The sequence below is a fragment of the Camelina sativa genome, chromosome 14 (genome assembly GCF_030686135.1).
Source record: "Camelina sativa cultivar CO46 ecotype springtype chromosome 14, ASM3068613v1".
In the NCBI taxonomy this organism is placed as follows: domain Eukaryota; kingdom Viridiplantae; phylum Streptophyta; class Magnoliopsida; order Brassicales; family Brassicaceae; genus Camelina; species Camelina sativa.
The window spans coordinates 16,761,231-16,899,055 of NC_141893.1; the positions used below are offsets into that span (position 1 = coordinate 16,761,231).

At 35.7% G+C, this 137,825-nt stretch overlaps 21 protein-coding genes, 5 long non-coding RNA genes, 2 other non-coding genes and 8 pseudogenes across 41 annotated transcripts in view; 21 read left to right on the top strand and 15 right to left on the bottom strand.

Annotated features, from left to right (window-relative positions):
- LOC104741880 (uncharacterized) overlaps positions 1–216 on the bottom strand; it is a 1,236-nt gene extending 1,020 nt beyond the window's left edge. The window contains exon 1 of the mRNA XM_010462805.3: positions 15–216. The gene's annotated coding sequence lies outside the window, so the exon portion shown is untranslated. The remainder of the gene's footprint in view (positions 1–14) is intronic.
- Positions 217–234: 18 nt separating this feature from the next.
- On the top strand, positions 235–319 carry TRNAM-CAU (transfer RNA methionine (anticodon CAU)). Its single transcript is given in 2 exon segments — positions 235–272; positions 284–319. It is a non-coding gene; the product is annotated as a tRNA-Met (tRNA).
- Positions 320–332: 13 nt separating this feature from the next.
- Positions 333–1,705, top strand: LOC104741879 (protein HAIKU1-like). Its single transcript, XM_010462804.2, has one exon. The coding sequence runs from the start codon at positions 763–765 to the stop codon at positions 1,576–1,578; it is 816 nt and encodes a 271-aa protein (XP_010461106.1). The 5' UTR covers positions 333–762; the 3' UTR covers positions 1,579–1,705.
- A 782-nt stretch (positions 1,706–2,487) lies between these two features.
- Positions 2,488–3,283, top strand: LOC104743741 (VQ motif-containing protein 5-like). The gene has a single exon (XM_010464789.2). It carries the CDS (start codon positions 2,600–2,602, stop codon positions 3,281–3,283), a length of 684 nt encoding a protein of 227 aa, XP_010463091.1. The 5' UTR covers positions 2,488–2,599.
- A 235-nt stretch (positions 3,284–3,518) lies between these two features.
- Positions 3,519–4,505, bottom strand: LOC104741883 (TPD1 protein homolog 1-like). Its single transcript, XM_010462810.3, has 3 exons — positions 4,326–4,505; positions 4,110–4,232; positions 3,519–3,936 (listed from the first exon to the last, which is right to left on the bottom strand). The coding sequence occupies exons 1-3, from the start codon at positions 4,396–4,398 to the stop codon at positions 3,599–3,601; spliced, it is 534 nt and encodes a 177-aa protein (XP_010461112.1). The 5' UTR covers positions 4,399–4,505; the 3' UTR covers positions 3,519–3,598.
- A 2,190-nt stretch (positions 4,506–6,695) lies between these two features.
- LOC147928322 (uncharacterized) lies at positions 6,696–7,305 on the bottom strand. The gene is made up of 2 exons (XR_015579217.1): positions 7,216–7,305; positions 6,696–7,113 (listed from the first exon to the last, which is right to left on the bottom strand). It is a non-coding gene; the product is annotated as an uncharacterized LOC147928322 (long non-coding RNA).
- Positions 7,306–7,497: 192 nt separating this feature from the next.
- LOC104741884 (multiple organellar RNA editing factor 5, chloroplastic/mitochondrial) lies at positions 7,498–10,262 on the bottom strand. The gene is made up of 4 exons (XM_010462811.3): positions 8,932–10,262; positions 8,741–8,838; positions 8,561–8,626; positions 7,498–7,883 (listed from the first exon to the last, which is right to left on the bottom strand). The coding sequence occupies exons 1-4, from the start codon at positions 9,309–9,311 to the stop codon at positions 7,738–7,740; spliced, it is 690 nt and encodes a 229-aa protein (XP_010461113.1). The 5' UTR covers positions 9,312–10,262; the 3' UTR covers positions 7,498–7,737.
- A 1,189-nt stretch (positions 10,263–11,451) lies between these two features.
- LOC109128775 (uncharacterized) lies at positions 11,452–11,983 on the top strand. Its single transcript, XM_019235725.2, has one exon. It carries the CDS (start codon positions 11,579–11,581, stop codon positions 11,813–11,815), a length of 237 nt encoding a protein of 78 aa, XP_019091270.1. The 5' UTR covers positions 11,452–11,578; the 3' UTR covers positions 11,816–11,983.
- Positions 11,984–15,965: 3,982 nt separating this feature from the next.
- LOC104741885 (uncharacterized) lies at positions 15,966–16,527 on the top strand. The gene has a single exon (XM_010462812.3). It carries the CDS (start codon positions 16,068–16,070, stop codon positions 16,320–16,322), a length of 255 nt encoding a protein of 84 aa, XP_010461114.1. The 5' UTR covers positions 15,966–16,067; the 3' UTR covers positions 16,323–16,527.
- Positions 16,528–16,589: 62 nt separating this feature from the next.
- On the bottom strand, positions 16,590–19,540 carry LOC104741886 (beta-1,6-galactosyltransferase GALT31A). 2 transcript variants are annotated; one of them, XM_010462814.3, is made up of 11 exons: positions 19,034–19,540; positions 18,540–18,642; positions 18,385–18,431; positions 18,062–18,276; positions 17,908–17,971; positions 17,739–17,811; positions 17,537–17,657; positions 17,369–17,456; positions 17,163–17,288; positions 16,959–17,068; positions 16,590–16,883 (listed from the first exon to the last, which is right to left on the bottom strand). In XM_010462814.3, exons 1-11 carry the CDS (start codon positions 19,147–19,149, stop codon positions 16,735–16,737), a joined length of 1,212 nt encoding a protein of 403 aa, XP_010461116.1. In that variant the 5' UTR covers positions 19,150–19,540; the 3' UTR covers positions 16,590–16,734. The 2 variants fall into 2 exon arrangements, with proteins under 2 accessions (XP_010461116.1, XP_087339120.1); XM_087482994.1 differs by having other exon boundaries at positions 18,385–18,427; positions 18,536–18,642.
- Positions 19,541–25,981: 6,441 nt separating this feature from the next.
- LOC147928323 (uncharacterized) lies at positions 25,982–27,557 on the top strand (annotated as a pseudogene).
- A 3,965-nt stretch (positions 27,558–31,522) lies between these two features.
- On the top strand, positions 31,523–35,475 carry LOC104741888 (subtilisin-like protease SBT3.3). The gene is given in 16 exon segments (XM_010462815.3): positions 31,523–31,681; positions 31,796–31,888; positions 31,977–32,074; positions 32,258–32,402; positions 32,509–32,600; positions 32,693–32,790; positions 32,902–33,008; positions 33,010–33,058; positions 33,162–33,838; positions 33,941–34,017; positions 34,089–34,219; positions 34,222–34,294; positions 34,396–34,510; positions 34,589–34,781; positions 34,858–35,329; positions 35,331–35,475. Coding segments are annotated over 13 exon segments (2,262 nt in total). The 5' UTR covers positions 31,523–31,681; positions 31,796–31,888; positions 31,977–32,074; positions 32,258–32,318; the 3' UTR covers positions 35,425–35,475.
- Positions 35,476–35,552: 77 nt separating this feature from the next.
- LOC104741889 (subtilisin-like protease SBT3.2) lies at positions 35,553–38,811 on the bottom strand. Its single transcript, XM_010462816.3, has 9 exons — positions 38,690–38,811; positions 38,491–38,582; positions 38,294–38,391; positions 38,029–38,184; positions 37,256–37,941; positions 37,089–37,177; positions 36,772–37,017; positions 36,569–36,683; positions 35,553–36,434 (listed from the first exon to the last, which is right to left on the bottom strand). The coding sequence occupies exons 1-9, from the start codon at positions 38,756–38,758 to the stop codon at positions 35,670–35,672; spliced, it is 2,316 nt and encodes a 771-aa protein (XP_010461118.2). The 5' UTR covers positions 38,759–38,811; the 3' UTR covers positions 35,553–35,669.
- A 3,604-nt stretch (positions 38,812–42,415) lies between these two features.
- Positions 42,416–42,860, bottom strand: LOC104741890 (uncharacterized). Its single transcript, XR_015579222.1, has 2 exons — positions 42,722–42,860; positions 42,416–42,620 (listed from the first exon to the last, which is right to left on the bottom strand). It is a non-coding gene; the product is annotated as an uncharacterized LOC104741890 (long non-coding RNA).
- A 269-nt stretch (positions 42,861–43,129) lies between these two features.
- LOC147928324 (cell division cycle 20.1, cofactor of APC complex pseudogene) lies at positions 43,130–44,785 on the bottom strand (annotated as a pseudogene).
- An 814-nt stretch (positions 44,786–45,599) lies between these two features.
- Positions 45,600–48,402, top strand: LOC147928325 (uncharacterized). Its single transcript, XM_087486091.1, has 6 exons — positions 45,600–46,473; positions 46,567–46,756; positions 47,044–47,139; positions 47,235–47,383; positions 47,508–47,891; positions 48,107–48,402. Exons 1-6 carry the CDS (start codon positions 45,600–45,602, stop codon positions 48,400–48,402), a joined length of 1,989 nt encoding a protein of 662 aa, XP_087342217.1.
- A 652-nt stretch (positions 48,403–49,054) lies between these two features.
- Positions 49,055–52,015, bottom strand: LOC104741891 (uncharacterized). Of its 4 annotated transcripts, none has more exons than XR_015579219.1 (4): positions 51,619–52,015; positions 51,155–51,219; positions 50,483–50,566; positions 49,055–49,613 (listed from the first exon to the last, which is right to left on the bottom strand). It is a non-coding gene; the product is annotated as an uncharacterized LOC104741891 (long non-coding RNA). The 4 variants fall into 4 exon arrangements; XR_760396.3 differs by having other exon boundaries at positions 49,055–49,787; XR_760395.3 differs by having other exon boundaries at positions 49,055–49,796.
- Positions 52,016–52,739: 724 nt separating this feature from the next.
- Positions 52,740–53,658, top strand: LOC104741892 (agamous-like MADS-box protein AGL93 pseudogene; annotated as a pseudogene). The gene has a single exon (XR_015579218.1). The product of XR_015579218.1 is annotated as an agamous-like MADS-box protein AGL93 pseudogene (transcript).
- Positions 53,659–55,454: 1,796 nt separating this feature from the next.
- Positions 55,455–57,128, top strand: LOC104741893 (large ribosomal subunit protein uL11c). Its single transcript, XM_010462819.3, has 4 exons — positions 55,455–55,802; positions 55,895–56,067; positions 56,261–56,324; positions 56,810–57,128. Exons 1-4 carry the CDS (start codon positions 55,583–55,585, stop codon positions 57,019–57,021), a joined length of 669 nt encoding a protein of 222 aa, XP_010461121.1. The 5' UTR covers positions 55,455–55,582; the 3' UTR covers positions 57,022–57,128.
- A 3,929-nt stretch (positions 57,129–61,057) lies between these two features.
- LOC147928326 (uncharacterized) lies at positions 61,058–62,516 on the top strand (annotated as a pseudogene).
- A 3,563-nt stretch (positions 62,517–66,079) lies between these two features.
- Positions 66,080–67,735, top strand: LOC104743744 (putative F-box protein At1g33020). Its single transcript, XM_087484061.1, has one exon. It carries the CDS (start codon positions 66,105–66,107, stop codon positions 67,524–67,526), a length of 1,422 nt encoding a protein of 473 aa, XP_087340187.1. The 5' UTR covers positions 66,080–66,104; the 3' UTR covers positions 67,527–67,735.
- Positions 67,736–68,601: 866 nt separating this feature from the next.
- On the top strand, positions 68,602–74,132 carry LOC104743746 (metal tolerance protein A2 pseudogene; annotated as a pseudogene).
- On the bottom strand, positions 74,104–75,679 carry LOC104741895 (flavone 3'-O-methyltransferase OMT1). The gene is made up of 4 exons (XM_010462821.3): positions 75,106–75,679; positions 74,707–75,020; positions 74,567–74,631; positions 74,104–74,486 (listed from the first exon to the last, which is right to left on the bottom strand). The coding sequence occupies exons 1-4, from the start codon at positions 75,510–75,512 to the stop codon at positions 74,184–74,186; spliced, it is 1,089 nt and encodes a 362-aa protein (XP_010461123.2). The 5' UTR covers positions 75,513–75,679; the 3' UTR covers positions 74,104–74,183.
- LOC104741894 (nascent polypeptide-associated complex subunit alpha-like protein 5) lies at positions 75,526–76,898 on the top strand. Its single transcript, XM_010462820.3, has 4 exons — positions 75,526–75,682; positions 75,747–75,831; positions 76,082–76,212; positions 76,326–76,898. The coding sequence occupies exons 1-4, from the start codon at positions 75,614–75,616 to the stop codon at positions 76,674–76,676; spliced, it is 636 nt and encodes a 211-aa protein (XP_010461122.1). The 5' UTR covers positions 75,526–75,613; the 3' UTR covers positions 76,677–76,898.
- On the bottom strand, positions 76,860–80,409 carry LOC104777322 (uncharacterized). Of its 5 annotated transcripts, none has more exons than XM_010462823.3 (7): positions 79,683–80,101; positions 78,352–79,530; positions 78,029–78,264; positions 77,652–77,807; positions 77,407–77,569; positions 77,170–77,280; positions 76,860–77,039 (listed from the first exon to the last, which is right to left on the bottom strand). In XM_010462823.3, the coding sequence occupies exons 1-5, from the start codon at positions 79,915–79,917 to the stop codon at positions 77,420–77,422; spliced, it is 1,956 nt and encodes a 651-aa protein (XP_010461125.1). In that variant the 5' UTR covers positions 79,918–80,101; the 3' UTR covers positions 76,860–77,039; positions 77,170–77,280; positions 77,407–77,419. The 5 variants fall into 5 exon arrangements, with proteins under 5 accessions (XP_010461125.1, XP_087340185.1, XP_010461124.1 ...); XM_087484059.1 differs by having other exon boundaries at positions 77,652–77,742; positions 79,683–80,084; XM_010462822.3 differs by having other exon boundaries at positions 78,029–79,530; positions 79,683–80,409.
- A 796-nt stretch (positions 80,410–81,205) lies between these two features.
- LOC104741898 (uncharacterized) lies at positions 81,206–81,952 on the bottom strand. Its single transcript, XM_010462825.3, has one exon. It carries the CDS (start codon positions 81,923–81,925, stop codon positions 81,719–81,721), a length of 207 nt encoding a protein of 68 aa, XP_010461127.1. The 5' UTR covers positions 81,926–81,952; the 3' UTR covers positions 81,206–81,718.
- LOC104741899 (uncharacterized) lies at positions 81,206–82,133 on the bottom strand. The gene is made up of 2 exons (XR_760397.3): positions 81,949–82,133; positions 81,206–81,626 (listed from the first exon to the last, which is right to left on the bottom strand). It is a non-coding gene; the product is annotated as an uncharacterized LOC104741899 (long non-coding RNA).
- A 1,087-nt stretch (positions 82,134–83,220) lies between these two features.
- LOC104741900 (NAC domain-containing protein 14) lies at positions 83,221–86,572 on the bottom strand. Of its 4 annotated transcripts, none has more exons than XM_019235716.2 (7): positions 86,097–86,572; positions 85,659–85,936; positions 85,099–85,413; positions 84,606–84,983; positions 84,036–84,479; positions 83,745–83,957; positions 83,221–83,647 (listed from the first exon to the last, which is right to left on the bottom strand). In XM_019235716.2, exons 1-7 carry the CDS (start codon positions 86,245–86,247, stop codon positions 83,447–83,449), a joined length of 1,980 nt encoding a protein of 659 aa, XP_019091261.2. In that variant the 5' UTR covers positions 86,248–86,572; the 3' UTR covers positions 83,221–83,446. The 4 variants fall into 4 exon arrangements, with proteins under 4 accessions (XP_019091261.2, XP_087341561.1, XP_087341563.1 ...); XM_087485435.1 differs by having other exon boundaries at positions 84,036–84,476; positions 86,097–86,561; XM_087485437.1 differs by having other exon boundaries at positions 84,036–84,476; positions 84,606–85,005; positions 86,097–86,337.
- A 4,631-nt stretch (positions 86,573–91,203) lies between these two features.
- Positions 91,204–99,763, top strand: LOC147928327 (uncharacterized; annotated as a pseudogene).
- On the top strand, positions 96,037–98,362 carry LOC147928328 (uncharacterized; annotated as a pseudogene).
- A 1,717-nt stretch (positions 99,764–101,480) lies between the features above and the next one.
- On the top strand, positions 101,481–110,188 carry LOC104741901 (protein DETOXIFICATION 23). Its single transcript, XM_010462828.3, is given in 8 exon segments — positions 101,481–101,825; positions 107,129–107,670; positions 107,977–108,063; positions 108,751–108,807; positions 109,039–109,277; positions 109,538–109,656; positions 109,790–109,876; positions 109,973–110,188. Coding segments are annotated over 8 exon segments (1,461 nt in total). The 5' UTR covers positions 101,481–101,564; the 3' UTR covers positions 110,042–110,188.
- A 2,773-nt stretch (positions 110,189–112,961) lies between these two features.
- LOC104741902 (protein DETOXIFICATION 21-like) lies at positions 112,962–119,830 on the top strand (annotated as a pseudogene). Its single transcript, XR_015579382.1, has 8 exons — positions 112,962–113,306; positions 117,296–117,837; positions 118,374–118,460; positions 118,651–118,707; positions 118,803–119,040; positions 119,150–119,268; positions 119,384–119,470; positions 119,623–119,830. The product of XR_015579382.1 is annotated as a protein DETOXIFICATION 21-like (transcript).
- Positions 119,831–124,340: 4,510 nt separating this feature from the next.
- LOC104741903 (uncharacterized) lies at positions 124,341–125,743 on the bottom strand. The gene is made up of 3 exons (XR_015579377.1): positions 125,508–125,743; positions 124,976–125,156; positions 124,341–124,700 (listed from the first exon to the last, which is right to left on the bottom strand). It is a non-coding gene; the product is annotated as an uncharacterized LOC104741903 (transcript).
- A 78-nt stretch (positions 125,744–125,821) lies between these two features.
- LOC109128776 (uncharacterized) lies at positions 125,822–126,387 on the top strand. Its single transcript, XR_002035086.2, has 2 exons — positions 125,822–125,958; positions 126,198–126,387. It is a non-coding gene; the product is annotated as an uncharacterized LOC109128776 (long non-coding RNA).
- A 2,831-nt stretch (positions 126,388–129,218) lies between these two features.
- Positions 129,219–133,547, top strand: LOC104741904 (protein DETOXIFICATION 21). Its single transcript, XM_010462831.3, has 8 exons — positions 129,219–129,807; positions 131,157–131,698; positions 132,106–132,192; positions 132,370–132,426; positions 132,515–132,753; positions 132,839–132,957; positions 133,098–133,184; positions 133,301–133,547. The coding sequence occupies exons 1-8, from the start codon at positions 129,538–129,540 to the stop codon at positions 133,388–133,390; spliced, it is 1,491 nt and encodes a 496-aa protein (XP_010461133.1). The 5' UTR covers positions 129,219–129,537; the 3' UTR covers positions 133,391–133,547.
- A 567-nt stretch (positions 133,548–134,114) lies between these two features.
- On the top strand, positions 134,115–135,260 carry LOC104741905 (large ribosomal subunit protein uL6z/uL6y). Its single transcript, XM_010462832.3, has 3 exons — positions 134,115–134,575; positions 134,675–134,797; positions 134,988–135,260. Exons 1-3 carry the CDS (start codon positions 134,201–134,203, stop codon positions 135,072–135,074), a joined length of 585 nt encoding a protein of 194 aa, XP_010461134.1. The 5' UTR covers positions 134,115–134,200; the 3' UTR covers positions 135,075–135,260.
- Positions 135,261–137,825: the final 2,565 nt, after the last annotated feature.

Consider the following 137,825-nt stretch of genomic DNA (forward strand, 5'->3'; position numbering starts at 1 on the left):
AATAAAGGTCATACCTTTCAACTGTTATGTGTGCCTCTCAGGTGAACAAAAGATACTAAAGTAGCGATTCGGTTCCTCTGCTTTGGAGCATATGAACGAGAGAGAGAGAGAGAGAGTGGTTGTTTATGAGTTTTCTGTCTAAAAATTGATGAAAAAAAGAGGCATCTTGACGAAGAAGATCTTGGAAGATCATTTTTGTATGAATAGATTATGAGTGAACTCAACTAACAAAATGGGGTGGTGGCGCAGTTGGCTAGCGCGTAGGTCTCATAGCTACTGAGTGATCCTGAGGTCGAGAGTTCGAGCCTCTCTCACCCCATTTCCTTTTCTTTTTTAATGAACCATTTCACTAAAACCTCCATTTGATAAAAAAAAAAAAAAAAAAATTAAGAGCTTTTTTCTTCAATTCGTCTCTTTCTCTTTCTCTCTACACTGAGTTTAACTGAGCGATTTGACCTAAAAATCAGATCTTTGTGATTCGATTTTTCCTCAGGTGAAAAAGGCGTGAATTTGATTGTTAGCGCGTTCGATTATAGATGTTTAAGAGTTGTGAACACTTGCTGATTCGGTTTTAGATGCATATTTGGGTAAAGGGTGACGGCTAGATGCCTAGATTCACTAGTTTTAAGGTTCAAAGGTGTGAAAGAGTGAGTCTTTAGCTGATTTAGGATGATCTTCGGATCCTGTTTGTGTTGCGTACTTTGTTCCTCAGCTTGAGTTTCAGTCTTTCAGACATTGTGGTTTTAGATCAGAATTTGTGAGATGGATAGGTCTTGGAATAATGATCAGTTAGGTGTGAATAAGATTGGAAAGAACATAAAGAAGATTCCTTTACACCAACCCGATTTCTCATATGGTATTGGTATCGCTTCGGCAAGGCCTCAACCGCGACCACAAGTTTACAACATAGTTGGTGAGAATGACTTTAGAAGCGTTGTTGTTCAACAGCTAACTCCATCGCGTGACAATTTAGCTCATCCTCAGCAGAATACTCCATTCCGGAAAATTAGGCCACCGGCTCTAACCCATGATCCACCTCGTGTTGCGGCTCAACCAACTCATGAGTTACTTGTGAGACCACCAATGCAGCCTTATATGCATCATGGAGAACAATTGTTGTCCAAAACAGTTGAGTCCCCTGTCTCGGTGTATATGCACTGTCTTCAAAGCTCACTAGGAGATTCAGGACCTATTGGAAACCAAATGCAGTCATCTCATGAGTATCAACCGCACTCACAGTGGAAAAGTCAAGCTCAACCGCACCAACCACCACAATCACATAATCATCATTCGCCACGGTTCAGTGGTGCTGCACGCGACAAGCCCATTTTGCCTACTCCTCCTAGGTTCAACAGTCCGCCACAGCAGATATATAATAATAGTCTTCACACTCCAAGTCCAAGATTCAACGGTCGTGGGATATTACCCACTCCTACAAGAGGCTCAACATTCTCATCCATGGGTCAACCTGGAATTCTTGGTCCGGGCTCTAATCGTCAGCATCCTGCATCTTCTGGTCTTGTTTTCCCATCATCACCGTATGGGCTTTTCCCAAACTCTAGTCCAAGATATAGATAACTCTTCTTCACTCTACTCTTTAGGTTACTAGTGTCTTTGTACTATGAAAGGGGTTGAAATGACTAGAAAATGGAACTCCAATCAACTCGTTTGCTTCCTTATTATACACCAATCCTCTTCTGCTTCACTATGACATTGTACCACTACGTAGCTTACATCATTTCTTGCTATGCACGAGAACCTAACATCAACCACGGGTTATATTCATCCTTTCTTGCTATATTGATCCACGGGGTCCCTATTTCATCTTCTGATCTTCTTGCCTCTTCTACTTTCTCGGGCGTCGTACACATAAATCGTCATCTAGACTTGTGTAGTGATTGATAGATAACGCATAGTTTTCTCCTTGAAACACCTAAACCAAAAATATAGCATGCCCACACTTTTTTCATTAGCACCGTTAACTACTTTGTCGAAACGTTATAATTCATATCACCTTAAGATACTTCCGATATTAGTATTATTACTATTAATACTCATTTATATAAAAATATTCAAAAAAAGATAAGATTTTCGATGGTTAATATTTTGAGTGTCAAATGGAAACAAATTCTTGTATTAAAAATGATATCATATGCAAAAAAAAAGGTATTTAATGCATAAAATCCTAGAAAATAAGAGTTTAAGGGGTTTGATGAATCTACAAATATTTTACATGATATCAATGGAAACAAACTCATGCAAAAATAAAATTATAAAAAGAAATAAAATATATATATATATATATATATAAAGGAGAGAACATGTAAAAATGACAGAAAAATAGAAATTTTTTTATAAAAATATATAAATAGTTAAATACCTTTCACTTAAACTGAAATAAAAATAGAAAACAGGTAGAGAGATACAGGTATTAAATTTGAATGCGTTTTATTATTGAAATAAATCAAGAACTAAAAGTGCAAAAAATCAGGAATTTAAAATCAATCATGATGTATATGACAAGGAAATATTGTATATATATAATGTAAATGTGTGTAAAATTTTTAGTGACAGTTTCTTCTTTGCTAAAAAAAAAGCTATGTATCAGCAGCGACCACGAAATGATTACTCGAGAGTGAACAACATGCGGAAGAGTAACTTCGACTTACTACACGCTAGATCTAACGCCGTTCATCAGCCACCGCAACCACAACCTCAGACACAAGTGTACATCATAGACAAGAACGACTTCAAGAGCCTTGTTCAGAAACTAACGAGTTTAGAATCATGTGAGCGTTTACCTCAAAACCATCAGAAGATTATACCAGAGCCGATAAACCGGACCTCATCGGTTCCTCCAAGTTCAATGTCGGCGGCTCAAGAGGATCCTGATGTCTCATTGTATATGCGTTATCTTCAAAGCTGCTTACTCGAAGAATCATCAGGATCTAATATTATTGGAGACCAATTCCAACAACCATTTGATGATGATAAGTATGAATCTCACATGCTGGTTCAAGCTCCTACGCAATCAGTGCTACAGTACAATGGTTTTGAACCGGTCATCATACCTAGTAGCAATACTTTCCCCTCTTCCTGGTTCAATGGCTCGCCCCAACATATGCAGCATGATGCTTCCTTACTACAATCTACAAGAGTTGATTATGCACAACCACTTAACTTCACATTTTCGTCTATGACTCAACCTGGAGGCTTTGGTCCGGATCTAGACTGTGTTAGTCTTGATGAGATTTTTGATGTCCCATACGAAATAAATTCATAATTTAGTTTCCCAATCGTGAATAATAAATTTAAATTATTACTCTAATGTTTTCCTTATTTTCAATATCATAGAAATGTTAATAAATTATAATTAGAACCTGATCCTTCTCTCTCTTCATGTATCTCTGTCTGGTTGTAAACAAAACCGGACACAAGTTGGCTTACAAAGAGTTATAAACACACAAATTCAAATATTCAATCCCCAAGATTCTTGGTTTAATGAAATTGAAACACAGTTCGAAAAAAATATATCATTAGCTGAGTCTTGCTTGCATACAAACTAGTGGAAACTACCAAACTTGGTATTTATCTAGAATTAGAAGCAAGAGACTGAAGAAACAGAGAGAGGGTAAGAGAAGCTGTTAGCATACTGAAAGGAGAGTGTCTGTCCAGGACCAAGAGGTTGACCGTCGTTAACCAGACAATCATCATAGCAGAGTCGCCTGAAAACTCTAGGGTTAACCAGTCTAACTGAGCTGAACCAGCCACAACTGACGTGGATCTCCGCGATATTGCAATCCGAGACACAGGCGTTGAAGATCTCAACTGTGTATGCAGGAACTCCACTTGGAAGTGGGTTTGTTGTGCCTTGAAAGAGAACAATATCGTCTTTTGAGCAATCTTGTCCGATCCTGTTGGTCCCGTCGCCAATGTCTGAAAATGTATATGAAGATGTGTCGTTTTAGGTTCTTTATACATAAAAACAGTAATATTGATCTTTCAGTTGATATGTTAAGCCAACATGTGTCTTAAGGGCTTTCTAAAACACAAAAACAGAGACAAAACTTAATGGATATGAGAAGCCAAACAGTGTGTCTATGTAGTACCAGGAGAGAGCAGAAGCTTTCTAGAAAGGGCGGTGCGGTTTTTGGAAATGGAAATGAAGGTTCTTGTACTGAGAGCAATGCCTCTTTCATCACTGGAACCTTCCAATTCAGTGGCCTTCACAGCTGCAACATTAACAAAACTCGAAAAAAGAATCGGTGTATGATAAGAAGAAGAAAAGAGAGAGAGATGGATATTATAGATAAGAAAGAACTTACACAGAGAAAGAGACAGAAACATTCCAAGAACTATGAAGAAGAGCCAGTGTTGGAATTGGTAGATGTGTTCCATTCTCTAGCACTGGCCAAAAGATGTGGAGGGCTTCTTCTCTGTTCTAGTTAGATGGAGACGTTTTTTTATACAAGGGTATAATACACATGCATGGTAGAGAGAGTTGAGAGAAGAATCTTAATAAATGGAAGTTTGTGATTGCATGCATGTCTGCTGCTTCTTCCATAAGGGTATGGACCAATACCCTGTTTCATCTCAAAATCTATCTGCCTCGAGATTCAGAAGAAACATAACTATTACCAAAATTTTGTTAAAAGTTTTGAAAAAAGGGCTGACAAAAAGTAGCTGAAGTCATTAATATTAAGCAGAACCGTGAAATACCTATCAGCAAATGAGAGTTATCACAATATGGAAACCAACCTTGTTTACAAGAAGTGGAGAATTATAACAAGTCAACGAAGTCTCAACATTTTCCAAAAATCTTTTAATAGTTACAGAGAGCAAAAGCAGGAAAAATATAGCAGGTATAGACTATAGAGAAGTGGTCTTTCTAGGCCTAGTCAAAAGAGAAGAAATAACTGTAGAGTAAGAAAGGAGCTTGAACAAGAGAGGTTTAGAGAGATGTATAAGCTTTGGGTTTGTTTGACTTATAATAAAGTTCTTTTTTCCAACAGTATCATCAAATACATACGAGAATGTATGAAATTTCAAAACTCAACAACAACAAGATAAGGTCTCAAACAATGTTTTGACTTTCTTCTACAACCACCGTATATGTTTGGAGTAAGTTTCAAGATAAGGTCAGATACCCCAGACTTTGGTTGATCACTTGGTATTTCAAAACGTTGTTCCACATGAAGTCGGAGTAAAGACGACTCACTTATAACATGTATGAAAAAAAGTTACAACTTCTTTAGAAAGAAATAAAGTTGTTGACATAGAAACCGATAGCGAATCATTGTTCTAAAGAATCTGTTCCTACGGAGACCTGGTATATGTTGTAACATTAGGCAACATTATGTAGAAAGGAGTGACTACGAAATAAATCCCAAGCATCTTCCATTTTACTAGCCTTGCGAGGTCACAAGGCTGGTAAGGTGGAAGATGCGTGGGATTTATTTAGTTTGTTATAGCCCCTTCACTTGAGGAAAGGGGCTCACTTCCTCCCTAATCCCTTACCCAAGAAAATACAGTGTACCACCATAAGGTAACACAAAAGCATTCCACATTAAAGGCAAAAGATGTTAGTGTATACTAAAAAGCCAAGAATCCACTTCACTGCTCTTTTTTAAAGAGTAGCAAAATCCATTCATGAGATTATTATAAGTCACTTCAAGGCTGTTCGTTTGGTGAACTAGACAAAATATCTGGATACAGTATCAAGACGCAGTATCTGGATGCAACATCTAGATGATGTTCGTTTGTGTTATTGGTTCATGTATCCATAAATTGTATATCGATTCAATTATGTTTGTTTTGTAATCTGATATCTGTATCTCGAACAATATATGTAAAATACCAAAAAGCCTTTTATTTTATCTTGAATATGTTTTAGTGGTTTAAATTTACTTATGTTTTTTTGCTTATTTATATATTAAATAAATATTTAAAAATGAGATTTTGTGTTTTTGGTAGCAATTTTGGCGGGAAAACAAGATTTTGCGAGTTTGGCGAGAAAATAAAATTTTACATTTTTTTGCGGAAAAACGTAATTTTGCGGTTTTGGCGGAAAAATAGATTTTGTGATTTTGGCGGAAAAACGAGATTTTGCGATTTTGGCGGGAAAACATAATTTTGCGGTTTTGGCGGGAAAAAAAGTTTTTGCGAGTTTGGTGGGAAAACGAAATTTTGCAGTTTTGGCGGGAAAACGAGATTTTGCGGTTTTGGCGAGAAAACGAGATTTTGCGGTTTTGGCGAGAAAACGAGATTTTGCGGTTTTGGCGGGAAAACGAGATTTTGTGGATTTGGCGGGAAAACGAGATTTTGCGGTTTTGGCGGGAAAACGAGATTCCGCAAGTTTGGCGGGAAACGTAACTTTGCTGTTTTGACGGAAAACGTAATTTTGCGGTTTTGGCGGAAAAACTTAATTTTGCGGTTTTGACGGGAAACGTAACTTTGCGGTTTTGACGGAAAACATAATTTGCAGTTTTGGCGGGAAAACGAGTTTTCATGTTTTCTGGTAGGAAAACAAGATTTTGTGGTTTGACGAGAAAAGCGAAATTTTGCGTTTTTGCGGGAAAAAGTAATTTTGCTGTTTTGGCGGGAAAACGAGATTTTGCGGTTTTAGAGAAAAATGAGATTTTGCAGGTTGGTAGGTGAAGAATTGGAATTTTAGAGTTGTATATATATTAGAATTGAAAAAAAAATATTTTGTAATTATTTAATTAAAATAGGGGTATTTTGACTTTTACAAATTATGGATGAGTTTTTAAACTCTCTAAAAAATCTCATCCAGAAATTCAATTTTTTTTGGATGAGTTTTTAAAATGTATCCAGATATTGTATCTAGATGAGTTCCTAATTGTTACTAAACGAACAACAATAAGCATTTACATCCAGATATTGCATCTGATTCACCAAACGAACATGACCTTCGTCTAGGAAGCAAACTCCAAGCTGCTTACCAAAATGCAGTGACTTATAATACTCTCATAAACAAAATCTTCCCAAGACAATTTAAAAGATAACGCAAGAGAATATTTGAGTTTCTCATCATTTACAGATCCTGCTGATTCGTATATCCTGAAAACCATATAGATCATAACTTGTGCATAACTGAAACAAGAGCATCATTCAAATACAGATTAAAACAAACACGAGTATCAAAATCTCTTAAGGAGGTATTTGCTGGCACCAAGAAACAGTTACGGGATTTACCTTTTCGTTATCGGCATGGATGAAATCGAAATCCGTACCTCTCTGTTTCGTGAGTAACTCTGTAAACGGCGTACGGCCCAACCCTAAAACAGTTTGTTTGTTGAGTGGAAGAGAGTTTTTAGGATAGAACCGCTAAACCGGTTAAAATGACGGTTTGAACTTCTCAGTCCGGTTTAGTAATATAATTGAAAAGAACCGGTGTTCCCTAATTACGAAGGAGGTTTGGTTGACGTTTTCTTTAATTCAGTTTCAAAATTAAACCAGATCATTTACACATAATAATGGGTAAGATTACTTAACTAATTATTTTCATGAAACATAGACATCGTTCACGAGGCAAACTATATATAATGTATATGCCAATGAAAGTTCCAATCCAAATTCTAATAAACTCGAAAGCTACAAAGATGATGAAAGCTAGAAAACAGAAACAAGCTCTGTTTGCTTGCACACACCAACATTTGACAACAAGTTCTACAGTCTGATATCAGATTCAACGCGCATGTTCTCTTGATTCTGACTTCAACGCATGTTCTCTCTCCTTCGGGCGTATCTGGTCCTGTCGTGGTACTTTGGTTTATCAGAGCTTCTCTGGGTTGTTAGCTCTGTGATCTTTCTCTGTCTCTCTGGAGGACGTTGGACTATTTCTCCATTTTCAAACAGCTCAGCTGCAATACGTACATGAAGAGTTTGAATTACAACGCGAGCTTAGTACAAGTTAACCTCTGTCAACAACATAGAATATAATCAAACATAGACTCTAGTTTCAAGATTTAACCCTCAAGCTTCACAAACAGCTTCTTCTATCAAACAAATAGACTTAAGCTCGTTACCGAAGATGACATTTACGGCTGGACATCAAAATGTTTTGGCTACCCTATTAGAACAGCTCATGGAATGGAACACACACAAAGGTGGCTTTTTATATGTTAACATCTAAAGCGAGAGCCTAGTTTAAAGATTCAACCCTCAAGCTTCACAAACAGCTACTCTATCAAACAAACAGACTGAAGCTTAAGGCTGGAACCAGGAAATTGTTTTGGCTACCCTATAAGAACAGCTCATGAACACACACAAAGGTGGTACAAAACAAGATTCTGATGTCTTAGTTGAGTGCAGGAATTCGAATCCTTCTTCCGCAGTGTTAAACACATTAACAAAATCAGGTTTTTAATGCTTAAACTAAAGAGTAGAATTTTGAAATATCTCCTAGTTCTAAGCTTAGTCTTGATGGATTATGACACAGGAGAGAACAAAACAGAGAACTTGGAACTCGAAACATGGCTTTGTATTAAAAGCAAACACAAACAAAGTAACAACAGAGTTAACATTCCATTTAACTCACCTCCGTAATCTTTGTTTTCTTGATCAACATAAGAGTCAGGTAGAATGAAGAGAACACCAGGAAGTCCTGAAACACACACATACACAAGAACCAAGAACCATTCATTACATCGCTCGTGTCCTCCTAAACACAAAACACAAGATCCAGAGATGAAAATGGTGTGTTTTCAGATTACACTACCTTCGAGTTTGTTCGATGTCTCCTCATCGATCTCACAGCCAAATCCAAAATACCTTTCACACGACACATTGTATATCTTCTTCTTAGCTTCTTCCTCACTGATCACCAACAACAAAAAAGTTAACTCCTTAAAACGTTTTCTTCCATGAAATTTCAAAGATTCGACGAAAATTAGAAACGAAACCCTAAACCTTCCGAGAATTTTAGCTAGGGTTTGGACATAGCAATCAATCATTTGCTGCTTCGTGGCGTTTTCGCCTCCAGGTTTGTCCATTACAATCAGCCAATGCTCATAATCGCATCCAGGAAACAACGGCGCCATCTCAGTGGGAGGTCTGTCGCTGAAATTGGAGCCGGATTTGAGCGGAGAGTACGATCCACCGGACCTGTCCATGCGAGTTCGAACCGTTGTGAAACGATTCAAGGAAGAGACGAATCCGACGGCATGGGAGATCGCTGCGGTGGAACGACGGGAGAGGAGGTAAGAAGGAGAAGGAGCGGTGGCTCCGGAGGTGGAGAAGAAGCGTTTGGCGATGCGCGACGCGGTGGAGCGAGCTAGGGTTTTCGCCATTGAAGAAAGTTCTCAGTCGGGTCAAAAGAGTCTCTCAGAAATGAATGCCTAGAATAGGGTTTAAGCGGAAAGCCACCGAATTGTTAAATCGGATGGTTCTTTCATTAATGGCCCAATGGGCCGAACTTATTACCACACAAGTATAATTAATTAAAACCAAAACAAAACAAAAATTTAGACATGGTAAAGTAGGGTACCTTACTGGTTGATTTGATGAACAACTTACAACTAGAGAGAACTATTTGTTTGGTCCCCAGCTATTCGGTTACTACGATTTAATCAGTTCGGTTTTTTTTTGGTTTTTAAGTTTCTCGGTTATCTAAATTAAAAATCACGCCAAATCGAACTAAATTAGGTCTAGTTGCTAATCGGTTTGGTTTTCTGCTTTGAAATCTATTCCGAATTGAACCGAAATTTATTTTCTTCTTGGTTAATTCGGGTAACCGAATAGAAAAAATACAAAATTGTAACAAAACAATCAATTAGAAATTGAGAAATTGAAAGAAGAGTATAAGATTAAAAAAAAATCAAACATCCAACTCGAAGATAGATGATTAGATAAGAAACTTACCCAATATATTTTTAGGTTTATAAAACAGAAGTTTTAGAAAGTTTTGGATATGGTTATAGAATCAACTGGTAAAGACATGTTTAAAATCTATTACAGATCTCAGTTTGAATCTGTTGGACTCGAATCTCCAACTAGCAGGTCTGAATCTTCGGTCAAAACCTATTACCAAAAGGCAAAAGGAAAACGAGACGTGTCACCCGAATTACGAGAAGGCAAGAAGAACACAACAAAATATGATTCAATCCGACCATCCAATTCCATTGTCTATCTACGATTCAATTAAACCCCAACTTGGACGGGACCCCCAAGATCAGGCTGCTCGCAGCTTCACCATATATAGCGCGTGATATCCACGCTCCAAATTTTCTTACATCAAATGCAAAAGAAAAAAAAAAAAATCATCTCTACTTCTTTAAGTTTCAAACTAGATGATAGGTACACAACTTACACGTAAAGAAACGAATTGTGCATAACTTTGTTGAATTTGATATTTGATTCTCTCCTAGAAGACTATAGAACCTTCTCATCTTTCGGTAAAGTAAATTTGTAGCATTTCTATGTCACCGTTACATTCGAGAAAACAAAAAAAAAAGTGCAAACTACTTATACAAATCATTTCACATGTTCTTTGTTTTTTTGTCGGATGTCACATGTTCTATCTCACAAGTTTTTGCAACTTGTCATGATTTGCACGAAAACAAAAAATATAAAAACTCAAAAAAAGAAAAATTGGCTAAAAATACTATTTTAAAAACAAAACTTGTTAAAAATGTCAGTTTTAAACTGAACTGAAGACTTTTTATTGGCGATAAAATACTTATTAGCGCTTTCTTTGACAAGTATTTTCATTATAACAGATTATTCAGATTTTCTTGTTATGACTTCAAATCCAGAAACATGATCTGCATTTGTAATAAAACTGAAGAATTTTATGTATTATAAAAACTTATTTTTTCGTTGATTATTAAATATATTCCTCGTAATAATAATATCTCTGTTAATCATCTTGTAAAAATAGGTGAAAGATTACAAATTTTATTTTTTTCTATGTAAGTTTGATGGTTCTTTACTAACTCTTCTTAAAAAAGAGTTCTGAACCGTAAACTAGTATATAGAATTTAGACGGAAAGAAATATTAGTTTCAAATTTTTCTTGTGAAAAATGTTATTTTTTATTTTTATGATATAAATAAAAAGATAAATTTATAAAAAATATAAAATATTAACAATTAATTGTTTGATATAAGAGATGATGCGGTAAACAACGTTAATTATGAATATAATTCTTTTTTTTATATAAATATTTTATTTTATAATGTAATATCCTGTATTTGTAGATCATAAATTAATTTTTAGTTGGATTTCGTGATGGTTCTTTTCCAAATCGTAGTAGTGTGGATATATATTTTTTTTTTATTAGCGCGTGAAATCGCGTGAAATCGAAAGCGTTATACCTAACGTAGCAACTTGGAAAATTAGAAAAAGTCACACACAAAGTCAAATTCCTCACGCTTTCCTTTTCTGTTCAACACGGTCTCGTTTGTATATATATTATATAAACAGAACTCTTTCTTCTCGTCATTGTAAATTGTAAACTTAAAAGTTAAAACAAACTCACCACCAAGGCCAAGATCTATTCTAAACTATCTCTACAAATTTCAAAAAAAGTCTCTTCTCTTATTATTATAGTTCTGATCATGAATTCGATGTTCAGTGCCTTCGACGCTCTTTTCGCAGAGCTCATGGGTAAGAACCTCATGGCTTCTTCGTTTAATGCTACTACTACTACGGCCACCGCCGCCGCACCACAAACGCAAACGCAAAAGGAGGACAACGCAAGTAGCAAAAACATGGGTTCGGTGATCAAGAAGACTCCTAGGTACGCTGTGGAGTTCGACGGTCTTCACTGCTTCGAGACAATAGTCCGTTCTTGATTTGATTTGTTCTTGGTGCGCTAGCTTGGCTTCAAGATCAGAAACTTTGTTCTGATTTTTCTTGGTTTTTTTTTCTTGTCTTTAATTTAATTTTATTCTATTTATTCATTATAACATGTTCTTGTCAATACGTTTTTGAAATATTCATCGATTTGATCCGGTTACATACTTTCTTGATTCTCCGATTTGTCTTCATATTTCTCCGGTTCCGGCTAGATGATGAAGGGGTACTGCCAATTCGGTCTGAATAAACTCGAACCAAAAGTAACAAAATTCAATTGTTTTTTCTAGATTAAACTTCGGATTCTTGGAAATACATCAATTTGAGAACCTCTGAATAGAATTAAAAGTTAAACCAAAACAAAAGAGAGATAAGGTAGGGTACCTTACTTGATGAACTTAGTTCTTTTTTTTTTTGTGTCAAACGATGAACTTAGTTCCATAGTTACTTTTTTGCCGTTTATTTACACATGATGTTACATCTATATTTTTTTTTTATCAAGTAGAGAGAACTTTCATCAAGGGTGGTGTGACACGATTATTATCTATTATGCTTATTTATGTAAACAAACCTGTTGGTAAATTTGCTAAACTGTTGGCTCCGATTATATGGTACAAAATCAATAAGATAAAAAAAACATATCAGTTAAAACAAAGTTGTTTACTCTAGTGACCTTATTCTTTACTTCTTAAGGCTCCAAATAAATTTGTTTATTTTTTAATTAAATTTTGTTATTGAATAGTATTTATTTTGTATAACAATATAGAGATATATGGTAGGTTAGTATGTATTTGTTTTGTTTGGTGTATATACAAATTAAAGTTATTTTGTTTAAAAAAACTATCAGTTAAAATTAGTTTGTTTTAATAGGTAAGGTGTTAATATTTTATTATATAAACCTTAGTTTTCAAAGTTAGTAACTCACCAGATCGTGACACGTGTTAATTTTAACGATCAGAGATCAAAGTTAAAAACTCGCTATATCATGCCACGTATCAATTTTAATGATTAAATATCAAAGTTAGAAATTCATCAAATCGTGACACATGTCAATTTTAACGATCAGAAATCACAGTTTTCAAACTTAGTAAAACAAAACATAATATAATTATAATCTTATTATATTAAAAAACAACTAAAATAAATATACTATGTGACATTCATATCAAAGTTTTACTGTTACAAAGATTCTCAACCACTACATGGTAAAATAAATATACTATGTGTCATCCATATTTGGTTGTATAATTATACTATATAACCTTTATACTATATAACCTAACACATTAAATTTTATGTCTTTGTTTGCACAAAAAAAAAAATTATTTCTCTATGGTTAGCCAATTTTGGACACTGAGTACTGCAACAAGATTTGTGAAGGCACATGCGAAGAAAACAAAGTTCATGAAGAACCGATTGGCAGTCTTAAGAAAAAAAACTTGAACTGAAGTCTGAACTAATATTTTTATTATATTAAAAATCTTAATATATAAAGTTGGGTTTTCAAATTATCCATTAATATGATCATGACATGTGTCAAATACATTGATGAGATGTTGACACGTGTCAAAAAATTATTATTTTTTAAAACAGCTAATTAAGAAAATAACATTAAATCTAAATAAATTTTACATGTTTATATCTAAAAAAAATTCTTAATCAAAAAGGAAAATTAACAAAACTAATCTATTTTCCATTGTACGCTACTTATATTATACGTGTTTTCTCAATAAGATTTTGACATGTATAAACAAACAAGTAATTCACTAAGCATGTATATTATTATTAATAAATAAATAGTGAATAACAATTTTAAAAAGAATAACATAAGTTATTTCAAAAGAATTATTGTTTTTGAAAAAATAATAAGACAGCTAATTAAGAAAATAACATTATATCTACATAACATTACATGTTTATATCAAAAACTTTGATCTCTAATTTTTTTTTGATATAATTTTGCCGATCTATTGCGTGAGTCTTTGATTCGTGCGGGTTTTTTGATGGAAGCTATCAGATGCAATAAAATGAAATTGAAGTATATAATGCCCGCTAATTTAATCGAGGATGGAGACACTGATGGAGGTTCCAAAAGTTATTCTATAGTTAGTAGCATTATAAGTTTGGAAGATAAGTTGGTGGTTGATGTTTCTGGTCAAAATTTAGAGTTTTCTTTTCTTAATAATGTTGATGATTCTGATATTGAAACAAGAGCTGCTTGATCGAATTATTGAGAAGCGGTTTCAAATTTGGAAAGTTGGAATGGTATACCATTTTAAAATTGGTTTCTAACTGGATTTATGTGGTTTTCTATCGGATTAGGTTCGTAAACAGTTTAAACTATATATATGGAGAAATATATGAGAACTTTTGATTCAGGTAAAAATAAGTTGAGAATTTATGATTCGAGAATATTTGAAACGAGGTCATAACTTTAAGATGTTTTAGTACAATTGGATACTTCTGAAGAGTAAATAGGTCGTTGATCCTTAACGTGATTATGACATATGTCATGTTTTGGATTGTATATAAAGTTTCCATTTTGTATATCTGAATTATCTAAGACTTATATATACCATCATGATTATAATTTTCAATTTTTTTCTTATTATATTATATATATTTCTTTCAATTTCTCAAATTTTATTGGATTAGTCATAAAATCATTGTAATCGAGTAGATAATTTTCACTAGTTGTTCATCCAATATCTTTGGAGTAAAAAAAAACTTCATGGTTAAAAAAACTATGTCACAAAATAATTTTAGTAATTATAAGAAATATAATTATGCCAAAATGAAAGTAAAACAACAGAAATTTTGTTTAATTTGTTTAGAAAACATTTTATAGGTGGTGAGAAAGAGCATACTTTAACAATAAAATAATTTTGGTGTAAGAACATATTTTTAATGGTAAAACATATAGTAAAATGTATGTGGTTACTTATTAGATGTTGCTTTGATGATTTGTTGCATGTAAAATATTTTGTGAATAAGTCAGTTTTTGAAATTTGACAATAATAATATTTGTAACGATGAGTATTTGGCAAAAGTTTTAGTAGGATATAGTTTAGCTTTAAATTATTGTAATAATTGTTATAATTTATAAAAATAATAAAAAAATATAAATAAATGTATGAAAGTAAATAAAAATATTTTCTAATTTAAATTATTTATATATTTACTTTAGGAAATAAAATTTCTTTATCTATTTTTAAAAAATTGTTTAAGGTTTATGATTTATTTTTTTCAACAATTTTTAAACACGCACATTGTGCGGACCCTTATCTAGTGTATTATATTTTGTAGTTCATAGAATTAATGTGGATATAATTTGTAACTTAACTATGATTACTAATTTATACTATATAAAATAAACTAATACTTTTAGTGTTAGTTAAATAATTCAAACATGTCATGCTAGATCCAATCATCCATCAACGGGTCTAAAGATTTTTAACTCAAAAAATAACTATTCTATGAAATCCGCGAAGATAAATGTCTGCAATGGTCATGTTTGACTATATACACTTTTTATGAATTTTTTACCGATATCACTGATTTAATTTATAAAAGATTAAAATATAAAATAATTAATATTAATAATAAATTATTAAAAATAAATGTACATAATTTTTTTAAAAAATATACATAAATTCATAAAAAAAACTTAAATGTATTAGAAATAGAATAAAAATGAAAAATAATTATTATGCAATGTACTCCAGGTTCAAACTTAGTGTATTAACTATTTTTATGGTCACTATATTTTTCATGAACCAAATAAATCTAAAACCCAAAACACAAAATTTTTAAAAGCTGACCTTGAGAGAATCTTGAAAAAAAAGAAAAAAAAACACAAACTAATTAGTAATTACATTCCTCTTCTATTAAAAGTTAAAAGGTTACCAATTTACCATTAATTAATTTGATTATAAATTAAGTCCAATCTAAAAAATATGTAAGGTCGTCTTTGTCAAGTGGCCACATCTCACGCTAAACCAATTGAGAAAATAAGGTCAAACTCGCCGAAAACTAAAGTGGAAAATTTCTAACTTTGAACTAACTCGGATCCAACTAGGATTCTTCTCTTTCCTCATCCAACACGGTCTTGTTTCGTCGCGTCTTTATTAAAAAAAGACTTTTCTATATAAACACTTTATATTGTTTTTGTTCCTTTCACATAAACATAATAAACCCATTCAAAGATCTTTTTTTCTTTCTTCTTTTAACAATTCGTTGTGAATTGTGATAATGAATTCGATGTTTAGTGCCTTTGACGCCATGTGTGTTGAGATTATGGGGAAGAAAGTTACCGCTGATCCTTATGTCCACCGCTCTGAACGCAACGCTACTTCTTCTTGCGGCCGTGGCGGCGGTCAAAACGCGTCTTTCTCAGCCAAGAAAGATGAAAAAGCTTCCAAGAACATGGATTTGGCGACCAAGACACCGAGGTTTGCTGTTGAGCTCGATGGCCTTCATTGCTTCGAGACCATAGTTCGTTCTTGATCACAAAATCAAGATTTTACGATTTCTTTTTTTTTTTTTGGTTTTGTTTTCGATAATTCTCGTATGTAAATACAATTTTGGAATTATTCAATTTCTTGATGCGAATCATCCTTCATAGTGATTGATTCATTGGTTTGATTGCAAATTGCTCTTGTCTCGTTTTATTAATTCATGAATTTGTATTAAAGAAAAGAATGATTTTTTTTCCCTGTTCTTCAAGAATCGATATCCTCCAAAAGCATCAAACTTTTGCAAGAATTTTTAGGGTTTAGGAGGCAAAAATTGAGGCTTAGATGATGCATGTGATGTTTGAACATGAACATGAATCATAATGACAGAACCTCTATACTAATTGATCCATAAGAAGAAGAAGAAGCTGAAACTATACATTGAAGAAAGAAGATAAAAATAATTAGAAACTTGTGTGCCAAATTGCTCCATCGCCTTCTCCACAACGTTGGTGTACTTGAAGCATTCTATCCACAGATTTGCAGATTCCGCTACAGCTCCAGTCGAAGGATGCTGCGCAAGGGTTTCCTGCTTGACCCTTCCATTCACAATCTGCACACACAGTAGTCATTAATAAACCTTTTTTACCTACTCTGTTACGAGCTAGCCAGATTTTTATCTTTTTACCCAAGGGTGTTCCGCAGCAGAGGCTTCTATCATCCATATGTTCAACATCGAGACCAATGAACCAAGAACCTAAAGAGACATCTTCATTTGCATACTTGTGAAGTAGTCGCCTGAAAAGAGACCGTGGGTGACATGAGTCAATTTGGGATGAGGATTGAGGATGATTGTAAACAAGAGTCTGTGAGCTGAGAGAGGAGAGCTCACCGGTTCACTGAGATATAAGTTGCTAAATCTTTGGAGATGGCATAGATTTGTCCAGTAGCGTGTCTGAAGTACTTGTTTCCTTCTTCACCAAACTTCCAATATTCTGGCTCATGGTATTTGACTCCTCTGCAGCACAATAATCCGGAAAAAAAAAAAGAGTCAACTCCTGATCTGCGTAGAAACATGAGAGCTTGTGACAGACTTACTTTTGAGCAAGGACAGGTCCAGACTTCATGCAACCAATGTACACTCGCGGTTTCCATCTATGGCGAGCCAATGTAGAACCAAGCATTCCTGAATAATTATAACTTAAACTTTAGTTAAGCTTTTTCTTGGAACAGTACGTATTTTAATATGCATTTTATGTAACTAACCGAGATTTACGTGAACATCATCATCCACTTTGACGTAGAAGTCTGCATCCCATTTTGCAACAGCAGATGAGAAGTATATTTGGGTTTTAGTTGATAATTCATGATAACCTTCTATGTGGTTCTGCGAGATATTCCACTATTTATTAGATATTATCAACTAAGGGAAAAGGACAACAGAGCTAGCGCTACAAATCAAAGCTACCAGGCGAAAGAAGTCTTTATGTTGTTCTTCTTCAGCTTCAATGGTGTGGTCCAAGACTCCTCCAGGAGAAGAACTATTTTAGAATTATAGTTATCCATATCAAAGTATAACAGTCAATATTATTTACTGTTTAGTAAATGTTTTGGAAACCAAATTAAGAAAACTCTACCTGTGACCTATGACAAATCGCATAATGATTCCCTTCTCTGTCTCTAATCTTTTCAATTCCTCCCCTGCAAAAAGTAAAGCAAGATTCAATCTTTTTGTCACATCATCTGCTATATATGGGAGCTTTAGAAGAGCTGGTTCGGTTCTTGTTGAACCTTTAGGAAGCCAGGTTCCTCTTATCGAGTCTCTTCGTTTTCTGCTACTGAAAGCAGTCATGATTCCCACCACAAAGAACATCCGAGGCCGAATCTTGTTCGATTTGTCTGCCTCTGATTTTGCAACAGTTGGAGATCCATCTCCACCACCAGATCTTGCTGCTCGAGCTGTAGCTAACTCTACCTCAAGCGAAGAAATTGTCTTGTCTAATGTCCTGGTACATGAAATAGCAAAATGAATTTAAAATGTAACTACAAAGCCTATCTCTAATAATATCATATCATAACATCATGTTTCAGTGAGACAAATAAAGGCACTTTACTTGATAACATCATGAGTATGTGAAACTCGAGACAGAATGTCACCTTCCTGGATAAAAGAAGAAGAACAATGCCAAAGTCAAGATTTAATTTTGCAATAAAACTGGAACAGATCAACAGGTGATGTAAAACACACAATATGTCATCATCTACTTGCCTTGCTCTCACAATCAATAAGAGGATGAAGTGACCTGGCTTGATCATTTTGCAGAGGTAAAGCTCTCTCAATGCCATCTACGGTCTCAGATGTCCCCAAAAGCCTAAAAGAAAGAAACAGATGTAAGTAAGATCAGAAGAAGCTAGGATTAATCAACCAAAAAGGGATTACTAGCTAAAATAACAATTGCCTAACTTGACAAATCTACTTGTACTAAAGCTACTTGCACAAAAGACAGAACCACTACAAAGAAAAAAGAAAAGAAAACATAATCTTTTCACTAGAATAAACATAATTCAGCATCAGAATGTTCCAGATTCACCAATGTGAAGACAGAAGATACAGTAGAAAGTGACAAAGTTGCAGACTTTTGAAGCTACATCTACATAAAAAACCCCCCTTTTGAAGCATTAGCATTAGTTACCCATACAAAACAAGACCAAGAATCCGCAGCATTAGCATTGAAAAATCTGAGAGAGAGAGAATGAAAGAACCTGTTAACGACAAGAACACCAAGAACGAAGCTAGAAACGCAGAGAAAAAAAACCCATCTCGCTGAAACACCAGAAGAAGAAGAAGTTGTAGATTTCTGATACCTTCCCATTCCCATTTTTTGTTTTTTCCCTTTATTTTCTATAAAAGAAAAACTCTGAGTGAGAAGAAGAAGAAGAAGAGGAAAGCTTGTTTTCTTTCTTTTTAAGGTTGTCTAGCGAAAACAACATGTGAACTCATCAAAACGACATCATCGTCTTCTCGGATGAGCAAAAAAGGAAAAAAAAAAAAAACAAAACTCAATAATGTCTATAATTGATTCCTCCTTTTTCTTTTTTATCTTTTTCACCACTCTCTTTTAATTTTGCAGTAGACTACTTAACTTTTTATTTTAAAAAACAAAAACTAGAAAATTAGTGTAAAATGATTTTTCTTTAAATTCAAATGTGTGCTTTTTTGGTTGCTCAATCAGAAAAGGAAAAAAAAAACTCATTATTGGTGGCTTAAATGAGTCGCGTGAATCTCTCAGCTTCACTATTGTTGTGTTATGTTCTGTCCGTCCCAAGACAAAAGGCTAGCTTCCAAATTTGCCCCTTTATTCTTCACACATTTGTTTTCTTTCTGATTTTTAGATACTCTTCCACGGTTATACTATAACTTATCTTTTCTTTCTCTCTCTTTTCTTTTTTTAATAAAAGGCTAGTATAACTTATCTTCACGAAATTACCTTATTTATATTTTTGTAATTTTTTTCTTATATATGTATATGATAGAAATTTGGAGTAAGTTATATAAATGTATATTACATTTCCTATTTCATACACTGATTTATTTTTATTATTAAGTATTCTATAAGTATTCTTTTAACATTTATCAGTTATCATTTATCTCGTTGGTTTCCTCAGATATGCAGGGTTGACCAACTATCTCCAACTGTAGAGGTGAAAAGAGTTTGGTAGTATTCAGTAGTAACTATTAGGATTTTGGGTTCCTCATAGTAAGTTTGCCCCACATCATCCTCTAAAACAGCGAACTTATTAATAGTTCTTCTTCCTTTTGTGAAGGCATGGAAGTAGCCTGTATTTCGGTCCCCTAAGGTGAGCCAAAGTTGGCGACTACGCTGTTTTCAGAACTCCTCTTCCTCGCCATATGTCTTTTCTAGATCCTCTGTTATTTTGGTGATATCAGTTGGGTTTGTGAGTCTCAAACATGGCAAGGTCTAGCTTCTCCTTGCATTCAATTATTCTTTTTTGGCTATTGACGTGTTTTTCTTTTGCCCATTTGATTAGAGCACTTTTGATTCTGCTTATCTTAAGGTCCACCTCCTCTGAGATTGCAGGGTCTCAGTTTTCCTCGATCAATCTGGATACTTCTTCGTTTGATTTCAGTCTTCTGTCATACCGAAATAAGCCCTTGCCCTTCTTTCTTTTTAGATCAAAGTAAGTGATAATTGGTCTGTGGTCAGAGCCTTCGAAGCGAAGGTACTCACTTATGCCGGATGGGTAAGAGGTTGCCCATTCACTGTTTGAAATTGCACGATCCAGTCGATAGAAGACTAGGTGGTCGTGACGTTTGCCTCTCCATGATAAGAAGTTTCCTGAATGGCGAAGGTCGAAAAGGTCACATTCTAACATGAAGGTTCTAAGGTCGATGAAGGATCCTTCAGGGCGTTATGGTCCACCAGATTTCTCAGAAAAGTCTATGATATCGTTAAAGTCTCCTGTTAGGATCCATGCTTCTGATCTGGTTCTTCCAACAAGTGATAATTGATCCCAAATGCCTTTTCGCTTTGTTTTGTCAGGTTCCCCGTAGATGAATGATGCGAAGAAAGCTTTTCCTTCAGCTTTCACCTGAGTGTCAATGTAGTTTTGGTTCTCAGCTAGGATTTGGAGTTTGATGTTTTCCTTCTAGAGCAGAGCGAGTCCTCCACCACCTGGACTGTGAGGAGAAACCAGTTTCATTTTTGTGAAGCCAAGGGGTTGTGTGGTTGTGAGAACCACATCATCAGGGTTTTTTGTTTCCATGAGAAACATTATATCTGGAGATAATTGTCGATTCATCTCCTTTAGTCGTCGGACTGTTGTGGGATTCCCCAAACCACAACAGTTCCAGCTTGCAATCTTTAAGGAAGAGGTGGGGGGGGGCTTTGTGAAAACCCCGATTGCTCTTTACTATGACTGGTATGATAGGCATTTGAGGAGGATTGCGAGTGGAAGAGGGCCCTGCTTCATATCCAAAGTTTTTGTCATTTCTACCCTGATCTTGGTTGTTTGTTGGGGAGTTGGTATTCCTCGATTGATTTGACTTTCCGGAGTTATGGCGTCTATTTGGAGAGTTATGAATTAAGGTTTTGTTTCTCTTGCTCGACTTTTCTCCTCGTAGGTTTAGGGGGCTTCTATTAGTAGATTTGTTCAGTGGAAGTCTTCCTCTTTTCTTTCTTGGTGCTGCAGGTTGGTCTGAGATATCAGCGGGATGGAGAGGAAGATCAGGAGATAATTCTGGGACCTCCAGGGTTTCAGTTGTTGGTGGTTGGGGAGTAAGATTTGCTTGGGTGGCTGCCGCAATGATTCCAGCAGCTGTTTCTGCCATCATACCTCGATTCTCCCCTTGAATGACTCTCTGTTTCCTTGACATGCTTTCAGTTGGATCCGAACAGGTTGTATATTGTATGGTAACGTCCCGTAGTTCTCCCATGACTTCATCTGTTGAAGGTATGGCATCGGGGTCAGTAGATTGCGGTTCAAAGGGTGGGAGTCGCTCTAGATGTGGTCTCCTGGATCTAGGAGTTTCAGAGGATTCAGACCAGTTAAGTTCTCTTGGGGTTGACTTTTCTCTCCACTGGAAGTTTGGGGACAGGGTTCCATGAGACGACCTAGGCCCTCGGTTTGAGATTCCTCTGCTTTGGTGTTCGAGGGGCCTCGGGGGAGATCTCCTATAACCATATGAACGAGAGTCATGGGATCTAGGGCGGTAGCTTCTGTTTTCAGTGGGGGCCCTATCGTCGTATTTCCTCTTGCTTCCTGAGATGTAGCTTTGATAGGCATTAGACCTAGGTTGAACCGAGTGGTTACGGTCCACTCTCTCTCTGTAAGATATGTGGCTACAGCTTCCTGCAGGGTGGTCATTGGGTTTTGACTGGGAGGGTGCTCTAAAGTTGTCTTCCGATGTGTAGTAGTTCCTATGCACCACCGCTGGAGGGTGTGAGGGGGTTGCATAGGATACAGGGTTTCCTATCTCTTTTATCTGAACTCCCGGGCATGCTTTTTCCTCGTGAGTTAGTTTTTGGCAGTGGTGACAGTGGTTTTTAAGGTTCTTGTAATCCAGATGAACGAGAGCTTCACTCCCATTTGCAAATTCTACGACCGTCTCCTTGGTTAGTGGTTGCAAGCCATTGATCAGGACTTTGACTTTTGCAGTAGCAATTGTTATTTCCATCTCCATAACCTTTCCTAGCTCATCACCGATTGTTTGCAGCATCTCTCGCTGCCAATAATGTTAAGGTAGTCCTTGCACTTCGATCCAAAAGGGAATCATAGATGGGAAGGTTTCAGAGATCACAGGTTCCCATTTTTGAAGGATGACCATCCATTGATCAAAGTGGTAGGGTCTATTTTCAAGTACTTTTTGTAGATCTTCTTCGTATTCGAATTTGAACTGGAAGCAGCCTCTTCCTAGGTCAGCGCTTGTAGCTTTACCCCTTAGGGTCCATCTGTTAGTGAGGAAGGGAAACAGGGCATACAACCTCTGCACTGAGGGGTTTGTCAGTCTTCCCATGAGGGTAAGGGCATTTTCTTCAATCAGGGTTGAAGTATCTAGTTCTGGGGCTCTGATGCGTTTGCAGGGAGGATGAGAGTATCCTCTTTCCAGTCTTTTATCCTTCTGGAGGGCTGAGTAACGGTTTGTCATTTGTGGTTGCAGGTTGGTCCATAAAAACTTTAGGAGTAAGCAGGTTTCAAGGTTTTGGGTTTTGATATCGTTTCAAAGCTTAAAAAGTTCGTACCGGTTAACGGAAACAGACATGAGCTGAGCTTAAACAAAAAGATGAAAGACAGGGTTACCCGAGAGATCCATGCTAGCAGGTAGAGGTGGTTGTACACGGCGAGCAAATGATTTGAATTTCGCCGAAAACGGTTTGAATGGTCAGAATCTTCGCGAACCAAACATCAAACCTGTGGATATTGCTTCTTTTAGGAATAGAAAGTTGGTGAGATCCGGTTAATAAGAAGGTTCATGCTGCTTTTAGTTGACCTCGGGACTTGTGTTTGGGAGAGAAAGTCAGCTTCGATCTCTTCAGTTTCCTCAATCCTTCGTTAATCATGTGGTTAAAGTCATTCCTTTAAATTTAAATTCTCATCTATGTGATCTAATTTTGCATTTTAGGTTCCTAACAAAATCTAACCATACTTATATACTTTATGTTTGCGTGTAATATTTACATATACAAATAAAATGTCCATAACTTTGCTTAGTGTAGTGGATCTTAACCACCTTTTTTCCTAGCTAAACTACATTGTACTATGAGACAAAACCTGAGCATGAGATTGTTTTTTTAAGGGGCTCGACGTTATTAATCTATAGATCAAGGTTTTGATGCAAAGAGACCATAGAATAATTTATGTATGTCGACTTTAAAATCAATAAATTTGGACCAGAGGGTGGCCACCAATCTTGAATAAATAAACAAATTATAATGATTAGCACCATTACCCATCAATTTAACGAAAGTATGGATTGAAAAACTACAGATAAGCATGTTAATAATACAATATTCTAATGTTTCCATACTCATTTCGGCTAAGGTATACATAACTTTGAACCAAAGGAACATGTAATTAAGAAGGGCAGATGATTTTAAATTCTATTATTCATGAGCATGGGAATCGTCCTCTCGAGCATTGGTTAATGCATGAATCATGATGATTATAAGCTATCAAGGAACATCCATATATAGATCCTATAATCAAAAAAGAAGATTTTTTTTTTCTTTTCCAATTTTATATACTGACTTTTGTATATATTTACAACAAATGGTTACATTTATATACTTGCCATTCAATATTTTTTGTTTTTGTAAATTATATGTAACACTCTCTGCGTTTCACAAAATCTATCATTCTAGAATGTATATATTTTTTTTTTTTGACAAAAAAAAAAAGAATACATTCTTTTTTTATAATAAATTTCTTAATTTACATCGAATCTAAATCATTAATCACATATTAAATAAAAGCATAGATATAAAATTCAATTTTAAAAAAACTTTGTGTCAAAATAATATTTTTTGTTAAACAAATGGAATAATTTTCATGATCCCATCTATCTTAACATTTTTGAAGTACATTTTTGTGTCATTCTCTCTTATCTTTGTATCCAAACAAGTCTAAACTAAATTCTCTACAATCCTTACAACCAAACACAATCATTTCCTTATTTGATAATATTAATTTCCTAAAATATATCTATCTAATTTAAATCAATATGTTAGATTAAAATATAATTCTCTTTTCATTTTTATTTAATCTTATATTTAATTATTTTAATTACTATTTAATACATAAAGTTAATAAAATTTTAGATTTTTTTCAGCATATAATGTGATTTGAATTTTTATAAACGGATATATATTAAAAATTGTCTTAGGATATTGGTAACCAAACAAGTGTATCCACATATAGAGCTCGGGATACATTTTTGGAGTACAATAGGGTGTCATCACTTTTTGCCAACTTTGGGTCGGGTTTTTAACTAAAATTATAATTGATTCAATTATCTGGATCCTCCTTAAGATTGCCGAATATTTTGGGCCGGTTTTTAATCCATAGCATACTTATTTACATCCAATTAATGCCAATTAATGGCCATTATATCTTAGGAAAGATCTAATTTGCATGCCGAATTTTTAGGACCGTGTTTGACAAAAAGAATTAATAACCCAAATTATGTAATCACATCCTCAATCACATCCCTATAATATAGCAACTAATTCAAGATGAATACATCTTAGGAAATATCAAATTTGCGTTTAACAAACGATTACATATTTGGTAAAATCTTATTAGCTTTAAATGTACAATATTAATCCAATAATATCAATTGAGAATCATAATAAGAATATGCCATTTCATTCATACCTAAATCATAACTAACAAATCGTAAAATGTATATTCTCAACTTGCGAATCAAGAGTTTCTACAAAAATATACCTACAACCGTTAACAATATATATATATCAACAAAATAATAGACCATGGTGTACCACAGGGTAAAACCTAGTTGATAAGTAGTGCGGCAGAAAATACATTCATTTAAGTTAATTGATTGTGTTTTTCTTCTTTTGCTTCAATGTTAGAAATAAAAACAAATAGAGTCATCATAAATAATTTACTATCATATCAAAGAGGGGAACATAGAATCACGAAAGATGTCTATAGAAACGAAATAAAACGAGAGAATCACGTTTAATAATTCTCATTTTTATGAGATTTTGGTACTTGTAAGGGAGACAAGAGTATTATAGTCAAATATATCAAGTAGACGAAAGAGTGGGCAAAGGGCAATCATACAAAGCACATTCCCAATTCGAAATTCAAAAGAAGTGGATGGCATGTTCGTGAACCGGCGTTGGTCGAGTGGTGACAAAAATGGATCAATTGGTAACTATTGGGTTGAGTATTGTATATTGGGCCTCGGTAGTAGATTGAATAACCAATTTTGTATAGTAGCTTGGTCAGCACGTCTAAGGTTCATCAAAGTTGTCGAGTCTTGTATATAAACGCCGCAAGGCACTCGTGAACAACAGACACAGCATTCATTTAATATTTACATGGTATCAGAGCATAGATCCTTCTAACTGATCTAGGCTTCTAAATTTCTTTGAGTTTTTTCGTTTCTAATTTTTTCTTTCTGTTTTGTTTCTTGTTTGGAAGTTTCGAAAGTCTCTTGTTCGTACGATGGGGGACGACACTAAGAAGATTGTCGAAACCGGCGTGACCGGTGATAAAGGTGTTGCTTTGTCACCTTACTCTGTGTTTGCTTCTGATAATCCAGGGGCGCTGATCACCTCGGTGCAACTGACGGGTGATAATTATAACGAGTAGGCTACGGAGATGTTGAATGCTTTGCAAGCGAAGAGAAAAACGGGTTTCATTGACGGGACTCTGAAAAAGCCGTGTGAGGGACATGCGGATCTCGAATCATGGTTGAGTGTCAACTCAATGAGAGTAGGGTGGTTGAGGACATCTATTGAGCCTCATGTAAGATTGACGGTGACGTTCATCAATGATGCCCACAAGTTGTGGAAAAATTTGAGGGAACGGTTCTCAGTTGGGAACAAGGTGCGTGTTCATCAGTTGATAGCTAAACTGGCGGCATGTAAACAAGATGGTCAAGCGGTGATTGGCTATTATGGACGACTTGCTAAGATGTGGGAAGAACTCCAAACCTATCGACCTCTACCGGCGTGTACGTGTGGAGCAGCGGCAGCGTATGAAAAGGAGAGAGACGAAGAACGAGTTCATCAGTTCGTGATGGGACTAGACGAGTCAAGGTTTGGGCATGTCGTGACTGCCATCATTGAAGCAGACGTGTTGCCCGATCTCGGAAAGGCGTATAGCAAAGTTATTCGAGAAGAAGATAGACTGAATTCAGCTAAAGCTCGTGAACAACAACATGAAGTTGTTGGGTTTGTGACTCGCCTAGAGCAAGGAAACGGTGAATCAAGTGGAACTCGACGTGAGTCTCGTGACGGAGGTAATTTTGGAGTTCACGGCTCTAGTGGAAACAGAGGACGTGATAGACTATGCTCTAACTGTGGTAGAGCTGGGCATTAAAAGAACTCTTGTTGGCAGATTGTGGGTTATCCTGAATGGTTTTCAGAGAGAGGCGGTAGAGGAGGACGTGGTCAATCACGATGAGGTGGTCGCGGTGGTTATTTTGGTGGTCGTGGAAGAGGTCAAGTGAATGTTGCGTACACAACAAGCCCAAATCCTAATGCAGTCTCCGCGGACCTCACTCCGGAACAAATGTTGCATGCACTCTCGCAACTACTTAAAGAAAAATCAAATGGTGGGAGTGACAAACTAATGGGTAAGAAATACGGAGATGTGATCCTTGATACAAGAGCTTCACATCACATGATGGGAGATTTATCGGTGCTTTCAAATCTCCAAAACACTTCTCCATATACCATTGGTTTTGCAGATGGAAGTGTGACATTGTCAAAATAAACGGGCGTGTTTCGTTTGTCAGATCGTATTAGTTTATACAATGTGTTATATGTACCTGATTTGAATTGCACGTTAGTATCGGTTTCAAAGCTTTTGAAGCATTCTAACTGTTTTGCCTTTTTCACTGATGCGGTGTGTGTTTTACAGGACCGGTTTTCGAGGACGCTGATTGGAGCCGGGAAAAAACGTGATGGAGTTTATTATTTTACGGATGTGCAAGCTGCTCGAGTAAACAAGACAGTTCGGAAAGTTGATGGAGTTATGTGGCATCAACGATTAGGACATCCTTCGTTTTCCGTTTTATTTACTATGCTTTTGTTTTCCGGTGTTTCTGTTTCTGCTAGTCCAAGTCCATGTGAGACATGTTTTCGGGCTAAGTAAACTAGAGAGATGTTTTCTGATAGTATTAATAAAATAAGCAAGTGTTTTTCCTTAATTCATGTTGATGTTTGGGGTCCGTATCGTATTAAAGCCTCCAATGGCGCAGATTATTTTTTGACAATCTTGGATGATTTTTCCCAAAGTGTGTGGACGTTTTTGTTGTTAGAAAAATCAGAGGTTAAGAGTGTTTTTCAAAACTTTTGTGCCTATTTAGAAAAACAGTTTGGGAAGGCAGTTAAAATGGTTAGGAGCGATAATGGAACAGAGTTTCTTTGTTTGTCATCTTTCTTTAGGGAAAAAGGTATTGTCCATCAAACGACTTGTGTGGGCACACCGCAACAGAATGGTAGAGTGGAAAGAAAGCATCTTCATCTCCTCAATGTTGCAAGATCCTTGTTATTTCAAGCTCAGTTGCCTACAAAATTTTGGGTAGAAGCGGTCTTAAATGCGGCACATGTTATCAATTTGACGCCAACAAAACTGCTTCATAATAAATGTCCGCATGAGGTGCTATTTGGACAACAACCGGTGTATGATGATTTGCAGGTGTTCGTTTCATTGTGTTATGCACATTAGCAGATTCGGGACAAAGACAAGTTTGTTCCTCGTAGTAGAAAGTGTGTGTTTGTGGGGTATCCGTACGGTAAGAAAGGTTGGAAATTATATGATTTGGAAAACAATGAATTTTTTGTCTCTCGTGACGTAATATTCAAGGAGGATGAATTTCCCTTCTCTGCTCAGCCAGAACCAGGACTGCCTCATGATGTTATATTCAACACATGTGATACTGATTGGTTTGTCGATGGGTCAGCAACTATTGGAATCAGGGGGAGTGTTAGTAACACCGAAAATAGGGGGAGTCCCCAGGATAGTGGTTTGGTTGGTAATGTTGTTGAACCAGAAGTAGAAGAAGTTAGTCCAGCCGAACTTGATGGTGCCATTCTTGAAGTTGGTCCCATTTTACCGTCTGGTTCGTCGGCGGTTGTTGATGGTTCTACTGACCGGAACTTTGTTGTCTTGCAGCCCGAACCTGACATGGGACAGGGCAAATGTGCGAAAATACCGTCTGTTCGTTTAAAAGATTATGTGTTATACAACGCAGTGGCAAGTAACTCCGCTAATCACGTTCTTCCCGACCTCTCCACCAGCGATTATTGTGACACGGTCCAAGGTACCTCTCTTTATCCCCTCACTGATTTTATCACTGACGCTCGGTTTTCATCTCGGCATCAGGCGTTTCTTGCAGCCATTAGTGCAGCGGTTGAGCCATAAAGTTTTAAAGAGGCTCTCAAAGATAAGCGTTGGACGAATGCTATGGGTAAAGAGGTTGGAGCTCTTGAAGAAACAAAAACATTTAGTGCCGCAGATTTGCCTCCCGGGAAAGTTGCACTTGATACAATGTGGGTTTATAGAATTAAGTATCACTCTAACGGGAGTATTGAACATTATAAGGCACGACTTGTGGTGTTGGGAAATCGACAAGTTGTTGGTCAAGATTTTTCTGAAACCTTTGCACCGGTTGTCAAAATGACAACGGTGAGAGCTTTGTTACGTCTTGTAGCTGCAAATAATTGGGTAGTGCATCAAATGGATGTGCACAACGCTTTTTTTCATGGTGATCTTCGCGAAGAAGTGTATATCAAGCTTCCGCAAGGTTTTACATCTTCATCTCCAAATAAATTACTTCGCTTACATAAAGCTCTTTATGGATTACGACAAGCTCCGAGATGTTGGTATGAGAAGCTATCTACGGCTCTCGCAAAGGCTGGTTTTGTTCAGTCTTATTCTGACTACTCTTTGTTCACCTACACACGTGGGAGTGTAGAGATACGGGTCTTAGTTTATGTTGATGATCTTGTTGTTTGTGGTAATGATAGTGAGGCCATTCGCAAATTTAAGAAAATCTTGGGGAGTGTTTTCGTATGAAAGATTTGGGAAAACTTAAATATTTTCTCGGCACTGAGATTGCCCGAAACGAAGAAGGTTTTATGTTGACACAAAGGAAATATGCGTTGGATATTGTAAGTGAAACATGGTTGCTGGGTTCAAGGCCTGCTGTTACACCAATGGAACAAAACCATCACTTAGCTTCGGATAATAGTCCTTTCATTCTGGAGCCAGCATCATATCGAAGACTAGTCGGTCGTCTTATTTATCTTGCCAATACTCGACCTGATCTTTCTTATTCTGTTCACATCTTGTCACAATTTATGCAAAAGCCACGGGAAAGGCATATGGATGCTGCATTACGTGTAGTCTCATATCTTAAAGGAACAGCAGGGCAAGGTATTTTACTCAGTTCTCGTTCCGACTTGCAACTCTCAGTTTATTGTGATGCCGATTGGGGTACATGTCCGCTCTCTCGTCGTTCTTTAACCACCTATGTTGCTTTCCTTGGTGGTTCTCCTATCTCTTGGAAGACTAAGAAACAAAAAGTGGTGTCGCAATCGTCTTGTGAAGCAGAGTATCGTGCAATGTCTATTGCCACACGTGAGATAATGTGGTTACGACAACTTCTTAAAGATTTGGGTTTTCCACCAAACGGACCTTCTCGTCTCTTTTGTGACAGTAAGTTTGCGCTTTATATTGCTGCTAATCCCGTTTTTCATGAAAGAACAAAATATATCGAGAACAATTGTCATCGGGTACGTGATGCCATCAAGAGTGGCGTTCTTACAACTGCACACATCGGTACTAAGGAGCAATTGGACGTTTGTAATCTACACGCTCCATCTTGAGGGGGAGTATTGGGCTGAGTATTGTATATTGGACCTCGGTAGTAGATTGAATAACCGACTTTGTATAGTAGCTTGGTCAGCACGTCTAGGGTTCATCAAAATTGTCGAGTCTTGTATATAAACGCCGCAAGGCACTCGTGAATAACAGACACAACATTCATTTAATCTTTACAGTAACCGAAAGAACAATCGAATGATCATGATTTCAATATTTTTTTTCTGTACTATATATTTCAAAATTTAGTATTCTTATTTCTCACATTTTCCACAATTAATTAAAAAAAAGTATCAAACCACAAATAATTGATTTTGTTGAGTAAACTAATTTATTGGGTGATAAAATTGGGTTAAGTTAATTTAATTTATTCAACTAGTTTTTAGGTAATTTTTTTGTTTGATTTTTTATCTCTAATGTTTACATAAAAAATATTTTTTTTTAAATCAAAGTTTTTTGAAATTTAAATTTTATCCGCTAAACTACCTAAAAATTTCACAAGAGTATTCTAATCCGGTTTTTAACTTTTATGCATTGTCAATACTTATGTCTTTTTATCAAATGAGAAACGTTTTTTTTTGTTTTTTTCCATATAATATTCAAAATATATATTTTTTTTAATCTTAAACTGTAAAACTATATAAAAAGGTTATATCTTCGTAATTAAATCAAATTAATAATACTACAAGTCAATGAGTAATAGTGAGTCGATAAGAATTTTAACTGGACCTTAAATCTTTTAAAAAGAAGCCCAATAAAAATACTCTGGCCCGCTTCGAATCATCTTCTCCGATGGGTACAAAACCGAGTCTCCGTCAAGACAGCCGTCCGCCGTTGTAATGTCTTGGCGACGTCGATTTATGTATAAGAAGATTGGTATGGAACATACTAAGTAGAACACTGCAGATACTTTGAAATCAATACTTTTTTTTTTGTTAAGGTTCGTGTTTTCATTTCCTATTTCAGTTTCGTTGAAAATTCCATGAATTGGGAGCATTATTATTAGCCACGCAAAGACATAATTTTAATACGTTTGAAGAAGACGTGTTCATTTTGGTCTCCAATCTTAACGATAGTTTTAATTTGTTCTGGAAGAAAACTAAAGCAATCATGTTTTCTACTATAAATTTGATTGATGGTTGCTACTTACTCAATAAAAAAAGTCAAAATTAAGTTAATTGCAAAAATTGAAAACACTATTTTTTTCCTTTTTTCTTTTTGGGAATGAGGAATTACAGATCATTACTTGTCTTGGTGCTAAGTTTGATTATAGTTTTGAATCTTGTTCGAGCTAGTAGTGATGCAAGCAAGGTAAAAAAAATGATCTTCTTCTTTTTTTATGAGACAGCAAAGAAATAAATATAACTAATCTAGCTAATGGGGTTATGACCAATTTTTGTGTTGTGATGATGATAATCAAAATAGGTTCATAGTGTATCTTGGTGAGAAGCAACATGATGATGATCCTGAGTTTGTCACAGAATCTCATCACCAGATGTTGTCGTCACTTCTTGGAAGGTACAAAAGCTAACTAACTACTTGATTAGTATTATTAATTAACTCCATTATATGTCTTAAGCTGTTTACCTTTTATCTTGTGTCACAGTAAAGCGGATGCACATGAATCGATGGTGTACAGTTACCGACATGGCTTTTCAGGCTTTGCTGCCAAGCTTACCGACTCACAAGCCAAGAAACTTGCTGGTACTCTCATACATAGCCTTTGTTGTTTGCCTTCAGTTTCACCATGCCCTTAGGCTTCTTATAGCATTTTTGTATGATATGATCTAAAGCTTTGAGCTTAATAATAGTTTCATCGCTGATGCAATTTTAAATTTTAAACGCACAAAAAACTAAAGCATGTTTCTATATAAAATGCTGGTGCAGTGGTGCTTCCTCAAATTTTTCTAAGTAGATTGAGAAAAATAAAAATCTACTGTTTACTGGAATGAGTAACTACGTACCATTCATTCTCTTGGTGCTAAGTCTGATAATAGTTCTGAATGCCGCACTAGCTGGTGCTGAGAGCAAGGTAAGTTTGATTTTTTCTTTTTTACCAAATAGCAAAAAAAAAAAGAGAAACTAGTGTAACAGGTTATGACCAAGTTTTTGGTTGTGTTGTGATCATAATCAAATAGGTTCATATAGTGTATCTTGGTGAGAAGCAGCACCATGATCCTGAGTTTGTCACAAAATCTCATCACCAGATGTTGTGGTCACTTCTTGGAAGGTACAGAGTGATGAATGATCAATTATTCAATTCTTGTGGGTCGCATTATGTCTCAAGCTTTTTTTGACCAAGACTTTTATTTTGTGTCACAGTAAAAAAGATGCACATGACTCAATGGTGTATAGTTACCGACATGGCTTTTCAGGCTTTGCTGCTAAACTCACCAAGTCACAAGCCAAGAAAATCGCTGGTAGTACTCGCAGTTGTCTTTAAGTCACACACCTTTTCTTTGCTTCTTAGCATTCAAACAAAACTAAGACTAAATGTCTTCATTGCTGATGCACATTATTCTGGAAAACAGATTTGCCTGAAGTTGTTCATGTCATACCGGATGGTTTTTATGAACTCGCGACAACACGAACATGGGACTACTTAGGCCTTTCTGCTGCCAGTCCAAAGAATCTCTTAAAATGATACAAACATGGGTGACCAAGTTATCATTGGTGTTATTGACACAGGTATAAATAGATTTTAGTCACAGTTTAGATTTATTGTTGTTTATGTTTCTTTTGATTTCTTTATTTTAATACCTCATTGACTTATTGCTTTGTGAGGTTGTAGGGGTGTGGCCAGAGTCTGAATCATTTAATGACAATGGGGTTGGACCAATACCAAGGAAATGGAAAGGAGGATGTGAATCAGGAGAAAACTTCAGATCAACAAATTGCAACAGAAAGCTCATAGGAGCCAAGTACTTTATGAAAGGGTTTCTTGCTTAAAACAAGGGATTCAATTCCACAAAACCCCCTGATTACATTTCCGCTAGAGACTTTGACGGCCATGGAACGCACGTTGCCTCCATTGCGGGTGGTTCATTTGTTCCTAACGTAAGCTACAAGGCTCTTGCTGGAGGAACCTTGAGAGGTGGTGCACCACGTGCTCGTGTAGCAATGTACAAGGCTTGTTGGTATCTGGAAGAGCTAGATGGAGTGACTTGTGTAAATTCTGACATCATGAAAGCAATTGACGAAGCTATGCATGACGGTGTTGATGTTTTGTCAATCTCTCTTGTTGGTCAAGTCCCTCTACTTCCTGAAACTGACATGCTTAATGAGTTTGCCACTGGATTATTTCATGCTGTTGCAAAAGGCATTGTAGTTGTTTGTGCAGGTGGTAACGATGGTCCAGAAGCTCAGACCGTGGTAAACATAGCTCCTTGGATCTTAACAGTGGCTGCAACCACTCTAGATCGGTCCTTTCCCACACCTATTACACTTGGGAACAATAAAGTGATATTGGTAAAGCAGAGTTATATGTTCTACAAACATTTTTGTTTCCGTTGTTATCACCGTTTTTTCCTTGGAACTCGCTGACTATGCGTATTTCCAATCTTACTTCAGGGTCAAGCAACCTACACAGGTCCGAAACTTGGCTTAACTAGTTTGGTTTATCCAGCGGATGCAGGTAACAGCAGCGGGTAAGTAACGAGAACTTGACTTCTTGGTATGACATCTGTTTAGTTTTCACTGAATCTGTAACACTTTGCAGTGTCTGTGAATCCCTTAATCTCAACTCTAACCATACAATGGCTGGGAAAGTTGTGCTGTGTTTCACAACTTCAAGAACCAACACTGCTATACCGACCGCTGCATCTTTTGTGAAGACAGCCGGAGGGCTTGGCCTGATGATTTCCCATGTGTCGCCATTGACTACGAGCTCGGGACCGATATACTTGCTTACATACGTTCCACTAGGTATGAAACTATAAACCCTGATCCTCACTTCATAGAGTAGTACATTTTCAGTTTTTTCCTTCCCTTCCAAGAAACACATATTCATAAGAAAAAGATTACAGATCACCTGTTGTGAAGATACAACCTTCAAGAACACTCTTCGGACAACCTGTTGGTACAAAGGTCGTAAATTTCTCATCAAGAGGGCCTAACTCGATGTCCCCGGTGATTCTAAAAGTATGTCTTCAAAGTTTTGACCCCATCAGATGTTCTGCAATATCTTAATTATTATGAAGCTCAATATTTATGATGCAGCCCGACATAGCAGCACCAGGAGTAAGGATATTAGCTGCTACATCTCCCAACTCCACATTGAGTGCTGGTGGATTTGCTATTCTTTCAGGAACATCTATGGCGACTCCAGCAATTTCAGGAGTTATTGCACTTCTCAAAGCTCTGCATCCTGATTGGTCCCCTGCGGCTTTTAGATCAGCCATTGTCACTACAGGTTCTTATCTTCTTCCAACTACAGAAACAACCGATCAATAGATCCAACTCAAGAAACCGTTGTCTTTACTTTGCAGCTTGGCGAACAGATCCATTCGGAGAGCAGATTTTTGCTGAAGGGTCTTTTAGCAAAGTAGCTGATCCGTTTGATTATGGTGGAGGCCTTGTGAACCCTGAGAAAGCTGCAGAACCTGGTCTCATATATGACATGGGCTCAGAAGACTACAAACTCTACTTGTGCTCAGCCGGTTACAACGACTCATCTATCTCTCAGCTTGTAGGTGAAGTAACAGTCTGTTCAAACCCCAAACCTTCCGTTCTTGACGTCAACTTACCTTCGATCACCATCCCAAATCTCAAAGACGAAGTCACTCTCACTAGAACCGTCACTAACGTTGGACCAGTCGACTCGGTCTATAAAGTCGTGGTCGAGCCTCCGCTCGGGGTGATAGTGGTTGTGACGCCGGAGATACTAGTGTTTAACTCGAAATTTAAAAGTGTCTCCTTCACGGTTAGAGTCTCGACCACACACAAAATCAACACTGGGTATTAGTAGTTTGACTTGGACTGACTCTGTACATAATGTGATAATCCCTGTATCTGTCAGAACTCAGATCCTTCAAAACTACTATGATGAGAACTGATGATTCTTAGAACTTTATGTGTTTGTACGAATAAAGCGTTATTAATCAAAATTTATCTGAGGACATTAAATTTCCTCTATGGCCCTATCTTCTTCCGCAAGAAACTAAGAATAAGCTTTTAGTAGAAATGGTAAGAATATATCGTTTTATTAATCAATCATGAACACAATGATACACTAAATAAGAAATAAAAATAAATAAAAAAATGCAGAATCTGAAGTTATTATAATCACACAAAGATCTAATCAGTTCTCGTCGTAATAACGCTGCAAGATCTGAGTTCTCACAGACAAAGGAATAACCGCATTATGAACAGAGTCAGTCCAAGTCAAGCTCCCAAAATAGTATCCAGTGTTTACTCTATGGTTCGTTACCACGCGGACCTTGAACGAGAGCTTCCTGGTCTTAGCATTGAACACTAATGTGCTTGGTGTCACGGTCACGTTAACACCCATCGGAGCCTCAATAACAGCCTTATAAACCGATCCTACTGGTCCAACATTGGTAACGGTTCTAGTGATAGTAACTTCTTTTGCAAGGTTTGGGATAGTGATTGAAGGCAAGTTAAGATCAAGAACAGAAGGTTTGGGGTTTCCACAAACCGTCTTCTTGCGGACGAGTCTAGTAATGGATGAATCCGTGTAACCAACAGAGCACAAGTAGAGAACATAATCGTTAACTCCCATATCGTAGACAAGACCGGGTTTTGCGGCTTTCTCTGAGTTCACAACGCCTCCTCCATAGTCAAATGGATCAGCTAATTTGCGGTTTGACCCGTCTGCAAAAATAGGTTCACCGGATGGATCTGTTCTCCAAGCTGTAGTAACAATAGCGGATCTAATGGCGGCTGGAGACCAATGAGGGTGCAAAGACTTAAGAAGTGCTACAATTCCTGCAACAACAGGAGTCGACATTGATGTTCCTGATTTCATGGAGAATCCTCTGTCGTAGAATGTATCGTTTGGAGAAGTAGCTGCGAGTATGTTCACTCCAGGTGCTGCAATATCAGGCTGTGTATAAAAAAAACAATCAAAAGAAACGATGAAACTTCAGTCAAAAGTAACTACATGAAACTTGTAAATTTTAGGGTTTAAAGTTCTGAGACTTATCAAAACAGAGAATTTAGTAGCTAAGCTTGGAATACCTTGAGAATTGCAGGAGAGATCGAACTAGGTCCTCTAGATGAGAAAGTCGCGACCTTTGTAGCAACAGGGAGTCCAACCAATGTTCTTGTAGGTTGAATCTTGGCGACTGGTGATCTGCAAAACAAACCATTTGATATACCAAATCAATATCTAGGTATTGGTTACAAGTACTAACTAATATGTAATGGGGTCTGTTAAATACCTAGTGGAACGTATGTAGAAGAGTATATCAGTTCCTAGTTCGTAATCAACAGCGAGACAGGGGAAACCGTCGCATGGATTAAGCTGATAGCCTGGATTTCTTGCAACTATAACGCCGTAGCCATCAAGGTTGAATACATCTGATGCAGCCTGGATCACGGTACCATAATCCGTAGATTTCGTGAAACACAAGACAATCTTTTCTTTTATTATACGAGCTGGGTTTTTAGCAAGATCTTCACAGACTCTGCAAGTAAGAGAAAATGATTGAGATGACAGACTAGAAAGAAAAAAAAGATTAGAGAGTTTGAAAATTACCCTGAAAATGTCTCGTTGCTTGCTCCTGGACCTTCAGGGTAAACCAAACCGGTGAAATCCATGTCTGGACCTTGATACAATGCTTGACCCTAAAATTTGAAATGTTAAAAACAGAGTTTGTGCAAGAAGTGATATTTTTTCCTCTGTTTTGTTTTTTTGGAACTTACCACAATCGTAATGTTGTTGCCAAGTGTGATTAGTGTTGGAAAAGACCGATCTTGAGTGGTTGCAGCAACGGTAATGATCCAAGGAGCCGTGTTGGTAACGGTTTGAGAAGCAGGACCGGCGTTACCACCTGAACATACAACGGGGATTCCCTTGGCAACCGCATGAAACGCTCCAACCGCCATAGCGTCCTGAGCGTCCACTTCCGGAAACAGAGGAATTGGGAACGACGTCGAGATTGACAAAACGTCGACACCGTCGTGAATCGCTTCGTCTATTGCTTTCAACATATCTGCAGCTGAACAAGTTGCTGTTCCTATAGAGGCTAAGTGCCAACAAGCCTTGTACATTGCTACGCGTGCCCGTGGAGCACCACCTCTAGCTGTTCCTCTCCCGAGAGCTAAGTAGCTCGCGTCAGAGACAAATGAGCCAGCAGCGGTTGCAGCCACGTGTGTCCCGTGACCATTGAAGTCTCTTGGAGATATGTATTCTGGATTCTCTGTAGTGTTCCAGTTGCTTTCGTCGGCGCCATTGATTAAGCCACTGATGAAGTATTTGGCGCCAATCAGTTTTCTGTTACAAACGGTTGAGCCGTTAAAGCTCTGTTTTGAGTCACAGCTTCCTTTCCAACGTTTTGGTATTGGTCCAAGACCTTTGTCACTGAATGATTCAGACTCTGGCCATATCCCTGATATAAATATAAAACCAATCGCGGTTTAATTAAATGTGAAACTTTATAAGATTTCGGTTTAAGAGGCAAGAGTTGAGTTTATACCGGAGTCAACGACGCCGATGATGACTTTGTCTCCCATGTTAGTTTGGTTTAGAAGATTCTTTGGATGTCTTGTAGTATGTTTCAAGTAATCCCAAGTCCTAGTTGTTTGTAGTTCGTAGAATCTATCGCGTATGACATGAACAACTTCAGGTAACTCTGTTTATATCATAAAATATAAAGAGTTGCATTTAGCCATGGCTAAAAAAGTAAAAATAAAACAAGAACTCCTAATCAAAAATATCAATCTTTGTGTGTTTATAAGTACCTGAGAGTTGAATCACTTGGGAATCGGTTAGTTTGGCTGCGAAAGCGGAAAAACCATGGCGATAACTATACACCATTGAATCATGTGCAGCTTCTTTGCTGTGATATGTGATGTGGCATAACAAAAATGAGTATAACAACCAGTGTGGATATGCTTTGGTCAAAGTTGATAATACAAGTTTTTTAAGTAGTTATTACCTTCCGAGGATTGACCAAAGCATCTGATGATGAGACTCGGTGACTGAGTCAGGATGATCGTGCTGCCTTTCACCGAGATACACTATGTGAACCTATTGAATCATCAAACAAAGTATGTTAATCTTAGCTTCTTGCAAAAACTAAAACTCGTGTATAAGCTAAGTAGACCAAAAGGAAAAAAAAAACATATACTGCGTACCTTAGTTTCAGCAGCAATGTTGAGAGCAAGCATTAGATATATTGCCACAATGATCGATATTTTCGTCATATTCGGTTTTGTTAGAGAGATGAAATGTAATGTAGTTTACTTGAAGAGGCTCATGTGGAAGAAGGGTTTATATATACAATGAAGTTGAGTTATTTTAGGCTCACATTGTTTGAACTTTGAATGATTTGGAACATAATAATGGGTTGCTCTGATTATGACAACTTGTATGTTTTTTAATAAAGCTTTTTTTGTCATTAAAAATGATTGTTAGTTTATGTGACAATGCACCCATGATAGGAACCACATAAGAAGGTCCCTATATTTCCAATCTCATGAGTCAAGAACCATTCAGTTGACCTCTTCTTTGTAAAAAAAAGTCTTATTTATCTCCTTTTGATCGTTTAGAAATCATTATATCTATGGCGCTTTACACGGGGAAACAAAGCCGCCTTGATTTTTATATAGAACATGATTGGTTCAATTTTGAAATGCAATTGTCACTGGAAAGTGGAGATAAATTATATATTCTTGGTCAAACTGATAAGTTCAAATTAATCCTGGAGCTACTCTCTCAAACAAGAGATCACTGTAGTACTTAGGGGTCAAATTCCATAGAGACTCAAAATCAAACACAATGGATTATAGAGTTTTGTTATTACGTTAAACAAGTTAATTTAATTATTGAAAAAGCAATGCAAATATTCAAATAAAAGTGACAAGGCTCTCTGTAAAATACTCGTTTGGACGAGGTCTCCCGAACACATCGTAAGCTAAACCGGTGCTGACGAATAACCAGCCCGCAATGAATAGGGAAGGTATAGTAATGCTATGAATGACCCAATATCGAATACTGGTAATAATATCAGCAAAAGAATGTTCTCCTGTGCTTCCAGACATACTGAAATCCATATATTCTCGTAGGGAATCGATTCTGTAAAAGATGAATCAGTAAATTAAAATTAACTAAGATTGCATCTTTGTGAGATCGTCAATAAAGTACCAAGGGTATTTTTAGATTTGTGAAATCAGAAAATCAAAGGATTAAGCCTAGGAAATTTTTCAGGAAATTATGAAATATTAAATCAGTAAATTAATTAAGGTTCAAACAATTAAAAACCAGATCTAGAACTCTAAACTTTTGGTAAAATAAATCAGTTCTCACTGCAATTATTATCTAGATTTAAAACCAGCAAATCCAAATCTCTTTGTAAAGTTCTAAGTTAAAAATCAGCTTTAAGAACAAGTTTAGATAAGTTCACAAAATTATTAATTCAAATCTCTTTGTAATAAAATTTTTTTGCTCATCAATGGTTTAATTAGGAAAACAATTATATTTTCATATCAATTTATTTCCCTATGATAACAATTCTAGGTGATCAATCAAGAATTATTGTGAAGAACAACCAAAGATGAAGATCATAAAAGATTAAGAACCCTAAAAATCTCAGATCTAATAAATCATAAAAACTCTATGAAAAACCCTAAACCTAACAAGCAAATTACTCAGACATGTTTAATGAAGAATAAATCATAATTCTGAATAACATGCAATAGATTATTGAATAGTAAAAAGAGGGAGTTTAGAAATCTTCTCTCTACAAAGAATTCAGATACGTCTCTCTCAAAAGCTCTCAATAATCTCTCTCTCAAAAACTGCTAGAAAATAACTTGTAGGTTTCTAAAACCCAAAAATAAAATATATACATCCTAAAACACGTCCAGGGACTTATGATGCAATTGTGGAAAACTTCGGGTAAAATTGTAAAACTTCCAATTCTTGCTCTCTCTCGTTAGATAAAACAAGGTGTCGACCGACACCAAGGCGGTGTCGATCGACACCATCGCTCTGTTTCGATTCCAAATTCGTTTCCTCCGGGTTAAATGCTCCAAAATGTCCAAATTGCTCCATTTCGCTCCATCCGTGCCAAAATCCTAGAAAACTTGTAATAACACAAAAACAACCTAGAAAACAAATCAAAAGACTCAAAAACCACACTTATATCATGGTTAAAAACCGTAAAAACGATGATATATCACAAACCAAAGAAAAGAAGGATAACAACACGAGGTCTAATGACACACTATATGGACGATGGTTCTACTTCTATGTGAATGCGATACTTGTTCTTTTTGTATAATCCCTATATGAATGTGATTTTTCAATTGATTATGATTCCGTTAGAAAATAACTTATAGGTCCGCTGTTAAAGATGGTTTTATATGAATGGAATATTTGTTCTTTTGTATAATCACAATATGGACGTGATACTTCAATTAATATCTTATATAATATCACAAGGTTTTTTCTAATTTTGCCTATCGATACGACATTTAGCGTTCTATTTTTGCGACATGTGTACTTGACATTAATTTCAAGTTTGATCCTTTAAATTTACATTTATTTATTTAGAAAAATGTTAATTTCTTTTATCTTCCTCTACCAAATATTTAATTATTTTGGATTTGTATTATCTAGTGTTATTTCATAGCAATATTCAAAATATATTCTTTACTAATTTTTTTATCACAACCGTAATTTTATTAATTAACTATTTTTATCGGTTTCACATGTCAATATGTACTATATATCAAACTATAATAAACTAGATTTCTGATAAATTGTCATTTGGCACCACTCTATTTTTTTAATGTGTCATTTTTTTTTTCAATTTTAATGAAATCAAAGACACATTATTGCTAATCTAAAACTAAATTGTCTACACACATTTTTTAATTTGAGACATTTTATTTATTCAGTTTCTTTAGGTTACATTTACTTAACTCAATCAATTACCTCGAAGACATTATAGGTGGACATTTTCTTTTGTTCAAACTGTTCATGTTGCAATAATGCATATCACAAAATTAATTACAATTAATATGCTTTATAATTGTATTTATTGCCATGAATGTGTTTACTCAGAATAATGTGTCAATAGAATTCTTTAAAAACTTCATAAAATGTTTAGTGTATTAAATAAGATCTAATGCTCACATGACTAATAATGAAAAAACGATTATATGTCTTTCTTTTCCCATCATTTCTCATGGTATTTTATTTTATTTTTTATTATGAAGTTTTTTTTAAATGATGTCTTGTAGTATGATGATTAACAGATTAATAAATCGATGACTATTTGAAGAAATCATATACAAAGCTATGTCAATATATATATTTTTTTTGTATCAAAGTCTTGTCAATATTTATTAGCTTCTTTCAAAGGATTATATTTTATGATAGTCATGATTTAAAGTTTTTGCATTGGTTTGGTTTGTAATGTGTGTGTTTTTTTTTACTTTCAAACTGTAGTTGGAAGCCTTTAGTGATGAAGATGAGTCCAATGCACGACTCATCACAATCTCTTTGGCTTTGAACATTCAAAGATATATTATAGTTGTATGTCCTTAGATTTCTCTCTTAAATCTTCTGGTCTTCAACTAAAATATATTTCTAAGTTTATGTTTCGTAAAATTGTTTTGTCTATGTACTTATATTTTTTAATCTGATAAGTAAAAGGCTTACCTTAGCAAGGGGCTTAACAGCAACTGAACCGCTCTGTTTTAACTATAAAGAATCTCGTCAACATTTAACGCTAATGGCAGGTGTAGATAGAACATAAAAATACAGTAACAGAATTACAAACGGGCAGATTGACAAGACTATAGAAAAAATAACATTAATTTCGATTTTAAGTCATTCTGTTTTACATTTCATTCTGAAAGCAATCTGTTTTACATCACATAGAAAACCATTTCATTCAGGTGTAGATAGACAACCAAACACCGTATTTGGAACGGATCCATTTGGAACACAGAAACAAAACAGATCTCGATCCAACAGGTGTAAGAAAAATGAAAATGGCTTACTTTTCTATCTCGGCTCGGATCTACACAGGGAAGGTTGAACCTTTGTAGAGTTCACCTAACAAATAAAAAGGAAACCACATTAAAAAAAACAGCAACCCGACGGCTCGGATACAATCTAGATCGGATGAAGAGTAAGAGAAACAAACGAACGCTTACCTGGAATCTCTCGTTTCATATCTGAATCTGGAGATTGAGAGACCTTCCTTACATCATAGAAAGAAACCAAAAAGGTTGAACCTTTGGAGCGTTTCTCTTGCAAATAAAAATGAAATCACATTAAAAAGCAAACCGACGGCTCGTATACAATCTAGATCGGAAGAAGAGTACGAAAAGTAAAAGAACAAACAACGCTTACCGATAAGAAGAAGAATCTCTTGGTTTCTTTTAGGGACTCCAAATTTTTGGTCTTTAAAGTTTGTCTTTTTTTAAAACGTTTTGTGTTTTATCAAAAAACACGAAACAAACACAAACACAAGAGAGTGGAACATTCTTCTGTTAAAACAGAGGATAGAAACAGAGCATAAGAGAGTGTGAGAGAGCTCAAAGAGTGGACGAGGTCCCAAATGTCAACACATCATGTTTACTTTTCTTATATAGATTTTAGTCAAAACTTTATGTGAATTGTCCAAAAAAAAAAAGAGACAAAACTAAGGCTATATTTGGAGATCTAATAACACACTGCCTATAATAATTGACAACAACACTAACTAATACTCATAATCCGTGCCTCATTGTTTGATGTCAAGTGTCAAAAAGAGTCTTCACAATTTCAACGAATATGATTAAGATGAGAAAATGGCTCTGGAGCTACCTTTGGAACAGCTTTCTTGACGGTCCCTGGTACTCCAAAAACATTCCAAATCCTGAGAGTCTCGTCTGCTGCTACTGAAGCCACGGATGGGTGCCATATAAAGAACTCTTGATGTATGACCAGTGAGTTCAGCCATTTTCACCATCGATGGGTACTTCCAAAGTGTAAGCTGATTCTGTGTATACCCATGTGAGCTAAGCAATTCTCTTTCGTTTTTGCTCCATAGCAGTGAAGAAACTTGAGAGCCGGTGTCAACTGAATTCAAGCAAGCCCCAGTGAGTGTATTCCAGAACTTAATCGTCGGATCTCTGCCACCACCACCAGTTGCAAGCAAACTCGATTGGAAAGGGCACCACGCGAGAGCTTTCACAGCAGCTCTATGTTCCTCAAACCTATGCAGCCATTGCCTAGTTGAGTTGGAGGAGGAGGAGGACAAGGAACGATCCCATACGTGTACCACATTGTCGTTACCCCCACTTGCTAGTTGCTGTCCTGATCCTGACCACTTGAGACCACAAACCTCATCAGTGTGACCCACGTAAGTTGCCACAATGGGTGATCTCATCCGCACATCATTGTTGATGACCCGTCCGTCCATTCCTCCAGTTGTTAGAATGTGATTGTTCCATGCCAATGATCCTACTCTTGACTGGTGACCCCCTTTCAATGTTCTTATCAGTCTACGATCAGAAGAATCCCACAGCTGCACTTGAGAGTTGTGAAGACCAACTGCAAGAGATTTACCATCTTGCGTTCACTTAACACTTGTGACAGGTGCCTCCTCTTCATCAACGGTCACAAGCTCAGATGTAAGATCAGTGGATGCATTCTGCAAGTAAACAATGTCTCCCAAAGCCACGACTAGAACATTAGCACTGCTCCAGTCCAACAAGTTAAGGTAGAAGTCATCGGCTAAGTCAGGTAGGTCTAAGGTTCTCTCACTAGTCTGACGAATGTATCTACAAGGCTTTACGGATCTAGGTTCTTGTTGGTGAGGATCAGAAGAAGCAGAGTGAATACTACTAGAAAGCAGAGCTTGAGGTTTGTCTCTGAAAGCGAGAATCCGGTCATATTCATCGTTTCAGCTAATCGTTCTATGTAGGCTTTTCTTGATGGTGAAGTTACTTCAGCCTTAAGTTTTCTTCCTTCAGTTAGAGCGTAATGAGCGTAGTCAAAGTCCATCGCAGACCTATTTGGTATAAACCTATCAAAATTTCCCTTGGATCGCTTCCTGGGGAGAAAGTGCTCTTGAGTTGAACACCAACCTGTTATATTCGTCATTACCAAACACACTCAAAAGAAACGAAATTAGAGACGTAATCAAACAAAGCCTGCAAAGACAGAAGCGTTAGTCAATTCGAACACAAAGAGAAGAGTTGAGTTGAGTTTCGTCGATGAGAGACTAATCAAACAAAGCCTGCAGAGAAAGAAGCGTTAGTCAACTCGAACACAAAGAGAAAAGTTGAGTTTCGTCGATGGGAGATAACCAAATAAAGCATGCAGATAAAGAAGCGTTAGTCAATTAGAACACAAAGAGAGAAGAGTTTAGTTTCGTCGATGAGAGACTAATCAAATAAAGCCCGCAAAGAAAGAAGCGTAAGTCAATTCCAACACAGAGACAAGAGTTTAGTTTCGTCGCTGATAGACAAAAGAGATTAATCAATCAAATAAAGCCTGCAAAGACAGAAGTGTTAGTGAATTTGAACACAAAAGAGAGAGAAGAGTTTCATCGCTGATTAATGTGAGATGACAATCGAGAGAGCTAATGATGGAGAGCGATTTAGGGTTTCTTTTGTTTTCTCTGATCAATTATATATAGAGACTGATATATATATATATATATATATATATATATATACACTACAACGGTTTAGATTGATATAGTAAAATAGAAACAAACGAGAAAAGGAAAATTACAATTACAACGGTTAGATTAATAAACATTGCTACCTACTGAAGGCACTCCTCCTGCATTTGCACAGTTGTATATATTTGATACTGAAAATGAAATAAGCAACAGAACAGCAGCTTTCAGGTAATAATGCTAACTAAATCTTAAAAGTGGATCTATATTATGAATCTTATTTGACTTTGAATTTTCACGACAAGTACTAATGTTTTGAATCAACTATCCACTTTCTATAATTGTGTAGTTCTAAACGAAGAACACCTACGACAGAATCCAGAACACTAAGAGCTGATATTGTCGAAGCAATTAAATCTATGCTAGATGAGTGCAATCCATACATTAAGATACTCCGAACTGCAAGGGATCGTTTCGGTGATTCATTAGAAACATCAGATGTTAAGATTGTATTGATTTCTGGGCGTGAAGTTCATGACAAGACATATACGCTCCCAACAAGTTCTGAAGTTGCTGCATTATTTGTTGGAGATTTTGACACTGAATTGGATGGTAGAGATATTGTTGTGGAAACAAAGAGTAAGCAATTGGCAAGGATAAGTGAGCTTCACCCTGCATACCTTCCTTTACAGTATCCTCTTTTATTTCCATATGGAGAAGACGGTTATCATATTGATCTGCATCTTAAGAAGGCGACCACAACATCGAGAAATCCACGGTTTCGACTAAGCATGCGAGAGTTTTTTGCTTATAAAATCATTGAGCGTCATGGTCAGTTTAATCCTCTTCTGCATTCTGGGAAACTCTTTCAGCAGTTTTTGGTTGATGGATTTACAATGATCGAAGCTGAAAGAATAGGATATCTTAGACTAAACCAAAAGTTATTGTGGGCAGGTAAGTACAACAATGTTGCAACTTCTGCAGCAAGTGGAAATCAAGATGCTGATAAGTGTGGAAAGCGAATTCTCTTACCATCAACTTTTGTGGGAGGTCAACGATATATGCAAGAAAAATACAGGGACGCAATGGCAGTTTGTCAAAACATTGGCTACCCGAGTTTGTTCATTACATTCACTTGCAATCCTAAATGGCCAGAGATTACAAGACACCTACAAGCAAGGGCCCTAAAAACAGAAGACAGGGCTGACGTGATCTCCCGAATATTCAAGATGAAGTTAGATAATCTCATCTTTGACATTCATAACAAAAACCTTTTTGGTCCATCAATCGCAGGTTACCTACATATAATTCTTAAGTTTTTAACTGATTATGTTCACATATTTATGTTTTTCCTCATCCATCTCCTTTTCTATTTTTTAAAAACAGTGATATATACAATCGAATTTCAAAAAAGAGGTCTCCCTCATGCTCATATTTTGTTGTGGCTAAAGCGTGGGTCAAAACTGGCTACTACAAAGGATATCGACGAAGTCATATATGCTGAAATCCCTGATGAAGCTACTAACCCTGTCCTTCATGGAATAGTTAAAGAACTAATGATTCATGGTCCATGTGGGTTAGTAAACCCACGTTCACCGTGCATGGAAAAAAGAAAATGCACCAAAAAATTCCCAAAAGAATTCTGCAAAGAGACATATATCAACAAGGATGGTTACCCAGTGTACAGGAGAAGAGAAGATGGGCGAACTGTGGAAAAAATGGAATTTTCATAGATAATCGGTTTGTAATTCCTTACAACCCTTATCTGCTTCTAAAGTACCATGCGCATATAAATGTAGAATGGTGCAACCAGACCAGAGCAATCAAATATTTATTCAAATATATAAACTAAGGTAACGACAGGGTTACAGCAGCATCAATTGAGTCAGTGACCACAACAAATGACGTGGAAGGTACCGTAAAGGTTATAGACGAAATAAAGGAATACTATGATTGCAGGTAATTTGTTTAACCTTACTATTTTTTTAGCTACGTCTTTTTTTAGTTAGCCTAAATCACTAACATAAGTCTTAATTATATGTTCTCTTTAAAAGGTATGTATCGCCTCTTGAAGCAACATGGAGAATGTGGGGTTTTGACCTTCATCACAGCAGCACAACTGTGCAAAGATTGTCATTTCATTTAGAAGGGGAGCAAAATGTAACAATGGAGGATAATGATGATGTTGATGATGTTTTGAACCGTCTGGGGAATCATACATCACAACTTTTAGAGTGGATGAAAATGAACCAACACAACACGGAAGCACAACAACTAACTTACATTGAATTTCCTAAACACTTTGTTTGGAACCGAACCAAAAAAAGAATGGACAAAGCGTAAACGAAATTCAGCTGTTGGTCGGATGCATTTTATCTCACCATCTGCTGGTGATGAGTTTTACATGAGAATCCTGCTTGCGGTGATCAAAGGTGCAATCAACTTTGAGGATTTACGTACTTTTGATGGTATTTTGTATCCAATGTATCAAGATGCATGTGCAGCTCTTGGTCTCCTTGAAGATGACCAATTATATATTGATAGAATCGCAGAAGCCAGCCAATGGGGATCAGCTAAGTACATGCGTCAACTATTTGTGAGGCTCCTAAACTCAGATAGTTTCTCATCACCTAATCATGTTTGGTTAAAAACATGGCATTTGCTTGCAGAAGACATTTTAGATATGCAGAGAAGAATTCAGGAAAAACCAGGTTAGAAAAATTTATCTTCATGTATAAATTAAAAAAAAAAAAAAAAATTGATCACTAACATTGATTTTGAAAACTCATATGTCTGGAAATGAGCAAATATCAGTTAAAAAATCAAGCTTTGCTTGAAATTTAAAAGCTTTTACAGTCCAACGGAAGTAGCCTCAAAACTTATTCTTCACTTCCATTTCCTGTAAACACCAATATCCCATCTTCAGCAAACAGATTGATTACAGAAGAGTTGTATTACGACAGAGACAAGGCTGCTTCAGACCATCAAAAGATGCTTCCAAGTCTAACAGATGAACAAAGGAATGTGTATGATAGTATATTGGCTTCAGTAGAATCAAATTGTGGAGGTGTATATTTTGTTTATGGATTTGGAGGTACGGGAAAGACTTTTCTTTGGAAGACTTTGTCATCATATATCCGTTCGAAAGGAAAAATTGTGATCATTGTTGCGTCGAGTGGAATGGCAGCTTTATTATTGGAAGGAGGAAGAAGTGCTCATTAACGGTTCGCAATACCAATACAGCTACACAAAATTTCAACATGTCATATTGCTGCTAATAGTGATCTAGCTGGATTGCTATTGGAATCTACGTTGATTATCTGGGACGAGGCACCAATGTTGCATAAACATTGTTTTGAATCTTTTGATCGAAGTATGAGAGATATAGCAAGAGCAGCTAATGTTATTAATGCTGATAATCCATTTTGTGGGAAAACAATAGTTTTTGGTGGTGATTTTCGACAAGTGCTACCAGTTATTGCTAAAGGGAGTAGATGGCAAATTGTTCAAGCTTCTCTAACCTCTTCATCATTATAGCGATTTTGCTCTGTTCTTCGTCTGACAAAAAACATGCGTCTAACTATTGATTCGGATCCTGCTGAGACTAAATCCATCAAAGAATTCTCAGAATGGATTCTAAAGTTAGGAGATGGAAAGCTTTCAGAACCAAATCATGGTGAAGCTGTGCTCGATATTCCAGGTGACATGCTTCTTTTGGATAATCTTGACCCTATAGATTCAATCACGAATGCCATATATCCATCTTTGATTGAAAATCTGGAAGATGTGAATTTTTTCAAGGGTCGGGCTATCTTATGTCCTACCAATGAGGTTGTTCAGGAGATCAACAATCATATAATGGATATTCTACCAGGAGAAACCAAGGAATATTTTAGTTGTGACAGAATATGCCCAACGTAGTATGAAACTTACAGTTAGATAAATGTAAAGCAATGTAAGTTTGTAGGTCCAATAATTTGTGTTATATTAAAAACAATAATATAAATAAGTAGAAAAATATGTATTACCTATATATGAGTAATCGTTATCTGATTTGTTGAAAAATCTCCTTAAAAACAACATTTGTTGTTTTTGTATCTCTGTTCCCATCCTCATCAACAATTAGGATCTTTAGACCCCTTCTGCTTTTGACTCTTGACATGGCAACGTACAGTTGGCCGTGAGTAAACACCGGTCTTGGCAAATAGATCCCAACGTGAGATAAACTCTGACCTTGGCTCTTGTTTATTGTCATTCCAAAGCATGGAGAAATAGGAAACTGAATACGGCGAAATCGAAAAGGCAACTTCACATCTGTAGGTGTAAGTGCCATGCATGGGATATTAACTCTCTCTTCATCATTGTCACCGTCGTCGTTTAGGCCGATAACTCTTGCTTCAATGACATGTTCTCCCAACTTTGTTATCTGCAATCTGGTCCCATTACACAATCCATTTTTTTGGTCAATGTTTTTTAAGAGCATAATCAGAACTCCTATCTTCAACTTGAGGACATGGTTTGGCAATCCCGAACATTTGATTGAGTTTAGGAATTCAATGGAGACATTCCCGTCTCTGATAGTTGATGCCCAACCGATGCTTCTACAACTGATTTAACTTTTATTATATAGGAGATGAGATTAGTTATGATATGAAAAAAAAGAAAACCGTAGAGAAAGGTGGGAAGGTGGGAAGATATATGTTGAGTTCGAACAAACCAAAATATTAGATTGTGTTTCTTTAATTAATTATTTTTTAAAAAATATGTGTTAAATTGTTTTCGTTTTCTTTCTTTGATCGACAATCATTTTTTGTTTTATATTTTTTTTTTAAAATTATTTGGTTTTGCTGACATGTCACAATTTTATTGGTACAGTGACTTGTGCTTTATAAGATAAAAGGATCTTATTGTATTTTAGCTTTTGCAATGTTAAAACAACTCAAATTTGAAATTCCAGTTTCATGAAAAGTAAGATCATACTGAATGTCGTACTCTTTAGTGTCAAATGTATATATTTTTCAAAATTTTATTTAATATTAATGATGTAATGATCATGTTTTAGTCACATCAAAGAAGGTGTTTAATTTAATACATGCCCAAAACTCTTTGTTATGTGCCGCGTTTTTAACGCCTTGCTAATTCAATTGTGGGATTTTTGAGATAAAAATTTAATTAAGAAACCAAAAACAAAAAAAACCTATAACCAAAATCCCGTAATATTATGACACTAACACCACTACGTACAAACAAAGATCATGGACAGATTTATTCTCCTATATAACTCCAGGTTAGTTGTACTTACAGTATTCTTAAATCTTCTCATCATTCTTCATTTCTTCTCCTTCTTTCACTTCTCTGGGTAAGATATTCACCCGCTTCATAACATCTGTTCAAGTTATTGAATCAATTAGTTTCTCCTTTTTTATTATATTCTGTTATCTTTGCTTAACACAGTTTATTAATTATAATCTTTTTTTTTCAGTTCCAAGATGTCTCTCTATAACTCTCATGGTTCTCAACTTTTGGAGTGGATGAACATGAACACACACAACACATAAGCAAAACAGCTGACTTACATTGAGTTTCCTAAACACTTTGTTTGGAACAGAATTACTAAAACGTGGACCAGGCGTAAAAGAATTTCAGGTATTACTCAGATGCAATTTAGTTCAACAGCTATTGGTGAGCAGTTTTACATGAGAATCCTTTTAACACATAGAAGAGGTGCAACGAGTTTTCAAGATTTACGTACTGTTGATGGCATTTTGTATCCTACGTTTAGAGATGCATTTTCTGCTCTAGATGTCCTTCAATAAGTAGAATAATATATCGATGCAATCCTATTTTCTATTTCAAGAACACAGTTGCTATGTTTTATTTGTTTCTGTTTAATGTTTCACATTTCCTAAAATATGACTCTTACTCTAAATTATTTGCTACTTTTATAAAAGTTAAATAAAGCAACGATAAGTACCTTAGAGATGGAACAAAGCTGCAATAATGTCAATGGCATGTCTATTCCAATATCAACTGCATCCACTGAAATGTTTAAGTTTCAATCCCAATAGCCAGTAATCTTTTATAAAAAGAGATATAAGAAGGACAAGAGAAAATTGAACCATTTTGTCATACTTTTGGTTCACAATTTGTCAAAAATTCACATAACTAAAAACAAGAAATAGATAGACTTAGCAATAAAACAAATTGACTAAAAGATTTTGATCCCAAACAGAAGGTAAGTAAAGAAACCGAAGAAAATCTCAGCTGTAATCAGAGAATGAATAGGTGAATAAAATTTGTCAAATCGGTTGTCATCTAATAAACCAAATGGAGTATACAATAGAATTGAGATTACAGAGAACAGTCATAGATCAGAATAATTGATAACTATACAAATTGAAGGAAACAGAGAAGAGTTGAATATGGAAGAAGATATACCCATCACGTGGAGGAGAGTCGCAAATACAATAGGAGTCTGATATTCCTCAACTCAATTACTCCGTTGTCAAATTTGAGGTTTTGAGGCTCATTTGGTATTGTTTGCAAAGGTTTGTCGATTATATGTGCAGCTCATGTATTCCATATACACAAAAGAGGTATGGCGAAAGAACGGTGGTGAAATAGAGAGGATGGTCTGGGAGGCGGTGGCTCACATCGCAATTTGGAGGCTAAGAATGGTGCCGACAAAGGATAAGAGATTTCTACATTATCTCCTTTTTTATGTATATTTTTTTAAATCATCTCCTTTCCTTTTATTTAATTTAACTGTCAAACTAAACGAGAATTCCAAAAAAAAAACAAACCGGAATAATTAGTTCCTTTACTTCAAATAATTATTGTAGCATTTTCATTAGTTGTTACTATTTAAGCAATCACACAAATATTCTCGTTATTTTATGGGGTCTCTTATTTTTCCTGTTTTATCTAATACAAAATGCCCTATTTCTCATTTTAACATCTTATAAAGGGTATCTTCAAATTTTTTTTTTATACTTTTAGTTTAGTTTTACATGATTATAAAAATTATATTTATATATTTTTTTTACATATAACTACATTTACTTTCAGGAGTAACATAAAAAATAGAAAAAATCAACCAAATTATATTGTAAAGTACTTACCAATATATTACTTTTAACAAATTAATGTTACTTTTAGTATTAACATCTAAAATGATATTATAATATCATATTATATTGTTAAAATTACTAAAAATAAATTGATAATATACAACTAAATTATATCGAAAAGATTACTAAAACTTCTATCATATTAAATTTTAAAAATAATAATTCTGTGCGTATACTACAACGGTTTAGATTGATATAGTAAAATAGAAACAAACGAGAAAAAGAAAATTACAATTACAACGGTTAGATTAATAAACGCTTATTATCATATCATATCATTTAACGAAGAGAAGATACCCTTCAAAAAACAAAAAGGAAATTAAACCTCAGATATGAAAATCTAATTCTATTGAAATTATAATTAAGTAAAGATATAGAAATCGAATTCTATATAATAACCTGAACCGTGTTGTGTTTTACCCTAATTCTCAAAGAGTTTTTTTTTATTCTCTCTTTGTCAAAAACAAAAAGCTTCTTCTTTTTCTCTCTGTAAACAAAGCTTCTTCTAGTTCTACAATGTTGACGAAGGACAAAACAACGAAATTGTTCTCGGTGAGAAACCGAAGATGTTTCAAGAAACAACCTAAGACAACAAATCTTGCTTTGAGAGAACAGACCATGTTTAAGAAAGCCTCTGAGCTTTCCATCCTTTGTGATGTCGAAGTCTGTGTTATATACTACAACCGTGACGGAGAACTCGTCAGGACATGGCCGGAAGATCAATCCAAGGTTCGAGACATGGCGGAGAGATTCAGCAAACTCAACGATAGAGAGAGACGCAAGAAAAGCACAAACCTTTCTTTCTTTCTGAATAAGAAGACCCTCAAAGACAAGAAGTCATCTTTTGATATCATGGACAACAAATTCTCTGAGAACGTCTTGGAGATGGAGGCTTCGTTAGAGAGTTCTATACGGGTGTTACAAGATAAGATTCTTCGGTTACAGAACCAGACGGAACCCGATCAGAACCCTGTGGTGTCTTCCGCCGGCTTCTTCACAACATTGATGAGCGGTGGTGTGTCAAAAACAGAGCAATACCTATCGACACCTTCATTGACTCAACAACATCAGAGCAAAGTTTCAGTCTTTCTCTATAACCATGACAACGGTAGCTTCTGCCAAATCCCTGACTCTGTTTCTACCTTTGACCCATCGACGAGTTCGGCTTCACTTGGGGTACAAGGAGGGTCTAACATCTTTGATCTTCCCATTCCCTTTTGGCCGATTTAGATTTAGGGTTTGTAAGAAGTCTGACAATTATTTTGTTATTATCCTTTGAATTGTATGTTTTGCTAAGTATGAATGTATCTTTTTTTCTCAAGTTTCTAACAAAGTCTTTGGCTTCTTCTACTCTTTTTTTTTTCTGAGTCTTAAATTTGAGTTTGATCAAACTAACTATATTATAAGGGTTTTTATGCAATAGAAATTGAATGTTAAATGTCCATAATTGATGCAGACAAGTAAACTAATTGAGTAATGGGACCTTGTTTCTGTGAAATCTTCTGTTCAATTTTACGAATGGATGTAATGGAGGAAGAGCTTTTCGAAAGAGAAGCATTATGCAATGAATGCGAAAAGTGTAGTGCAAGAGAAGAAGAGGATTGGATAAGCAAGTTACCTGAAACTTATGTCAGATGCTCTTGTTGCGGCTTCGGACAGATGATATTGTTAGAACTAGTTTTCTGTCCAAGAGGTGGCAAAACTCTGGTTTAACTTACCACAGTTTTGCAACTTGAAAATAGAACTCCTACCACAGTTTGCAATTTGTATTGTTTGCAAGACCACAGTTTTGAATGTGATGGTTAAGTGTATGAGTCTATCCTACCTGGTTAGCAATTTGTTCTATTTGAGGATGTTATGAAACGGAAGCTAGTGCTCTTGTTTTTGAACATGAAGGCACAGAGTTTTTGATTGATGCCCCTATGCTCTAGTATAGTTATATACTAATGGAAACTTCTTTGTCCTTATTTTATTTTTCATAACATATAAACCAAAATACACCATAAAAGGTTCATAACAGTTATACTTCTTTTTACTAATCAATAAATAAAAGTTCATATCGTATAAAAATAGTGTGCAAAAATGTGGATTGATATTGAACTTAGATATGATTAGCTTTTGTTGTTTGAAAGATTACTTAATTATTCACAATCACTATTTCAAGAGTAGAAACATTCAAACATAAAGAAAAGCTTTTCAGATGTTTTTTTTTCCTAATCCTATCTAATGGTGAGTGGTGACCATTTATTTTTCTTTCCTTTTTCGTCTTCAAGTTATTTATGTAATTTATGCAACTTTTTACCCAACCAAATGGAATCGACCCTAGGTTCTTGATTATCCACACTATAAGCCTCAGTAAAATTTGTTGTTTTGATTACTTCTTTCCTCTCTCATTATATGGAAAGATGATGCAATGAAAATTGTTGTCTGCGTCACCGCCATCATCTTGGGGTCTTGTTATATTTTCTGGTTGGAAAACACATGCGAATATGACAATGAAACAATATTTTCTCATAGTGGAATTCACTTTTATGACAAAGCTGAGAATGTTATTCCAAAACGGTGTGTCCCACAGATCTATTATTATTTCGAAGGTCCCAAAGTGAATATTATAAGAACAAAAGAAGTGGTTAAAACCTATGGACAGAGTTGTTAAATACAAATACAATGTTTCTTTTTCTTGGGTGAATGGGGTACTAGATCATCTTGGACCAGCGCTCTTACATACAGTGTTTCTTTTCACATTATCTCACATTGGAAAATGCTTGGATTCTAATAAATCATCTTGGACAGAGCTCTTCTGGATATTGCTAGTAGTTCAAATATTGTGGGTTTGACTGATAATTGTTAAAAATTTTGAGAAGAAAAGAAAAATAAAAATTAGAAGAATTGAAAATAATGAGAGATGAATTTTGTTTTTTGTTTGAATGCTAGTTAATGTGAATAAATCTATTGAAAGTAATTAAGAAGAATTGATACAAAATATTATTAAAATATTAATGATATAAACATTACTATTTTATTTGGGGAAGGCAAAAAAAACATTATAGGACAAATATAAAAAAGATGAAAAATATGAGGGTTAAAGTTTTTAAATTTTGACTGTTTAGTGTAAATCAATGTACTGGATCTTAGGCCTTATTTGTTAAAGCCCATTAAGCCCATAAAGCAAGAACTCAAAAGTGGATAGGATTTTTTTCCCCGGAGACGACTATCCTGTGAACTCGCCTTCAGCTTTCTTCACTCACCTTCTTCCTTCACAGTGAGAATCAATGGCGTCTTCTACTCTATCAACCCTTTGCAGCTCAACTTCCTCTTCTCTACATCCCAACTCTAAGCTCTCACATTCTCTTTCAGCTAAATTATCCTCTAAAGCAAATGTTTCGGTTCAGTTTCTGGGAAAGAAACAGTCTCCACTTCTCTCTTCATCCCCGAGGTTTCTCACTGTTATCGCCATGGCTCCACCTAAACCCGGAGGCAAAGCTAAAAAAGGTTCAATCTTTTCACTACGCATCTCCTTAAAACCTAGAAATTCTCTTACTTTCTTGGCTTAATCGGCGTTATTGGGTTGGGAATTTTTGCAGTTGTTGGGGTTATTAAACTTGCTTTAGAGGCGGGGAAGGCAACTCCGGCACCACCGGTTGGTCCGGCGCTTGGTTCGAAGGGAGTCAACATTATGGCTTTTTGCAAGGATTACAATGCAAGAACCGCTGATAAAGCTGGTTATATCATTCCTGTCGAAATCACTGTCTTTGATGTGAGTTTATGCTCTTTTAATACCATCTTTAAAGTTTGATTAAGCTAGAGAAGAGTAGCATTGTGGTAATTTGTCATCAAAACTGGGTTTTCAAGTGTTGTAACATTTGATTGAGTGGCTTTAGAATGGGGATGTGTCTCTGATTTATTAGCTCTATGAGATCGTTTCATGGAGTTTATATGTATGGTTGCAGGATAAGAGCTTCACGTTTATCCTCAAAACCCCACCTGCTTCGGTTTTGTTGCTTAAGGCTGCAGGTATTCTTTTAATGTGTGTTGTGACTTGTGGACCAATGATTGTGCATTTTGATAAATAGGTCTGCCTCTGTAGAAATGATTATATGTCGTGGTTGAATATTATCTTGCGTTTTGCAAAGCTTAATAGTTTGAGTTTTTTTAGATTACATTCCTTCTGCTCCTTTGTCAACTATAGAGAGAGATTCTAATTTATAGCATGGTACAAGAACAAAATCATTCATACTTGTGATGTTGTCCTCTCAATATAGAATCAATTTAACTTGAGGTGTGCTAGCTACACTAGTTCAATTTTTTGTTTCGAGTTTCCATCAGATCATTACTTAAGCTTCTACTCAAAGATATAATTATTGGAAAGATTATCATGTTTGTGATGCAGGTTTCTGAATATATCATGTATGAGATGATGTGGCATCTCTAGTCTATTTATTTGGTGTCTCTTACTGGGAGTTTTGTGATGTTTGACATTTGTTGAGTTGTGGAAATAGGTGTTGAGAAGGGATCAAAAGATCCACAGCAAGATAAAGTTGGGGTGATCACAATCGATCAGCTACGCACAATTGCAGCAGAGAAGCTGCCTGACCTGAACTGCACGACTATTGAATCCGCTATGAGAATCATTGCAGGAACTGCAGCTAACATGGGGATAGACATTGACCCTCCGGTTCTTGAACCCAAAAAGAAAGCAGTTTTGTTGTAAAAGCCTGCATGGTAGTCTCTATTCGATAATGCCTTACTCCTTTCAAAATGTAATTTCCAACATGATGCTTAAGAGAGTTCGATATAATGATGATTATTTTGCATAAATCAGTGTCTTGGTGCAACATGTGTATGTGTATCTGTATTTGTTATCAAAAATGAAATTAGCAGGTGCAACATTTGAAAAGCATGAATGTTTACAGTCTCAAGAATTGGTAAGGCATGTAAAGATTGTGATGACTAATTGTATAGGAAACAAATCAACGAGAAGGGATTATATAATGGCAATGACCTTCATGTAAAGAGATTATTGTTTCCCTCTAGTCTCTAGGCAAACCAAAGTTTCTTCTACATTCAATCTTGATGAGCAGCATATGCAAGAATTGTGAGACTGATGGCTTTTATGCCACCAACAACTTCAACTGCCATGAAGATTAGCCAGAAGATTACGGCGGTTGAGGGTTTCTTCGTAGAGGTTGATCGATCTTTAATGTCGTGAATACAAAGACTGTTCAATGTCCAAGAAGAAACCTGAGCCGCCATGATCATTGGTCTGTGTCTCTTTAGCAGATGAAGTTAGTTGTGGTTATAAAGCCAACAGCTTTGTCATTCTCACATATGCGTCCCATATCCTTCCTTACTCTGAGCGCTCCGTTTGGCATATTCTGCAATTACTTCATATTTCAATACTTATAAACCTTAGAAGAATCAAGATATTATTTCATTTTGTCTCAGCTATAAACGGCTACGGATTTTATCGTTTTAACTTCTTGTATTTTTTTATTTGTCTACATACCATTTGATGAGTATAAAAAAAACTTGTGGATTTTACGATGCAGAGGATATTGAGGATCATTTCATGTTCAAGAAGAAGCTCTAAGATATTGAGGATCGCTTGTAGCACGGTCTATACGACATGGATGAAGGCATACTAGGTTAGAGTGATTAATATGTCAAGCTTTGCGACTAAAATCATCACCAAAAGGTTTCTTTCAGTGTACGTTGGGAGAAAACCAAAAGAAGAAGCAGAGTTACATTGACATTGTGCCAATTCTTTACTTTTGAACCAGCCTTTCTTTCAAACTCTTCTCAAAAACGCCAGAAGAAGAGTTTGGATTTAATCATCAGATGGGTGGCTTCACAATCCGTAGATATTTATTCTCACAGTAAATTTCCACATGCCATATCAGAACTCTAATGCTAAACCAAGAAGCATACTTGCCGTTTGGTGAGTTAACGATGTAGCTTGGACTGAAAGAAACATCAATGATTAAAAGTATAAGAGATGGAAATTGAATCCAAAAACCAATGAAACAATAAAGCCAATGCTTTTTGGAAACACCAATGAACAGTTGTTGACTATTGTAATAGTCTTTACAATTTTGTATTCAACGAACTCGTTGCTGATGCTTGGTGCTGTTAATTTCTTTGGGATTGTTTTCACTCTTTTGGTTCCTGAATCTAAAGGGAAGTGTCTTGACTCTTGAAGAGATTTCGAGAGAAGAAGAGGCGGTGGTAATGTGGCGGAGATGACTGTTCCGGTTTGATTTTTTTGGCATATGTATTTTGTAATATATGAAGTCCATTGAATAAAGATTTCTAGCTACTATAGAACACCATTGATCTTTCTGGAAACACAAATCATGAACATTGGTCTGTTGTTTAAGGCATCGGTTGTACCCAAACTTATCGAACAATGCCTTCACAAGTCAGCCATATTCCTCTGTTTTTGTCCAATGGTAAGGCGCTGTCAAGAAACCAACTCTCAGGGACTATTCTAAAGGACTCCCTTGAAGGGAATAGAGGGCTTTTGTGGTCTTCCTCTTGAGGAAAGTTTTCTTGTAATGAACAAGTTCCTGTAACTTTGTCTGATAACAATGGAAATTTTAGTATTGTCTCTCAACTACACATCATCAAACTGCAATTTCAATGTTATATATATAAACAGAAGAAAAACACACTCCAAGTTGAACCATACAAAGAGAAATAGTGAAATATCCTTATTACATATTCCCAACTCACAGCTTTTGAGTAATGGAATTTAAGTGGTGACTACACTAGTCTAATTTACCAAAAGAATAAACAACCAAAGCTGTCAAGTCACAAGTCTACTAATATATCTGACCCTTGTCTTTTTGCTAATGACACTATCCTTGAGTTTTACACACATATCAGTGTTGTTGATCCTTAATGTTCAAGGCTGGACAGTGTTTAAGGTTTTGAGAATCGTCTTTCAAAGGTGCCTGCTTCTTCTTCATCTGGAGAGTTGTTCTAGATGTTGGTAAAACAGACTTGCAAGCGCCAGGCTTTTGCTTAATCTTTCCTGTTTCATGAGCCTTCGATCTAGGGTTTTCAGAAAGTTTCATTGGTAGAGGAGATCTCGCTGCAATAGACTTATTGCAATCTTCTTCAGGCTTGTGTTGAATCTCTCCCGTTTCAAGAGGCTTAGATCTCTGATCATCTGTCTTGTCCAATACTTGAACAGAAGCATCAGGCTTGTGTTGTTTTAGATGAATCTTGGTTGGGATAGATGATATGGTAGTATTGTTGTCCCTCAAGTCAGATAATTTCACCAGACGTCGACGTTTCTTTGCCTGAACTGAAAAGGACTTGCGATCACCATAGATTTGTTTAATCTCTGAGGTTTTTTCCTGAGACCTAGATCGAGGTTCGTTGCAAGTAGAAGAGTTTCGTCCGCTGGAGTAAAAAAGAGTCTTCATCCATGAGTTGAACAAGAGATTAGCTTCCATTCGCAACTTAGGGTTTTCGTGGTCTCTCAGACTCGCCAACGGAGGGATCGCATTGGAATGACAAAGATCTTTGACAGAGAGATTCAAGCTCTGCTTCATGTATCGTAGAATATCAAAGCAGCGATCATCATCATGTGAATTCGCAGCCCTAATTGCAGAATATGCCAAACGGTGAAGATCAGATGATCTCTCCTCCGTTGCAATCGCAATCTTCGTCATCATCTTCTTCAAGTGTTCTTTCTGTTGAACGCTACAAACGTTGTTTGCTAGGGTTATTAAAACTCACACAAATTTGGATATCGGATTGTGGGAAGATAGAGAGAGAGAGAGGCTTTAGTCGTGTTCGTGTTGTATATCAGATGATACCCACTCCAAATAATAAATAGACTTCCTTTTATCCCAAGAAACTTAACTCAGGTAGTCTTCAACCGACTCGTCGCTGAGACAATATTTCCTTTTTTCTTCTTGAGGATAAATTCGTCAGATAATGTATTTTAACGTTTAACAACATCATAATCAGACTAGGAGGAGTACTTAAACATACACAAAAATCTTTCGTTGTTGCTTCATTAATTGCAGTTGTCAAGTTAATTTCCAATTTTTAAAAACTGGGTTATATTGTAATTTGATAATTGTTTGGGGAGATTTTTAGAATATAGTAGAAACACATGGGTATCACTGATATATAGTGAAACTTTTGCTGTGTTTTTTTTTCGTTGTTGTTGGAGAGAGATACACTGAAAAATCTGTGGACCTTTGATCAATGGGCGAGTCAATTCTATTCTTTTCAGTTCAATGGCGGATACTGGCACCGCTCATCATCGCTTTACTTTATGTATATTCCGATTTGTCTCGGGAAGTTTCTTTAAACCGTTCAACGTTAGCTACGACCACCGGCAAGAGGCGTATGCTCGTCTCCGCTGGAATTCACACTACCCTCGAGCCAGTCCTCAAGTAACTAATCTCTTTCACGGAACTTTATAAATTTCTATTGGGCTGAGTATTGTATATTGGGCTGAGTATTGTAGTAGATCGAATAACCGACTTTGTATAGTAGCTTGGTCAGCACGTCTAGGGTTTATCAAAGTTATCGAATCTTGTATATAAACACCGCAAGGCACCCGTGAATAACACACACAACATTCATTTAATCTTTACATGGTATCAGAGCATAGATCCTTTTAACTGATCTAGACTTCTAAATTTCTTTGAGTTTTTCGTTTCCACTAGTTTCTTCTTTCTGTTTCGTTTCTTGTTTGGAAGTTTCGAAAGTTTCTTTTTCGTACGATGGGGGACGACACTAAGAAGATTGTCGAAACCGGCATGACCGGTGATAAAGGTGTTGCTGTGTCACCTTACTTTGTGTTTGCTTCTGATAATCCAGGGGCGCTGATCACCTCGGTGCAACTGAAGGGTGATAATTATAACGAGTGGGTTACGGAGATGTTGAATGCTTTGTAAGCGAAGAGAAAAACGGGTTTCATTGACGGGACTCTGAAAAAGCCGTGTGAGGGACATGCGGATCTCGAATCATGGTTGAGTGTGAACTCAATGATAGTAGGGTGGTTGAGGACATCTATTGAGCCTAAGGTAAGATCGACGGTGACGCTCATCAATGATGCCCACAAGTTGTGGGAAAATTTGAGGGAACGGTTCTCAGTTGGGAACAAGGTGTGTGTTCATCAGTTGATAGCTAAACTGGCGGCATGTAAACAAGATGGGCAAGCGGTGATTGACTATTATGGACGACTTGCTAAGATGTGGGAAGAACTCCAAACCTATCGACCTCTACCGACGTGTACCTGTGGAGCAGCAGCAGCGTATGAAAAGGAGAGAGACAAAGAACGAGTTCATCAGTTCGTGATGGGACTAGATGAGTCAAGGTTTGGGCATGTCGTGACTGCCATCATTGAAGCGGACGTGTTGCCGGATCTCGGAAAGGCGTATAGCAAAGTTATTCGAGAAGAAGATAGACTGAACTCAGCTAAAGCTCGTGAACAACAACATGAAGCTGTTGGGTTTGTGACTCGCCTAGAGCAAGGAAACGGTGAATCAAGTGGAACTCGACGTGAGTCTCGTGACGGAGGTAATTTTGGAGTCCAAGGCTCTAGTGGAAACAGAGGACGTGATAGACTCTGTTCTCACTGTGGTAGAGCTGGGCATGAAAAGAACTCTTGTTGGCAGATTGTGGGTTATCCTGAATGGTTTTCAGAGAGAGACGGTAGAGGAGGACGTGGTCAATCACGAGGAGGTGGTCGCGGTGGTTATTTTGGTGGTCGTGGAAGAGGTCAAGTGAATGTTGCGTACGTAAAAAGCCCAAATCCTAATGCAGTCTCCGCGGACCTCACTCCGGAACAAATGTTGCATGCACTCTCGCTTTCGCATCACATGACGGGAGATTTGACAAACTAATCGGTAAGAAATACGGAGATGTGATCCTTGATACAGGAGCTTTGCATCACATGACGGGAGATTTGTCGGTGCTTTCAAATCTCCAAAACACTTCTCCATATACCATTGGTTTTGCAGATGGAAGTGTGACATTGTCAAAACAAACGGGCGTGTTTTGTTTGTTAGATCTTATTAGTTTATATGATGTGTTATATGTACCTGATTTGAATTGCACATTAGTATCGGTTTCAAAGCTTTTGAAGCATTCTAACTGTTTTGCCTTTTTCACCGATGTGATGTGTGTTTTAAAGGACAGGTTTTCGAGGATGCTGATTGGAGCCGGGAAAGAACGTGATGGAGTTTATTATTTTACGGATGTGCAAGCTGCTCGTGTAAACAAGACAGTTCGGAAAGTTGATGGAGTTTTGTGGCATCAGCGGTTAGGACATCCTTCGTTTTCCGTTTTATCTACTATGCCTTTGTTTTCCGGTGTTTCTGTTTCTGCTAGTCCAAGTCCATGTGAGACATGTTTTCGGGCTAAGCAAACTAGAGAGATGTTTTCTGATAGTATTAATAAAACAAGCGAGTGTTTTTCCCTAATTCATGTTGATGTTTGGGGTCCGTATCGTATTAAAGCCTCCAATGGCGCAGCTTATTTTTTGACAATCTTGGATGATTTTCCCCGAAGTGTGTGGACCTTTTTGTTGTTAGAAAAATCATAGGTTAAGAGTATTCTTCAAAACTTTTGTGCCTATTCGGGATAACAGTTTGGGAAGGCAGTTAAATTGGTTAGGAGCGATAATGGAACAGAGTTTCTTTGTCTGTCATCTTTTTTTAGGGAAAAATGTATTGTGCATCAAACGACTTGTGTGGGCACACCGCAATAGAATGGTAGACTGGAAAGAAAGCATCGTCATCTCCTCAATGTCGCAAGATCCTTGTTATTTCAAGCTCACTTGCCTACAAAATTTTGGGGAGAAACGGTCTTAACTACTGCACATGTTATCAATTTGACGCCAAAAAACTGCTTCATAATAAATGTCCGCATGAGGTGTTATTTGGACAACAACCGGTGTATGATGAATTGTGTTATGCACATAAGCAGATTCGGGACAAAGACAAGTTTGTTCCTCGTAGTAGAAAGTGTGCGTTTGTAGGGTATCCGTACGGTAAGTAAGGTTGGAAAACAATGAATTTTTTGTCTCTGGTGACGTAATATTCAAGGAGGATGAATTTCCCTTCTCTGCTCAGCCAGAACCAGAACTGCCTCATGATGTTATATTCGACACATGGGATACTGATTGGTTTGTCGATGGGTCAGCAACTATTGGAATCAGGGGGAGTGTTAGTAACACCAAAAACAGGGGAAATCCCCAGGATAGTGGTTTGGTTGGTAATGTTGTTGAACCAGAAGTAGAAGAAGTTAGTCCAGCCGAACTTGATGGTGTCATTCTCGAAGTTGGTCCCATTTTACCGTATTGTTCCTCGGCGGTTGTTGATGGTTCTACTGACCGAAACTCTGTTGTCTCGCAGCCCAAACCTGACATGGGACAGGGTAAACATGCGAAAATATCGTTTGTTCGTTTAAAAGATTATGTGTTATACAACGCAGTGGCAAGTAACTCCGCTAATCACGTTCTTCCCGACCTCTCCACCAGCGATTCTCGTGACACGGTCCAAGGTACATCTCTTTATCCCCTCACTGATTTTATCACTGATGCTCGGTTTTCATCTCGGCATCAGGCGTTTCTGGCAGCCGTTAGTGCAGCGGTTGAGCCATGAAGTTTTAAAGAGGCTATCAAAGATAAGCGTTGGACGAATGCTATGGGTAAAGAGGTCGGAGCTCTTGAAGAAACAAAAACATTTAGTGCCGCAGATTTGCCTCCCGGGAAGGTTGCACTTGATACAATGTGGGTCTATAGAATCAAGTATCACTCTAACGGGAGTATTGAACGTTATAAGGCATGACTTGTGGTGTTGGGAAATCGACAAGTTGCTGGTCAAGATTTTTCTGAAACCTTTGCACCGGTTGTCAATATGACAACGGTGAGAGCTTTGTTACGTCTTGTGGCTGCAAATAATTGGGAAGTGCATCAAATGGATGTGCACAATGCTTTTCTTCATGGTGATCTTCGCAAAGAGGTGTATATCAAGCTTCCGCAAGGTTTTACATTTTCATCTCCAAATAAATTACCTCGCTTACACAAAGCTCTTTACGGATTACGACAAGCTCTGAGATGTTGGTATGAGAAGCTATCTACGGCTCTCGCAAAGGCTGGTTTTGTTCAGTCTTATTCTGACTACTCTTTGTTCACCTACACACGTGGGAGTGTAGAGATTCGGGTCTTAGTTTATGTTGATGATCTTGTTGTTTGTGGTAATGATAGTGAGGCCATTCACAAATTTAAGAAATATCTTGGAGAGTGTTTTCATATGAAAGATTTGGGAAAACTTAAATATTTTCTCGGCATTGAGATTGCCCGCAACAAAGAAGGTTTTATGTTGACACAAAGGAAATATGCGTTGGATATTGTAAGTGAAACAGGATTGTTGGGTTCAAGGCCTGCTGCTACACCAATGGAACAAAACCATCACTTAGCTTCGGGTACTAGTCCTTTCATTCCAGAGCCAGCATCGTATCGAAGACTAGTCGGTCGTCTTATCTATCTTGCCAATACTCGACCTGATCTTTCTTATTCTGTTCACATCTTGTCACAATTTATGCAAAAGCTGCGGGAAAGGCATATGGATGCTGCGTTATGTGTAGTCTTGTATCTTAAAGGAACAGCAGGGCAAGGTATTTTACTCAGTTCTCGTTCAAACTTGCAACTCTCAGTTTATTGTGATGCCGATTGGGGTATGTGTCCGCTCTCTCGTCGTTCTTTAACCGCCTATGTTGCTTTGCTTGGTGGTTCTCCTATCTCTTGGAAGACTAAGAAACAAAAAGTGGTGTCGCAATCGTCTTGTGAAGCAGAGTATCGTGCAATGTCTATTGCCACACGTGAGATAATGTGGTTACGACAACTTCTTAAAGATTTGGGTTTTCAACCAAACGGACCTTCTCGTCTCATTTGTGACATTAAGTCTGCGCTTTATATTGCTACTAATCCCGTTTTTCATGAAAGAACAAAACATATCGAGATCGATTGTCATCGGGTACGTGATTCCATCAATAGTGGAGTTCTTACAACTGCACACATTGGTACTAAGGAGCAATTGGCTGATCTTTTGACTAAAGCTTTGGGGAAAGTTCAGTTTAGTAATCTAATGTCCAAGTTGGGCGTTTGTAATCTACACGCTCCATTTTGAAGGGGAGTATTGGGCTGAGTATTGTATATTGGGCCTCGGTAGTAGATTGAATAACCGACTTTGTATAGTAGCTTGGTCAGCACGTCTAGGGTTTATCAAAGTTGTCGAGTCTTGTATATAAACGCCGCAATGCACCCGTGAATAACACACACACAACATTCATTTAATCTTTACAATTTCAGTGGCTCGACAATTTCAGATTTTTTGTTCCTTGCTACTGATACTGGACCTAGTGGTTGGATCGTTAATGATCTTGAAATTGGTGTTTTTTTTTTTCAGATGTGGTCTGATCTCATTGAAAAAAAATTAGTGGGTTCCCACTGTGGCTGCGTGATATTCCTACAAAGAATCAAGTACAACTACAAGAAGAAGGAGTTGCAGAAGGAAAAAGGAAGAAGAAGAATCGTTGAGTACACGAAGTAGGAGTCGAAAGGAAAGAAGAGAAAGTCTTATGTTTTTGTGTTGTGGAAGAAGGTAAGAGCCCAACTGGGCCAGAAGCATGTCAAGGCCCAACTAATTGGACTTTGTTGTGTGTACTGTTTAATTAAGTAGGTTAAAACTCAAAACACTATAAATACGTAAGTTGTTGTAATGATGTTTATCAATTATGGAGATAGAGAGTTTCGAAGAGATAATGAATAGAGGAGAAAATTTGGATTCCATCCCGATTGATCTCGTTCTCGAGATATTCTCGAGATTGTCTGCAAAGTCAGTCGGGAGGTGTCGTTGCGTGTCGAAGCTATGGAGGTCCACACTTGTCCGTCCATATTTCACCGAGTTGTTCTTGACCAAGTCCACGGATCATCCACGTCTCTTATTTGGTGTCAAAAAACAGGGTGAGTGGCTCTTCTTCTCATCGCCTCAGCCTGATCATATTAATCTTTATGAGAAGTCGTCGTCGTCTCCTGTAGTAGCCGCAGCCGATTTTCATATGAAGTTTTCTGAAGACATAAGCCGACACGAATACGAATGTAGCTATGTTTCTGGTTTGATATTTTTTCGTCAAATGTGGATCCGAGAGGAGGGTCCGGGTCCACTGCGGGTGCTATGTAACCCTATCACGGGACAATATTCCATCTTACAACTGGTAACGTACAAAGAGATAAGAAGCCTTTTAGGGTTTGATCCGATTGACAAACAATTCAAGGTATTGCGCATGAGTTATGGATGCGTACACCATGTTCTGACATTAGGAACCGGAAAAATGAAGTGGAGGAAGATCCAATGTCCCTTAGCCCATTCTGAGCCTATAGGGAAAGAGATATGCGTCAATGGGGTTTTGTGTTACTTGTGTTACTTAGCTGAACCAATTGACGGAACACGGTCTTTGTTGATTGTTTGCTTTGATGTTAGATCTGAGAAATTTAAGTTTATTGACGCAAAATGCTTTGGTGATGAATTACCACAATTGATCAACTATAAGGGTAAATTAGGTGGGATTATTTGGAAGTGTAACTACATTGGTCCAAGGCGTACCCTTACCTTGTGTATGTTGGTTCTAAAGGATGCTGAGAAACAAGAATGGTCCAAATATGCCTACACTTTGCCGAAGAATCAATTCCGTGATTCCTACTACTTTTCTGTTGCTGGAGTTACTGCTAAAGGTGATATTGTTTTTTTGGACACCCTAACATCTAAACCGTTTTATGTTTTCTACTTTAATCCCGAAAGGAACACTATCCAACGCGTTGAAATCCTTGGTGACCATGAAGTGTTTGCCAAGCCGTGTCTAGTTTACGCCTTTGTAGACCATGTAGAGGATCTTAGTTTTAATATTATGAAGAAAAGATATGTTGCAACATCTATAAGCCCCCCACCGCCAGAGCAGAAACCTAACCCCACGAGCACAGAAGCATCGTCTAGAAAGGTTCATCATCATGTAAGGACCATTGCTCGCCCGCTACAAGATCGTCCATCGTTTGAGAGTATTAATAAATTTAATGCTTTGCATCGTTTAGATGATGATGAACAATTTACTACTGCTCGCCCGGGACAGAGTCGTAGTTTATTTGAGAGCATTAGCAAATTTGAAGCTCAGTCTCCTATGAATCTATAGTTGTCAAACCCTGTGAATGTGACACTTCTCAAAGGTTTCGCGTTGGCTTTTGTCACTCTCTTGACGTAGCATTTTGGTTTCTTCTGGTTATTGTGTTTATGTCTTATATGCTGGAACATTTATAAGCCCACTACCAGAACATAAGCTAGCGTATACCTATGAGCACAACAACATTGTCTAGAAAATATCATCAAGTGAGGACTTCAACATATAGTTCATCGTGTGATGGCGGTTCTTCACCTGCAACAAGAAACTTGTACGTTTCTTGACCCCCAAGTCAGCTAAAAGAGCTCTCTATTTGATACAAGCTGTTTGTATTCTTTATGTAAACATGATCAAGTTATCAAACAAGTTCTTTATAAGAAATTACGATTTTATATTCTAAGAAATTAAGTTTTTATATTCAAGTCAGAGCCATGACTGAAGTTGTCTTTATAACATTCATCAATCTCGTCCCACCAATTCAACGGCCCTTGAACCGTGAGAGTTGTTGAATGAAGGCCTATTTAATCTTTAGGATTGTACCTTAAAATCATGATGATGAATCGATAAACACAACAACAGGGCATAGATCATCGATGACATGTTCAGACGACAGTTTTAAGATGAGCTTAGCCATAGACCGCTCATGGCTCATCGTGTTCAGTGGAAACAGGGCAGGTGAGGATGGAGTAGCATGCAAGGAATCAAAGAAGCTGATTAACTAATCTTTAATCATGATGATTTAACTAATCTTTAATCATGATGATTTTTGTCTGAGTAGACATGAGAGAGAGAAGGATCATCGAATTTTCATGTTAACAAAACAGAATCACACTTAACTCTAACTCTTACGTTTATGCTCAACAAGTAGCATCATCGAATTGTCATGTTATCAAAACAAAATCACACTTCTCTAACTAATTACCTTTATTCTCAAAAGTAGCATCATCGAATTGTTATGTTGTCAAAGAGTAACTGAGTTACGTTCATGCACAAGAATTGGGATCATCAAATTTTCATGTTATCAAAGACAAACTGTGAGCTATATATACAATCGAAAGGGCCTCCCATGGAAACACAATTATGCTTTTTGCTTTCTCTCTCTCTGAACACACACCAAACTAGCTAGCGATTCAGTTAATCTCTTTTTTTTAATTGCTATGGAGATCCAGACAGTTGAATGAGAGATTGAAAGCCTTAGAGAAACTACTGCAGAGACAGAGAGGATCATGAGTTGTGGAGAGATCCCTTGCGGATATTACAGTGCCGAGGACACTGAGGACAACTCCATGTCCAAGAAGAAGCTCTCAGTTTCAATCATCCTGTGCTTATCTTCATGAACGTTGAAGTTGTTGGGGGCAAGAAAGCGCACAGCCTCGCCATTCTAACGGACGCGGCACATCTATCATCGGATGTTGTCTGCTTTGCTATTTCACTGTTTTTTTTTTTTTTTTTGAATAAAATGTAAAATTTATTCGAAAAAACTGTGTTAGATCAAGTGCAGCGTTATGTTAAGAGTTTTTGAAGTTTAAAACATGATTTTAGACTTTATAAATAGAAAAGATATGGTGTGTCCCGGCTATCTCGGCAAACGCAGTGCCGGCTTAAATGGGGGACAACCAGTGCGACTGCCCCGGGTCCACCAAATTAGGGGGCACAAAAAAAATTTCAGTTCTTGATATGTATCAAGTTATTTTTTTTTAAGTATAAGTTGACGAAAAAAAAACATGTTTGAGAGAATCCAAGTTTGATGAGTTAATGGGCCAAAATCAAAATTAAATTATTGGGCCAAATTGGTTTTGTTATTTATAGGATTTACGGTGATTGGTGGAAATAAGGAATCGGTGATCTTTGTCTTTTATGTTTACGTACGAAGCTTTTCATCTTCCCACCCCATTCACATGACCACAACACACAAGTCTCTTTTTTCCAACAAGCGATCTCCATAGCCGACTAGCCGTTAAGCAGCAGACAACAAGTTTTTGAGTAATGTTCTATTTGATTCTTGCTCTGCTTTTTTTCTAAACTAGTATTTTGTATTCTAATTTCTAAAATTGGAACTCGCTAATCACTAACAACTGTTTTTTTCAGGTTTATAATTGTTCATTTGTTCTTCTAGCATTCATAAAATCAGATTCATTCCCCAATAGCCCAGCCCCAAAATCCAGGTGTTATTCTTCTTTTTTCTTTGCATCTAGTTAAGATTGCATCATGCCAGGACAGAAACCGGGATGTCAAAAAAGAAAAAAAAAAAGAAAACAAGATGAATTGTTTGTTCAATCACTAAGAGGCTCTTTAGATAAATTTGTGACAAGAGCAAGTGCTAATGAAAATTCAGAATCTGGTAGTGCTAATGAAAATTCAGAATCTGGTGGTGGTGGTATAAATAATCCCGATGATAGTAGTTACTTGAGTGAGCATGATAATGTGGTTAATGCATATAATGTTGAAAGTTTAAATGTTTGTGAAAACCCAAATTCTCGTGTTGATATTTTTGATCCAAGGTATTGGGAAAACCTTGATAATAAAATGAGAGATGTGTTAGTTGAAAAAGGACCTCAAAGAGAATTGAGTCTTGTGTTTCCTTTAGATGCAAACAAGAGGGCGTTTCTCATATAATTATTATTCTAGGAAGCTGCGTAATGGGGAAACTAGTGACAGAAATTGGTTGGTTTACTCCAAACATGTGAACAAGGTTTATTGCTTTTGTTGCAAATTGTTTAAATCTAGAAATTGTTCAAATATGCTTGCTTTAGCTAATGATGGTTATAATGACTGGAAGCATCTTAGTGAGAGACTTAAAGATCATGAGAAAAGTGTAGAGCATATGAATAACATGAAAACTTGGAAAGAGCTGAAAGCTAGATTTGAGAAGAATCTCACAATTGATAAACCACTACAGAAAGAAATTGCTAAAGAGAAAGAACGTTGGAGGTTTGTCTTAGCTAGAATAATTGCTGCTGTAAAATTTCTTGCTAAAAGAAATCTAGCTTTTCGTGGAAAAAATGAAAAACTTTACCAAGATAACAATGGTAATTTCTTAGGTGCTATTGAAATGATTGCAGAATTTGATTTGATAATCCAAGATCATATTAGATGCATTCATAGTCATGAAATTCATTGTCATTATCTTGGTCATAATATTCAAAATGAGTTTATCTCTCTTTTGGCTCATAATGTTCAGCTTTCCATCGTTAAAACCATTAAAGAGTCTAGGTACTTTTCTGTCATTCTTGATTGCACACCGGATGTGAGCCATCAAGAGCAAATGACTTTGATAATTCGATGTGTGAAAATATCAAACAGAAAAGCAAGTGTAGAAGAGTACTTCTTAGAGTTTCTAAAGGTGGATGACACCACTGGTTTAGGTCTCTTTGATAAGATACTAGATGCTTTAAAGTCTCTTACTCTTGAGTTTGAGAATATTAGAGGTCAAGGTTATGATAATGGTTCTAACATGAAAGGAAAACATCAAGGTGTTCAAAAGCGATTACTTGATGTAAATCCAAAAGCTTTGTATATGTCGTGTGCTTGTCATAGTCTGAATCTTGTGGTTAGTGATATGGCTCATTCATGTGTAAAAGCTATTTCTTTCTTTGGAATTGTGCAACGCATATATGCATTATTTTCTAGTTCTTCTAAGAGATGGAAAATTTTGCTTGATCATGTTCCTTGCTTTACTGTAAAATCTTTGTGTAACACATGTTGGGAGAGTCGAATTAAAAGTGTCAAAGCTATTAGGTTCCAAGCTCCACAAGTAAGATCAGCTTTATTGGAATTATATGAGTCTTGTGATGATGCTATGACAAAGAGTGATGCTGAAAGTTTGATCATGACATTTGATAATTTTGAATTTATCCTTGGCATTGTTATTTGGTATGATATTTTGTTTGCCATTAACTCAGTGAGTAAGAATTTACAGTCTAAATCATTTTGCATTGATAATGCTTTAAAACAATTACAAGGTGTGTGTTTGTTTTTTGAGAAGTATAGACATGAAGGGTTTAGTTCTAGTTTGAGTATAGCTCAAACTATTGCTCGTGATATGGATGTAGATCCTATATTTCCACAGAAGCGTCGTGTTTTCAGAAAAAAACAGTTTGATGAAATTGGTTTGGATGAGGAAATACAATCTAGTGAAGATGTATTTAGAGTCAATTACTTTTTGGTTGTGGTGGACATGGCAATCACTTCGGTGAAGACCAGATTTGATCAAATGAAAACTTTTGAAAGTGTTTTTGGTTTCTTATTTGATTCGAAAAAGTTAAAGACATTACATGATAGTGGTTTACAAGAGCATTGCTGTAACTTATGCAAAACTTTTTCTCATGGTAACTTGTCGGATGTTGATTCTGATGATCTTTTTTTCAGAATTGAGAGTGCTTCAAACGACTTTACCTGATGTGTCAATGGAACCTACTGAAGTTCTTGAGTTTGTTGAAGATATTGGTTGTTATCCAAATGTTTCAATTGCATATAGAATCATGTTAACTATACCGGTGACAGTCGCTTCAGCGGAGAGAAGCTTTTCAAAACTAAAATTATTGAAAAATTATCTAAGATCTTCAATGTCTCAAGAAAGGTTGAATGGTTTAGCTATTTTGTGCATCGAAAAGAACATATTGGAGAGCATTGATACTGAAACTATTATTCATGATTTTGCATCGACTAAAACTCGTAAAAATAGGATTTTGTGATCCTTTATATCTTTCAAGAATGAGTATTGGCTTCTGTTTTTTTTTTCAAGTGTGAAAGGATGTGAAAGTTTACATATATGGAGATGGAAAGGATAAAACAAGCTTACAAGGCCAGCTAGAAGCAGAGGAGAGCACAAAGTTACAAGAAAAGCAAGGAAAGGAGAGCACACTCGAAATTTATCTTTTTTGTGTGACTGTTTATTTACATCTGTTGGAGGAAAAATTGCAAAATGACATTGTTGTTGCTTTCTTTTTGTAAACGTTCTTTTATCTTTTGCTATCCTTTTGTGAACAACTTTTTTTTATGTGTAATAGATGTTCTGTTCTGTTTTTTGCCCCGGGGTCTCTATAATGCTCAAGTCGGCACTGTGCAAACGCGAGGCTAGCCATCGCTCCATGCAGCCAGCAAATTTTTCTGTGGGTGGTAGTGAAAGCAGCCTATTACGGACTTGTCTGTAAAGGCGTTTAACAAGCAGAGTGGAGGGTACCGGTGTCTCCCCATGACGGCGGTTGTTTCGCTCTTTCCAGAGGAAGTGTAATGAAGCCTGGAAAACATAACGCAACAAAAACAGAATAGGGATCCCCAACGAAGTATCCCCGAGAAGAGACATGTTGGTTTCCCAATCTGTAGAGAAACGTTGTGCAAGAAGGCTTGAGGTGAGGCCTGTCCATACATCTGTCGAGTAGGAGCAAGTGAAAAACAGATGATTGCGGGTTTCTTGTGGTGCACCGCATAAAGAGCAAGAGATATCTATCCGAGCGTTCCAGTGTAGCATGCGATCTCCTGTGGCCAGGCGGTTTTGTGCGGCCACCCAAACCATAAAAGAGTATTTGGGCGTGGCATGTGAGAACCATACACCAGTAGTCCACGGCTTCCTTTGACCAGAGATCCGGGTATGTTCCCACGTTTCTTGAGTGCTAAACTTCGCCTTGAAAACATCCCCTTTCCCTTTCCACAGGACTACATCCTCTGCTTCTACTCGTCCTCTGTTTCGAACATTGTCTAAGGCTGTTTCCATTTGATTCAAGTAATCCACGCGATGGTGTCTCGGTCGATGAGTGAGAGCCTCCGCAACAGTAGCATGGAGTGCGATTCCCATGTCAATACTTCCCCTCAGGCCTGCAATATTAATCAAGCATCCCAGCGATGACCAATATTTCACTGTTTTCGTTATACGCATCAAGGTGGGAGGCAACACCAAACCGGACCTACGGATACTTCAGAATCGAGGTTCTTGCCATTTTTGCTTCCATCCTGCTTACTTGGGCTCTCAATGTGTGGATTGTGTGTGAAGCAATCAGAAGGCTCTGCCACCAGAACAGAGAAATCAAAGGCCCTCTTATGTTTGGAGTTGCTTGCTTTGGAGTCATCGTCAACTCCGTAATGGTCTTCCTTCTTGGCCATGGTCATCACGGACACTCCCATGATCATGGTCATGATCACCATACGGAGGAGGATACGGAGGCCGAGGGAGAAACAATGAATATAAATGTACTAGGAGCATATCTTCATGTTATTGGAGATCTACTCCAGAATGTAGGAGTGATGATAAGTGTTGGACTTATCTGGTGGAAGCCAAAACTGAAGATCATCGATCTCATCTGTACATTCATCTTCTCTGTACTGGCTTTGGTAAGAACCTTGAGTACCACGCGGAAGCTACTTGACATTCTGATGGAGACTGCTCCAAGAGAGATCGATCCTAGTAGACTCTCCGCAGGTCTATGCGACATGGATGAAGTAACGGCGGTCCACGAGCTTCATATATGGTCTATAACAGTCGGGAAAGTCTCTCTATCCTGTCATGTTAGGATCAAGCCTGATGCAGACACAGACGCTACGCTTGACAAGGTGATTGAGTATATTAAGAGAGAGCATAAAATCAATCATGTAACTATTCAAGTAGAGAGGGAACAGAACCCTTAATTAGTTCTGACTCTGTATATATTTAATCAATAATAATAATAATAATACATATCACTCGTTCTTGTGGAACTCTACAACTGAGAAACACAGAGATGTAAATGGAACTTGCACACTAGAAAATCCAGCGAGACGAGCTAAAGTCTCGAATTCTTTCTTTGTTCTTTCTTTCCCTGATGGGTTCATGTTCATCATGAACAACTCAAACTGAAACAAGCTTCTGTCTAAGAGAGTGTCTCCGGGTAGATCCGGGATTACCATATCCACCACAATCACCTTCCCGTTTGAAGGTAAGGATTGATAACAGTTGGTAAGTATCTTCAGGCAATGCTCATTGTCCCAACTATGGAGCATCCACTGTTGTAAGTTGTAACAAAAAACAATGTTATCCTTTTAAAGTATATGATTATGTTAAGACTTGATTGATAAAAGCATACCTTCATGAAAATGGCTTCTCCTTTAGGAATGTTTGTAAACATTTCTCCAGCAATATTCTCAATTCCTACAATATATGACCTTGAGAACATTTACAATACAACAGAAACTTTGGCGAGAACTTGTATGTACATGTATATACCTGGAGAAGCTGATGAAGTGTTGATTACAAAGGGTAAATCAAAGTTAACAGCTTTGATGATGTGAGGATGCTTAGAGATGATTCTACTGAGAATAGAGCCATCTCCACCACCAACATCAACCAACGACTTCACACCATCGAATCCATTGTAATTCTTCAGAAACTCTTCCATGAATACTTCATTGAAACCTTTCATAGAGCTTTGAAACACTTCTCTGAATCTTGAATCTCTTCCTACAAATTCAACCGCGCTCGAACCATGAGTTTTGTTGAATGGAATCCCTCCCTCAAGAACAGAATCTTTAACTTTGTACCTTTTAATGGTTAAATACAACATCAGTCAGAGATCATAACGTTTTTAAACTCGTAAATGAGTTAGGATGTTGTTAATGATTTTACCACATATCAATCAAGACCTTGTCCTGAAAAAGATTCACCAACGGAGCCAACGAGCCACCTCCATATTGGTTCTTGGTGAAGTACTTGGCCACAGGAGCTAAGCCATAGAACGCACATGGCTCACCGTGGTCAGTAGAAACAGAACATGTGAGTATAGAGTAGCTCGTAAGAAAACGAAGAATCCGATCAACCAAGCTTGAATCATGATGTGTTGTTTGTGTCTGATTAGACAAGAACGACACGATCTGAGAAGCAGAGGAAGGGCCAGACTCGGATAATATGTCGAAGAGGCCAAGATCTATAGCTGTTTTCAGAACCATGGGAAGAACAGAGGAGCTCGATAAGATCATTGCATACAAAGATAGGTTTTGTTCTTCCATTTTCTGATTCTCGTTGCTGCTTACCATTGGCCACTGCACTAAGTCACTTTCACTATTTGTTATCTTTTGTCACACACTCTGATAAAAAAGGTCCTAGGCTTCTAGCTGCGCGAAGAAGAAGAAGAAAGATGCCAGGAGCAATTGTGGAGGAAGAGAAATCGCAGATTGAATCCATCAAAGAGCAATTGAAACTCGAGGTTTTTTTTTTTTTTGCGATTTTGATATTGTCGAATTTGATAAATGGTTTGTGGTGGAAAACAGAAGGAAGATTATGTTTTCGTGGAGATTGTGAAAGATGGAGATGAGGAAGACGACGAAGATGACGAAGACGATGAGGACTTCGGAGGTAAATTGCTCGTTCGTTTGATTTTGAGATATGTATTGTTTTTGTTTTGTTAGTATATACATATATAGACATCTTCTAGGGTTTTGGAAATGAGGTTTCCAGTAAAAACTCACTTTTTACTGGAAATTGTTGAAACTTTGAGGTTCTTAAAGCCCTTGCTTCTCTGTTATTGAATTGTGGAACACTTTAATTGAATTGCGCAGTTATAGTGATGGTTTTGTGTGTTTGTTATCATGTTATGGCTGTGTAGGTGAAGAAGAAGGTGGAAATGAGTATTCAAAGCCAAGTAGAAGCGAGAAGAAAAGTCGCAAAGCTCTTCTAAAGCTTGGCATGAAACCTATCTCAGATGTCAGCAGCGTGGAATTTCGAAGAGCCAAGAATGTAAAAGAATACTTCTGACAACAAAACTCTCATATCTCTTTCTTTTTTTTTTTTTTTTTTTGTTCTATAATTTATGAAGGTTTGATTTGTGGGAAATGTTGCATTTCTATCAGGTGTTTTATGTCATCTCGAACCCAGTTGTTTACAAGAGTCCCAATGCTGACACTTATGTCTTTTTTGGAGAGGCTAAGCTCGACGATCTGAGCTCTCAGCTACAAACTCAGGCTGCTCAGAGGTTCAAGACGCTTGACATGACATCCATGCTACCTAATGATGCTTCTCAAGCTTCCATGGCTCCACTAGCAGAGGAAGAAGACGAAGATGATGTTGATGACGGAGGCTTTGAAGCCGGAGACATTGATATTGTTATGACCCAAGCAGGTATCTCTAAGGCCAAAGCCGTGAAAGCTCTAAAGGCCAATGATGGAGATATCGTTTCAGCCATTATGGAACTCACCCCTTAGGGTTTTTTAAGCTGCAAAGCCACAACAACATTGTTCTTTTGCTAGTGTTTAGTTGTTACTTGTCCCTGCTACCATTGGTTTGGAACATTACCGATTCCCTTTCTTTTTTTTACTGCTTTTTCTTCTTAATTTTTTAGGTCATTTTCTCTCGACTTTAATCAAAGTATGTTTAATTTGGGGTCATTTTAATCAAAGTATGTTTAAAAGGTACTATATAACAAAGAGTGTGATGACGTAGTATTTAAGAAAAGAGTTACAATGGTTTGTTTATACATCTGATAATCAAATAAACAGAACCATAACAAGAAAACATTACGATCTTCACCAAACAAAAAGGCTCCACGTCCAAACAGTAGCCTGGTTCTGATAAGAAAAAGAAGACAAATGTACTCAGCAATGATTCTGAAAGTGAAGTAGCAATGAAAATTAGTAATCAATTCATTCTCTTGAATCGACATGGCCATAAAATAAAATAAAGGAAGAGAGCACTAACTTCATCCTTATGTGTCAGCTACTTCATAGGAAAAAGATTTCAATGCCCTATATAGTCTCCATCCAGAAATTGGAGATCTTGAGGCTCTTCTTTGATATTTTACAAGCCAACCTGCAAAATCAAAAAGCAAACCTTGGGCAAGCCTTACCAATCTGACATGTAACTGCCCTTCACAGTACATTCTGAATTTAAAGTTTCAAGGATGAAGAGTGGGTATTAAGGATGATTTGATGACACCTTTCTAATATCCTCAAAGATTTGGATTCGAAATAGAAGTCTCGTATACCATCAAACACCTGTCTGCTTCAGCCTTCAGCCATAAGCTTTTATAGAACAGTGCATGTTGGTTAATCTGCTCCTCGCTTTGATGATTCTGTTGGTAACCACTTGTAGCCACAACCTGCACAAATTATCAAACCGACGGTCTACCTCCCACTAAACGAAAAAAATAACAGCTTAATTATGGAGAAAAAAGACCATACCTGACCAAAGCTGTTATCTTTGGTCGCACCATATTGATACAAACGAGAATCTGGGACCGTCTCTCTTGAAACCACAGAGTATTTATCCTTCCTTTTCACATCAAGGTCGACAGTCATATTGTTTGCCGTTTGAAGCTGAAGGTCTCTAATCGATAGCTAATAGAGAGAAGGATTTGGAATCATGGTGAACCGTTAAAAAAAAAGTTGACGCATTAACACAATATCATTTTTGTAAATTCTACAAGACATGATGCTATTTCTTGTTAAGCTTGAATAAAACATGTTCTACGAGAAAGTAATGGGCTTCCAAATTCAATAAAATCTCATGTGGCTTAAGCTAGAAATATGTACACATAAAAACAGTTAGAACAACATACCTTACTCTTGTTAGGTAACAGCTTTAGATCATATGAATTACGTCGTGCAACACTTTGATTCCCAGCATGTTCCTGAATGTTGTTTTTGATGTACAAGTTGAGATTATGTACAGTACTGTTAACGAGATCAAGCTCTTCCGCATTTGGTGAATCTGAACCATGTGCAAGCGTTAGTAACTCTGACAGTCCATGCATCGTTGTAAGTAGTTTCTTCACATCCATTTTTGGAGATGGGCCTGGTAAAGCATTCATATCGCTTGATGATGAACTTGCTGCAGCTTCTACAACATGAAATGGAAGAGGATGCTTAAAATCTTTGTTACCCTTTACTGAAAATGTAGGATTTGGCTCCACTGCAAACCACTTAGTAGACCCAAAGTTACTCTCCGCCTTCGGAGATATAAGTGAAGAACTTCCACGTGACATGTTGGGAAGAACACGTTCCACATATACTGGGGATTGTGCTAAGTCTGCATCTACTACACTATGGTCCCTGTAAGGACTTGGAAGATATAAACCGGCAGTATTCCCCACTAACGATAAATCATCTGCAGCTTGGTTCTTCTCATAGTCATATGCTTTCGGTTTAGTATCTGCAAGAGAGAACTGACGGGCCAATGGATTCAACCTCCGCTGACCATGACATTTGTTGCTGGAGCTTCCTGGTTTTGCATACTCAGTATATCCAGCGTCAGATTCAATCCACGGATTGTATGAAGATGTTGAATTTAAATCACGACCACCATATCGACTCTTAAGTATATGGCCAACTTCTCCAGAAGATGTCACCGCCTTGACCTTATTTAGTGACTTATCATCTAAAGAAATAAGAGCAATTCCATTTGTCTCAAAGGCTCCTTGCTTCTCATGAACAGAAGGACTTAGTTTTGCACTAGAGGGAACAAAGACAGGGGCCAAAGGATCCAACCTTTTAGATGGTTGGAACTCATTTCTAGAATCAGACACGCTCACAGTCTTGGAAACACTATCACTAGATACAAAACCGAAAATTTCATCCACATCGTGAGTCAAGACGCTTGTCCTTCTTGCTGCATCATTGCTTCCATCTTCAGTAGGATCAGTTAAGTTAAACTCTCCAGACGATGATGGAAAAGTTGAAGACAGAGACTTCTTCAAAGACGAAGAAGACGAGGAACCATTCTCATCACATTTTTCGAGTTTCTTCTTAGAATTAGATGGTATAAACTGAGGTGCCAAGGGGTTCAATCTACGAAACCCACTAAGATCATCAGTAGAACGTCTAGAAGTCTTGTGAGAATGCATTCCTTTCCAGCAAGGAGAGTCTTCCTCAGAGTCATCTTGATCAGACTCTATAGAAGTTTTCTCAGACCTGACTGGTGTTGTGTTGATACAGGACAGACCCAGCTTGACATCATTAGAGGACTCAATCAATACCTCAGGCAACAGTTTCGATAAAACTGGATTAGGGTTTACCAAAACCTTCCCAGAGCAAGCTATCTTGTCCACCAAAAACAATCCTTCTGCAAAAACTCGAAAGTGTCACATAACAGTGATAGCCTCTACAAGATACCAAAATCTCTCTATCCATACTTATCCCTCTATCCAAACACAAATACCATTAAAAAAAATTTCACAAACACGAGGGGAAGAGGAAGAGAGTCTAAGAAGATACCTTTGGTAGGCTCAACATCGCGAGACAAGTTAGATAAGGAATCATCATCACCGACGCCACTTCTCTGATCATCAGAGGATAAGAAGGAAAGGTCTAAAGTGTAATCGCCCCAGATGGAATCGTCGTGTTCAGATTTGAGAGAAATGGTCGAAGAAGATGAACCAATTGCGCAAGGTCTAGCGGAAGGTGAGAGACCGGTTCGTAAACCATCAATTCCTTGACTACACTGCTTCATCTTCTCCTTTCTTCTCTGTGTTGTCGGTAAAAGGAAGAAATGGTGATAAAGAACGAAGAAGGGAAGGGATTTTTTCCAGGTTTCTTCTTCACCTTCCCCCTCCTCCCCTTTAGCTTGCGAAAGGACGAAGTTTTTTTTTTTTTTGTTTCTTCAGGTCAAGTCCGATTAAAAAAAAAAAGATGTCGTTCTCTGTTTACTTGTCAAAATTTCAGATTAGGACGGATACTTTTTACGATTTTACATATTCAACCTTTTACATTTTATCATATTTTTTATCTGTCCTTATACTTCTCTTTTCTTTTGAAATGTTACACAAATATAATTTATAAAAATTTATGTCAAGTTTCTTGTTAATGTATCTGTGAAATGTTACGTAGAAATGTGTAGTACAAAATGGGTTTGCGGGAGAAAAAAAAAAAAAAAAAAGCGAGAGGTCAAATGGTAAGAGACCAAGACTTATCCAAATCGGTTATACTTATGAGTTATAACAATGGTGTTTTAACTAAACGTCTTGAATATTGATATATAGAAAATATAAAATTTGTGAGTGATTCATTATAACGGATTACATTCACTCACAGTAAAAATGTTTGGAGGACGATAAGCTTGCCCAATGTGTCTATATATATAATAGCTAAGAGAATCATGTCCCAAGCTACCTTGGATGTCTTCCTTTGTGGCTTAAGCAAATTGTAGATATGGAGGAACAAACTTTGTACTCGGTATTGAATATGGTTTTGTTGTGCGAAAAGAATGAAACAGATACGATAAATATAAGTGTTCCTTTTATATGTAACCAAAACAGCAAACTAAACATAAGATACAGACATGTACATTCAGCTACTAAAGCAAGGCAATCTTCATAACTTAATACACACAATAAGTTCTTATTTCCAATCATTGGCATTGCAATTGGTCTGATAGGTTAAAAGCTTTTGCCTCTTTTATGATAGATTCTTAAATAACACATCACCATTTTCATAAGGATTAGTAGCCGTAGAACTTTTAAAAAAGTAGTCATCTAAAAGCCCCCTTAGCCGAGTTGGGAGAAGAGAAAATATATTAGCCGCTGCATATATTTATTATTTAGGGATTAAGCATATATTTACATGAAACTATTCAAACAAATATGAATAATCCCAAAAAATGAGACCCTTATTTCGGAAAGATGATTTAAACAAACTTCGAATATTCTCGAAGAAAATCTCGCATCAACAGACATAAACTTTTAATCTAACTTACCAATTAAGTTTCAAGAAAATAGAAACAACTACCAATTAAGTCCAAATAAACTAAAGAATAGTAGATCATTCTCGAATCAAAGTGGCGAATACAATTTTTCTACAAAAGGCAAGAAGAATTGAAGGCATCCCTGGTCCAAAAGTACCAGAACTCCACATTGATATGATTAGATAAATTCGATTGTAAATAGACAATAGAACCGAGTAAGCAGCTTTTTTTTTGTCTTTTTGGTTGGACCATCTCTTGATTATTATACAAAGACAACAACTACTAATTCGACATTTTGAGACCCTTCTAAATGAAATGTTTGTCTCTCGTCTAATATTTTACTAAGAAGATAAAGTCGGCAAAACAGAGTCTTCTTCTTCTTCTCAATTCTTTGACCAAGATCAAGTCCACGAGAATGATAACGTTCACCATCAAACCCCTTCAAACGTTTCAGAATAATTCAACAAATTAAAAAGCACCTGGGTTCCAATTTAAACAAAAGGATGCATTAATACAGAAAAGATCTTTATTTACACAAAAAGCTCAAGAGTCACAGAAAAAAAAAACATTATTATGTAGAAAAACGAGAATAAGGAGGGGGAGAAGGAAGAAGAAGAGTGAGAGGAGAGGAAGTAGAGTTATGAAAAGGGAGAGAGTATAGAATATGAAGTCGGAATCTCCTAGGAAAAGGTGCTTGAGAGAAGAGATGCTCCAAAACTCCGGCGAGCACCACCGTGTACTCTTTTATCATCTCAGCCAAAACAGTCACTAGCAACATTTTTTCTTGATTAATCTCTTTACCTTCAATCGAATCTTCTTGTTTCTTCTTGTGTGTGTGTGCGTTTCTTCTTGTTTTACAGATTGTATCAGGTTATATATATATAGTCAGAGAAGACTAGAGGAAGTTAAAATCTAGGGGTGTATTCTACTGTCTCTCTGGTCTTGGTTTGCTAACTTTCTTAATGTGTCATTTTTAAATTAAATGCTCCATATTTGACTACTCTGCTCACATTAAATAATAAAAAAAAGCTTTTTAAAATTTTTATTACCCAACATTTCTCCTTTATCAATTAACTTTCACTAGATAGATAATAATAACTATATTATTAATTAAAAATTATTTTTTTTTTCATTCCATATGTCGAATGAATAGCAAACCAAACTTTTGATTAAAGTTTTTAATATATTTTTATTAATTATACGAATTATAAGAAATTATTGATTTTAAAAAGAAATAAATTATTTAATCATAACCAATAAATGAAAAAAAAAACACTATTGAATTTACAAAATAAAACCGTAAAAATAGAACAGTTTATGAAAATAGACAGAGTAGTTTATGATAAAAGAGTTAAACTCAAAGTCACAAACCAATATAAAAAGAAAATTAACTATATAATTATTCAGCAGTACAACTAAATTCGATTTTTTAATTGAAATGAATATAGAAATATGTGTAGTTTTGAAGGACAAATAAAAAAGAAACAAGTGTTGAGAAAACATTAGGAGTAACGCACATTGTATTCGGATATATGAAACCTCACCACTCACGCAGGACCCCACGTCCGAAACCGGGTGATGTCTATCCCCCTTCCATCTTTATCTTCTTCTTTCCTTTTGTCGTCGCCATTTAATTATATAAAACAACTTCATCCCTTGAATGTAACGACATGATTAACCAAAAAGAAAAAAAAGAATGTAAAGACATTAAAAAAAAACTGTATGTATTTGCTGATTTTAGTAGGTCTTTTTAAAAAATAATCTTGAGCGTTATTTTTTAATCTGTGGAACGGTTTATGTGTGAAACTGTTAATAAAGTTCTTGGAACTATAAAAATTAAGACTCTGGTTTTAGTAACTTTGATGTGTTTATTAGTATTTGTGCAATTTTGGATTCTCTCTAAACAAAGTTTGGTATATTGTTTGGATTTTTATATACTACGGTAGGTCAGTCTATTTGGTTACGTGTCATAAGAGCAAGTCTAAGTAGTCATGCATGGATAACATTTTTTAAAATCCAAATTGATATGGTTAAGATTAAACAAAGTTTTGTTTGAAACTTGGACTGACTATGGAAATCTAAACAGTGATTTTATTCTGAGGGACACAACACACAAAGTAGTAGTTTTGAACTGCAAAATTCAAAAAGATAACTACTTTGTTAATGATTCTAGAGAATTTTACTTCACCCAAACACTACAAAATAAAAATAGAAAACAAGAATAGACAAAACACGATTGATTATACAAAAAGAAAAATTAAAACAAAAAAACATGGAGAAAGGTCGCTATATATATTCATCAAGTAAACATGCCTTTCAAGGAATCCAATTGATGAAACAAGAAGCTACATTTGGCATCTCTTGACTCTTTCCATACTCCTACTAAAACGACGACTATCACTGCCATTATTATCACCATACTACTATACTGCACCAAGCTCTTCTTCATTATCTTCTTTTGTTTCTGCCATGATGATGATGATGACACATCTTCCTTTTCCTGCATCTCGCATTGTTTCAATCGAGCTTGTTAATGGTTTTTTTCTTTCATTTATGTCAAAATGTTATTAGATGACTTGCTTACAGAAACATCTTACCTTTCTATGGCTTGCTTCTTCTTCACTGCGGTTTGAGTGTCTTCTTGTGTTGTTTAATGTTGTGGGAGGCTTCCGTAATCTCGTCTGCAGGCGGATTCTTCTCTGAGCAGTCCCCTGAGTCCTTAACTCAGCTGATTCCGACAGACTATCATCAGGCCCCCTTACTCTTATCTTATCTCTGTTAAGGAAGCATCTTTCATTTACCTCTACGACCTGCATATTCATCAATGGTCATTTGAGAAGGTCATTCAAAGTGGATCTCAATACTAGCCAGACAACTGAATCACTTACCTTGGACATTGCAGATTGTACTTCATCTTCTTCATAGTTATCTGCATCCCTTTCTTTTTTGTGTTTAACTAGCGCCAATGGCTGTTCGAGTTGCAGCCGAATTCTTCTAGGAGCAGTGCCTTGTTCAACAATAAAATCCTCATTCGTCTGACTCTCCCGGGACCTAGCCTTGAACCCAGAAATGTCACTGGGACTAATCTTGCAGTCAACAGAGTTTTGTTCAAAAGATGATTGCTCAAAGGATGACTGCTCAGGATGATTGACGTTATAGTTAAAGGGATCAATAGATGCATAAGAAGCTGAAGCATACTGCCCTAAAACGTTGCTATGAAGTGGCGTCAAGGTCCGAGAGGAGCCGGATGAAGATTGGATCTCTACTACCTCCTTGCTATCAACAAGGCGTTCGCTGACCCATCTGGGAGCTACATTTTCAGGTACAAACTGCTGTACATGAATAAACACTAATGGTCAGTCCCAGATCAAAGCATCAATATCATCTAATATGTAAGATATACAAATCATCCTGATAATTATGTGAGATGCTTAAGAGCTCATGAACATTTTCGTTACCTGTGAGCCGGCGACTTCAGCACTCCCATCAAGAAAAGCAAAAGCGTCTTTGCGAAACGGGTACTCAGTAGACAAGAGTCTTGTATTTCCAGGCCAATGCATCATATTGGGAAGTACAAATTCTTTCCTTTCAGTAGAGGAATCATTATTGTTATGAAATACATCATCCAAGACATCTGCTAAGGATGCATCTTGTATAGCGGCACCATCCTGAAAATGTAGTCCATAATCAAAGTTGCCAAAATCGCTTGAGTACATCGAATCCATATGTGATGAAGCAAAATCGATGCTTGTCTGCGCTGGATAATATGTTCTGTCATTCATTTGAGTAAAACTGGGTCCATAATGAGATGAATTGTCCCTTGCAAGTGGATTTTCCTATATCACAGGAAAACACAAGCTGGTTTATGATGAGACCTGATGAAACAAATTGTGAAACAGAATGCTACACTTTGTGCAAACAGAGAAACCATAACCGAAAAATATGTAATACCTCTACTATGGTTTTCCCCAAAACACGGTCTTTGGCGCGAGATGATTCAGGGCGATTGATAGAAGTATTGTTAATCACTGAAACATCAGGTTTCACATCATTACTCTTGTCGTTTAAACACCTCTCAGTGTCATCCGATCTATTTAACGCATGTACACGAGACGCAGCTGTTTCTTGAACCATTTCAGAAGATGTATCATCAGGAGAGCATCTAGTTGTGGTGGGTGTTGTATTGACATTCTCTATTTCATCACAGTTTGCAGTATCACAACTATCACTAGGCTTGTGGAACAAGCGACACAAAACATACGGGTTCTGTTCCAAACACACACACCAAAACAGAACAATATAAGCAAGCCAAATAGTTGTAACAAAACACATATCAACAAGCCAAAAGGTCACCATCAAAGACCAAAAACGTTCATCCAAGAGTAATAGTACTAAAACTAAACAACATCAACTCGGTTATCACCATTACAATAAATAAAATCTTACTATGTGAAGCAGACAGGGAGCTAGAACTGACCTTAAATAGAATGAGAAAAAGAGAATAAACAGACCTGGCCAGGTGCAGTGCCATCAAGTTCCTTATCAGTAGCACGATACTCATGCATAATCCAATCAGTACGCTCTCCTCTAGGAGCCCGACCACGATAAAAGACAAGAGTCTTCTTCATACCAATAATCACCTTCTTAGACTTAATGGTTCGATCTTTCCCAGTAGCTTTCCAGTAACCAATGTCAGTAGCTCTATTAGAACGATGACCACTCGGATACTTACGATAACGAGGACAAAAAAAGAACCATTCTTGATCATCTGTCTTTATCACCGAAAGCCCTAAAAAACAATCGAACAAAACCCTTAACATCATCACTCTCAAAACAAAGCCAAAATTTCACAAAAAGCTTCAACCTTTTGCAATTCTCAACCTCTGTAAAACTCTGTTTCTTTGTGTTCTTCTCTACCATATAAAGAAGATGAGAAAGAGAGAACTAACCAGGTAAGTCCCATGGCTCCCACTTGCAAACATCGATCTCAGGGATGACTCTAACCTCTGAATCACGGCCGTTGATTTTTAACCGTAGGTAATGATTGATGAGTTCTTCATCCGTTGGTCTAAATCTGAAACCTAGAGGTAAAGCTTCCATAGACAACAAAGCTTACTCCGTCGTCATCTCCGGTAAAGTTTTGATTTTTTCTTTTTGGGTCTTCTTTGGTTCACAAAACAAACCTGAAGCAAGCTCTTTGAGCTGAGCTTGACCCACTTGGTTGCAGTGGTGTGCCAATTGTGCCGTGTTCTGACTCGCACGTGTGACGTCAGTGTAATTGATTTACCTATTTTACCCTCGGTTAAGTCAATATAATTACGGGAACCACGGCTCAATCCTTTTAGGCGCCGTTTGCTATCTTTTTTTGACTCGATGATAAGTAAGGCTACGTACGTGCCGTCAGGGTCCACCACACACATTAGATTCCTTCACGTGGTTCTATAAAGTTGCTTAATATAGTTGATTTATGTATTTTAACTTTTCCCATTTCTGGCATATGTTTTGTATATTATACAGTAAACTACTATATATGTCGTGAATGCATTATGCATTATGCATCATATGATCAACCTCAGGCAAGATTACATTGTTGTCGGTTTTTGTCATAATCAATGAATACATTTTTGACATACTCATCTCTATTTACGGCTTTGGAACGATTAATATTTTTTTGTTTTATTTGTTGTAGTATGACTGTATGAGATGATTCATTCGACAACCAAACTAGATTCTAACTTTTTAGGCGTGAATGTTTAGTAATTTTTGAAAGATTTAATCCATTTTCAAAGAAAAACTAAAAACCCTTTTATATTGGTTTCTCATTTTCTTTTCTACGTGATTTTTTTTCTTTCATTTTTCACATTTTTAAAAAATTTTAATCTTTTTAACAGAAACCAAAAACCAAATAAATAAAAACTAAAAACTAAAAACCAATTTAAAAAACCATTCCATATTTCCATTCATGGCATAAGTGTCTAGGACCAAACACATAATTTCTTTGCATATGATACTATGATAGTAAGTATAGTAAGTATACTATTTGTCGGGGTTATTATGTGGAAAGTTTTCCATAGAGCCGTGTTAAAGGCATATAAGTGTCTACTAGGACTAAATACTATAACTATAGTCATTGCTAAAAAGAAAAAAAAGAAAGTTAAAGTTTCATAAAGTACAAAAAGCCTTCCCTGCTCTGTAAAAGTTACGTGTCCGTAACTTCCGTCCCCAATTATTTGCTCCTATTTTTTCAATGGGCTGGTATTTCGGCCCACTAAGTTTTTGGTCTGTTATAGTTTCATGATTGGGCCACACGTTAGATCTAAATTGCACTTGTTTCTACCGGCATAAAGTTACTTGGGAATGTGGTTAAAAATATTATTTATCCACAAAAACTTATTAAAAATGTTACTTTTTGTTCTTCAAAAATATCATTTTTAATTGAAAAAAGGTGTGAGAAGACTAAATTATTCATATCCTAAAAAAAGAAATCTAACTAATATACCATGAACAGTTAGTTTTCAAATGAGCCATAATCGTTAGAGTCTTTCCAAATGTGTCATAATGATGGCATGAGAGAGAAAGGGAAAGACTAAATTATCCTTGGCAAAATCTGAAGTAACAAAAAACAAAACACCCTACCACAAAAAACGTTTTATCCTTCACTTCGTCTTCTCCCATGTTCTCTCTTACGCAGCTCTGTGTGTGTTGCTCTTTTTTTTTAAACAAATCAACTTACCGTAACTATAATTTTGTTTCCAAATTTCTGGCAGCCCGTCGCTCTCTGATACATATGACCCGTCGCTTTCTGTAATTATCCTTTGAAATTCTAGTGAAAGAAATCGCAGCAGGTTCCCGTCACATTATGGGTCAGATCTGGAATCTGGAGAAGCGTTTATTGTGGACAACATAGAAACTCAGTAGACTAAATCTCAGTAGACGAAATCGGTGTGTTATTATTATTGTCCACAAAGATATTGTCTACCATGAAGTGTAGTGTTCTTTTAAATTTGTCTATTTTGTGTTAGATTTTGTCTGTCATTATTTCTCCGGTCCAGTTAAGTCATGTCTCTTGTTGTTATCTACTGTGATATTGTCTTTCTGAAGTTATAGAAATGGGAGTGGATAAATTCGCACTCGGTTGGACCAGATATGGTATCTGGAAAACCGTTTCGTATGGACAACCTAATAACTCAGTAGACTAAATTTTAGTAAACAAAATCGTTTTGTTATAATTATTGTCTAGTATGTATTGTCTATCATGTGTAATTGGAAGATCGTTTGTTCTTGACACCCTAATAAATCAGCAGATGGACTCGTTTTCAAAAAATATTGTCAACCATTTTATATGTTGTCCACTTGGTATGGGTGGATGGACTAGTTCTAATATGAACATGTTGTGTCCACCACTACGAGGACTTGTCTCAACTTTAATATGTTGTCCACAACTTCGCGTGGACTTGTTTCGATATTGTTATGTTGTCCACCACTTTGTTACAATATATTTATCTGTTGTCCATCAATTCTCGTCCACGCGGCTGGGAAATGCTAACGCGTCCATCTTTCTCCATTTGCCACCATCGATAGAAATTTAAGTGTTTAGTAAAACTGAGTATGTCATATTTAATGGATATGATATTTTTGAAAAGATGAAACAACATATGACACATTTGGAAATAATTTTGAAAAATATGGCAGAAATGGCAAAAATCCCTCCTAAAAACTGAGAAAAGCGAAAGCGGGAGAATTTAAAGTGCAGGCAGGAGAATGATGTTGTTCATCATTCTGCACCAGTGTGATGGACAAAAACCTTGGTCGTTGTATCTGGTCCACTGGAATTGCAAATATGCAGTATAGATACTGTTTTCTGTTAACAGTGGACACAAATCATCGTACTAAACCTTGGCTATGGTCCACTAAAGAGACGAAGAACATAATAGTGATGGAAAAAAACTTTGGCTGCTAGATGTGGTCTACCGGATCTGCAAACTTGTAGTGTCGACAAGTTTTTTTGTTAGCAATGGAAACAAAACACATGACCAAACAGATATGGTCCACTGGACATGATAGTAGTGGACAAAAACCTGGTCGGGTGGATCTGGTCCACCGGATCTGTAGACCTACAGTTTAGACAAGTTTGATAGTGGTAGACAAAAACTTAGTCGGCTGGATCTGGTCCACCGTACACCAGGTCGGCTGACCTCCAGTGTGGACAAGTTTTATTGTTAGCAATGGACACAAAACGTATTATCAAACATATGTAGACTAAAGAGAACGAAGGACATAATAGGGATGGAAAAAACCCTGATCAGCTAGATCTGATCCACCGGATCTGTAGATCTGCAGTGTAGACAAGTTTGGTAGTGGTAGACAAAAACTTGGTCAGCTGGATCTGGTCCACCGGACACCAGAATTGCAGACCTCGAGTGTGGACAAGTTTTATTGTTATTAATGGACACAAAACACATTACCAAACGTATATAGTCCACTAAAGAGAACGAAGGATATAATAGAGATGGACAAAAACCTGGCCGGATGGATCTGGTCCATCGAATTTACAGACCTGCGGTTTTGTCTGTCTGCGGTCGGGTATAAGAACTCTGAAATTTGACCTAGCGATTTCACCTGCCATGGCAAAGACAAACGGATCAGACGGAAGTCTTGGGCGAAGAATTGTGTCTAGATGAAGAATTTATCTATTATATGCGGCCTACGGACAAAAACAGATGGAGTTTTGCAGAAAGAGATTCAGTTTGTGCCGCATCGCCGACAACAGACTAAGAGACATTGAGATGGAAAAAGATGAAAAATTGAGAGAGACTGAAGATGGATAAATGGGAAAGTCGAGAGTTAGAATGAGGAGAGAGAGAATTTTTGATTTGGGAAAAAAATTGATGAGAGATTTTTTTTTCTTACGTTTTTTGTGTTAAAAAAGGGTATAATGGTCTTTCAGTTATGGGATTTTGGCAGACTGGAAAAAAGGAAAAATGATTGGCAGCTACACAGAGTATGCTCCAACACATCACCACACATGCAGACTATATTAATGCCTTGTAAACTACATGAACTATTGACTACACATACGGACATGTATGAACTAATGACGGTTATGTGCTGAACACCATAACCATCGATTTCGGTACCGCTCCGATGTACGGCTCGATGGAATCCGGTACCGTCGATTAATCCCATTTAAGACCCGATTAAAATTTTGACCCGCTAATAATCTGACCCGCTAATCAAACCGGACCACATTTAATTGAGCCAAAACCCGGTCTAATTACAAATTACATAGCTAAAAGTAAAAAACATAATCCCGATGGTTTTAGTTTCTCATTTCTCGATCTAACCTAAAAAAAAAAATCCTCTTTACCTAGGGTTCTTGAGAGAAGAGGGTTTCAGATCAAACACGAATCAGAGTGAATCGAACTTGTTTTGTAGGGTTTCAGGGTGAATCGAACTCGAATCTCGTTACAATGAGGTAAGAGCTCTCATTTGGCGACTTTATGTATATGTTTAAATTTCCGACAGTAGAGTTTCTGGGTAGAGTTTCTGAGTTTATGGGTTTGTTATTGAATGGTTTTTGTGGAGTTAAGTGGAGTTTTGTGGGGTTTATATAAGGAAACGAACATGTGGGGTTTGGTTTGTCGAGTAAAGAAAACAAAGTTTCTTGTCTGTTTGTGTCGGGATTTTGTCGGAGTCAAAGTATTACTTTTTTTTTTACCATTTTTATCATTGTTTAAGTCATGTTATTGAGAGATTAAGCTGATATGTGTTTTTTTTGGTTTGTGAAGTAACAAGGGGCTTGTCAAATTGAATTGCTATCATTCTGGGAAATTCAAAACAATTGATGGTTCGCCGGCTTACGTTGACGGCGTGATGGACGTGATTCAAGTGGATCTTGGTGTTATATTCGCAGATGTGATATTGAAGTTGCTTGATAAGAGGATTGGCATCGGGATAATGTGGTACAAGCTACCATTTGAAGAAGTAGGAGAAAAGCATCATCTCTGGGAAAATGTGGATGCGAATAAGAAGAAGATGCAGGCCGGAGGGTGTTGAATGAGAGAGCTAGACGTTTATGTTGAGAAACCAGTTGTTGAGGAGTTACAAATGGAGATTGGCACAACGTTACCTCAAGATAATCAGAGTGATGGAGAAAACGACCCGACATATGAACCTGAAAGTGAAAATGATGCATCAGATGATGACGCTATTGATGAAGAAGATGGTTTATCTGATAATGCAGAATCAGCTGATGAGGATGAGGTTGGTGAAGGAGATATAGAGGTGTTTAACTAACAATTACGAAGAACAAATTCCAGATGAAGATGATGTCTACCCTGCTACTGATGATTCGTCTGGTGATGAAGAAGAACAGGCAGAGAGGTTAGTAAAATGAAACTTACCTGATGGTGTGTTCAGCCTAAGGCAAGTATTTTCCAGTGGTCAGGAGTTTAAGCAGAATGTGATCCGATATATACTGAAGACAAGGCGTAAAGTTGTGTATGATAGATGGGAAAAGGAAAGACTTGGTGCTAAGTGTTTTGAAAAAGGTTGTGGATAGCATATATATTGTGCTATTGAGAATCCAATAGGGAAATGGATGGTGAAAACATACTATGATGAACATCAATGTCATCCGGTGGGAAGATGTAAGCAAATAAAGAGCCCTGTGGTTGTAGACTTATTTGTTGAAGACATAAAAAGTGCTCCGGAGATCAAAGACGAGATGAAGAGGATATACAACATTATCATCACACCTGCACAGTCACAATCAGCAAGAAGAAGGGCATTTAAGAAGCTGCAAGACGAATGCAATGAGCAGTTTTCAAGGCTTAGGGTTTATCAGTATCAACTCACCAAGTAAGCTAATGTAACAATCTTTTCATATTGTATGTTCTCAATAACATATCTCGGCTTTTAACTTTGATTTCGCTTTATCATTCAGGACAATGGTCGATAGTACAATGGAGATTAACACTACAGCCAGAGCAGATGGAACTGATGAATTCCACCAGATGTATATATGCTTTGAACCGTTGAGGACTTCATGGAAGCAAAACTGTTGACTGATCATAGGATTGGATGGTACCTTTTTGAAGCACAATATCCAAGGGATTCTACTTACAACAGTTGGTAGAGATCCTAACAATCAAATATATCCTATAGCTTGGGCAGTTGTATCAGGGGAGAACAATGACAACTGGAAGTGGTTTATTCACAAGCTGAAGGTAGACTTGGATTTGGGTGATGGTGAAAACATTACCATCATATCTGACATGCATAGAAGTCTCATTCATGGGATGCCAATGGAGCTACCAAGGGCAGAATACCAATCTTGTGCTAGACACATCTACGCCAACCTGAAAAAGGTTCACAAACCTGATACATTGAAGCCATTGTTCTGGAGAGTTGCAAGCAGTTACAATGAAGCTGATTTCAAGACTAACTTGGCTGTTTTCAGAGAGATGGATCCAAAGGCTTGTGTTGATCTTTTGAAGAAGGATCATCGTCAATGGTGCAGAGCTTTCTTTAGGGTTGGTTCTTGTTGTGGTGACACACACAACAATCACACAGAGTCCTACAACAGAACATTGAAGAAAGCAAAGAGAAAACCATTTGTGGAGATGTTGGAGCTAATAAGAAGAGATGCAATGCAGCGGATCGCAACAAGGTTTAAGGTAGCTGAGAAGGAGACTGCCAAGTACACAAAGAAAGCAAGGAAAAAGGTTGAGAAATCATGTGAGGAGGCCCAGAATTGCTACTCTCTTTCAAGCACATGTGGAAAATATGAGATTGTCGAGTTTGGGAATGGATTTAGTGTGACATTGTCTAAGAGAGAGTGCGCATGTAGGAAGTGGGATTTAACTGTCATTCCTTGCCGCATGCTATATGTGCAATCAGAGAGAATTGTCAAGAGGTTGAGGACTACATTTCCGATTACTACTTGACAGAAAAATGGAGAGACAACTATCGCAGAGGGTTGTCTAGAGTTAATGGAACTAAGTTTTGGGAGGCAACTGGAGGAAGACGCATTTATGCACCGCCGTTTAAACCACCTCCAGGAAGACCTAAGGGAAAAGCAAGAATTAAAAGCTTACATGAATCACCAAGTAAGAATAAGAATAAGCATAAGGTTGGCCGACAAGGAAGAATAGTACATTGTGGTTTATGTGGTGAAGCAGGGCATAATTCAAGAAAATGTCCTAAGGAGGTATGATTCTTGCTTTTAACTATAGTACATTGTGGTTTGATAAAATCCGTTTCTGTTTTTTGGTTGTTAACTATGTTTCACACTTATTTTGAAGTCTGAGGAGAGCAGAACAAAAAGAAAGAAACTTGCCCTTGATGCTTAAAATGCTGCTCAATTGGAGGCTCAAGATGAAGCAGAAATGGAAGCAGCAATGATAGCTCAAGAGGAAGCTGATGCGGACATCAGATCTAAACCAAACCGAGAGCATGGCAAACCAACCGGGCCACACACCAAACTGGTCCACGAAGAGCATCTTGGAGAATCTTTTCCCAAATGGAGTTCCGATCAAGCACAAAGAGAAGGGTTAATTATTCATCATCAAATTAATCCCAAGGAGTCCAATGGTTCAAGAGGGATCAAGCATCAGCAAGTCAAATGATCTCATTGTTGGGATATGACTGTTGCACTCTTTTTCCCTTGTCTAGGGTTTTTCCCACTGGGTTTATCTAGAAAGGTTTTTAATGAGGCAACACCAAGTCATCAAGGAATCACTTACCATTCATCTGATTCAAAGATGACACAAGAAGTCATCGCTGAAGTACTTGTTGGACTATTCACTGGACCTGCTGAACTACTCGCTCACATACATGATGAACTACTCGCTGATGGACTTGAACTACTCGCAGATGAATCAGACATCATTGCAAGCTATGAAGAGTTTCGGCCTTTTGACACTTGGACCAGCCCTAGAGGAAGCCCATACACCTATTTGATTCACCACAAGTCTCCAGCCCATGGAGAACAACCCAAGAGAAGACCCAAGTCCAAACCACCCTTTGAATCATGTCCATTGATCTACTTGAAGCCAGATAAGGAAACTTTCATTTACCTTCACTTGGACGTGTCCTAAAGCTACATATGGAAACCAAGAGTACCTCTACAGCCACCAGTGAATATTTGGAGGAAATTCACAAGCAATAATAGCCATTGGATCAGGCGGATTCAATCTTATTACTTGCCTTTTTCGGACCCGATTGTCATCAATGCACAACGACTACTTCCTATTATATTCTTGTGCATATTCGAGTTTCCACAAGTATTCAAGAAGCTTCCAAGATGTCACCACTTCCTCCCCAAGTTAACGAGATACAAGGCACACCTCACTTGCCTTATTTGCACCGATTCTACACTTAATAGTCCAACACCATATTTTCATTAATTGTTGTGATTTGTTTCTTGTTTTAGAACACTAGAACGTGTAGCTGAAAATATATATGCTCATTAGTTTGTTCATTGTAAAGGACCCTTGATCATTTTAAAGTAAGAGAAACGTTTTCTTCTTTACAAAGTTTGAGTCTTTGTATTGCTTTGTTCTTTAGTTCTTTGTGAGTGATTCACTTAGCGCTTCAGAATCCTGCAGATTAAGTTTGTTGAGTGATCTAACATCCTTCATTCGTTCATTGATCGAGCGAGTCGATTATTCCACCGATTGAGCGAGTCAATCACCCATCTATCCATCGTACTACCCCTTGATTCACGAGAGAGTGCTTCAGAGCCAGCTCGTGAATTCCACCTTCCGCAAGATAAGCTTGGAATCTCTTGATCCTTGTGTGATCTTAAGTTGGAGTGATTCCAATCTTATATCATCTGGTATCAGAGCTTCAAAAGCTCCTATCCCCAAAGTTGTATCTCTTCAACCTATATCTTTTTCAATTTTTGTTATTTAATTTTCTATAAAATCTAAAACCAAATAATTTTTTTGTTTCCTGTTTTGTTCTTGTTTATTAGTTTCAGTGTCAAAAAAAAAACACAATAATTATTATTTGCTTTAGTTTATTATTTATTTCCGTATTTATTATTTAAAAAAAAACCATAACAAAATCACATTTTTTTGTTATTTTAAATAATTTTTGAAACTTTATAAAACCAGAAAGAAAAATAAAAATTGATTTATTTTGTTATTGAAATTTTCGGATTTGTTATATAAAAAAAAATGCATTTCTATTTTATATTTAATCGTTTCTTTATTATTATTATTTTTTGTTTGATTTACTTTTTGATACCTCTTTCTTTTGCTTATGCGAGATTCCTCTATAACAAAGACAAGAGCATTCATGGAGTCCATTGATTTTGATTCGGATAAAGAAATCCAGAGAGAAGAGCCTTATCAAGTCACGTCGGATGAGAAAGACAACTATGAAGCTATCTCGTGGCAACGAGATGGTAGTTCAGCTTTTGATTCAAGTGATGAACCAGATCGTGAAGCACCAGACCCAGAACCACCCGACTCATACAACACCAATAAAGGCTACTCTAAACCATGGATTAAATTTAATGATGATTTTTGTAGTCATGGTTCAAAAACTCCATTAACCCAATATATGTATTTTGCAGGAAAAGGTAATTACCTAAAGTGGAGAGGGAACACGGAGTATGAAAAAGGAGCAATGAATGGCTACGATTATCGATGTTCTCATAGGCAGGAAGAGAAGTCCAACCATCACATCTTCTCACACCAAGTGCCTACAACCTCACTACAAGCAAAACCGAGAGACAAGTTATGTCGCACAAAGCCACAAGTGGTACATGAAGTGACTCAAGGAGCATCAATTCGACCTAAACCACCTCCAAGTGGTAGACGTGATCCCCTATGGGAGAGAGACGCAAGGGCCAGTAAGATAAGAGGAGGCGAGCTCAAACATGGCACTAGCAAAGACCCATTGCTATCTAATCCCAACCAGACCTACAAGACAAATTTCAGGTTATCTCTAAACAATAGTTATAAATATTTTGGAGCTGAAAGTTTTGAGTTTGCAGGACACAAAAGAGATTATCCACAGTGGGAACATAACATAGACATGTACTTTAAGTACTATGCCATTCCCAAAGAAGAAAAGCTCGAATACTGTCTTGAACAACTCGTGGGAAACGCAAGTCTTTGGTGGAACCAAGAAAAAAAAGTTAGACGAAGGTCACTCAAAACGTGGGGACAACTAAAGTTGCTTATGAGGAAGATATATTCACCTCAAATGCTGTCCCAGCCTAGTCAAAACACTTACCCTTCAAAGGAATCAATGCAAGAGAAAACTATACATCAATGTGTCAGTTCTAATCAAAATTCTGCCAAGGTAAGTGGCAAGAATACTGAGCTTAATTTTTATCAACAATTTGACCACATGATGCACTTGTTGTCATCCAAAAGGTATGAGAAAGGTACATGTGCAAAAGGAAAATCGGATCCCACACCTTCGCTAGAACCGCAAGACAAACCCGAGAGAGGTAAGTCCTCTAATTCTTCAAAGTCAAATTAATCGACATGTTATAGATGTCATAAGAGAGGTCATTTTGCTGCAACATGTCCTGAAAGACAAGTAGAAGATGTCACATTGCTAGAATTAAAACTGAATGCATCTAGTTCAAACGACAGTTTATCAACATCAAGTTTAGAAATTCCCAATTCTAGATTAATGTGCTTGCCTTTGCCAAAAGTTATTGATGCAGGTAAATTTCATAGCATGGATGACATATCTAAAGAGGTAGACTACAAGGTATTAACTTCAAAGGTAGATGATGTTGATACAAGTCTTAAGGCAGAACTGTTGGAAACAACATCTACACTAGTTTGCCGAAATAAGGTGTATAAGCAAGAAACTCCTAAAGCATGTGTGAAGGCACAACCATGTTCAACAACATCTGATCTTGCTTCGAAGATCACTCTCATTGGGGGGGGGGGGAGATTTGATGTCAAGCACTTTACATGGTACTCTAGTAAGTAAAACATATGATCTTGTTCGATATTGGAATAATTTAACAATTGGTCGTAGCTTCAAACACTTTGTTTTAAATGATTCAACTTCAAGTATAATTCACTTGATTTTATCCTTAAGTGTCAAGAAAGATACAGGTACCATAGACATGTATAGTGGCGAGCGAGAGACCACATCCAAAAGGATCTTAAATGTGGAGCAAACAGAAAGGTTAGCAAGGTGTGATAACATGCAACCAAACCAAGAGTTAAAAACGTGGTTACAAGCCACTAAAGAAGATGAGATTAACACTGACATCTTGCTGCAAGAAGAACCACCATATCAAACATTAAATCAACCAACCTTGTTGATTTTGAATGATACACTCATCGTTGAACTATGTCAAGTAAGTAACCCATTATTTCAATTTATTTCTAATCATTTGAATGATGTCATTATAAACTTATCAAAATCTAAAGAGTGTGAGAAAAATGTAGGTTCTTTAAATAAACCTATTGAACCAGTTTCTTTTATTAATACATATCGAATAGTTGATTTACTTTGTGATATACTTAGTGCCATACTTTGTAGAAAAGAAATGGTTCAAACCAAAAATATTTTACATATTTGTATTGATCCCATGGCTGTAATAATGCACTTGTTCTTCGCCAAAAGTGTCAACAACATTGCAGGTACAAGAGAGGATCATAAAGGCAATTTATCGGAGATGAAGAGACCCATGAATATTCCAAATCAAAACCGGGGTAAATCAGCACCATTTGCGGTCACACCATTCCTTAAGGAGACTAGAAGAGTCCCGACGTTCACACCATTCCTTAAGGAGACTAGAAGAGTCCCAAAATCTTGCTTAATTAAAGAGGAACCACCGGATCTCAAAGCTCAAGCTCAGATCCAAGGAGGAGCTAAGGATGCTACACCATCAACCATGATACCGGATCAAAACAGAGGCGTGATCCTATCTTTCTTGCTCAGAGGAGAGCAACTTGATGCGCCACGCATCATCAAACCAAAACCATACCGAGGTAAGACCCTAAACTCCCAAAATCGAATGAAAGCTAACTTGCTTTTCTTGGTGCAGATTGTACAGTTTCGAGGACGAAACTTTTTCAAGGGAGAGGGTATGATGCGGACATCAGATCTAAACCAAACCGGGAGCATGACGAACCAACCAGGCCACACACAAAACCGGTCCAAGAAGAGCATCTTGGATAATCTTTTCCCAAATGGAGTTCCGATCAAGCACAAAGAGAAGGGTTAATTATTCATCATCAAATTAACCCCAAGGAGTCCAATGGTTCAAGAGGGATCAAGCATCAGCAAGTCAAGTTATCTCATTGTTGGGATATGACTGTTGTACTCTTTTTCCCTTGTCTAGGGTTTTTCCCACTGGGTTTACCTAGAAAGGTTTTTAATGAGGCAACACCAAGTCATCAAGGAATCACTTACCATTCATCTGATTCAAAGATGACACAAGAAGTCATCGCTGAAGTACTTGTTGGACTATTCACTGGACCTGCTGAACTACTCGCTCACAGACATGATGAACTACTCGCTGATGGACTTGAACTACTCGCAAATGAATCAGACATCATTGCAAGCTATGAAGAGTTTCGGCCTTTTGACACTTGGACCAGCCCTAGAGGAAGCCCATACACCAATTTGATTCACCACAAGTCCCAAGCCCATGGAGAACAACCCAAGAGAAGACCCAAGTCCAAACCACCCTATGAATCATGTCCATTGATCTAATTGAAGCTAGATAAGGAAACTTTCATTTACCTTCACTTGGACGTGTCCCAAAGCTACATATGGAAACCAGGAGTACCTCTACAGCCACCAGTGAATATTTGGAGGATATTCACAAGCAATAATAGCCATTGGATCAGGCGGATTCAATCTTATTACTTGCCTTTTTCGGACCCAATTGTCATCAATGCACAACGACTACTTCCTATTATATTCTTGTGCATATTCGAGTTTCCACAAGTATTCAAGAAGCTTCCAAGCCGTCACCACTTCCTCCCCAAGTTAACGAGATACAAGGCACACCTCACTCGCCTTATTTGGACCGATTCTACACTTAATAGTCCAACGCCATATTTCCATTAATTGTTGTGATTTGTTTCTTGTTTTAGAACACTAGAACGTGTAGCTGAGCCTATATATGCTCATTTGTTTGTTCATTGTAAAGGACCCTTGATCATTTTAAAGTAATAGAAATGTTTTCTTCTTTACAAAGTTTGAGTCTTTGTATTGCTTTGTTCTTTAGTTCTTTGTGAGTGATTCACTTAGCGCTTCAGAATCCTGCAGATTAAGTTTGTTGAGTGATTCAACATCCTTCATTCGTTCATTGATCGAACGAGTCGATTATCTCACCGATTGAGCATGTCAATCACCCATCTATCCATCGTACCACCCCTTGATTCACGAGAGAGTGCTTCAGAGCCAGCTCGTGAATTCCACCTTCCGCAAGATAAGCTTGGGATCTCTTGATCCTTGTGTGATCTTAAGTTGGAGTGATTCCAATCTTATATCAGAAGCTGCACTAGAAGGTCAAGAGGAAGCTGGGACCTCAGCCCAATGTGAAGTTGAAGTCCAAAATGTTTCATCAACTGCACCACAAGGAAGCCAAAGGATCCAAAGGTTACTCTTTGGATAAACTACTCAACATTGATGTGGTTTGGTAATGAAAACAATGTTTTAGCCCTTTTTAGATGGGTATGCGAGTAAACTTTATTCTTGTCACTTGGTTTTTTGTCTCTTTTTGATGGATTTGTGACAAAGAGAAACTCGTATCGGGGTTTATAGGGTTTTGTAGTTCAAGACAAAATATTTTCGGATGTGTTTAAGCAAACTCGTTTTGGATTAATCTGTTTGATGGACTTATTTGTTTGATGTGGTTTGTTACTCACAACTCAGAAGAAGAAATCCATAATTAATCCTTACTGACAATTAGTTTTACAAGAAACAAACAACCGACAACACACCCACATACGACAATTGGGTTTAACGCAAACACACAATGGTTCCAACAGCACATACAAGCAATCCGGATAACCCAGTGATGATTAATCGATGCTTAAACATTACTTTTTCAGCATCTTCAACATGCTTCTCCAAATCACTCCGCAATTCCATAATTGTCTTTTGGAGGTGATCTATCAATTTAACCTTCTCACGATTTTCGGCTACAGCTTGGATCAAGGCGTTTCGCGGCCACCCACTCACCTCTTCTTTATCAAACCACTTAAAGTACTTGCAGTGCTCAGTTCCACCATCCTACAACCATTTAAAACACTCAAAAGTTGCCAATTTTAACCAGATTTACAAATAAACAACACACACAACAAACATACCTTGTACATTGGAAAAAAATTTCTACCATGATTAGTTTCAATCTCTAATGTAAATATCTTTGCTGGGAATCCACAATCACACTTCTTCATAACTCCAGAAGATCTACTCATGCTAGATGAACCCGTGCTTAAATCCATCTTAGCAAATTCACACAAACATCTATTACATCAAACAACTTATATGCATCTATTCCCTAATCTACGTTTCAAACCGAAATAACCACAATATCATAGATCTATATTGCCAATTTCATCTCATAGATCTATTTTGTCAATTTCGAGAAATTCAAGTATGACCAAACCTGTTACAAGCTCCAAAATTTGCTGGATTCGTAGTTAGATTTTCTTTCACCAAATCCCCTCACCTACACAAATCCTCTATTCTAAACCATGTCGCTTCTTCCTCGTACTCTCTTTAGAGATAAGAACACATAGATTCGATAATAAAATGTGTTTTTGTTTCTCGAGTTTTACTTGGTGAGGTAGGTTTTGTCTGGTTAATATCATAATCGGGTTTGCGATATAAATCGGGTTTGGCCAAAAAAAACGGTTTGATTAGCGGGTCAAAATTTTAATCGGGTCTTAAACGGGATTAATCGACGGTACTAGATTCCGTCGAGCCGTACATTGGAGCGGTACCGGAATTTATGGTTATGGTGTTCAACACATAACCGTCATTAGTTTATACATGTCCATATGTATAATCAATAGTTCATGTAGTTTACAAGACATTAATATAATTTGCATGTGTGATGATGTGTTGGAACATACTCTGTCTAGGTGCCAATCATTTTTCCAAAAAAAAAGAGAAAAATTGCATTGACCAAAATGTTTGTACATGACAGTTTTTATAAAATTCTCTTATTTCTTTTCACATAACCAATAAATTATTAAACTAGTTTTGAACCATGTATACGAAAATGCATGGAAAAGTATTTTTTGTTAAATAACCAATTTAGCAAAGAATCTTAAAAAAGATGTATAGGGAGGCTTTTAACCTCCTCCGTTAATAAACAAAAACGACCCACCAAACAAAACTCTCTCCTCTCTCTTCTTAATTCCCTTGCCTTATATGCTCTCTCTCTCTTCACTCTCTTGTAAGCCATGGGAGGAGAAGTGACGGAGACCCTACTGCAAAAGTCCACGGAGAGCGGCAGAGAAGAGGATGAGTTTGGGATGAGAGAGAAGGTTTGGAGGGAATCTAAGAAGCTATGGGTTGTGGCTGGGCCAGCGATCTTCACGAGATTCTCTACGTCAGGACTATCTTTGATAACTCAAGCTTTCATTGGCCACCGTGGCTCAACCGAGTTGGCCGCTTACTCCATCACCCTCACCGTTCTCCTCCGTTTCAGTAATGGTATCTTGGTTAGTACTATATGCGCACTATTAATTAACGAGAATAATACAACAATAGTAGTATCACTTATTCTTCCACTAATACTTCACTAAAAAGAAAGAATATTTTTTTTGTTCGTAATAAAGACTAGAGTATCTATGTTAGGGTGTTTGGAGTAGTTTGAATGATATATATGTTTGGAGTAATTTGAATGACATATATGGTGACGTGAATGCTTAGATAGACTTCTTGTCGGAGATTGTTTTGGTTTCTTCTTTAACCAGTCATAAATTCACAACCATACAACTCTTTCTTTGGCCTTATGAAATAAAAATATGTCATATCTTTACATTATAGATTGTATGTAGACGGGTTTGGAAGAAATTGTTGGTCGTACTTGTCGTTAACACTGCAAGAAAACATGCCTTTTGCGATGGACATATATATCGCGAATCCTTCGCAAATCGACAAAAGCGAGAGATTTGCAAGGAACGTCAGTTTCTCGCAAATTGGTCAACGTTGCAAATCCTTCGCAAATTTTGCGAGGAATAATTTTTCCTCGCAAATTCCACGCATATTGCGAGGAACTTTTTTGTCTAGCAATATCCTAGCAACTTTTGTATCTAGTAAATCCCTCGCAAATTTGCGATGCTTTTGCAATTAATATTTCCATCGCAAATTCTAATAACGGTATAAAAAAAATTAAAAATTTTCATTTTGGTAAGCTTAATTAAAATTAAACCTGTAATTAAAATTAAACTTGTAATTAAAATCAAACCTTGAAAACTTATGCAAATTAAAGTTGTAATTAGAAGTACTAAGTTTACAAAATAAGTTAACAAAACATAATAACCGATTTTGTTCTACACAAAACATTACATATGAGAGGTTCAAAGGATAAAAGAGCATTCATCAGTGTTTACTGTCCGGCGGTTGCATCTCCGGTCGCAGGTCTAGTCGCCGAATCTTCTCGGGGAAATCTAGCAACAAAGTCTGGATCTTTCTCTGCAAGATAATCGAGGTATGCATCATAACTATGCATCTTCTCTGAATTTTCTTGCATCTTCAGAGCATTTTCTTGCATCTTCTCTGCATTGGCCTGTAGTTGAGTTGCATGAATTGCAAGAACAGCTTCGGCAGCAGCAAGCTTCGCAGCTAGAACAAGTGGATCTTCAGAAGGAGGAGGCGGTTGACCAATCTGAGCTGAAGATGCTTCTGCTTGCATGTTACCAACCCCATATATCCGGTTCTTTTTCTTCGGAGCAACCTGCCAACAAAACATATACACACCATAAGTGTTTACACACATAGTTTACACAAACACAAACATTAACATAAACAATGAAGCATGTTTTACCTTGGCATAAATTTGGTTCTTTACAGTTACTGATAACCCGCCGGAAGCACTACTCTCCATGTTATCCGCTGATAATAGCTCAGACTCAGCTTCAGCTATCTTTGATGATACTTCATTGTACACCTTCTCAAACAGTCCATCAACAAACGACCCATCAGGTTTCCTATGAATGTCTTCTAGGACTCGCAGGAAATCAGGTAGTGGCTCACCAGTCCTCTCAGACTAAAAACAGAGAAATGAAACAACTATATTACTATATTGTAGATATGATATTATTAATGAACTTGTGCTAAACAGAGATATGATATGATTAATGAACTTGTGTTAAACAGAGATACTTACAAGCTTTCGTGCTCGGGCTTTAAAAGAGGTTTGACCAGAACAATGCTTATATATTCTGGTGCCATCAGGATCACTATAGCGAGCATTACGGCTATTGATACTCTTTGCTTCTGATTTTGGTTCACACCAAAACTTGACCAAGCCATCCCATACGGTAGGATCAAACTCATCTCTAACTCTTCCATTGATGGACGCATCCCAGTTATATGTTTGCTTGTAAAGACATAACATGAATCATAATCAGAATCAGAACCAGAATCAAGTGATAAACACACAAAATCTGTAATTTAAACACATCAACAAATCTGTAACTTACCGCAAAAGTTTCAAACCACCGATTTACAACCGGACCTGGTGTTTGGGTCCAATTGGCATGAGCTGTTTTGAAATCTCTTTCAAAAATGGTCCGGACAGTAGCAGCAACCAAAGAATCCTGGTCAAACCTACAAAACATAAGATAAAAGGAATGAGGATCATTGAAAATACAAAACATAAATATAAACTATAGGTTAGATACATAACATTCTTACCAGAGAGTACCCGGAGGTCGCTTAGGATCCAGTTTTGGTAAGGCAACATGCCCAGGACTTGCAAGTAACTCTTCCAAAGTGAAAAAAGTTTGAGAGGCAGTTACACCATTGACACGCGAAGTTGATTGCTGAGGAGGAAGATCATTTTGCACCGGAGGAAGATCATTTCGCACCGGTGAGGTACCTTGAAAAGAGGCGGTAGAATGTAGCTTTTGAGCAGAGCCAGTAGAGCGTACCCCTCGAGCAGGGATGGGAGGAGATAATCCTTGTGAAGATATGAACCTTGTGTAATGGTTTTGGTTGACAGATTCGTTTTGGTCTCGAGAAGACATCTGAGAAGAGAAGGAGAACATGTAAAAATAATTAGAACCCTAAAATTATCCAAAATTAAAAACAAAAATTAAAACCCCTAAAATCAAATCGAAACCCTAACCCCAGAATTAAGTCCCCAAAATCGAAACCCTAAACCCAAAATTAAATCCCCAAAATGAAAACCCTGAACCCAAAATTGAATCCCCAAATTCGAAACCCTAAAATCGAATTAAAACCCAAATCGAATCATAGCCTAAACCCAAATCGAATTCCCAAATTCAAAACCCTAAAATCAAATTAAAACCCTAATTGAATCATAACCCTAAACCCCAAATTGATTCCCCAATTTTGAAACCCTAAATTCGAATTAAAACCCAAATCTAAGAAAACATTCTAACTACAAAGAGATAGAAGGGGAGAGGAGGAGACTTACCGGCAAAGAAAGAAGAGATCGAGTCGGAGATTAATCGGACAAGAGAGAAGAAGAGGAGTTAGGGTTCGAGAAGGGTTCACCAGACCTGAGAGAAGAGGATGAGACTCACCGGAAAAGACAAAAGAGATCTGAGAAGAGAGAAGAAATCGGAGAAGAGAAGGATTAGGGAACTAGGGTTTTTTTTTGGCTGCGGATTAGTCGAGGTTTGAGCTACGCTCAAACTAGGTTTTCAATTTATATAGAAAAACACTACATCGCAAATCCCTCGCAAATATTGCTAAGGATTAGTTATGGTCCCTCGCAAATCCCTAGCAACCATATAAAAATATGTTATTAATATTTCCATACTTTACGAGAGAATTGCGAGAGACCGTAGCAAATCCCTCGCAAAGTCTTTTGGGTTTAAGTTTTGAAATTGGCATTTGTACCCTATCTTTGATTATAAACCTTGGATTCATCCTTTTAATCATTTATAATAATGTAATTAGTCTTTAGGGTTAAGGTTCAAGGGTTTAAAGTATCATTTGCGAGGGAATTGCTATGATTTGAGAAATTTGCGATGGATTTGCGACTAATTTAGGGTTTAGGTTTTGAAATTGGCATTTGTGCCCTATCTTTGATTATAAATCTTGGATTCATCTTTTTAATCATTAAAAGTATTGTAATTAGTCATAAGGGTTTAAAGTGTCATTTGCGAGGGCATTGCTATGGTTTGAGTGATTTGCAATGGATTTGCGACGAATTTGCTATGCATCTAGCGAACGCAAATTTGTCGCAAACTTTGAATATCTAATTTACAAAAACCATCAAAATAATTTTAAAAATTTAGTCAAATGAACTTGCAAGTATATTATAAGGTCCAATAGGCTCATCATACTCTTCTCTATCATCAAACTTTTCAAAATTGTCCAATTTTGCATCTTCCTCTAATCATTAACTATCTTCTACACTATATCATATACATGTTCATTACATTGAGCCAAATATTCCAAAATTTTCCAATTCTCCAACAATTTTGTGTTGTACTGCCCTATCTATGATTATAAGTCTTGGATTCATCTTTTTAATCATTAATAGTAGTGTTATTAGTCTTTAGGGTTTAGGGTTTAGGGTTTAGGGGTTAGGGTTTGAAGTTGTCACTTGCGAGGGAATAGCTACAATTAGTGTGTTTTGCGATGGATTAGCGAAGAATTTGCTATATATCTAGCAAATCTGTTGCAAATTTGTCGCAAACTTTGAATATTTTTTTTTAACAACAAACTTTGAATATCTTATTTATAAAAACCATCAAAATAATTTTAAAAGTTAGTAAAATTAACTTTCAAGTATCATAAGGTCCAATGTCTCATCATACTCTTTTCTATCATCTTTTTAATTATTAATAGTAATGTATTAGTAATGTAGTTCAGAATAATTCACCTTATGAACACATTGAAATGTATTTCAGAATAATTATATTAAGTTTTGTAATATTTATAAAAAAATAATTTCCTAATTTAGCAATGAATTTGCTATGGTTTTTGCAATTCACTCGCAAGTCCATAGCAATTTTGCTATGGATTATGTTTTCGCAAAATCGTCGCAATATTGCGATTTATTTGCGAGGGAGGTGACCTTCCCTGCGAATTTGTCGTAAATCCCTCGCAACTGAGCAGCGGATTTGCAACGACTGTCTTCCTCGCAAATTTGTGAGGGATTTGATAGTGGTTTTTTATTTTTTGCAGATTCTTCGCAAATCTATCGCAAATTTGCGAAGTTTTTAATCCATTACAACTCGTCCTTGCAAAAAGGGTGTTTTCTTGTAGTGTAAGTGTTAATGTCGTTACCCTTTTTGCTTTACACATATATAGACAAGTCTTAACGAATTTGAACTCCATTAGTTTTGATTATTACATCAATTGTTTTTTGTTAAAGGGTATATTGCTAAAACATGACGCAAAATAAAGAATGGTCAGAAGATTAATATAAATTATGACGAAATATTTTTTTTTTCATTTGTGCTCCGATCCGTAGTGTAGCAAAGACAACATTATCAAGAAGTGACAAGATTCATTGGCCACTAATGTCCAATGGTCACCTGCCAATGCCGATCTTTTTTTATTTTTCGTCTGTGTGAGATTCCTAACTTATGGTATGAAATAGTGCTTATGATTTTAATTATTAGACTTTTAAAACTTTTAAAGGGTAATTGTTATGCTTTCTACTTTTCTAAAATGGACATATTATATGCGTTTATTAAACCTGTTTTATAATTATTAGTAATATACATGTGTACTGAATTGGGTTCATTATCACATTATGAGTGTCATTCACCATGAAATAGTTTTTTTTTTATGGTGACAATGACAATATATGCAGTTAGGCATGGCTAGTGCACTAGAAACACTATGTGGTCAAGCCTACGGAGCAAAACAATTTCATATGCTTGGGATTTACCTCCAGCGATCATGGATCGTCCTCATAGGCTGTACCATTTGCCTCATGCCCATCTACATCTTTTCGGGCCCAATCCTCTTGGCCCTAGGTCAAGAGGAACGCCTTGTTCGTGTGGCTCGGAAAATAGCTCTATGGGTCATAGGCATCAACATCTCTTTCGTGCCTTCCTTCACTTGCCAAATGTTCCTCCAAGCTCAGAGCAAGAACAAGATCATCGCCTACGTGGCTGCTGTCTCATTAGGGGTCCATGTCTTCTTGTCGTAGCTCCTAGTGGTTCATTATGATTTCGGGATCGCTGGTGCCATGACCTCGTCTCTCGTAGCGCACTGGTTGCCTAACATTGCGCAACTCTTGTTTGTCACGTGCGGTGGGTGTAAGGACACGTGGAGAGGATTCTCTTGGTTGGCTTTCAAGGATCTTTTGCCCGTTTTCAAACTATCCCTATCTTCCGGTGGAATGGCTTGGTATGATTTTCTAGTCTTCTCAAGTTTATATTGTGTCAACTCCTAAAAGTATCAACACATGTCTCGTCAAACCAGCATCTACGTAAATATATATTAGTCATACAATTATACAAATACCTTCGTAATCTAATAATACTGTCACGTTGGTTGAAATAAGAGATAAATATTTATGCATCATATATATGTAAACAAGATTGAAAATTTTAAAATATACGTTATAGAGAAATTAGTATTGCATATTCGTGACATAATACTACTCCTATTAATACATAATAGCAAGTCCTTTATGATATTAATTTTCGGCAGCTTGGAGATATGGTACAACTCGATCTTGATTCTGCTCACTGGAAATTTAAGAAATGCTGAAGTTGCTCTTAACGCACTTGCAATCTGGTAAACTATATTTTTCAGTTTTATGTCTCTTGTCTTTGAAGTTATATTCATACGTTTGTACATTTATCTTTAGATTATTGATCTGAATTCTAATACATACATTATATACACTGATGCCAGTGGAAATGATAGGTCTAGGTTACTAATCGTACTAATTTTACTCTCTAGCTTATTGGCAACTGTGGAATGGCAGAATGCTTTTGCAATTAATTGCCCATGATTCGATTGGTTATATAATTATGCTACTCTACAATAATATTACCCACAAGAAACTTAGTTAAAGAACGAATGAATTCTTTTGGTATGAATGTAACTTTGTGTACTATTGTAGCTTTTTAGTTGAAATTAAAATCTGATGAAATTTGTGGAATGATTTATTATTACAATTCAAATTTTAGTTTTTGTAACTCAATGTATTCAATTTCCAATGTGTCCATCGGTCTCTTTTACGCTCATCAAATGTTTTTTTTTTGAAGTTATACGCCAATTTACTTAAACCTTCTTTTTTTAAGTACACTGCTAGGTAAAAATTTGTTGGATGTTTTTGTTGTTATTTATACTCTTAGTTTCACACATGTATGTAATCATATATATGATTCTAGGATAATAGAATCAAATGAAAATTTATTGTTATTGAGATTCAATATTATGTTTTTCAATTTTTTTTTGGTTTTGTTTTGTTCGCAGCATCAATATAAATGCACTAGAGATGATGGTAGCCTTCGGCTTCATGGCAGCAGCAAGGTACATAAATATAATATATTACATATTATATCATAGGATGTAGAGGCTGACTATAATTTTTGAGTGATATATTTGATTATATTCTTCTTCTTTTTTTTTTTTTTTGGTCAATGATTTGATTATATTCTTCCTGATCTTAAATCATCCTAAATATTAGATTATTCAAGTTTCATTTAAACATCTTATTCTCTTCCTCTTACTTTCTATTTTATTTTATAATGGTTGCAATAGTGTAAGAGTATCAAATGAGATCGGGAGTGGAAACTCTAAAGGGGCCAAATTTGCGACAGTGATAGTGGTTTTGACATCACTTTCAATAGGAATCATCTTCTTCTTTGTCTTCCTGTTTTTAAGAGGAAGGGTTTCATACATTTGTACAAAAAGTGAAGCTGTTGCCACACAAGTAGCCGATCTTTCTCCACTCTTGGCCTTCTCCATTCTCTTGAACAGTGTGCAACCGGTTCTCTCTGGTACATTGATCTTCCTATAACGTTTAACATGATACATTCAATCAATGAAACATTATAAGGATTCGTTTTTTAGTGAGCACACTAATTCATGCATGAAACTGGTATTTTAGGTATTCAGTCACTCTCACGTATAGTGAGTTAACAATTTATCATTATCTGAAATTTTAATCCAGAATGTAGCTATATTAATATCGTTACACGACAAACTAAATTTGCTTATAACCCTTCATTACATGTGAACTGATTATTACTGGTTGTAGGAGTTGCTGTTGGAGCAGGATGGCAAAAATATGTCACGTACGTTAACCTTGCTTGCTATTACTTTGTTGGAATCCCTTCCGGTGTTTTTCTTGGCTATGTTGTCGGTTTGCAAGTCAAAGTAAGTTCACTTTTTATCAGTCTTTTTAAAATTTTTAAAGTTGTTTATAGTTGTTTACTGTCGCAAGAAATAATATACATTTAGTGATAATATACTAGGTAATATATATAGTGTTTTTTTTCTTAAATTTTAGGGCGTGTGGTTAGGAATGATATTTGGAATCTTCGTTCAAACTTGTGTGCTTACCATAATGACTATGAGAACAAACTGGGATCAACAGGTATAAACTGAATATTACTCCGAATTCTAAGCTTTTTTTGTTATAAGAAAATAATTGATTTGTATATTTGGCTTATTCTTCTTAAATACACTGCAGGTGTCTTCGTCGTTGAAACGTTTGAACCGTTGGGTTGAACCAGAATCCAGAAGTCAAAACCAAACTTAACGAAAAGAATAATCGTGAAAATTGAAGTAAAAATTTGAGTTTGTAATCGACTTTTTAATCTCTATTTCCATATATATTGTAAAACAAACTCAAGTCATGTGATGATGTCTTTGTGATTAGGGGTTATATCAAGAAGAAAAATCATACTATATATAGATATGTAAAGAGAACTTTGATTGTAACGTTGAGAGTTGTCTCAACTCTCCTCCGTCGCCTTTATGAATTGAAATGTCAATCAAAATCTTTTAACTTTTGGTGACAAACTAATTAAGTATATTCCCTTTTACATTTCGTACACAATATACCTTTTACACTCCACACTAAAACATCATTTATTATTTATCTAAACACAATTCAACAAATACTAAAACAATCTAAAAAAATATGAATGGTCCAAATAAATTACCAATTAAAAACTAATTAATTTTACATTGAAAGTTGAAAACATTATATAACTAAAACAAAATAAATTATCTTAAATATCATATATTATTACATAGAGGGAGTATGTTAATATATAGATATTTTTTGAGACAATTCCCATTTTTGTGTGCTCTTTTAAAAATGCTCTTTTTAGGGGGGGGGGGGGGGTGTATTCAAAACAGGATTTTGGAAGATTTGTGATGTTTTTTTAAAATTCACTGTTATTCAACTAGTGATTTTAAAATCACATCTCAAATCCACTGTTATTGAAAATAAAATTTGTTAAAAATCACTCACAATCCACTGTTATTTAATCAACAATTTGCAAAAATCATAACAAATCCACTTTTATTCAAAACCAAATTCCTTTTTTTTTTTTTAAAACATAATAGTGATTGTGAGAGACTTTAGATACATTTTTGTAAGGAAAATCCTATTAAAACAATCCCACCTTCGAGAATGGTTTTGAAGGATTGGTTAAAAAAAAAAATACGATTTTGTTATAAAAACAAATTCTGGACTCTCTTTCTATCTTATATATCTCAACCTCTGAGGTAATAGTACTTTGTACCTTTCTCTGTTCAATTAGTGCTGGTAACTAATTGGCTATGATATTATCTCAATCCACTGTTCTTCTCTCTCGATTACAGAGGTAATAGTGATTGTGGCCAAATTCATTCACGGTGGAGTGTTGCTCTATTTTGGTGTGAGAAAACAGAGTAATGTGACCAAATTCATTCACCACTTTGTAATTCACGGTGAGTAATACTCTGATATGGAGTTATATTTTCTGAGCCACAATCTCGTTTATGGACTTCAGAATCTTCTTAAAGCCCCAATTAAAGTCTCACCAAATCTCATCAAATCACAAATTATTTTTTTTTTCAAAAATGGAAAGTAATAACAAATCCACCAAATTACCTTAAAAACTCACTGAAAATCTCCTAAAATCCAAAAGTTCATAAATCCTCCAAAATCTTCCAAAATTATATTTTGAATATACCCCCTTAGTTATCCATTCTTTGAAAATATCACTTATTAAATGTGAAAATTATAAAGTTTTGTAAAGTTTAGAAGGTAATACTTGATGAAAAATGATATCTAGAAACTCGATCCAAGTGTTTGTAAGGTTTTACAATATATGTTAAAAGGTTTTACAAGGTTCTTATAAAAAAATTATACGATATTTATAAAATTTTATACACATATAAAAATAGGTTTCATATACTTTTATAAGGTTACACACTTATTTGAGTATATTTCAAAATTTTAAAAGCATTTTTGATAAGGCTTTTTAAAAAGGCATTTTTAAAAATGTCATTTTGAAAACTACCCTGATTTTGAGTTATCCTTTGGAAAATACCCATTTTCTCTTTTTAATAAAAAATACAATCTTTTAAATGTAAAATGTAAAATTTTCCAGAATTAAATTTAAACCTATATTTCTAGTAAATCAAAACTACAATAGAATTTTAAAGAAAATAAATAAACAAAATTTGAAAAATTATTCTAGTAATATATATATATATATATATTATTGATTTTATATATTAAAATTTAGCAAGATCATCATCTAAATATATTAAGAGATAGAATTTTTTTGATTTTATATACTCAACATATCACCAAATTTTGTTTCAACGCAAATAAAACTATTTTATGTGTTTTTTTTTGTCAACCATTGGATCACTGCACTAAAGTCACTTCACATATTTTATGTGTTTTCAATAGTAATAAATCATCAATCTACACCATGAAAATAACATATGACTTAACATTGGTAGAATGTTGTTATTCTTTTTTTTTTTGTCACCAGTAGAATGTTGTTATTTATTATTATTTTTAAAATATTTAGGATCATAAATATTTAATTATTAATTATATAACAACTTTGTAAGAAAATTAATTATTACAAATAACTTGATTTTGTATCAGGCTATTTTTATATCTGACGTATAGGTGGTAATGGAACAAAAAAATATGTTGACGGCGATGAGAGTGGGAGACTATTTGGACGACTGGTGGCTGTGGAGATTGTGGTGTGGTGGTTGATTACATTTGCCGCTTCTCTTTGACTTAATACATTTGTGATGGTAGAGTATAAAGCGAAATGCTCAAAAATCAAGTCCTTATATATACATATGGCATTGATTTGAATACTTTAATAATCAAATTTTAACATGTACGATATAGAATGTTCATTATACTTCACAGAAAAAATTAAAAAAAAAAAAAAACATTTGGTTCTCGAAATTCTTAGATTGAATATGACAATCTTAATTCACTAAAAATAATGTAATTGCTTAGATTTCTCAATCTTGTTAGCAAAAAGAAAGTGATAACACTTTATTGTGCTCGTGACTTGATTCTTGTTTTTATGGGTATATGATGCAACACGTCGTCAAGGCCTATGTGTCCCAAAAAATGATCGCAAGCATTAATTACACACAAACTCTTCCTCCCCCTCTCTCTCACTCTTTTCTATTTATTCCCTCCTACTCTCCTGTCTTAGACTATGTGCATTGCTAAATTATTCAACACCCTTCTTTGATACAAAAAAAACAAAGACTCCACGATGTCCGGAGGAGAAGAGCTCACGGAGGCTTTGTTGAAAAACACGGCGGAGAACAACGGAAATGAGGATGACTTGGGGATGAAGGAGAAGGTTTGGATTGAATCAAAGAAGCTATGGGCTGTGGCGGCGCCGGCGATCTTCACGAGATTTTCTACGTTCGGAATTCAATTGGTAACTCAAGCTTTCATCGGCCATCTTGGCCCAACCGAGTTGGCCGCTTACTCCATAACCTTCACCGTTCTCCTCCGTTTCAGTAACGGTATCTTGGTTAGTACTTTTATGATTCAAATCCCTTGCTTAATGTGGATTAAGATATATAACTAATTATATATAGTATATATCAGAATAATAGTACTAGGTTGCCTCCAACGTCCAAAACACTACAATGAAAGAGTAACATCTACTCGTCATACTATTGCTGACCATTAATAATCAAACACGTTTTGCTTAGAAATAACTTTCCATAAGTTTCTCCACCGGATTGGCTTACAATAAATGAGAAGCTATACTGGAAAAAAGGGAACTTTCATAGAAAAATGATTATGATAATCCTTTTAGGTAAAGGAAAAATGAAAATTTAAAAAAAAAATCTTATGGACTAAAAACTATTAGAAATAAATCAGCTTAAAAAAAAGACTATTAGAAATAAAATTCTTCCAAAACTTCCATCTATTCTTTAGTACTGTACTATTAAAATAGTTACTACTCAATATTAGTTTGATTTTGGATGTCATAAATAGAAGGAAAGAAAATGGTTGGAATTTTTTTTCCAAGATACCTACCAAAATTTAGCCAATCAACAATAAAGGCTGGTTGAGGAAAAGAAAAAAACAATAATGGCTGTCGCTCGTTTAATCTGAAAACTCCATAAAAACAGTAAAAGCAGTATAACTGTATAACCTTTTCATTTATGTATAAAAACTATGACGAAATTTTATTTTTTAAAATCTCTTCAACCTTTTAGTATGTTTTAATCACAGCCGAAGTAAAATATGTTTATAGTTAGAGAGAAAACATATCATTTGAATTCTTTTTGCCGGAAAGTTGAAATAACGTAGTATTCATGTGAATGCTGATTACTGACAGCAACAATGCTTCTCGTAGCATGATTTTTTGTTGTTTTGTCTTTTTTTGATAAAAGATATATGTTGTGGTTTCTTGCCAACCGCAAATATCTTTATACATAACATAACGCATTTTTTATACTACTATATTAATCGAAAAGTATAAATATAAAACCAAATTTATAAAGTATGAAAATTTACATTGTCATGCCATTGTTCTTAAAGCATATATTTATTTTTTTAGTAAAGATAAAAATATAATTTTAATATTAGACTAATACAATTTTTTAAATAATTATTAATTTCTAAAAAAAATCATTTTAATTAATTATGGACGAAAATCACTAATTAGTTTTTAAAAATTGTAAACCAATCAGAATTTTAAAAAGTAAGATTTTATTTCTAAGTATACAAATCATTAATTTAGTAACAAAATTTGGAATATTTTAAATTATGATTCACCTAACATCTTTTTTATTATTTAATTTAAAAATTGTTTTGAATTATCATAGAATATATATGATAAATAAATATGTACATTTTTTTTGCATATGTTGTGATTTGAATTTTTAAAAACAAAGATATATTACTCAATTTATGAAGAAAAATATGTGTTTTAATGTTCCACATCGCCAGATTGGTAAAACTAAATTTCTGTGGTTGATAAATTAATATTTTTTTTTTTTTTTGTCAACCAAACATTAATCTAGAAAATAACTCCAAGGTTGGTTGCCCAAACCGGAGGGTAAGAGTTTACAAAAGAAATTTCAGAAGGTAAAGATCTCGAGGAACGAGCAAGAGCGGAGCAAGCAAAAATTAGATGTCTTTGGAATCTTCGAACATTAGATGTCTTTGGAATCTTCGAAAGCGTGAAAGAAGGAAAGGAAGAGCGGAGCAAGCAAAAATCATCCAACAGGTTGGAGAAAGCGGGCCACTCATCAGGAGACTGTACCATCGCCACTAATTCTGTACAATCCGTCTCAAAACGTTGACAATCGATATCCCTCGCCAGTAGGGATTCCATCGCCCAAATCAAGGCCTGAAGCTCCGAATGTAGGGGAGAAGGGCTCCGTCGTTGACTTCGTGTTCCCATTAACACCGTGATATCCTCCCTGTCACAAAACAACCAACCCAATCCTACAAAAGGGTCCGAGACCTTCCAAGAACCATCAACCTGACACCGGGGAGAAGGGTCCCGAACCTCCACAGGCAAAGGATCTAGTGCAGCTGAGTAGAAGGACTTGGCCTCTTCCCATAACACTTTGTCATTGGTCGCCTGATTAATAACCTCAATTGGTTCCGCTTCAATTCCTTGAAAAACTTTTTTATTTCTATCCTTCCAAATTGACCATAAGAGTCACGGTATACGTAGACATATATCCGGAACATCCGTTTGGGATAATGCCCGCCAAAAGAGAAAATCCATATTCGAATATATTGAACCATAGGGAAACCCCCAGGGTTCGAGGCAATCGGGGACAAATCCCAGATCCGACGTGAATGGGAACACTCAAAAAGAGCGTGATTTATAGTCTCCACCTCCGAGTCACATCGTTTACATAGAGTATCGCACCGGACACCCCGATCTGCCAGCCGCTCCATTACAGGGAGGGAGCCGGAAGCAATCTGCCAGAAAAAATGTTGAACCTTCGGAGGAACCTCAAGTTTCCAAGCGTGTGCCCTAAGCGTCGTGCACGACGGTCCATATTCTACCTCCTTGATTAATTCTCGGGCTAACCGATAACCCGATTTAACCGTATATTTCCCTGATTTAGTATAGTGCCAAATCAATTTATCGGGTTTATAAACTCTACTAATCTCCATAGAGTGAATAATTTGGACATCCAAGAGGTCCAAAAACTCCTCAAGAATTGGCATGTGCCACTCCTTAGTAGTTGGATTAATCAAATGATTAACCATTAAACTGGGAAGTAACAATCTTCCTCGACCATTCGCTGGTCATGGTGGATTATCTGGAATCCAGGGATCCCGCCAGACTGAAACCTGACAACCTGAACCTATCGCCCAACGTGATCCGTGTACCACCAAACCTTTAGTTGAAAAAATACTCATCCAAGCAAAAGAGGGGGAGTATGGCTTTTTGGCTTGTAAGGGATGTTGTTTTCGAAAATAACGTCCTCGCATTACCCGAGCCATCAGCGAATTCGGATAATGAATTAACTACCAAAACTGCTTTGCCAACATTGCATCGTTGAATTGTTCCAAAGACCGGAAACCCAAACCACCATCACATTTATCCGTGCACAACTTATCTCATGCTAACCAATGCATGCCTCGTGCCTTATCATTCGAATTCCACCAAAAGTTTGAGATAGCACTCGTTAATTTAGACGTCAGCTCCTGCGTTAATTTATAACAAGACATGACATGAGTTGGGAGAGCCAACGCTACCGATTTTATCATAACTTCCTTCCCCCCTTTGGATAAATACTTAGCCGACCAATCATTCACTCGATCATCCAAACGGACGTTCACATAACTAAAAACCTTAGTTCTCGAACCCTGGAGGTTCTCGGGAATACCTAGATACGAACCCATACCACCTTCTTTGGAGATACCGATAACAGATTTCAATTGAATCGTTCGATCAGACGGAACTTTTTTCCCAAATATAATAGAGAACTTTCTTCCCAAATTAATAAATTTTATTTGGTCACAATTATAATATAATAATTAATATTTTAAAATATTTCACAAAATAATGATGCGAATACAATAAACAATATAAAATAGTAATATACATTAAAAAAAAATACTATAATCTTTTAAAATAAGTATTTAAAAAATATATATATAGATTTACCAAACAATTGTAATATTAAAACTTAAAAATAAATACTATCTCAAACAAAATAACATTCTAAAACAAATATAACAATAATTTTGTATTATAATCTTTAAAAAAATGTTGATTTGTGCTTTATAGGCCTTATATCTCTTATATCTCCTGGTTACTATTATTCGTCGATGATAGATAACATAAGTACATACCAATTTCGTTGACCGCTTTAAAAGATTAGACAAAAATTGCTTTTAGAAATTAAACCCATCAGACTAAAACCGTTTATCAAACTCAAATAAAATTTGCTTGACCAAACTTTATTCAGCTAAGACTTATGAAACTACAGTGTCTCAACTCTCAACTCTAAATTATTATTATTTCTAATGCAGTTAGGCATGGCCAGTGCATTGGAAACACTATGTGGTCAAGCTTACGGAGCCAAACAAAACCATATGCTCGGGATCTACCTCCAAAGGTCATGGATCGTCCTCACAGGTTGTACCCTTTGCCTCATACCCATCTTCATCTTCTCTGGCCCTGTCCTCTTAGCCTTAGGTCAAGAGGAACGTATTGTCCGTGTGGCTCAGATCATAGCTCTGTGGCTCATAGGCATCAACTTTTCCTTCGTGCCTACCTTCACTTGCCAAATGTTTCTCCAAGCTCAGAGCAGGAACAAGATCATTGCCTATGTAGCTGCTGTCTCCTTAGGGCTCCATGGCTTCTTCTCGTGGCTCCTAGTGGCTCATTTCGAATTCGGGATCACTGGTGCTATGATCTCGTCGCTCGTTGCGTACTGGTTCCCTAACATTGTACAGCTCTTGTATGTCACGTGCGGTGGGTGTAAGGATACGTGGAGAGGATTCACTATTCTGGCGTTCAAAGATTTATGGCCTGTCTTCAAACTATCTTTAGCTTCCGGTGGAATGCTTTGGTAAGGTTTCCTAATTTTAAATAAAATACGGAGGAATTAGTGTCTCATCAACCAAACATTTACACAGAAAATAAAAGGTCTTATTAGTGTCAGTGTGGCAGCATTTCATAAAGATAGCTTTAAGTTTCCCCTGTCTTTTGCCAAATCAAGAGATTGGTTTCCACTTTGATGCATTTACTTGGTCAATGTATTAGTTTTCTGGCTACACACTTAATGATTATCAACTAGTTTAGGATAAATCTGGTTACCAAAGAAAGTTCATAACATTTTTGCAAATTAAGATAAAGTTTGCAATTAGTAACATTTTTCAAGTCAAAACCACAGACTAAAGTCCTTTAGTTACCAGGATTCCAGGAACGACTTTGTCAAAGATTGATATTGATATATAATTTAAAACTGTAAACTACCTCTAAACTAAAGTTTTACTATATTTACATATGTCATTGAGAATTTTATAATTTTAGTTATAATGATAATTGTTACTTTTTCTTTTGTTACTTAATTAGTACTTACTTTGTGGTCGTTATTTTGGACAGCTTAGAGCTATGGTACAATTCGATCTTGGTACTACTCACTGGAAATTTGAAAAACGCAGAGGTGGCTCTTGATGCACTATCAATCTGGTAAATCAACAAGCATTGACCTTGTGTCCCTGCTCATCTCCATAACCAATACCGATTTAAACAAATATACGTTATCTTTAGTATTAACTTGACTCTTAAGTATCTACTATGGTATTAGTAATATTAGATAGTGACGTATAAATCATATTTTACAAATCGACTAATCTTTCCCAATTTTTTTTTCTTGCAGCATCAGCTTTAATGGACTGGCGATGATGATATCACTTGGGTTTTTGGCAGGAGTAAGGTGAATTGATGCATCTCTATAGATTCATACATACACACTTCACTTTATAATTGATACTATTTACATATCATCTTCTAACTTATCTATATATATAGTGTACGAGTCTCCAACGAACTCGGTAGAGGGAACGCAAAAGCAGCCAAGTTTGCAACATTGATAGCGGGTTTAACGTCACTACTTATAGGAACAGTTATGTTCTTCGCCTTCTTGTTTCTAAGAGGAAGAATTTCCTACATTTTCACTACAAGTGAAGCTGTCGCCGCAGAAGTTGCCGGTCTTTTCCACTGTTAGCCGTTTCCATACTCTTGAACAGTGTTCAACCCGTTCTTTCTGGTATGTATTTTTTTGTTTCTTTCTATTTGACGCATAGAACGCATAGAAATATTCGAATCAATGATGTTCAAAGTAGTTTGTGTGTTTGAATTGGTTTAAACCGGAACAGGAGTTGCAGTGGGAGCAGGATGGCAGGGATATGTGACTTACGTTAACCTTGCTTGTTATTACCTTGTCGGAATACCTTTTGGTGCAATCCTTGGCTACGTCGTTGGTTTGCAAGTCCAAGTAAGTTTTTCGTTTTACTTGGTTTAGTTTTCTGATCTTGGAGACAAAAATGTGTAGAAGTGACATTAAACTATTGAAAATAACATAACCTTTTTTTTTTTCTATATGTACATAGGGTGTATGGATGGGGATGCTCTTTGGAATATTTATTCAGACTTGTGTGCTTGCCATCGCGACTCTCAGAACAGATTGGGATCAACAGGTTAGAAATTGATTATTAGTGTTTTAAATCTTTTCGTGAATTAGTTTAAGATAAAAGAATTGAAGTTTTTCTCCAAACAAAAATAATGAGTTTGTTCAAGCAAGCTATATATGTTCTTGGACCTTATACTTTTTTGTTGTCACTTTTTTTAGGTATCTACGTCGTTGAGAAATTTAAACCGGTGGGCTGTACAAGAATCAACGGATGCAAATCCAATTTCATCAGAGGAATAATATTCTTCTACGATGATTTGGTCACCGAGTTGTCTGCTTATTCTATTAGTTACTAGATTAAAACCGTGCTCTACCATTGAAATTTATTTTATTTATATTATAATTTTTATATAAAATATAATTTATGTGATTGTTTTTATAAGTTTTTTTGATAAAACATTATGCAGTAAAATCATATGCTAAATATGATGGCTTGAAAAAAAACACAAATTTTGAAATTTTATATTGTTTATGATTCTAGATAAGTATATGTGCTATAACACTGATTAAATTTTATTTTATACAAAATTTTATTTTAATATGTTGTATTAGTTTATATATGTGAAGTTATTTCAACAATATATATTCTACATCATGAGTTGAATGTAATTATAAAACATAATTTTGTAAATTTGGTTTTTAAAAAGCAAGTTATTATATTATGAGTAATTTAATATATTGTTATACTTTTTTTAATATATTTGGTTTCTTGTAATTCTTTCATATTATAGTGACATAATATTAACATTGCTATAATAATTCAATTTAGAGTGTTTATAGTTTCTAACTTTTATATCAAGGTTCAATATTTTAAAATATTTCAAAATAAATTATTTTAAGTTTATTATATAATATAAAATTATAAAATTCAACAAAAAATATGAAATTAAATTTAAATATTCAAATTTTGACCCATTACTCAGTAAATTTTTTAATTCAATATAGATTATTTTTAAAGAATAATATTAATAAAGCTTGAATATTTTATATATTAAACTATTTATATTTGTTTTTTAAAATTCAACTTATGGTATATGCGGAAATAAAATTATTTTTAATTATAATAAATAATATGATAATTTATTTGTTTCACAAAATAGACTCATATATAAAAATGAGAGGTGAAGTATAATGATAATTAACAAATTAATATGTTAAGTTAGATATTAAAGGATTTTCTTTGATGAATAATTTAATAAAGGGATAATATGATAATTTGTATGATATAAAATGACTCTTTAGAATATTCTGTTTAAGATTTTTGTAAACAACATGCTCTAGTAATAAAATCTTCCGAAAATAAATTAAGGTTGCACCCACTATTTAACATGTAACCAATTAATCTATAACCTATTTGTAACCAATTTATAAAATTTATATAGTCTACAAAACAATGTTCTGTACTTCCGTTTTATTATAAAGGGGATACTATTGTTATTTGTTTTTTGTGCTACTCTACCTGTCAAGGTATAGGTAGCATCATAACAAGAATTCGATTTGTAACGAGTTAAATCCAATGCTTTTATATTTATCCGGGATCCTACTATATTAATTGGGAAGTACAAATATGAAACTAACCTTAAAATGTGTAAAAAAATTACATTTAATTGCCATTAAAAAAACTTAATTAAACTTAGTTAATTAATTAAATAAGATAATTAATTAAAAAAAGAAAAAATGCTGACAGATCAAATATAAAAAAATCTAGAAAAATAAATCAGCCATCATCCTATGATTTCATTCATCGACATTTTCTAGGCCACACAATTGATTTGTTTTTTTTAGAGAAAGAACTCATATACTCAGTTTCGAACCATCACCTCCACAACATCTGATGTCAGAGCCGGCGCTAGGAATAATAAGGCTATAGACAATATAATTTTGAAGGCTGGTTAGTTGAGAAAAAACAAAATTTATTACAAACACCATGATAGAGGAATCGAACACGACACCTATTATTAATAATCAACCACTTTAACCACTAGACTACTAAGATATTTTAAAATTTTTACGGTCAGTTATTTACTTAGTATATTTACGGCCGCAAGCTCTTGCTTGCCTTGCTTGGCCTCATGACCGGTACTGTCTGATGTAACCTTAACATTTAGGCAAATTCGCCCGAAACTAAGAAATATCAAACAGAAATGGTTGAACATCTGTAACTGTTAACATTTTAGCACCCTCAATAAAAATTATTTTATTAATGACTAGAATTTGTATCCGCGCGCATGCGGGATTTTAATTTAAAATATTTCTTATCAATAGAAATTGTTGAGCTCAAATATAATCATTCCAACTTTTGAGTATAAATATATAACTTACTTTACTCAGTGATATACAACATATATATTTTTTAAGATAATAAGAATCATTGAATATGAATATAATTTGAAGATTAAAAGATAAATCTATATAAATGTAGTACTTATTTTACTAATCTATATATAACATATATTGCCTAGTGTGGCAATAATATTGTCGACAATCTTTTGACCTTTATCTTTAAAAGAACACATTCCATATTCATATATCATGAAAACATAATTTTAAAAGTTCTAACGTAAATGTCGATCGTTTATCTAATTATAGAGACCATTTAAACATATCGATACCCTACCTTAAATGCGAATATACAAAGTTTCATGAACAGTTTTACTGCTATGTCGCTACAATGAGGTTGTCCAAATGCATCATTTGCCATAATAGAATTTCAGACTAAGTCAAGAATGCTTAAATGATGAAACATTTAAACCCCATAATGAATATCTATTCATTAATCCAAGCTACGTATTTTTCTAAAATCTCGTATGTTATTTGCAGATGTTAATTTTGTGATGCAACTCTAGCTTCGTATTCTCAAAAAAAACATAGTGTACTTTAAATATGTTGTTTTTGCCAATGTTTTGGGTTAAAAGCATTTGATAATATATATATATATATATATATATATATGTATATGTTATATTTTTTATACATGTTTTATACCATGTTATAAAATTGTAGCTCCAGTTGATAATATATCTTATGAAATATGCTACACAAATCACATGCCACTTTTTGTAACGACTTGCATATCATTTTTTCTATATTTCCTGATCATTGATTTTGTTTTTTTAGATAGATTATTTTTCAAAATTCTTTTTCATAGTTTTCCCAAAAAAAAGTGTACCCCTTACAATGTATTTGTTTTAGATCAAAACTTTTAAGTTAAGTTAAGTTAAGTAATTAATCTTTTCTTTCTTATAAGTAAAATTTAATAATAAATCTTTAAGGTATATGTTTCTTAGAAACTAATGTTTCACTTCAATTTTATTTTCATGTTTAGATTTTTATAAATACAATTACATAACTTGTTTTTTTACTCCACCATGCATTAAAATCTTACTTACATTCTAAAACTCATTAACCCATTCTAAATTTTGGGATAGAATTATTTTTGGTTATAATTTTAATAATAACATTATTATTAAAACAAATTTATAGTATTACTTTTACTATTTAAAATTTTCATTTAATTTACTTAATTCATATTTAGATAGTTATTATTTTATTATTTACTAAAAAATTATATTATTGTTTATACTATTTTAAAATTTAATTAATTTTAGTTAATTAATTTTTTTATTTATTGTTTACTATTATTAATTATAATTAATAAATATGCAATGAATGAATATTAAAAATAGTATTTTATGCAAAAAAAATAAAAAAATTGATTAGGTGGATGCTGATGTGGAGGAAGGAAAAGTGAGCAATGTTACCTTTATATATATAGACTAGGGATTACACCGTGCTACGTGCGGGTATGTTTTTTATGAGTTGTTTTAAAATTAAAAATTTTGAATGAAACATTTAATTTTTTTAGTTGATTGTAAAAAAAAGTTTATAGATTTTTCTCTACATGTTGGGAAATTATTGTATACAACTATATACTTGTACATTTATGGTAGTAGATATAGTTACATGCTAGGCTATTGATTGTCTTCTCGTCCTTTGAATGTCTCTAGGTACATAACACACACATTAGTTATTTTCTTCATCTTCAGTTGGCACTCGTTTAGAACTATGTAGCTCGGTAATGAGGACGTCGGTATCTATCCTAGAATAAGTGTAGGAGTTATGTCTATAATTTTGAAGTATATAAATGTGGTTGCCTCTTTGACAATTTGTTGATATTTGCACCCATGAATTGAAGGCTGCTTGCCGTCATTTTTTATGCCTTGTCCTCTTGTATTATGTGATATGTAAGAAGGTTCGAGAATGTTAACAGCTGAGCAACATACCTCTTATAATGGCTTTAAAAAAATTTGTACTCTCCTCTGTTTCTTACAGGTTCATGATTTACATAAGTGAGTGTGAAATTAACATATTAAACGGACAATTGTAATATTAATATGATTAGGATTCATAACTTTAAAACTCTAGGAAGAAGAACTCTAAGAAACAAATGAATATAATTTCATTCAAAAGATTAGGAAAAAATGAACACTTGATTGGAATCGATTTCTGGAGGAGCAAGAGGCGTAATCCCACTTCACTATGATGAGTTTTTCTACAACTATCATCTCACGCAATCCTCCACCAACTCGGCCGAAGTTTTGCACTGTATTGAGAGTAATACATGAATTCTAGACTTCTAGTAAGGTATTACTATACAAATCTAGAGAAGATGAGAAATCAATTATTTAAAGATATTTATTCAACTAACTGTAACTTGTTTATCACATAAGTGGTAATTATGTTTGCTTATTTTCCAGGTGGCCTCTTCCACATCCTTCTCTGCTGATGACACATGAACAGAAGTTACTCCCTATGGGTTATCAATATCAAAGGTGTGCCTCATAAACTATTAAAAGCATATTTATTTGACTTTGCAATCATCATAACATGTATTTTATTCGAGCATATATATATCATCTATTCCAAGTCTAAAAAGACAAAGATGGGAGACATATATGATAGATTTAGAACAGCAAACTATATAAAGAGTAGCAATGTATGACGACAGAAACATGTTAGAAAATTGAGAGGACTTTAGATAAACTAAAAGAACACATGTTTGAGAAAGCAGAAGAAACCTTCTTTTCCAAATAGATGAGCTGGTCTACACACAAACATATTCCTCTTCGTATGTCAAAGTTTTCAATACTCTGAACTGAAGAACTCTCTTGATTATCATCCTCTTTGTTCTTGGTAGAATCGCAGCCCCAAATCTCTAAATCATGTGCTTTAAATCACTACATATGAGAATGCAAAACATGTATTGAAGATTTACATAATTAGTTTTCGTTGAAAGTTTTTTTTTATGTTATTCAATTTGCAGCACAAAATTAGCTATCAATCCAAACCTATTGAGAGATGATCCAAACCTATTCAGAGATGATAATGTCGAAATCCTATCTTTATTCTAGTAGACAGATTAGCCAGCGATTAGAAACAAAGAAGAAATGTTTAAATAAGGGACAAGATCAAATAGACAAATTTTGTTCAAAGGATTAAAAAAAGAGTGAACCTTATGTTCAAAGAAGAACTGAAAACGATTTGTGGCTGATTTAGAGCCAGAGACACACATTGGCGGAATGACCTCGTAAAGTGTTCCATAACAGTGATAACAACATCGTCTCACACTCGACCAACGTCACGACTTTGTCGTCATTCTTTACTTTGGAGAACATCACCGTCCCTCGTTCCATCTATATATTACAAAACGGAAAATATGTAAGTCGAAGGGTTAAGACGTCGCATTTATTTGGAAGATAGAAGACGAAGAGATTTTCCAGAAGACATAAATACAATTTAGGTTAAGAGAAGATGAAATTAGAAATCGTTTTTTCTTTCTTAGAGCTTCTCCAACGGTGAGAATGCTATTTTGAGGTTTTTAAATTTTTTAAGATTATATTTTGTACTTTTTTAAAATAAGAACTTGTGAAAGAGTAATTAAAATTTTGCTCCTCCAATGGCAATGGTGAAGCTTTTTATTGGAGTTCTTAATTTTGAAAAAAATGTTTTTCAAAAATAAAATATTTTAAGTAAAACATAATTACTTTAGAGACAAGCTTGTGCTTGACCGTGGTTTTGATCACAGTCTCGATCGAGCTGTGGCTAACCCCCATTGACTGGAGCAGACCTTGGTTCATCTCCATGAGTTCTTTTATACTCTCTTCTTTCTCTGTAACTGAGGTCCCGTCTTTAGATTGAATGATCGCAGCGAACTCTTTACTTATAGAACCCACTGCGTTGAACACCGAGTTCATCGCATCGGGATGTCTCACCGCTCTCTGTGACACATCAGAGACCAGAGCTTTTGTGTTCCGCCCGACTCTCAGTGGCATGTTGGACTGTCACCGAGTTATCTCGCCTGAGCAGAGATCCGAGGATTTGGAGTTGTACAGTTAGAACAAACCGTATGCAGTGACGGTGTTGTCTATCCCAGAAGGTTTCCCATGGATGATCTTTTCGCCTTCAAAAGCCCATTTATTTAGTAACTCAAGATTGGTAATACTATTACTTACTGGCTTTGACTAAAAACATAGAGAGTATAACATGAGCATTCAAAGTCTAGAACCCAAATCAGATGTGAACAATATAAACTCATGGATCACTAGCAGTTTGCGAGGGTTGGTTAGTTCTGGATCCAGTTAACTAGAGAAACAAGAACTGCTACAAAAAGCATAGAACTTTTGCTAATCAATCTCTATATCGATTCACTTATGACTTCATTCCAATAATTACAGGTTTGGTGATCTCAAAGGAGTAATAACAAAGGAAAAGCTTTTGAAAAGTGATCAGAATAACAAAGGAAACAGACAAGATGCACAACAAGAAACGATCTTTATCTATACATTTCCCAGATTCAAACAACTGATAATTGAACACAACCAACTCTGCAAATAAAATAATATAATAAGCCCTTTTGCTCCAAAACGTGGATCAGATCAAACGAGCATTATTATATAATTGGCTCATACGGATCTGCATTTGAACAAAGACTACACATTTAAACAAAGACTACACAAACGAGGTTTAAAGTGAGGGTGATGAGACCAATCTCCTACTCTCAAACAATGGACAAGACCGGTGGAAACAAACAATATATGCCTAAACTCATCTTCAATCATGGATAATTTCATTAATCCTAAGTTTAATCATGGATAATTTCATTAATCCTAAGTTTAATCATGCCTATCACATAAATAAATTAGGATTTAGAAGAACCCTAATTTCCAGAATCAAATACCCAATTCTCTAAACCTTAACTAAACACTAATTCATACAAACAGAAATAGAAACATATCATGTCAAAGACAATTGTATAAGCTTTGATTTGGTGTTCTGATGGTCGATCTCGCCTTTGCAGAGATATTATCGGGAGAGAGAGGGAGAAGGAAGAAGAAAAATGAGTCGATATAATTTTTTTTTTTTTAAGTATTAAAACATCATCGAACAAGAAGCTGACACGTAGCAATAAGAGGCTCCGAAATTAGAACTGCCTCTTATTCTTTTATGTGTTTTTGATTTACTTTTTACCCAATTTTAACATAAGGGCCCTGCTAAGAGGTCCCGTTGGAGAAACTCTTACACCTTTGGTTGAAGAATGCCACATGGCATCGTTTTTGAACATGTTAGGCCATCTTTATAGAGAGAACATGAGGGTGTTCTTAGCCTAAAAAAAATAGAAAAATAATGAATAGTAGTTTAGAACATTTTTTTTAGTTCTTGATATAGAACTGATATTGGTTCAGTTCTAAAGTGATGTGGCAAGCTGTGAATGGATACAATTTTTTGCAAACAATTTTTCACAAATTAAAAGAGGATTTGATTGAGAATATATGGAATAAATTTGGACATTAAACTATATATTAATTAAATAAAATGTTTGTATGCTTTAATTAAGTAATATGTTTTTTTTTTATCTTGAATGTTTTTGTTGTTTCATAAAAATTTGGTATTGTATTTTGAATTTTAATAAAAGTTTTATAAGTTTGTAATTTAAATTTTATTTTATAAGTTTTTATAAGTTTTAAAAGTTCTTAATTACTAATTTTACATTATTTTCATAATATTTATACTCTAAAAACACTTTAAACTGTTCTCCCTATAAAAATGCCTTCACCATAAACATCGGTCGTATTTCACCGAAATTTTCATCAATTAAATATTAATAAATAATAAAAAAGGAGGAGAGAGAAGGAAAAAATGTGAGAAACGATTCCAAGAAACTTTGAGAAACGTTTTTCAACAGCTGGCAAATATTAATGGCCAAATTTTATTTTTATAATTTAATTTTTAAATAAATAATAATATTAAATTAAAACTATTATAATAATATATATTGAGAGACTTTCATAGATTCTACCGATGCATATACCCTTAGTTTTGGTGACATGGACATTCTTTGAAGGCTCAAATTGTCCTTTTTATTATTAGTAATACTCTTCGATCACATGCGGCAATCGAACATCTGCTACAAATTTCATTAAATAATGATTCCACGATGCAACTCTCCTTGAAACACTCAGGTGAATAAATTCTCTTTAAAATACACAAGACCACAACTTAAGGTTTTGTATGCAATATTATGGAATTTCCCTACACTTTACACCATTAAATCACAAGAAACTGCTAATCCTAGGAATTGAACTTGACACTTGGTGTACAAGCCTCTGAACTCTTGATTACTATGTCAAATAGTTTCCACTTTCTTTTTTCTTTTGTTTTATATTACTAGAAGATATTCCGTGCTTAAAGCATGAGTCAACATTTAAAAAAAAAATATAATATAATAAAAAAAATTATAATATAATAAAAAATTATTGTTATATTTCTTTTTAAAAGTTATTTTGAAATGAAATAAAATAAACGAAAGATGATAGCAAATTCATAATTTGAAATCTTAATAAAATCTTTGAAATCTACTTATTAAAAATAATTTTATTGTCTACTTGGATATAAAATGTTGAAATTCTGATTGGTTACTATTTAAAAAAAAAAGAAAATTAGTAATTTTCATCCATAATTTTAAGAGAGAGAAAATATTTTTTTAAACTAATAATTATCTGTATTTTTAAAAAATCTTAGCTGTTAAATTTTTTTTTTTCAAGTACAAATTAGTTTTGATTTGAATATATTTTTTTACTTTCCTATTTTTTTTTATTTTTGATCTTTCAGCATTTTTTATTTTTAATTAATTATATTTATTTAATTAATTAATTAATCTTAATTAAATTTTCTAATGGTAATTAAATGTAATTTTTTACACATTTTAAGGTTAGTTTCATATTTGTAGTTCCCAATTAATATAGTAGGATATTTTAAAAATGTTTGGTTTATTCCAACTCTACTCTATTTTTGAATTGATCTCCAAATTTTAGTGTAAACATAAAGATCTTTAAATATAAAGAAAAAAATGAAAATTTATATTTTTGAAGATAAAAACAGAAATGGGTTAAAAAATAATCTTACTTCTTTAAGAATTTATATTGGTAAATGTTTCGCTCAAATTTTTGAATTGTTGGATTGAACCATAATGTAAAGGATTAAACAAAACTTCATAAAAACAATAATAAAATACTTATTTAATTTTGAACGATATTTAAGAGAAACATGTGAATTATTTTCATCAAAAAGAACATATTAACTTTTTCTAATTTTGTTTGACTTACGAAAATGTACGGTCAATAAAAATGAATTTTTGATTTGGAGAGTTCTGGATTATCATAATCGTAATTAAAATAAAAAATCTATCGCTCCGAATCTTGGTAGCACAAGAATGTGCCAATAGTATGGTATGCTCCCCCAATGCACGTATTTAAGATACAACTAATTTCTTTATTAGAGTGTTTAAATCTCACTGCTTACTTCCTGCAAGAGGCGTAGACGGCTTTTTCGTTTCCCAATAAAATATGACGAGTAGATACAAAAAAATAAAGAAAAAAAACACGTCAAATAAACACAAGATTGGTTCTCTAAACCAATTCAGACACAAACTCTCTCCTCTCTATCCTTCTCTGCCTTCTCTCTTCTATTTAGTTCCTCATACCCTCTGGTCCATCAGATACAAACTGAGAGTCCAAGATGGCCGGAGGAGAAGGAGAGCTCACGACGGCTCTGTTGAAAAAGACCGTGGAGACTGGCGGAGAAGAGGATGAGTTGGGGATGAAGGAAAAGGTGTGGATTGAATCAAAGAAGCTATGGGTTGTGGCGGCCCCGGCGATCTTCACGAGATTCTCTACGTTCGGAGTTTCAATGATAAGTCAAGCTTTCATCGGCCATCTTGGCCCAACTGAGTTGGCCGCTTACTCCATCACCTTCACGGTTCTCCTCCGTTTCAGTAATGGTATCTTGGTTAGTATCCCATACTTCAATTATTACTCCGTATTTTTTTTTTTTTTTTTTTTTTTTACTGTTATGTTTGATAAAATAAAATAGTACTACTAGATTTCTTTCAACACACTACATCGAAAACTCGCATCTAGTGGTCATCCTATTACTGACCATTAATAAATGAAATACAGGAGTATGTTTTTTATTTGTCATAATGATTACAGATAGCTTTTCATTAATTTTTCCACGGGATTGTCTGACAACAAATGTGTGGGAAAGTGAAAACAGAAAAAAAAAAAACAAAAGACCTTGTAGGAAAATGAATCTGATACGTCTTTTTTGGTAAAGAAATTTCCTTTTTTCTTACAAATGAGAAAACTATCAAATTCTTGCAAAACTCTATACAGTACAATGATGACGGTAAAATATGTATTTGATTCGTGCGAATGATAATAAGAAAAGACTACTAATAATATATCCCTTTTGACAGAAATTTGAAATTACGTATATCATGTGAATACTAACAGAAGACACTGCTTGTAACATGTGGTGGTTTCTTGTCAACCACACATATCTATTTACGTAACACAAGACAACTACATACCAAGTTCGTAGTATCTTCTTCTCCTATCGTAACATGTGGTTGGTTTTTTCTTGGAAATTTATCGAATTAAAAAGTAGGTTGAATAGAATTTTAAGTTCAATAGTATAGTAGAAATTGAACGTATTTTCTACAAAAGTTTAAGATATATGTGACTTTTATACTATAACGTTGGAAAAGTACTGCAGTATATAAATTTGTGGGTCAGCGAGTTTGACAAGATTCATTAGCAGTCCACTTCAGAGGCCTAACCACTTTCTTCCCTGAAAATAAAGTTTGACACATGTTTTCATGTTTTCATTAGAGAAATCCAAAAATCCCATCATATCAAATTTTGTCGAAGCTTTTCTAGCCATATAATGGACGCCATAAAGATCCAAATAGTATTGTAGAATCTAAGTATTGTTGAACTCATTCTTAAATTTAAAAGCATTGAACTCAGCACTTATGCGAGAAATCACAAGAATATACTAGTATTCTTAACTAAAAATCATTAATTCCAGCTATTTATTCCGCTTAAAAATTTATGTAAAGAAACCAAACTTACATTAGATAAGGTTTTAGACAATACGGTTTTAGAAATCAAATCATCAGGTTGAAAACGTTCATAAAACTCATTGAAAGTTGGTTCGATTATACAACTTTTTGAGGATTTTGTTTCGAATATATATGTTATTTTGACAAACTTTTATTATGAACCTGTACAGATGTCTCAACTTTGGTTGATACAACTCTTTCTAACTATTATGTAATAACTACCGTAATGCAGCTAGGCATGGCCAGTGCATTGGAAACACTATGTGGTCAAGCTTATGGAGCCAAACAAAACCATATGCTCGGGATCTACCTCCAAAGGTCATGGATCGTCCTCACAGGTTGTACCATTTGCCTCATGCCCGTCTACATCTTCTCTGGCCCTATTCTTTTAGCCTTAGGTCAAGAGGAACGTATTGTCCGTGTGGCTCGTATAATAGCATTGTGGGTCATAGGCATCAACTTTTCCTTCGTGCCTTCCTTCACTTGCCAAATGTTTCTCCAAGCTCAGAGCAAGAACAAGATCATTGCCTATGCGGCTGCTGTCTCTTTAGTGGTCCATGTCTTCCTCTCTTGGCTCCTAATGGTTCATTTTGATTTCGGGATCACTGGTGCTATGACCTCGACGCTAGTTGCGTTCTGGTTGCCTAACATTGCACAGCTCTTGTTCGTCACATGTGGTGGGTGTAAGGACACGTGGAGAGGGTTCTCTATGATGGCTTTCAAAGATTTATGGCACGTCTTCAAACTATCTATGTCTTCCGGTGGAATGCTTTGGTAAGCGGCCTTCTTTTAAAAAAATATATAGTGACACAATTTCATATTAATACCTTTTCCTTTCCTATTTTGTTAGTTAAAACACGAGATTGGTTTCCACTTGATGCATCTACGTGGTCATTGACTCATTGTATTAGTTTTGTGGCTTCAGACCAAATAAATTAATAAGTTTAGGAATTAATCCTAGCTTAACGTAGTAAATTCGTATAAAGCTTTTTTTTAAATGTAGATGAGATGAAGTTTCCAAATTAGTATGAGTCAAGTCAGAACCACATGCTCTTTGAGCTTTTTAAGTTGTCAGGAATGACTATTCTCGTTTAAAATAATTCTACTCGTATCATATTGAGAAATTTTAAGTATTACTATTATATAACGTTTATTATTTTTGTGGTGGTTGTTTTGAACAGCTTGGAGTTATGGTACAACTCGATCTTGGTACTACTCACTGGAAATTTGAAAAACGCAGAGGTGGCTCTTGATGCACTAGCAATCTGGTATATATATTAACAAGAATTGCCTTCTTCTAGTCTCCATAGCCAATACAATCTCCAAACACACATCTATACATTTTATTTCCTTGACTCTTAAAGTGAAACTATGGTATAAGTAAAAATAGATAGTAATATGTAAAGTATTTATAAAGCAACTCTTATATACCAACTTTTTTATAGCCTCAACATAAATGGACTGGAGATGATGATAGCACTTGGGTTTTTGGCAGCAGCAAGGTGAGAATAGATACATATATTGATTTTTGTTTCTTTAATGTTAAGATATTTATTTTCTTCTTTGCAACGTAACTATCTCTATTTATAGTGTAAGAGTGTCCAACGAGCTGGGTAGGGGAGATGCAAAAGCAGCCAAGTTTGCAACGTTGATGGCGGTTTTGACATCACTCTCTATAGGAACAATTCTATTCTTCGTATTCTTGTTTCTAAGAGGAAGAATTTCCTACATTTTCACTACAAGTGAAGCTGTCGCCGCAGAAGTTGCCGATCTTTCTCCACTTTTAGCCTTTTCCATTCTCTTGAACAGTGTTCAACCCGTTCTCTCTGGTATACATATAAGTTTTCTACTTGACGCATGATATTGATATTATACCGATACTTAAATAAGTATGTGTTTTTTGAACCGGAACAGGAGTTGCGGTTGGAGCGGGATGGCAAGGATATGTTACTTACGTTAACCTCGCTTGCTATTACATTGTTGGAATTCCTATTGGGCTTTTCCTTGGTTACGGGGTTGGTTTGCAAGTCAAAGTAAGTTTCATTTTCCTTACAAATTTTAACATGTTGTTCTCCTTCGTTGTCAATGGTCTTGGAAACAAAAATTTGTAAAGGTACCAAAATTAACAATTTGAAAATAACATAAAATTATTTATTTTTTCTCTAAATTTTAGGGTGTATGGATCGGAATGATCTTTGGAGTATTCGTTCAGACTTGCGTGCTTAGCATCATGACTCTGAGAACAGATTGGGATCAACAGGTTAGTGTAAAGAATATGTTTTTGTAGCTAGTTATTCTCCAAACGTACAAAATAATTAGGTTGGCCAAGCAAGCTATGTTCTTGGACCTTATGCTAAATCTTGCTACTTTTTCTAGGTATCTACGTCTTTGAGAAATCTAAACCGGTGGGTTGTACCAGAATCTAGAGATGCAAACAAAATTTCATCAGAGGAACCGAATAATTAGTTTGGATTCTGGAAATTCTCATTAGAAATATCATTACTCTTCTTTTCAATGTAACTTTGTTCTAAAAGGTTGTGAAGAATATCACAATTCACAAGTTTGAGTTGATTTGATGTCCTCGTAGCTAACTGTGATAAGATGTTCATTTTTGGATTAACAATTCAAAGCTCAACAGAAAATTAGTGTTTATATCAAAAAAAAAAAAAAAAAAAAAAAAAAAAAATACATATATGGTTAGAAGTTAGAACTTAGAAAGGGACAGTAGCCTTCAACATGAGTACATGACTCTATGCTTTATGTCCCAGAGCACTCAAATATGATTTAATATGTTGGACAATTCGTTTCATCATCCAAAACAACCGACAATCTAAATTACCATCATTTACGATTACTATGAACTTAGTTTATATTATATATCCTCTCAATTTATCGTTTTACATCAAAATAAATTACAAATTTTGACTGGAATTTTCGAAACACATTTTTGATAGTTATGAAAATTATATTTATGTACCAAAGTTTCATTTTAACACCGAAACTACAGTTCATAATACATCGAAGTTACAAAATGTCATCAATTAGCCTAATTCCAACCCTGCTCACCCGGCCGTGGGCTTATTGATAATAATTTTTTATAGTGGGCTTATAGTGGGCTGAAACATTTATCTAGGGTTTCCGAGTTTTTTTTCCTCTACCCTTTAAAAGCCGCCGTCGATTCATTTTTCTAGGGTTTCAGCCTTTGATCAAACCAGAGAGAGCGAGAGAGTCGTCAGTGAGAGAGAGAGAGAGAGAGCAAAACAAAGGTGGGAGAAGATGAAGACTATTCTATCTTCCGAGACGATGGACATCCCCGACAGCGTGACCATCAAGGTTCACGCCAAAGTGATCGAAGTCGAAGGTCCTCGCGGCAAACTTGTTCGCGATTTCAAGCATCTCAACCTCGATTTCCAGCTGATCAAGGACCCCGAGACTGGTAAGAAGAAGCTTAAGATCGATTCGTGGTTTGGATCCCGCAAAACCAGTGCCTCCATCAGAACCGCTCTTAGCCACGTTGACAACCTCATCTCCGGTGTGACCAGAGGTTTCAGGTACAAGATGAGGTTCGTGTATGCTCATTTTCCCATTAATGCTTCCATTGGTGGTGATGGCAAGTCTATTGAGATCCGTAACTTCCTTGGCGAGAAGAAGGTTTGTTTTTTTTTTGTTGATCTGATTTTTCATGTAGATTTAGGAATGAGATGTTGGAAGGTGAACTTTATTTAGAAATGTGGTTATTGGAAATGATAGGTGAGGAAGGTAGATATGTTGGATGGTGTGACCATTGTTCGATCTGAGAAGGTGAAGGATGAGATCGTTCTTGATGGTAATGACATTGAGCTTGTGTCAAGGTCATGCGCTTTGATCAACCAGGTACGTACTACTCTCTTTCACTAGCAAATACAATTAATGGTTCTCTTGTGTGTAGTTTGTGTGTTAGATAGTTGACATACGGAATGGTTCATAAGCTTTGGCCCTAGTTTGCATATTGTTGGTGTATCTTAGGCTTTTAGTGATATGGAGATTTGTAAATTGACAATGGTTGTTATTTTGTAATGTGCAGAAATGTCACGTAAAGAAGAAGGATATCAGGAAGTTTCTTGATGGTATCTATGTGAGCGAGAAGAGCAAGATCGTTGAAGAGGAATAGTTTTTATCAATCATCATAGCTCCATTTTCTCTATTTTGAATGTTAGTTTCTGTGTTATGGATTAAATCCTCCCTTGTTGCAAGACTCGGCTTATCTCTTGTTCTTTTTTTTTTTGTTCGAGATTTTATTTACTTATTCACAAGTTTTGGAAACAAGCTATCAATCTTATTTTACCTATTCAAATCATCTCGTGTGGTTTTGGGATTAATTTAATTTTGGAAGAACGGGTTGTGTATTGAATTGATTCCTGAGTCATAGATCTCATAAACCCTCCTAACTTGAACCAGAGTTCTTGATTAACCCAAAAGCTAGGAACCATAAATGATCTGAAGGCACTAATGTTGTAACACAGTACAGACTCCTTCCTTAATCCCATATTCAGAGTGCATCATTGCGGTCCCGATCTCTGCGTTAGCTTTTACTTCAGTATAGACACTTTGTTTTTGATTTGGTGATCACTTCCCCCCGTTCTACACGATAATATTTTGCTTACAACTTTCTATGATTGATTCAACTCATACTTCGTTTAGATCTTCGTTTCACTCTGATGTAATCGTTTTAAAGTCGAAATCTGATCATCGTCCTCTGGTTTGGGGTTTATAGTCTTAAGATTATGGCAGAAGGAGAAGAGACTCAACCACTTGTTGTTGATAATGGAACTGGAATGCTCAAGGTGAGCTCCTTTTGTCTTCTTTTTCTCTTCTTACTAACTTGTTGATCAAGTCTACTTAAACCTGTTTCGATCAGTGATATAGGCTGGGTTTGCGGGTGATGATGCACCAAGAGCTGTATTCCCTAGTATTATAAGGTCGTCCTAGGCATCCTGGTGTTATGGTAGGAATGGGACAGAAGGATGCTTATGTTGGCGATGAAGCTCAATCCAAAAGAGGTATACTTACATTGAACATGGTATATTTTGTAATTGGGATGATATGGAGAAGAATTTGGCGTCATACGTTCTACAATTAGCTTCATGTTGCTCCTGAAGACTATTCTGTGATTCTTACTGAAGCTTTTCTTAATCCTATAAAGCTAATAGAGAAGATGACTCGGATGATGTTTGAGACTTTTGATGTCCCTGCTATGTATGTTGCTATTCAAGCTGTGCTTTCGCTTTATGTCAGTGGCCATACAAGTCTTTATATATAGGGAATGTTAGGTTGATGCGACAGATTTTGTTTTCTTCAGCTATTGTGTTGGATTCAGGTGATGGAGTTAGTCACACGGTTCCTATATATGAAGGCTATGCACTTCCTCATGCTATTCTCAGGCTTGTTTTAGCTGGAAGTGATCTTACTAATGCTTTGATGAAGATCTTGACAGAGAGAAAGAGAGGGTACGTGTTCACCACAAGCGCTAAGAGAGAAATTGTGAGGAAGTATAGTGTATGGATTGGGGGTTCCATCTTGACTTCTAGCACATTCCAACAGGTATTGTAAATTCTTTAACCGTGTTGATGCTTCAGTGATCCACACGAAGATAGTGATGTTTGGTTACCTTGTTCTAAAATGCAGATGTGGATATCAAAAGCAGAATACAAAGAATCAAGGCCAGCCATTGTTCAAGGAAATGCTTCTAGACAACCTCTTTATGTAGCTTGCAGTTTGCATTTTTTTTTTTTTTTTTAGATATAGGTAGATAATTTTGAAGAAGCTTTGGCCACCTTACAAAATAGTTTTAGGAGATAATGAATTGGAGATCGAAACTCTAGAAATGGAAACACGAACGTTGTGGGGTTGTGGATGAGAAGATGATTCAAGATTGCAAAATAGACATATGTACCTTAAAGAATATGTTCTGATATGTTTTAGTGATGGTTATTATATTTTGTAAGTTAGTGTCTTAACTACAGAAACAAGTCCAGATATACAACATGGCATAAAACAGTGTTGAAAACTCATATCCTTAATAAAAATACATTTAAAAAAAAACTGAGAACTAGATAGGAGAATATTGAAACGAAATCATGCACCATTCTGATGATGGTATTGGCAAGGTTTTGCTAGTAGTGATCATAAGCGTCTAGCTAGGTTAAGAGCTATTCCATCTTCGTTGCCCTCCAATAAAACTTTTTCGCATGACAAGAAAACTTCTTTTAATGTTGAATAATTCATAAGTTTAAAATAATTACATTAATTTTTTCTAATACCCAAGTGATTCTTGTGCGTCGTCGTTATATATCTTACCAGAGCCGTGCCTTTTGAGGCCGTAAGCCAAAAAAAAAAAAGTTTCATATTTGAAATATTTTATAAAAAATGTTTCATATTTGAATTTTAAATAAACTGTGATATAAAAATAGTGTATGATATCTAATTGGTATAAGAAAATATTAATATAAAGTATAAACATGAAAGATATATAAAAATTAAAAATGATTAACAAAGAAAAATGGTAGAGAAAGAAGAAAAGATAATTAATGTGGTGAAAAAAGAAAACAACTACCCCTGCATATAAATACAAATTAACAAAAAATGATTAACTAAATTATATTCATTCCTTATATTGTTAATATTTTTTTTTGTAAATATTGATATTTTATCTATTATCTATACTATTAAAGTAGTAGTACTCGTGGACCAACTTTTGGAGCATAACTTTGTTTTGATAGTTTTTAAATAAAATAGTTAGTCATTAATAATTATTAATATATTAGTATATCATGTCATTAAAATTCTCTAACCATTTAAATTAAGTCGGATCTCGCGCGGATCATTTAGTATCCGAATATTTGATCTGGTTTTCTCATCAAAC

Coding starts and splice junctions, on each gene's coding strand:
- LOC104741884 (XM_010462811.3), bottom strand. CDS start 9,311: ATGGCGAAAACCCTAGCTCGCTCCACCGCGTCGCGCATCGCCAAACGC. Junction 8,839..8,931: donor CTAGCTAAAATTCTCGGAAG/GTTTAGGGTTTC, acceptor GTTGGTGATCAG/TGAGGAAGAAGCTAAGAAGA. Junction 7,884..8,560: donor AGAAAACAAAGATTACGGAG/GTGAGTTAAATG, acceptor TACGTATTGCAG/CTGAGCTGTTTGAAAATGGA.
- LOC147928325 (XM_087486091.1), top strand. CDS start 45,600: ATGCTAGATGAGTGCAATCCATACATTAAGATACTCCGAACTGCAAGG. Junction 47,384..47,507: donor TGTTGATGATGTTTTGAACC/GTCTGGGGAATC, acceptor AACCAAAAAAAG/AATGGACAAAGCGTAAACGA. Junction 47,892..48,106: donor AAGAATTCAGGAAAAACCAG/GTTAGAAAAATT, acceptor TCCCATCTTCAG/CAAACAGATTGATTACAGAA.
- LOC104741886 (XM_010462814.3), bottom strand. CDS start 19,149: ATGGGAATGGGAAGGTATCAGAAATCTACAACTTCTTCTTCTTCTGGT. Junction 17,658..17,738: donor ATAAAGACTTCTTTCGCCTG/GTAGCTTTGATT, acceptor AATATCTCGCAG/AACCACATAGAAGGTTATCA. Junction 17,289..17,368: donor GGACCTGTCCTTGCTCAAAA/GTAAGTCTGTCA, acceptor ATTGTGCTGCAG/AGGAGTCAAATACCATGAGC.
- LOC104743744 (XM_087484061.1), top strand. CDS start 66,105: ATGAATAGAGGAGAAAATTTGGATTCCATCCCGATTGATCTCGTTCTC.
- LOC104741895 (XM_010462821.3), bottom strand. CDS start 75,512: ATGGTAAGCAGCAACGAGAATCAGAAAATGGAAGAACAAAACCTATCT. Junction 75,021..75,105: donor AAGGTCTTGATTGATATGTG/GTAAAATCATTA, acceptor AACCATTAAAAG/GTACAAAGTTAAAGATTCTG. Junction 74,487..74,566: donor GAGAAGCCATTTTCATGAAG/GTATGCTTTTAT, acceptor AACTTACAACAG/TGGATGCTCCATAGTTGGGA.
- LOC104741893 (XM_010462819.3), top strand. CDS start 55,583: ATGGCGTCTTCTACTCTATCAACCCTTTGCAGCTCAACTTCCTCTTCT. Junction 55,803..55,894: donor CGGAGGCAAAGCTAAAAAAG/GTTCAATCTTTT, acceptor GAATTTTTGCAG/TTGTTGGGGTTATTAAACTT. Junction 56,325..56,809: donor TTTGTTGCTTAAGGCTGCAG/GTATTCTTTTAA, acceptor TTGTGGAAATAG/GTGTTGAGAAGGGATCAAAA.
- LOC104741879 (XM_010462804.2), top strand. CDS start 763: ATGGATAGGTCTTGGAATAATGATCAGTTAGGTGTGAATAAGATTGGA.
- LOC104777322 (XM_010462822.3), bottom strand. CDS start 79,917: ATGAAGCAGTGTAGTCAAGGAATTGATGGTTTACGAACCGGTCTCTCA. Junction 79,531..79,682: donor CGATGTTGAGCCTACCAAAG/GTATCTTCTTAG, acceptor GAGTTTTTGCAG/AAGGATTGTTTTTGGTGGAC. Junction 77,808..78,028: donor TGTTACCTAACAAGAGTAAG/GTATGTTGTTCT, acceptor TCTCTCTATTAG/CTATCGATTAGAGACCTTCA.
- LOC104741900 (XM_019235716.2), bottom strand. CDS start 86,247: ATGGAAGCTTTACCTCTAGGTTTCAGATTTAGACCAACGGATGAAGAA. Junction 85,414..85,658: donor ATGGCACTGCACCTGGCCAG/GTCTGTTTATTC, acceptor TGTTTGGAACAG/AACCCGTATGTTTTGTGTCG. Junction 84,480..84,605: donor CTGAAGTCGCCGGCTCACAG/GTAACGAAAATG, acceptor ATTCATGTACAG/CAGTTTGTACCTGAAAATGT.
- LOC104741889 (XM_010462816.3), bottom strand. CDS start 38,758: ATGACGAAAATATCGATCATTGTGGCAATATATCTAATGCTTGCTCTC. Junction 38,583..38,689: donor ACATTGCTGCTGAAACTAAG/GTACGCAGTATA, acceptor ATGATTCAATAG/GTTCACATAGTGTATCTCGG. Junction 36,684..36,771: donor TTCTACATACGTTCCACTAG/GTATTTAACAGA, acceptor TTTGTTTTGCAG/ATCACCAGTCGCCAAGATTC.
- LOC104741894 (XM_010462820.3), top strand. CDS start 75,614: ATGCCAGGAGCAATTGTGGAGGAAGAGAAATCGCAGATTGAATCCATC. Junction 75,832..76,081: donor AGACGATGAGGACTTCGGAG/GTAAATTGCTCG, acceptor ATGGCTGTGTAG/GTGAAGAAGAAGGTGGAAAT. Junction 76,213..76,325: donor AATTTCGAAGAGCCAAGAAT/GTAAAAGAATAC, acceptor CATTTCTATCAG/GTGTTTTATGTCATCTCGAA.
- LOC104741885 (XM_010462812.3), top strand. CDS start 16,068: ATGAATTCGATGTTTAGTGCCTTTGACGCCATGTGTGTTGAGATTATG.
- LOC109128775 (XM_019235725.2), top strand. CDS start 11,579: ATGAATTCGATGTTCAGTGCCTTCGACGCTCTTTTCGCAGAGCTCATG.
- LOC104741898 (XM_010462825.3), bottom strand. CDS start 81,925: ATGTTGCTAGTGACTGTTTTGGCTGAGATGATAAAAGAGTACACGGTG.
- LOC104741905 (XM_010462832.3), top strand. CDS start 134,201: ATGAAGACTATTCTATCTTCCGAGACGATGGACATCCCCGACAGCGTG. Junction 134,576..134,674: donor ACTTCCTTGGCGAGAAGAAG/GTTTGTTTTTTT, acceptor TGGAAATGATAG/GTGAGGAAGGTAGATATGTT. Junction 134,798..134,987: donor CATGCGCTTTGATCAACCAG/GTACGTACTACT, acceptor TGTAATGTGCAG/AAATGTCACGTAAAGAAGAA.
- LOC104743741 (XM_010464789.2), top strand. CDS start 2,600: ATGTATCAGCAGCGACCACGAAATGATTACTCGAGAGTGAACAACATG.
- LOC104741883 (XM_010462810.3), bottom strand. CDS start 4,398: ATGGAACACATCTACCAATTCCAACACTGGCTCTTCTTCATAGTTCTT. Junction 4,233..4,325: donor GTTTCTGTCTCTTTCTCTGT/GTAAGTTCTTTC, acceptor TTAATGTTGCAG/CTGTGAAGGCCACTGAATTG. Junction 3,937..4,109: donor AAAGCTTCTGCTCTCTCCTG/GTACTACATAGA, acceptor ATACATTTTCAG/ACATTGGCGACGGGACCAAC.
- LOC104741904 (XM_010462831.3), top strand. CDS start 129,538: ATGGCCGGAGGAGAAGGAGAGCTCACGACGGCTCTGTTGAAAAAGACC. Junction 132,958..133,097: donor GGGTTGGTTTGCAAGTCAAA/GTAAGTTTCATT, acceptor TCTAAATTTTAG/GGTGTATGGATCGGAATGAT. Junction 133,185..133,300: donor GAACAGATTGGGATCAACAG/GTTAGTGTAAAG, acceptor TACTTTTTCTAG/GTATCTACGTCTTTGAGAAA.